We start from the raw sequence: 121,896 nt of genomic DNA on the forward strand, positions 1-121,896 counted from the left end.
TTTCTGCCTCCCCGTTCATCTCTCAGAAATTGATGGATAAATATTTTTTATGGACTCGAGAGATGAATTTTCTCGTATGTTTGGAATCTTTTTTACTTTTACTTTGGGACGTTTAAGGTTTAACGAGATTAGGTTGTTTATGAGGATGAGTTCCGAGTCGGCTGGCTCTGCGATACTCAATCATGTTTTTTATTTTTCTCTTGAATAATTTTGTTTTTACGCAGATCGGATTGCGATAACATATTTTCAGGATTTTCTTTTATTAGCATAATGGTTCGGGAATCTGTATTGTTAAATTTATTTCAACAGATTTTTTAATTGAATGCACAATTTTCATCAAGTAGTTAAATAACTAATGAAAATTTGCCGAACTCGATCGTTGAAATTATAAATTTAAAGTTATATACCTTAATACTTAACTTAAGTAATAAGTTCGTACCTATTGTATGGTTTGACATCTATTATTATATGTCTGTCTGTCTGACAAAGCGAAGTATCCATCGCTACTCGGTTACACGTCATAGCCGTAACAGTAAATTAAGAATTACGTTTTTCACCATCTAAATTGTAATTTGGATATGTTGGAACATCTATTGTACAAGAATGCTAATTAATATTAAGGCGGTGATACACATGCCAGTAAATCGAGAAAGCAGCTGGCATGAGAGTTACTGGCATTTACGAGTAACTGGCACAATGCGGATACATTTGCAAGTAATACTGGCTTGCATGTTGTGCCCTTGCACGCCAGTAATACCATCGCGTATACATAGGACAGTTCGTGAGAGAACTCGTACCTATTCACGAGGGCTAAAAATGGATAACAATCGAGGTGAATTAAACAAAACCAACGTGTCAGCTACTGGCTTGCTCGTAGCTGTCGCGTCTGTTGCCAGTTTGGCAAACCCCCCGTGACACCTCCTTCAACGGGCATGCAAGTAAATCAAATGTTGTGCTAGCTACATGTATGTCAGGTACAGGCGTGCCAGTTAGCTTATACACATTACACTAGCTGGCACGTGCAAGGAACTGGTATGCTAGTGTGCAAGCTACGGACATGTGTATCCCCAGCTTTATAATATAAAAAATAAACGAATTGCCAGATAGCCTATAAAATTTATATAAAATGAACGGTTAATATAAATCTTACTGAAAAAAAAATTTAGAACTACAATCATATTTTGTATTTATATAATGTAAATATTAAAATACCATTATGTAACTAGTATAATTATTCCAATAAACGAAGAAATCGCAAGGGAGAATTTTCGAGGTATTTAAGTATTGTGTAACTGTTATTGTACGTTTTGTTTTGAACAATATATGGGAAAATATCCAATTATCGAAAGCAATAATAACTAACCTATTTTCACACAAACCCTTTGCCTAACTGTACCACTTTATAGTACAAATGGTATGATCTGTTGAGTGCAAGACTTCCGAACCTTCTGGTGCAAAATCGTTTGCTCATGGCTCTTACCAATACCTATTACGGTACAAATTTTTTGACATGAAATATTGTTATCAGTTTCAAACAGTTGTAGTATGGTATCAACTATAAATACATATTCGGTAACAGCCTATATATGTTTTCGTCTATAAACCAAATGTGGTTTTTGTTGTTATCCTTAATATTGAATAATGATTTAAGTATTCTTCTTTTATTGTATTTTGGTTTGAGCTGATGGTCTTGTTGCCAATGCTCTAAATCATAGGTTCTCAACGTGGGCGATAACGCCCCCTTGTGGGCGTTTGAGACTTTCGGGGGGGCAGAAGAAGACCCAAAGAAAATTAGGGGGCATTGAGATGGCGCAGATGGGGCGTGGGTAGATTAAAAAATATAGTCTGAAAACGCAAAAAAATAGACGAAAATACCCTAGAAAAAAACACATTCTCAAAGTGGGCGGTGAGCAAAATAAGGTTGAGAAACTATACTCTAAATAAATTAAACTCACTAAGCAGAATCTAAATTATAATAAAAAGATTGTTTCTTCTAGTGTCGATATTTTTTAAGAATCATCTTGTTGATCTTAGGATACAAAGCCAAAGTAATGGGAACATTTTGGGACAATGGGAACAATTGTCTATATATATTTATTATATTTAATATATTTTTTGCTATAATTGCCTTGCCTCTTTTTAAATCTTGCAAATTGAAGAATTCAGTAAAATCTAAGCTTATATTAAATATCTAAGTGCAACTAAATCAATATCTGCAAGAAAACAACCAACCAGGCGGAATTATTTATTAGTAATAGTTACGTTTTGGTAATAACAATACAACGATTATTACATTAGTATTGTAAAACAATATAACTGTTAACAATTCGTGGTATTAGCATTTATTAATCTATATACACTCTTACCAGAAGCAAAGAGGAAATTATTATCATTATCAAAGGTAAGCGCATTTAAGCCTTCAATTTTAGCCACTATTTCTACTCGAGATTTTGCTAGTTGCTTTTCGATGGTCACTTTGTATATACCATCTATCCACCACGCATAAACATTGTCATCTAAATCTATGACAAGTCCACGAAAATATGCATTCTTCGAAATCCAATAAGTTTCATCGCGTCTAGCTACATACAGACCATACGTACTAATAAACACAATTTCATAATCTTTATTGATAACGAAATTCTTTACTGGAATATGCTCAATAATAACATCGAAATTATCGCCTTTCTTCTTAATAATCTTTTGTTCACCAAACCTAACAAAATATACATGTCCCTTATAGAATAGACTAAGTACTGTGTCGCCTCTTGAACTATAAGGTGCTACTCTATTTGATTTTGTATCTAAAACATAAATGCCATCACTTCCACCTAAATAAACCAGGCTGTTATCTTGATCTAGAGCAAATGTACCAAAATTAAGTGTTTGATGTCCTCCAGAAATGATACTAGTATTTCTAGGGTCATCTATATTGATAAATCCAACTTTTTTGTATTCCCGATCGGTGACATTAGGTTCAAATGTGAAGAACAACGTGTTCGTTGATCGTAGGACATCCAGTTTTGTGATTACAATGCTTTCTCTGAATGGTGCTTCCAAGTCAAAGAGGTAATTAATTGTGTGGCATATCTGTTCAACTTTGTAACAATCTGTGCAGGCTTCTGGCTCATTTACTGCTTGTGAGATAACTGATGCTATTGTTATGATGACGATGACCAGCAAAACTTTATCTGAAAAAAAATATTGATCTTTTAATAATAATAATAGATAGTTGGTGATCACACCCTCACATGATGCCACATGAATGCCGTGCACGGAACGTTTTCACAAATCACAAATATAGCATTTTATCTAGCCTAAGTTGCTTGCTATAACATGAGTTATTTTCCATGGAAGTGCGTCTAAAATCGTTCGAGCCGGAACAAAAAAGAAACATAATTTAATTAGCCGTCTGGTATACCTTCAATGCTTAGATAATTTATACGCATAGATAGAGTCTCTTGCTGTTAGACAAACGATAAAAACAGGCCAGGAGTAATAATTTAATGTGCGTGACACGCTACGTCTTACACTCGCGATTGTATGGCATGTTGTTTTTTGAGGTTTTCACAGCTATCATAGTCTAGATGTATGAATGATCAAAGCTACAATACATTTATTTAAATAAAACTCAAATTCTATCACAAAAAATAGACACTATTTTTTTCTCTACAATTATAATATATAGATGTATTAAATAAGTAGGTATCATGGTAATATTACAGAACAAAATTAGCTGACACAATAGGGCTATCTATTAATTTTGGTAAGTCAATATTTTGTTCAAAGCGGCCAGTTATGATGAGCAAGTAATTGGCTAATAGGACACTTGAGCTCGACCGATGTTTACTGCTGATACACAAACACTGACATCATATAACGCATAGGGTTGTCAAATTAGGACAGCATCAAAATTTAAAATAAAATCACTGACCTGTATAAATATCACTGGATACGCTGTTCAATATGATTGATAGCAAATTTTTTGTGCCTATTTGATGTGCCACTCGCGAGCGTCCAGAGATCTAATTTTGACGTATAATACAAATGGCTGCGATACTCTGAAGTATTTTGCATTTTGAAATATTTTGATAGTTTTCCGTGTTATTTATACTTCAAGAATCAACGTAACAGAGTACACATTTTTTTTTAAATAGTTTCCCAACATCTATGGATGTTTACTGAGGTTCTCATCACAGTTTTAGTACCGCAGACTCTTGCTACATGGCCAACAGCGAATACAGAGTAATAGTACAGAAAAATCACTAAGTAACACCTTTTGAAGAAATAACTACTTTAGCTGTACGATACTAAGATTCACTTTTCGTTGCACTTAGTTGGTTATGGTGGAATCTCAATACATTGATTTATACGCACACTACGATTTGTTTTTTGAGAAGAAAGAGCAATTAAATATATTTTAAAAATGCATTATATTTATACATTATTCTCTTAGATGAACTTAATCCAAAAAAAAGTTTTTTTCTACATTAACATTTACAAGTGGGAGGCTCTATAGTTTTTTTTTAATGAAAATAAGAGAGACGAGCAGGACATTCAGCTGATGGTAATTGATACGCACTACCCATTATAATGCAGTGCCGCTCAGAATTCTTGAAAAACCCAAATATTCTGAGCGGCTCTACAATATTGCGCTCATCCCCTTGAGACATAATTCATTATGTCTCATTTGCCAAGTAATTTCACTAGCTATGGCGCCCTTCAGACAGAAACACAGTAATGTTTACACATTACTGCTTCACGGCCGAAATAGGCGCCGTTGTGGTACCCATTATCTAGCCGGCTTCCTGTGCAAAGGAGCATCCCACTGGTATATTAATTCAAGCATTGAAGCAACCCTACACAGCTGATCAATATTACAGCTGCTATCCTTCACCCATATTACGCACACGAAAGCTATCAATTAATGGTTGCTGTTAACATTATTAGTTAGGAAGGTACTTTAATAATGTTGATAGAAAACATAAGGTTAGTCGTGGACTTAGGATACACTAGCGTATATGACCTGACGAACACTGAATGTGTGCGTTAGCTGATCTAGGATAGTTACTTATGCAACTGTTGTGTAATGGGGTAAGGGGTATTAAAACACGAATGTGGGCATATAATAATAGTATCACATGTGTGTTTTAATACCTAATTATTAACAGTTGCATACAAGACTTTATCTACACCCATAATATAAATCCAAATATGCTTACTGATAACATTAAAAAAGCCAGTCCTAATAACCATTACATCATCCAAACGAGTGTTATAATGAAAACGGATGATGTAATGTTGTACTGAAATTCATTACAACACTCGTTTGGATGATGTAATATTAGGTTATTAGGACATTGGGTATTTTAATGTTGGCAAAAAGCTTACTGTTTTAGAATCTTTAATAGAGGATTTAAAGCATGGGTGTAGATAAATATACGAATAGACTACTTGCTACTCATCTATCGAATAAAAACATCATTTACCAGTAGGAGGCACCTTTGCACAGGATGCCGGCTAGTGACGCAGTAATCTGTAAGCAGTACTGTGTTTCGGTCTGAAGGACGCCGTAGCTAGTGAAATTACTGGGCGAATGAGACTTAATATCTTATGTCTCAAGGTGACGAGCGGAATTGAAGTGCCGCTCAGTATTTTTGGGCTTTTTAAGAACCCTGAGCGGCACTGCATTGTAATGGGTAGGGCTTATGAATTACCATCAGCTGAACGTCCTGCTCGTCTCGTCCCTTATTATCATAAAAAATACACATCTATCGAATAAAGACATCATTTGAGTCTCACAATACTTAAGTAGTGTTAACTAGCAGATAAGCGCCATTTAAGCTATTGGATATTTTTTATGACAATAAGGGACGAGACGAGCAGGATGACTAGTGGTAATTGACACGTTCTCCTCTTCAGACCGAAATACAGTAATGCTTCACTGCAGAAATAGGCGCTATTGTGGTACCCATAATCGGCCGGCAGCCTGTGCAAAGGAACCTCCCACTGGTAAATAATTAATGAATTATTATACAAATCAATATTTATTATTCAGTACCTCCGAATATGAAAAACTATAGGCGACCATTTGTATAGAGCAAATAACAAATTATTAATAATTTGTAGGTTACTGATTATGTTTGGTAATGCCGAATACAAAATTCAAATTATACAAATTTCAAAAAATTGCTCAACAGCTAAATTAAATGTAATTAATTAAACGTTACTTTATAAACGCTACCTAAATATAATATTGTTTATACAGCACAAAGTACAACTAATATATATATATCCACCAGACACCTACGATTGAAACAGAAACCTGAAATAGCTTCTCTACGATAAAAACACGAGCAAAGTAAATATTTTCTATCAATTCCACACGTAGAGTGGAACACTCAAATATTGACTGATATAACGAAATTCTATATAAACAAAGCTGTGAGCTCGTAGCACAATGGATACCTAGGACAAACACTGGATTTTATCCATTTACTTGATATTTTTATATTGTTAATGCTTAGAACTGTGCGCAGGGGAACTTACCCCATACCATTAACGCGATGCTAAGCTAATGCTTACGATACAAAATGTAATGCGAGCGAAAGATATCGAATCTCATCGTTTGCATTACATTTTTGTACCTCGAGTTGTAAAGTTTGTGTCAGTGGCGTACTGTGCCTTGGCGGTGCCCCGTATAAAAAATTGCTTGGGGGCCCTTATGAAGGGTAAAGATTTCTCACAAAAGAAAATAAAATGCATAAAATTATTAGAAATATTCGAATGAATAAATATTCATCATAATTATCTATCTGTTACTTTTTCCAAAATTTTTACAAACAATTCAAATTAAATGTACATTCTCCTTACGCAAGCAGCAAACGTTTTTATTAATTTTTCCTTACACAACGCGGGGCCCCTGTGGCCCGGGGGCCCGTATAATTGGTACGGCAGATACGGCGGTAGCTACGCCCCTGTATATTTTGTAAAGCGACTTTATTACAGTTCAGTGCAGCCCTGTTTCACTGCGACCAATGTGATCTATTGTGATCAGCCACTATTAACTTAATTTTTTTCTTTTCATATATCATATTACATATTTTGCAGTGACGTGGCGTATCTCAATTGGTTAAAGAATTGGACTTCCCAAAGAGATGTTTCATTTACGAATTAAAGCAACAAATTCAGAGACAATGTGTTACACTAGCAGCTATACCCTAACGTGATCTGCCTTTACGTCCCATTTTAAGTTTTTGTTTTTTGAATCAGTACAGTGGATTATTGACCTTATTTCCAGCTCTAGAATCTACTATACAAGGAGACACAGAATGTTGGTTAGATGGGCACTATTTGTATTTCTGATACTAAGATCTCATATCTGAGGTGACAACGACAATGGCAGTACCTCTCAATAATTAACCCGTAACTATTAAGTCTGGAGATAGCTCAAAGAGGTAATCTAAATTTTATGCTATATAAGCCTATCTCTATACCCCTATACCCTACTAACCTACTTTACTCAGGCAAATTCTAATGGGCCGGCAACTATTCATTCTTTGGATTATTTGAAGAAAACACAAAGAACACACACCATCCTACCACTCAATGCGACTATTCTTGCACGACGCTGCACCGAAGTATGTGCTATAACGAAATGTTAAACTGCCCTCGCGAAACGTCAGTATGATGCTCTCTCCTCTAAGTTTTACAATAAAATTCATGAGAAGAATTTTATCTATACCCTAAGCAATTTTGAGGTTGAAAATAAAATCACCGACTATCTTAAGCAATACCTACATAAATATACGCACGCACAAACATACAAACACACACACGACACACATACACACACACAGAGACACATTTATTTACATTTAATTTTATTCTGTTATAATTATGTTTCATTAATTTTTCGAGATCTTAAATTGCCGAGCAATCACTGAACCCGAAGATACAGTTTTAACTAGTTTCGAGGACAGGGGTGCACCATTTTTGATCTCACTTCGAAACCGTTTTTGTAATTCATTAATATTAACACAAGAAAACATATATACTTAACTAGTATATGATATAATAATAAACATAGTAAATTTAAGTTAAATGCAGTGAGTGTGAAGATATAAAAATAAAGTATTTGTACGAGTATTTCGGTTTTTAAGAATGCTGTGCGGCACTAAATTGCAATGCACAGTAATACCTATTAATTTAACTGACTTAACTTTTAACAGCGATTAAAAAAATTAAAATAACTTATAATAAAATATATTATCCATTATACGAATATTAAGTTAATTAACATTTTTAATTGGAAATGTTCAGATTTAATAAATATAATTCTACTGTAGTATTACGAATTAAACTTATGTTACAGAGAAAATATCAAACATGTTAATGTTCAAAATTATGTTTTAAATTTTATTAAAAAATGTCCATTATATTTTATTATTATTAATGCTTGCCTTTTCTTTATCTACCGTTTCATTGCAATGTTTATTTGATAGTATTTTTTTATAATCATACTCGTTGGCTTTTATGTTTTGTGAGATCTTGTCAAAAATGTATAGATATAAATAATACACAGATTTGGCTTAGGCATATTTCAACGCGTGAAAAGAAGTCTTAAAAAGTATTACTACACTGTCATGAAACACAGAAGCTGCACATAACAAGGATATACAGGACAAGGCTACAAGACGTCCCAAAACACTGAAACATGTCCCAATTTGATTCCTTGTGTAACGTCGAGTCTCTCAAATTCCCTCAAGGATCGGTCATATTATTCGGCTTCTAGTCCCGGCATTCGTACTTTGAAACAATCCTTAGAAATCAAATGATATTTTACAGGTTTCTAATTAAATTAACAATACTATTAGATTTATTATCTATGTTCTTATTGACATATTATTTAACTAGCTGACCCGACAGACGTTGTTCTGTTCATAATAAAAAAACTCTTGCGGGTGGAATTTCGTAGAATCTGTTTTCAGAGTAGATCAGGAAGTTCAGCTGATGGTAATTGATACGCCCTGCCCATTAAGATGCAGTGCCGCTCAGTATTCTTGAGAAACCCAAAAATTCTGAGCGGCACTACGATTGCGCTCGTCACCTTGAGACATAAGATGTGAAGTCTCATTTGCCCAGTAATTTCACTAGCTACGGCGCCCTTCAGACCGAAACACAGAAATGTTAACACATTACTGCTTCATGGCAGAAATAGGCACCGTTGTAGTACCCACAATCTAGCCGGCATCCGGTGCAAAGAAGCCTCTCACTGTTAAGAATTCTAGCCTAACAAGCTAACCAATACTCGGCGAAAGGAATAATCCAACCAAATTTCAAGTCTCTAGGCCATATGGTTCCAGAGATAACGTGATGAGACAACATATAGGTGGAAATCTCTCATATATATAATTATAAGCCATTTATTCCAGAATACTTATCTTACAAACAAATGTTTGCAAATTAAAGTTCTTAAAATCTAGTGTTACTTTTAATTTAACGCTCAACACGACACACATATAAATCAGTTTTAGTTTAAGATAATTTAATATAAGGTGTTACTATCATTCTGATTTTTGTAACATATTATTATACATCGATAGTTATTTAATCCAATATCACACACCCAGGTACCTATTAGATTACCGCTGTCCATTATCTCTAGTAACAAGCGTAATAGACGAACTCTGTGTGAGAGTGATATAACTGTCTTTACACAAAAACCTAGGTGTGAGAGAGACACGCAATAGATTGACTGTGAAACCATTTCTAAGCAATTTAGTGTCCATTAGTCTCCTGTCAAATTGGACCGCGTTTTAATTGTAGTGTTTTAACGGATATTAAATAAAAAAATATAATGGTTTCGTGTTCTATATTACATTGTGTTGTTATATACAGTAACAAAAATACGCAAACATTTCACAGGTAAATACAGATTCATCTATACTACTTTCGTGATGTTTATTTTCGTAGATTATTCACTAAAATATTGGGAATAACATTTTAAATGTACGCAGTAATCACTCTATTTTTTCAAGATTTATTAAAATATTTATTAGATAATAAAATATACTACGATACGTGAATATAACGCCGTTTATTATTTGTCATAGGTATTGGCTTAAAGCAAAATAGTACACTTCACTAACTCACTAATACATCTGTAACTAACACACATGAACATTTTAAATTTATTTATTGAATTAGGCGTTACTTTACGGAAATCCATAATTATACAGATGACTTAAGTCAATATTTAAAGTGTCGTGCCAGATTTTGGCGAGACAGCACGTCCTGAGGATGCCTCGTGTAGAGGCGAAACACGTGTCGAATTATTTTAAAAACAAATATTGGCGGAATTAACAGTAAAGAAGACTTAAATCAATTGTATTTTAAATTTAGTCTCGCCGTAATGAGGAGAGTGTTTGTCTATTACTTTAGTATACTAAGTAAATACTTAGGGAACCCAAAGGTGTTCAGTACTAATATAATAACAAAAACAAAATAGTTTAAGTATCCATTTTCTTTAAAATCAATTCATTTATTTGGTTTTGCTGAAAGTTACAGGCAATCTCGGATTACCCCAGCGATTTACCCTGTGAAGGTTGTAGCGATTATATTATTGAAAGTTAAAACTTTTAGGAGGTGATCTTACACTACACATTAAGTTATTAGTTAAATACTAAGGAGCTCGTTCCAAGCGTGGCTGACTTTTTCAGACTTTTCAATAAAAATCGGTTACAGTAATATTAAATTTGCTTTCCATTTCTATCTCGTAGTATATTGTAAGTCTATGGTTTAATTAGTATTTAAGGCTCCATTCATTTTAATAAGGAACTTCATTTAACACTTTAAAAAAAACTTTTTAATTTACTTTCAAAAATATACCACTTTAAAAGCTGTATTTTAATCATTTCCTTGCATCCATTCATGAATAAATGATCCTATACTAAATATGCTTTACTCTTTATTTATATGCAGAATCCGTAAAAATCAAAAACCAATGTCGCACACAGTTCAAAACACTCAAAACATATCATTTAATATCAAAATCTGTATTGGCAGCCCTACAGGTTAACACCAGATTAATATTTAAAAAGTTCAACTTATCGATCACAGCTAGACTTGAAACGAATATATTATTACTGACATCCCTGCAAAAAAATCAAATAAAGTTGCGTATTTTCTTAGCAGCTTATTTTATGCAGTGGGTGATAAATCTGCGATTTTTGATAAATGTACAAATATTTAAATAAATAACAAAAAACACTACTAACCATTGTTTCGCACCATTTTCCTACATTGTCACGAGCGTTGGATTCAATAGACTGTTTTTATGTGGTGTCACCATCACAATAGACAAAGCTGTTATGTGGTCACACTATGTAATTCCATTAGGGAGCGTTTGTGGGTGTTTAGTATTTGGCAACAGTACTTCGCACACATACTGCTTAGTACTAGCTCAGATGTTATTACTATGTAGTTAGAAAGATTAGAGAGACATTTATGAAAATTTAATATACGTTCACAAAAATCGTCACCTTTTTGCTCTTAATAGTGATTTTCATTATTATAACACTAGAAATAAGGAATTCTAGTAGGCTTCATCAGATACATAATAGCTTTAAGGGTAAATGTATACACTTCTATAATAAAGTCCCAGCCACTGTTCAGGCATTATCTATAAATAAATTTAAATGTTTTATAAAAAAATGGCTCTGTCGTAAATCCTATCCTATAACTCCACTGCTGAGTATCCAAATGATCGGACAGCCTGGGACTAGATTGTGATTATTTTATAGCAATAGAAATGATTGTACAATATTGTATATTTTATTGAAAAGAGCGCAAAAAAAGAATGCTGGGAGAGTTTCTTGCGCCGCTTCTTCTATCTCAGAGCGCCATTTGTTTCCGAAGCGGTAGTACCTAGTATCTATTAGTTATTAGAAATGACATCAAAAAGAATTCTAAAGGAATCAATTTTGAGAAAATAAATGCCTTTTTATGCCTTTTATGAAACGATAGAGTTACATACATCGAACAATAATTCTGATACGTAATAATGTTTTTTCGTATAAATTTGCGTTTGCATATTATTGAGATGACTTTTTGAAGTTATAGTTCTTTTGGCGCGATGAAGAAAAATTATAAGAGTGATTTTTTACGATGCGCGCGCACAACGACACCTGAATTCTACATCGTGAAGTTAGTTCTAGCTGGCACGAAAATCGATAACTATGTTCAAGATGTATATTCTAGTATTTTTTATATTTAGAACACGTGTTTCGTAACAGTACAATTAAACAGTGTGAATAAATAAATATTAATTTGGTGTTTTTATTAAATCAATTTCATATACGACGGTGATAGTATTTACTAATAATTTATTAGTATATCTATATATATATTGAATATCAGTGATAAAACTGATTTGAATAAACTGTTTTAAGTGCATTTATAGATTATAGGGTTAATTGTCGGTATGTATAATTTATTTACATCGTTAATTAAAAGTTATTACATCTATATATATATATAAATGAATTGCTGTTTGTTAGTCTCGCTAAAACTCGAGAACGGCTGGACCGATTTGGCTAATTTTGGTCTTGAATTATTTATGGAAGTCCAGAGAAGGTTTAAAAGGTGAATAATTATATGAAAATGCTGCCAAATTAAATAAAAACAACAAATTTGTTTTTCTTTTGATATGTCCATACATAATTTCTATGAGAGAACTTATTGACGCACGGTTTGACAGTTCTGCTGTGAAACAATTTCATTACGACAGCAGGGTGCATATTTTACGAAGTAATTTTTGATGTTATGATATATTATTGACAAATTCATATAGAAGCATTATTTTATTTATTATATACAGAACAACGTCTGTCGGGTCAGATAGTATTTATCTAAAAAATATTTTTTTTTTCGTTTTGTTGTATTTCTGGTACTTATATTAAAAAAAAATTATGTATAATTAAAAAAATAATAATTTTCTATACTTATTTATATTATTCTATATTATTTACCTTAAATGCTGAGTGTTCATACTATCTTTCATCTTAACTATGTGTTAAAATTAAATTTATTTTTCCATACGCCAAAGAAGTAAAACTTCTAACGCGTGTACACACACTCTTTTTTGATAATATAGAAAGGGTGTTTTTTATAAAACTTGAAAAAAGAGATTGGATTTTTTTTAATAATCCCTTTTTGTTGCAGATCTGATTTTATGGCAATCATCAATTCCATCTAACGCTTATTTTAAACTTTACTTGAAAACTAAAAATCACAATCCTTACTATTGTAAATAGTTGTTAATTACCCTGTGAATGCAGCATTTCCACCACCCGAATGAGAATTACTTAATTTTAAAATTAAGGTTTCCCAATGGATTTTGAATATATTTGTATTAGCAGGCTATCAACTGTAAAGTAGATCCTGTAGATGAAGCCACAACCTGAGAGTTGAACAAAGCAAACAGAATTTTATAAGAAGGTCATAACGGTACTCGAACGGTCAGCTCAGTTAGAGCACCGGCACGGAACGCCGGAGGTCGTGGGTTCAAATCCCGCATCGTTCATAAAATTTTGGTTTTCAAATTTTATTTGTGTATATTTGTATTGTCCCAATATAGGTAATTCATATTTCCACACTGGGTTTGATTAAGAAAGAAAAATAATTTGCTTACTCATTTTACTGTAAGTCTTTACAGATTAATAGTAATTACTTTAATCTAGTTTAATTTCTAATTCACCATATAAGGCATTTATTAATAACTTAAAGTCGTTTTTATATTTATTTTATTTATTTAATGAGTACAACCACATTACACATAGTATCCTTACAAACTAGTCTTATTTATTACAGGGTATTGTGTCGGGTATGTATAACAATTACGGTGTACATACCTTTGCCAAATAACTGATGATGAGATGATAATAATACTTAATGATTTTCAATTTTTAAATAATTAGTAACAATAATATAACTAAATTGTATTCATTAATTTATATTATTAATTTGTGGTGCTAGGATCAATTAATAAAGGCGCATGCACACCGAAACCAATTCCTGACAACATAAAACTTATCAATAATTGAACATCTGGTTTAGCGTGAAGTGGCATCTACGGTCGATATATTTACTTAGCAAGTAACACTGTTGCTATTCTTTTGAACATGACATTAATGGTATCATTTATATACAGGATGGCCGAGAAGTTGACGTCCAAAGCCAACATTTGAAAGCCTCGTGGTGATTAGTATCCGAATCACCCCTTTGTATGTTCTACGAATTTGTGTAGTTTAGGAGATAATATTTTTTCCCCTTTTATCCGCTTTTTTCACCTAATTGTGGTTTAGTTTATTTTTTTGAGCACTTTTAGTTAATTTTAATGTTGATAATTATTAACTACAGTTGCAATAACCACTAGATACTATGAATTATAATGCTTAGACAATGCGGAACTAGTTTAGAATTGAGTCGTAAGTTCAAGATAACTGCTCCAGCTAAATTCATGAACAGGTATCAAAAATAAAATAAAATAGGGAGCCTATATTTTTGAAAACTTCCCAGAAAATTGGCCAGTAAAATGAGCCAATAAATTCAAATTTTAGCTTTGGACGTCAACTTCTCGGCCACCCTGTATATATTATAACAGTTTTAGTGTTGTTTTGGTTTACTACAGAAATATAACGAGTCACGTGCGATATATGTTCACTGACATGTTTTAATAAACCTAAGTAAAAAACGTAAGCCTTACGTCAGCATAAGCAAATTATTCTGTTAAGGCGTCGCTATATGCCAGCGACCTTGAGCGATACGAGTTCACGGCTGCCGGCCCGCCATCTATGTAACAAAGCCAATATTTTCAAAATTCTTGCGTGGAAAACAGTTTACATGTTTACAATCCTCGTTATTCACTACTTATTTGAATAAATTAACCTACACAAAAAAGTACAAGCTATAAGAATAACTTTTCTGAGAGAAGTACCAAAAAAATGCGTCGCTCCATGCCAAAAAACTTGTTTAACTTCAAAGAAAAGTGGTAGTTCAAAAAGGCTCGGCAGTGTTAACTATAACCAACAGCAAGCATTAGCAACCTACAAATAAGACTAAAGGATATGTGTAACAGGATTAAGTAGTGTTCATAGCTCGAAATGGTATACTTTCACCATAAAACTTGTCTAAAAACACCAATTTTGCGTGTTTTCTGCTTTCTCTTCGCCTTAAGTAAACGCAGTGCTCACACTTAATCACATTTTGTTAAATGGAAACAAAATTTGAAAATAATAAGTATTTTATTTCCACTTAGTTGTTTAGTACAAATGACAAGTACTAAGCATGTGTAAGCGTGCATTAATAAGAGTCTATTAATGTCCAATGTCAATGGTGTAAACGATCATGAGAGTCATATAATGTGAACTAATCACGGGTCATGCTTTCCGCATTACTCATCACTGCTCTACTTCATTTACTAAATAAAACACAAGGTGATACTTACATAGTACAAGCGTCTGAACCTAAAAATTTATTTTCATTTTTATTAAAGCGGTATTATGCTTTTGATTGGAGAGTTTTGAAAGGTGAGCCTGCACCTGACGTCAGTGTGACGTCACTAAAATGGCGGCATGTCCCTATCTCATTCTGCAGCGATTAAAATGAATGTTTCTTTAAATATTTATTTAATAATTTAAATAAAAACAGTATTCTACTTATACAAATTAAATTTGTAACAAAAATTTATGAACGAGACTCGAACCCGCGACCTCTAGGGTTCCGTCCGAGCGCTCTTACCAACTGAGCCAACCGCTCGAGTGAAGCAGGGATCGTAATTTTTTCTATGGCTTGTTCAACTCCAATATGCAATTATTGGGGTTGAGCAGGTTATCAACTAAAAAGTAGATCCTGTAGATGGAGCCACAACCTCAAAGTTGAACAGGACATGCCAAGATTTACGATCCATACGTTACTCGAACGCAACGGTTTCAAATTTAATTTGTATAATTTAATCCCAGAAGTGAGCGATATCACATTAGAATAACAAATTGTTTAGTAATCTACTAATAACAGATGGACTTTACCAGTGGGAGGCTCCTTTGCACAGGATGCCGGCTAGATTATGGGTACCGCAACGGCGTCTATTTCTGCCGTGAAGCAGTAATTTGTAAGCTTTACTGTGTTCGGTCTGAAGGGCGCCGTAGATAGTGAAATTACCGGGAAAATGAGACTTAACATCTTATCTCTCAAGGTGACGTGCGCTTTTTAAGAATCCTGAGCGGCAATGCATTATAATGGGCAGGGCGGATCGATTACCATCAGTTGAACGTCCTGCGTCCTCGTATCGTCCCGTATTTTCATAAAAAAGAAACTTTTATACAATAATAATGACCACGAATTATTATTGTAGTAGTAATTTACATATACTCGGTTGAGGTATCATAAACAAAGGCGCTAGTTCATCCAAACATCACATCCTCAATTGTATAGTACTAATGCGGAAATATGTAGATTGTACCATCAAAACATACGATACTATTTCAACAGTCCTAAAGGAGTCCCATTGATCATCATATTCGACTACGACAATTACTTGACCATAACTATGTTATGATAGATGACTTAAATATCCGCATAGCATAAAAAATATTCGGAAGAGTATCGTTAATTTGCTCCTAAGAATTGAAGATTTCCGTTACTTTGTCATGGATTCCGTTATTAGAACCTAACCAAACTCTCACCAAACTATCTTTGAAGTATGTTCTTTCCAATAAAAAGAGAATCATCGAAATCGGTTGGTGCGATATTGAATTATTCGCAAATTTATCATCCACTTTGCTATACGTAACTATGTAAAGCAAATTTAAGACTTTTATGGTTTTCTCATGGATGCCACTGTCGGATCTGGACCAAATTACAATGGGACTACACGGGAAACACCAGCTTTCAAATAAAAAAGAATTATCAAATTCGGTTGACCCAGTCGAAAGTTTTGAGATAACAAACATAAAAAAATAAAACATACCGACGAATTGAGAAACTCCTCCTTTTTTGAAGTCGGTTAAAAAATGTCAAATTTTCTAGACAAAAAATTCACAAAGTTGACTTCACTTAATATATTCAATACTAGAACTCTGAATGTAATATACATACAAGTGTGTAACGTGTATTTAGAAATTAAATAATATTTTAAATCGACTTCAAAAAGGAGGAGGTTCTCAATTCGATCAGTATTTTTTTTTAATGTTTTTTTTTTTTTTTTTTTTTTTTTAACGAGGAGGAAATACATTTACGTACTACCCCTGTGCACTATGTGGCACAGGGAGTGTGGGACTCAACCACTTAGACCATCTTCTACGTAGCTAGAAGTTGGCCAAGTTTGGTAATACCCACTAAAACCTCCTCGAATGCAGAGAGTTCCCCTTTTTGAGAGGTTCTCCCGGATCTTTGCAGGGCATTTCACCGGAGAACAACCTAACTTAACCTAACCTAACCTAACCTAACCTAACCTAACCTAACCCAACCTTTTTTTTTTTTTTTTACGAGGAGGAAATACATTTACGTACTACCCCTGTGCACTATGTGGCACAGGGAGTGTGGGACTCAACCACTTAGACCATCTTCTACTTAGTTAGAAGTTGGCCAAGTTTGGTAATACCCACTAAAACCTCCTCGAAAGCAGAGAGTTCCCCTTTTTGAGAGGTTCTCCGGGATCTTTGCAGGGCATTTCACCGGAGAACCTCGGGGAAAACCTAACCCAACCTAACCTAACCTAACCTTTTTTTTATTTTTTTATTTTATACGTGTGGAAACCCCCTCGGGCCGTCACCCCACCGGGGTTTTCGGTAGGGTGGTGTGTCGGAATCGAACCGACTAAAACCACACGGTGTACCATACCACGCCTTGATAGGAGGAGTCCGGGAACGGCGTTATTAACACATCCGGTACTCCTCCTGGCGCGTGCCCGCGTGGGTGCGGGCACCATCTTCTATATAACTCTCAATTAGGCGGCGTCCAGGTACACGCGGACGTCGCCCCTTCGCGGCTGACCATTAAGGCGGGTGGATGGGTAAACCCGTCCCGTCCACCCGCGGCCACACTCAGGTCGGCATGCGGCGTATATAAGCGCCCCTCCGCCGCCCGGTTCGCCGGCGACGGATACGGTCCGAGTGGACATCGTCCTCCCGAGCCCGCTCCGCCACCTCCTTCTGCGAGATGACATCCTCGCAGAAGGTCGCGACCGCGGTAAAATGCCTTTCGCTGCCAGCCATGGAGCGTATGACGGCCGGCAGCGAGAGATACTCTCCAATGACTGCAGTGAGGGCCCGGCGTTGCATTGCCCAAGCTGGGCATGCTGCCAGCCAATGCCGAGCTGAGTCCTCACAGCAGTCGCAGTGGTGACAGGCGGGGCTCGGTTCCCTCCTAGCGACCGAATGCAGATACTTTCCGAAGCAACCATGCCCAGAAAGCACCTGCGTCAGTCGGAAGGAAAGAGCCCCGTGCTGACGCCCTGCCCACTCGACAATGACCGGCTGGAGCGCCTCCACGACGGCAAATCCAGCACGTGGAGCCTCCAGCCGGGACGACCATCAAGCTAGGATGGCTCGGCGGGTGGCCTTTTACCACTCGCCTACCTCTTCGGGCGGGGACCGACTGCCGCTACCCGCCCGAAATTCAGCCGTCCGCCGATTAACTTCGGCGAGCACCTCCGTTTCCAAGTCCCACGGGGGCGTTCCGGCCAACGCGCACGCTGCCTCCGTCGACACGGTGCGGTAACCGCGTATAACTCTAACCGCCATTACCCGCTGAGGGCGCCATAGGCGCGCCCTATTCTGGGCGGTTAGAGCCGCCACCCACACCGGTGCACCGTACAGTGCCATTGACCGTACAACCCCCGTGTATAGCCGTCTCGTAGCGACGCCCAAATTGGACAGAAGTCGCCCAAGGGCGGACGCAGCGTCAACCAGCCTTGGTGAAAGCTGGCGGAAGTGCTCGTCGAAGAGCCATCTACCGTCAAGGATCAGGCCCAGATACTTTATGTGGGCCTGAACCGGTACGAGGACCGAGTTCACCTCTATTGAGGCCCCGGGTGGTGGACCACGACGAGGCCCGTGAAACAAAAGGGCCTCAGTCTTATCCAAAGCCACCCGTAAGCCCAACGCCTCGATGCGCCCGACTACCTGAGAGACACCTCTGGTAGCCAGGCACGCCGCCTCCTCAAAGTTTTTTCCCCGAGCCGTGACCAAGGTGTCATCTGCATAGCAGATGACCCCCAGCCCCGGGGGAAAATCCCCTCGAAGGACCCAGTCGTACCCCATGTTCCACAGGAGTGGTCCTAGAACAGACCCCTGTGGCACACCGCACGACATGGGCCGACGTCTGAACAATCCATCTCGGTCCTCGTACATGACGGTACGCTCCTCTAAATAGTCTGCCACCAGCCGCCTCAGGTACTGCGGCACTCCGTGATAAAGGAGTGCTTCCCTAATGCAGCTGAGCGGCAGACTATTGAATGCGTTGGCGATGTCCAACGACACCGCCAACAGCACGCCACCGCAGCTCACTGCCTCTTCGGTCACAGCCCTCAGGCGCATTACAGCGTCGATCGTCGAACGCCCGGTTCGGAAGCCAAATTGGGCGTCCGACAAATCGGGGCCAACCTCGCCCAGATGTCGGACGATGCCGGTAAATATCACCCCCTCAAACAATTTACCCGCCTCGTCCAGCAACACTATGGGCCTGTAGGCTGCGTCTACAAGCCGCCCCGGCTTCGACAAGAGAACCAGCTTCCCACTCTTCCAGCAGTCAGAAAACCGTCCGAACACCAGGCTCGCGTCGAACAGTTCCCTGAAGCGGTCCATCATGTGGTTGAGGGCTAAGGCCAGCACTTGGGCAGGAATCCCGTCCGGCCCAGGGGCGGTGTTCTTCGAACGTATTCGTAGAACAGCCGCCCCTATCTCCGCCTCTGTAGCGGGCGGAACGACTTCCCTTTCGGCCTCCCCGTCATCTCTGGCGAAAGGGGCCATCAACAGGGGCGCGTGTTGTGGGAAAAGGCCCTCAACCACTTCCTGCAGGAAGCTGGGCTGGAGAGTCTCCGTAAGGGGGGGGGGCCCTGTGCACGCAGCTTTTGTTGCGCCGCACGGTATGGGCGACCCCAGGGGTCACGATCGAGACCCTCCAGCATCTCCTTTCTCTTCTCATCTTTGGCGCGGCATATGGCCAGCTTCAGAGTTTTCCGTGCAACTCGGTATTCCTCGTGAATCCGGTCTTCTTCCCCCTCATCGCGGTAATGCCGCCGGCTGCGTGTGTAGGATCTCCGGGCACGAATGCAGGCCGCACGGAGATCCGACAGCTCTCGGGAGCACCAGTAGACCTCCTTCCTTAGAGGCCCGTGACCTTGAACGGGGGAACTTTCCGGGGGAACCCCATGCTACGGATTTAGCATTGAAGTCCCCCAGCACTAAGACGTGCCCAGACGCAATTCGCCGTATCGAGGTTTCCAGGTTGCTCAGGAAAACCTCGAAATCGCTCAGACTCCGGTTGGGGGAAAAGTAGACACCATATATGGTAGTTCCCCCCCAATCAGCAGCAACATATCCCGTACCTTTGTCTCTTAGCGACAAGGGTGGGGAATGAGCTGCCGTGGAACCGACGATTGCCACAGAACCGTCCCGATCGCCCACCCAGTTTGGGCAGGGAGGAACATAGTAGGGCTCTGCAGGTACGGCAACACCAATAGACCACTCCGCCACGGTTTGCAGGAAGAGGTCCTGCGCACCAGCGCAGTGGTTCAGGTTCGTCTGGACAAAGAGGCTGGAGACTTGGTCCATTAATGGTCCATTTCTACAGCCTCCTCCACGGGCGACGGCGTCACAGGAATGTTGGAGGCAGCCTGGGCCGACTGGCTAACCCCTAATGTCTTCTGAGATGCACGTGGAGGTTTGCATCCTCCCTGCCCCGTCTGATGATTGGCAGGCAAATTGCCAGCCGCACACGCTGCACAATGAGGGGCAGCAGAGCAATTCACCGCCTTATGCCCCGGTTGACCGCAGCGGAAGCAGAGTCCACTGCAGTCAAAGAGGCTCGTACAATTAGCACGAGTGTGTCCCGATCCAAGGCATTTAAAACACCTCATCGGTCTCGCCGCCAGGCTTGTGACCCTGGCATTGACGAAACCGACTAGTATTTTGCCGGCATCTGCTAGGATTTTTGCAGCTGCCACTGGGCAGCTGACCCACACCGCACCAAGGCCTCCTTGACCGGGACGGATGGTGCCGACTCTTATATTCTCCGAGGAGCAACCCGTCCTCGACTGGATTGCCACTCGGACATCGTCGGCAGAGACGGAGTCGTCCAGACCCGAGATGCGCATCTCCGCGCATTTGGTGGGCCTGGCGACCCGCACTCCATCTAACTCCGACATAACACACCGCAGTTTCTGGGCGAATGTGTCTGCGGTCTTTGCGCCATCGGCCCCGGGAAACTCGAGGACACGAGCCCCTGTCTGTGCGAGACGCAGGCGTGCACCTACGCTCCCTAATTCAGACGCGAGGGTGTCTCGGGCCTTCTTGAAGACGGCAGCGTAGGTGAGACCCTTGCCAGCCGCCTCCGGCAGTACCGTCACCACTACAGCTGCCGATTTTGGCGGCTGTAGCTTTCGGGTCCTCTTAATTTTTGTGTTGACGGAGCAATCTGCTCTGGAGCAGACTTCGGCTGCTCCGGGTGCTCTGACCGCGCTCGTGGCCGAAATTGGGCGAATTGTGCGCTGAGGTCAGCGACCTGCTCCGTCAGGCGTTCATTCGCAGCTCGGAGACGAACCACGTCCTCTACGAGTGCGTCCACTACACTGGAGATCGTCGCTGAGGAGTACTTAAGGGCCCTAACAAAGGGACTCTTAAGGTTTGTGGACTTGGTGGCCACTTTGTTGATAATGGCCACCGCGTAGCTCATCTTTTCCTGTATAATTGCCAGTTGTAGGCTCCCACTCTCGTGAATGCGGAACCCGCTGAGGCCGGGACTGGGGTACGCGACCGCCCTCTAAGGCTGCTTGCCACTTTTGGAGGCAATAAACCATGGGGTGCGTCACCCTCCTCTTCCCTCGAGTGACCCCTCTTGCGGGTCTCGGCTTCGAGCTCCGCATTCCCTCTCATTGTGTCTGATGACAGTGGTGTAGGAGACCGTCCTCTCAAGATCCCATCGACCTTCGAGCGGAGGCGCTCTGACTTCCGACTACCTCTCCGAGCGTCTGCTGGGGGCTCCTCTAGTAGAGTTACCTCAATTTCGTCGTCAGTCGACGAATTTCCGCTCTTTTCACCTAACTTCTTCCTCTCATTTGTTTTATTTGTTTTTTTATTTTTAGTTTGGTTCATTGTTGTTCCCACGAGTGGGAGAGAAATAGAGGTCGAGATCCGGGCAGAGATCCCCCAATACGCGGGCAAGCGTAAATTTGTGCCCAACCGAGGGGTCCGCAGGTACCTCGGCTGGGAGTGCGCGTGCCTTGCACCAGAGCACGGGATTCGGGGTAATTTTTTAAAGAGGTTTTCTTCCTCACCGTCCGGGCGGCTAAGCCAAGATGGGCTTACTGACGGTGGTAGGAAAACTGGGTTCTCCCACCTGCACGGAGGCAGTGTCAATGCACACCGAGCCCGTCGTCGTTGCTCTACTACGAGCATCACTCTAGTCAGGCCACATCCCGCATAGTTCTTAAAGAAAGAACTAGTTGGGAGCAGCCTCCCTAAGTCCAGTTAGCTTCGCCAAGGTGCTGGATTGCACCCCAGGTACTGAGCCCATCCGCCACGACAAGGCGTCCAGACCCTGTGGGAATGGATGCCCACAGGTGGAAGGGAACCTAACCTAACCTAACCTAAATGTACAAGTCGCATTCGAAACGCTTTCGAGTGAGCAACAAAAACGTATCTCTCCGCGGTTAAAAATTTTGAGAAATAGTATTTTTCTTAATTTCATAGTGGTGTTATACATCGTTAGAAGAATCTAACGATACCTCTTACGCAAGGATCGGTGTGGATAAAGTGACAAAAGTGCCGAAAAACCGTGTTTTTTGTCAAGTCTGTGTAATAAAGTGCGTGCGCTGGAAAAACTAAAGCGATACCCCAACATTTTTTGGATGTCATCGGCTGCACCTTAGCGTGCTGCATATTTTAAGACCTTTTCTGGATATTTACGACCAGGCATTCCGCTGTTATACAAGAAACAGTGCAGCACCACGTGGCACGTGGTGCCTCGAAACGCAGTCACACCAAGCAGATATATATATATATATATCACTGGATGCGTCACGCCGAGACAAAGAAAAGGACATATCGCTTATAAATATCGAACGATTGGAAAAATTTTTATGACCAAAAAAAAAATAACAACTAACTTTAAAAATAACATTTATTGAAAATTTTTCAAAAAGTAAAGCGACGACCTATATATTAAAATACATCAAACGATTGCTGTCATTAAGACAAACGTTTTGACACCTTGGACAGATTTTTTGAGCCACCTGCAGCGATTTTAACACTTTACTACCGGAAACCACGTGGCACGTGGTCAGTGTTCCCGTGGGATTTGAACATCAAGCGATACCACGTTGTGAAGCCCTTATTATTTGAAGATCGTTGCCGTTTACAAATTGAAAATCCGACCATCCTGTGGGAAGCTAGCTCACCGAAACTGTTTTTATATATGAACATTATATTTTGTATATTTGTGCTTAGGTATATAGATATTTACAATTTTTGACTTTGGAATCGTATTCCTTGAATTTTTTCGAGTCTAATGAGCCCAAACTCGATATATTTTGGAAACTCTTTATATTTTTAATTTATTTTGATTTTTTTCCAAAATTTACAAAAATTAAAAGAATTAAAAATTTTAAACGCCCAGGGGCGTTGAAAATAACACTGTTACCGCTAAAAATACTCATATTACCGGCATTTAATTTTTTAACATAGTTTTGGCCATTTTTGAGTCTTTTTGCGGTATTTGTATTCAACCCCCAATTTTCAAAAAATTTATTCCTTATAATTTAAATAGTAAATCCAAAATGCAATACTATTTGTGAAACTCTGTCTATTTATAAAGTTAAAGCTAATTTTTCTAAATTTATATATATTATAATTACTTCATAATAAATTTGTCAAAAATATCTGTTTCGAAAACCAACCGCACAAAAATTTGTTTTGCAGATAACTCGAAAAGTGCTAGAGCAAAAATAACAAAATTTTACCCCTTCCCTTCCACCAACCAACCCCCCGCACAGCTGCACTTAGGTGAACCCCTTTGAACCCTCCCCGATCATTTTGTCGTAGTCTCAGCCCCAAAATTCCCTTTGGACTTAGAAAAATTTCTAGTGCCTTGGAAACACAAAATTAGCTGTAACTCCGGAGTTTCTCAACCGATTTTGAAGAGGGTTTCAATTTTGAATTTAGCTTCAGATAGAGCATATTTTATATATATATAATTTTTTTTTTTGGGTTTCTCATTCAGGAATACGATTCCATATTTGTAAACTTTTTCAAATTGACTATTATTATATAATTTAGATATATTTAGTTTGTAAGTTATTTTTAATTTCGTTGTGTAGTATATTTTAATACCTCACTTAGACCCTTTTTATACGTGCCCAAGCTTGTTAGGCAAGCTAGTATATTTTTATCTTGACGTATAAAGAGTCTTTTGCTTTATATACTCAGCCCTTAATACAAGTGTATATATTTTTACTACGCACTCAAAGTTGCTGGGCAAGATTGTATATCTTTGAATTTAACGTATATAGAGTCTTTTGCCCTATATACTGACTTTTTGACACAATCTTATTATTATTTACATTTTTATATTTTTAAATTATAATAATTTTACACTTTGACACTCACCTCCAATATGTTTGGCATTAGAACCCCCCCAAAAAAGACAGATAGCGACAAATCGCCGCAAAGTGCAGGTCAATCGAAGTCAATCGTTAGAAGAAGTATTGGGAAATGGGAGGCTTCTACAAGCATTGCGAGTGAAAATTCCGCAACAAAACAGGCGGATACCTCCAAAAACAACCACTTCAACTGACTGCGACACAAAAAGAAGGACAAGGAGGTTCGGACCAACCAGGGATTTCCCCAGGCAAGCCCAAATCGGGAGACAGAATGTCACAGGCTTGGGTCTGGGTGCAAAAAGCAAAAATGTGCGTTAACCAATCCCGAAACATAAAGTCCGATCTAAAACAAGGCATCATAATGGCGGTAGACAACCTCTATCAACTACTGAAAGAAACAACATCCGCGAAAACAGGAGCAGCAGCAGCATCGTCACAGCTAATACCTCCACCAACACCAGAAAACAGGGAAGCGAAAAAAACAGTAACATCTCTCCTCTGTGCGCATAGCGAGATGATTTCTAAAAGCATGGCTCAAATAGAAGAGTTGAAGGAAAGGTTGGCAGATCACCAAGCCGCACTTGGGAGGGCAACTTACGCGAGTGTAGTAGCCGGAGAGAAAAAGGATAAGCTGCAAACACCAGTGCGTATGCACTCCCTAATAGTCAGCTCGAATAATGAGCAAGACACAGGGGAGAAAGTAACGGATAAGATTAGGCAGATAGTAAGGGCAAAAACGGAAGGAATAAAAATAGACAGAATAAGGAAGGCTAAAGATAGGAAAATTATAATTGGGTGTGAGGATAAGGAAGAGCTGAAAAAGGTAAGGGAAAATATAGGAGAAGAAGGGGGCGGGTTGATCGTAGAGGAAGTCAAAAATAAGGACCCACTCTTAATACTCAAGGGTGTATTATCCATTAATACTGATGACGATATAATAAGAGAGAAGTCAAAATAAGTATCTATTCCAGAGCCTCAAAAAAGAAGAGGATAGGGCGGAGGTTAGATACAGAAAAAGGACGAGGAACCCTCATGTTAATAATGTAGTCATCAAAGTATCCCCTACGATCTGGAGAAGAGCCACGGAGACTGGATTTCTACATATAGACCTACAAAGGGTAAAGGTCGAAGACCAAACCCCGCTAGTGCAATGCACGCGCTGCCTAGGCTTCGGACATGGTAAGCGCTTCTGTAGGGAATCGACTGAGTTGTGCAGCCACTGTGGCGGTCCACATCTTCGTACAGAGTGCGCTGATCGCCTTGCGGGTATCCCACCTAAATGTCAAAATTGTTCCAAAGAAAAACATGAGAATGTGGAACATAATGCATTTAGTTTGGATTGCCCCCTACGCCGTAAATGGGACAAACTCGCCAGATCAACTGTGGCATACTGCTGAGAACACCCCAAATGACAAACACCCCTATAAGATCATTCAAGCGAACCTTCAAAAAAAGAAACTGGCAACGAATGAGCTTCTTCTGGAATTTGCGAAGCGTAGAGTTGCAGCGGCACTCCTCCAGGAACCTTACGTTGGAGCTGAGAAGGCTTTGAGAAGTCATAGAGGTGTGCGTATCTTCCAGTGCACTGAGACGGGAGAGGGTACTGTTAAAGCAGCGATAGCGATCTTTGACCACGACCTAAACGTTGTTCAGTACCCCAAGCTCACTACACATAACATCACAGTAGTGGGAATCCAGACCAGCGCCTGGAGGATCGCCCTTGTCTCGTACTATTTTGAGCCAGACCAGCCCATACAACCTTATATAGAAAGGCTTAAAGCCATTGTGGAAGAAGTGGGACCCGGATTCCTGGTAATTGGGGGAGATGCCAATGCTAAAAGCCCATGGTGGGGAAGCATATCAGAAGATCATAGGGGTGAGGAAATGTCAGGGGCTCTCGAGGAAATGGGCCTCAACGTCATAAACCAAGGGAAAATTCCGACCTTCGACACCATTAGAGGGAGACAGCGGTTCAGCAGCCACGTAGATATCACCGCGTGTTCAACTGACATCTTGGACTTGATGGATGACTGGAAAATTGACGAAGGTCTTACGAGTTCCGACCACAACGGCATCCTTTTTAACATCAGACTGCAAAAATCCAAGGGCATCAAAATACATAGAACAACAAGAGTTTACAACACACGTAAAGCTAATTGGACCAACTTTCGAAAAGAACTTAGCCAATTGATTCAAGAAAATAATATCTCTACAAACGTAATAGAAAAACTAACAACAACAAAACAATTAGAGGAAATAGTTAATAAATACACGACAGCAATCAAAGATGCTTGTACTAAATCAATGCCCTTGAGGAAATCAACTGAGATTCTGAGAATGCCGTGATGGGCCGACAAACTTGAAAACCTGAAAAAGGAAGTCTCCACCAGAAAGCGGAGGATACGATGTGCTGCACCAGTCCGCAGGTCGAAGGTCGTTGAAGAATACCTGAAACTAAAAGAGGGGTATGAACGAGAGGCACCGAGAGCGCAAGTTGAGAGCTGGAAGGAGTTCTGCGCCAAGCAGGACAATAAGGGGGTCTGGGAGGGTATTTATCGAGTTATAGGCCGGACAAGCGAAAGAAAAGAAGACCTACCGCTAGTAAGCAATGGGAAAGTACTAAATGCTAATGACTCCGTAAAGCTCTTAGCAGAAACCTTCTATCCAGAACGCAGATCATTGCGAAACTAGGAGGAAGGCCGGTCTAGTAAACCTTGGAGACCAAAATTATTCTTGTGACCCACCGTTTACGATGCTTGAGCTAACGCTAGCTGCCAGGTCATTTAACTCCAAAAAGGCTCCAGGAGTGGATGGATTCACAGCCGACATATGCTTGCAAGCCATTACAATCGCCACAAATTCAGCTCTGTCTCTATTTAATAAATGCTTACAGCTTCACTATTTTCCGGAAGCATGGAAGGAGGCTATCGTTGTTATCCTTCGGAAACCGGGGAAAAGCGATTATACGACGCCAAAGGCCTATAGACCGATTGGTCTTTTGCCGATACTGGGCAAGATCCTCGAAAAGTTGTTGGTGGCTCGACTCAAATTCTATTTAATCCCAAGGATGAGTACTCGCCAGTACGGCTTTATGCCACAGAGGAGCACCGAAGACTCCCTCTATACACTGATGCAGCATATAAACGGAAAACTTGATAAGAAGAAAATCATAACGCTTGTATCACTTGATATAGAGGGAGCCTTCGACAGTGCCTGATGGCCAGCCATAAAGGTCCGACTGGCAGAGGAAAATTGTCCACTGAATTTGAGGCGAGTCATCGATAGCTACTTAGAAAATAGGAGGGTCAGGGTTAGGTATGCTGGTGAGGAGCGTATAAGAACCACAAAAAAAGGCTGCGTCCAGGGCTCCAAAGGTGGACCTATACTGTGGAACCTCTTGCTGGACCCTCTCCTAAAGGACCTGGAGAGCAGGGGGTATCACTGTCAGGCCTTCGTGGACGACGTCATGCTTGTCTTCGATGGTGACACAACGTTGGAAGTTGAACGATCTGCCAATGCTGCACTGGACCACGTTCGGACATGGGGTGTTAAGAATAAATTGCGCTTCGCTCCACAAAAAACTAACGCGATGGTGTTGAACCGAAGACTTAAATATGACGCCCCGCGTCTGTCCATGGGCGGGGTTGGCATTCCGATCATCAAAGAACTAAAAATATTAGGTGTAACCATCGACGACAAGCTGACTTTTAACTCACACGTAGCCAATGTCTGCAGGAAGGCCCTGGGGGTATATAAGCAGCTAGCCAGGGCAGCAAAGGTCAGTTGGGGACTTCACCCTGAAGTCATAAAAACTATTTACGTTGCGACAATGGAACCCATTATCCTATACGCCTCCAGTGTGTGGGCTCCGGCGGCTAAGAAGCTTGGGGTCCGGAAAAAATTGGGAGCGGTGCAACGGGGCATTGCTCAAAAAATATGCAGGGCATATCGAACTGTGTCCCTGAACTCTGCGCTCCTTTTAAGCGGTATGCTCCCACTCGATCTTCGAGTAAGTGAAGCAGCCTCCCTATACGAGGCTAGAAAGGGACGGCCTAACGACAAGCTATGCGGCAGAGAAGTAGAGTTGATGGTCTCCGCCAAAGATTGGCTTCACCCAGCTCTGTATATCGACCTAGAAATTAAAAGCCTGGCAAACCAAGAACAGTTCGATGCCGAGAGCGAACATAATGTTCGCATCTTTACGGACGGGAGCAAGATCGAGGGCAAGGTGGGCGCTGGCTTATCATTTTGGAGTGCGAACCGCGAAACTAAGGCCCTGAAACTTGCTCTCCCGAGTTATGCGACCGACTATCAGGCGGAGCTCCTGGCGATATGCAGAGCAACGAGAGAGATATTAGGAAATGCTGGACAGTCATTTGCAATCCTGAGTGATTCGATGGCGGCCCTTACAGCGATCGGGAACTACAGCTCTCTGCATCCCCTAGCCGTAGAAGCTTTAAGCTTTTGTTTTGGATTAAGGTTCATATAGGCTTAGCAGGGAATGAGAGAGCTGATGAACTCGCTAAGAATGCGGCTCTCAATCTGAAGCGGAGACCTGATTATGACTTGTGCCCTATTTCATTCGTCAGGCGAAGCCTGCGCGAGGCTACGCTTCACGAGTGGAATAAGAGATATAAGGTAGAAGAAACAGCCTCAACCACGAAGCTATTTTTCCCGGACGCAGTGGAGGCGTATAGAATTATAAGAAAGCAGGTCCCAACGAATATCACGACACAGGTTATGACGGGGCACGATGGCTTTTCTGAGTACTTGAATCGTTTTAAGTGCAAGGATAGCCCATCGTGCGTATGCGATCCTGATGAGGTAGAAGCGGTGTCCCATATAATATTGAAGTGCCCAGTTTTCATGAAAGAGAGATATGATCTCGAACAGCAACTGGCTGTTATATTAGACGCTGATGCCATAAGTGGCATTATAAAAAGCAAATATAGGCAAATTTTTATACACTATTGTGAAATTATATGTAAGAAAGTTGTATTAAGGAACAAAAGTAATTAAATAATGCTTGCTCTAATATTATGTACAATATTTCGGTCAAGCATTAAAATTAAGAAAAAATTTAGTGATATGAGTATGTATAAAAATTAAGTAATGTAAATAAAGTACCCATCAATGTAAATCCCCTTCGAGGACAAATAAATGACAGGTTAGGTAGTTTAGTTAGATAGAAATGGGTGCCCCCCCCCCCCATATGTAGCGTGCTTAGCGAAGGATATCAGAAAGATACAGTATGAAGCATGAAAGTGCGAGAGGAATAAATGCGAGAACTTGTATGAAAGAGAAATCCGCGCAGTATAGGCTCCGATTATGTTGGAGGTAGAATACGATAGAGTTCGATGCGTAATAAATGTCATTTGGTACCATAAAACATTTTTCATAGTTTGGGTCCGTAATTTTCATTTTATGAAAATTTTTGTCTACCTGGATGATATAATTTTTTTAACGTGTACGGCTTTTTTAGGAGTTTTCATTCAGGTTTATTGTATATTATTATTATTATTAACTGACACTAAAAAAACTACGTTTAAAAAAACCGACTTCAAAAAACTAAATTTTTTGTTATTTGATACTTTTCAGTTTTTGAGGTCGGTTTTTTTAAACGTATATTTTTTTATTAATATTAAAGGCATGAGATTTGCATAGGTGTATTAAATTAAATCTTTAATGAGGTATATTTTTATCATTTTCAGTTATTGAAGTCGATTTTTTTAAACGTAATTTTTTTTATTTTTTACTCTTTAATGTCAATAATCAAGTAAACTATAAGATTTCGTTGCTTTATATTGGGTAGGCCTACGATAGGTTCCGCTTACCTTAAACAATATACATTTCACGTTCTTGTGAGACAGGTAGCCTAAGACTCATATAGTGGCAAACGGGTTAAGAATATATAATTGATCTAAATGAAAATTCCTAATAAAACAATACACGAACTATAATAACATCTTCCACGTTAACAAAAATATTCATAAAATGTACTGGGCCAAACTATCTCTAATTTTTATGGGACCAAATGGCAAACATTCCGCATCAAACTAAAGAGGAATCACGAAAATCGGATCATAAATCTCATCGTTATCAGTGTACAATGTAAATATTGAATAATTGAGAACCTCCTCTTTTTCGCAGTCGGTAAAAAAATTGTATAATATAAGTATCTTTCACGCAGCTCTGTCTAAAATCTGACGGGTGGATTCACTCCGTGCTTTCGTTCATGGGCGTTTTAAATAATTCTCTCGGATACAATACGATATTTAATTATTAAGATAACTCAGCTATTAATTGAAGTCATATTTCACCTAAAAAGGGGTATTTAAATAAAAGCATTCACACAATTTCCTCATGGAGACTTGTGCGAGTCATAAATCTACGTCACACTGAAAAATGCCCTCAAATCTCACCCCCATTACCCCGTACGATTCGTACGGATAAATTATTTTCGTGATTCACAACATGACACAAAGGAAAATGAACCATAAGACTTGCCAATTAGGCTACATGTTGATTTGTTGTATAATAAGTAACAATATTTCAACACTTCATGTAAAATGTGCATATAAATGCATAAATCAATACAAAATCACTTTATTCATGTAGGTCAAGGAAATTACACGTATAATAATAATAATATTGACACACTTTTTACACAAATTATCTTTCCCCAAAATAGCCTGTGTTATGGGTTGCAAGACAACGATATATTTAATACAATATACTTACTCAAACATACATAAATACATATAAACATACATAAAAACATATAAATATCCATGACTCGAAAACAAACATCCATATTCATCATATAAATGCTTGCACCTACCGGGAATCCGAACTTAAGAATGTCAAAAGATTTCTTTTATGTCTACCGCAACTTCGGAAAGGGTTGAGCTTTAAAGCGACACTAAATGCCAGCGACCTTGAGCGATATGTGTTCACGGCTGCCGGCCCGCCATCTATGTAACAAAGACAATATTTTCAAAATTCTTGGGTGGAAAACAGTTTATATGCTTACAATCTTCGTTATTAACTACTAATCTGAATAAAAGAACCTACACAAAAAAGTACATGCTATAAGAATAACTTTTCTGAGAGAAGTACCAAAAACATGCGTCACGCCATGCCAAAAAACTTGTTTAACTTCAAAGAAAAGTGGTAGTTCAAAAAGGCTCGGCAGTGTTAACTATAACCAACAGCAAGCATTAGCAACCTACAAATAAGACTTAAGGATATGTGTAACAGGATTAAGTAGTGTTCATAGCTCGAAATGCTATACTTTCACCACAAAACTTGTCTAAAAACACCATGTTTTCGTGTTTTCTGCTTACTCTTCGCCTAAATGAGTAGAAGTGGCAAGAAACTCATTGCCACTCTTTTAAATCAACACTTACAGCTCCATCTATTTACAAATCATTTCAGGTACAATAAATGTAAATTATTGATACAAAAAAAATACTTGGATGATTTATACGTCTACTATAGGTAGAGGCCCTTTTTTATGACAATAAGAGCCGAGACGAGCGAACATGAAGTGGCATACAGATTGCGAGTGTAAGACGTAGCTTGTCACGCACACTGAAGTATTATACCTGGCCTGTTTTTATCGGTTGTCTAACAAGCAAGTTATTCCAGTGGGAGGCACCTTTGCACAGGATGCCAGCTAGATTATGGGTACCACAACGGCACCTATTTCTGCCGTGAAGCACTAATTTGTAAGCATTATTGTTTCGGTCTGAAGGGCGCCGTAGGTAGTCAAATTACTGGGCAAATGAGACTTAACATCTTATGTCTTAAGGTGACGAGCGCAGTTGTAGTGCCGTTCAGAGTTTTTAGGGTTTCAAGAATCCTGAGCGACACTGCATTGTAATGGGTAGGGCGTACAAATTACCATCAGCTGAACATCCTGCTCGTCTCGTCCCTAATTTTCATAAAAATAAAAATAAATAAATAAAAACTAGTGTATATACCACCGTCCGGTGACGTGATATTATATTGTGGTACAAGCTATTACAATATTGTCTAATCTTCGCTTAGTATTAGTGCATTAAAAATAATATATGTAAGTAATGGTAATAGTGACATATATATCTAAAATATTAGAAAATTTATTGCTGTAGGCGTTACTTTGCGGATATCCATAATTATACAAATGATTTGAGTTTTCTTTAGCGTTAATTCCGCCAATATTTGCCTTTAAACAATTCGACACGTGTTCGCGTTTAAAGACAAATATTGGCGGAATTAACACTAAAGAAAACACAAATCATTTGTATCTAAAATATTCATACAATAAAATATAAGTAACATAGTCGCCTCCGTTAATTCTTTCAACCATTTCACGGCACCAAATAATACGATGGAGTTTATGGACGTCGCTCGGTCGAATTATGAGGTTCATGGAGGATAGGTCGCTCATTTATTAGTCTCTATTAGACGCTGCACAACACTGATATTATCTTCAGTTATGGCCGTAGAAGGCCAATGAGCATTTAAATACTACGTAAGAAAAATTTAAATTTAGTTTATCATGAAAATACTGCATTTATTAGACATAAGTTTGAAATTATAGTAAATACAGAGTAACAGTATGGCGATTGGCGACGAAGTATAATCCGGCTAAGTTTGAAAGCGAACACACACACGAGCGGATTTTGTAATCTACGTGATGTAATTACTACTATTTCTCTGTCAAATCACTGCACGTTTCATAATAAACTTAATTTCAATTTTTACTAAGCAGTCCTGCCTCTTATTACGTAGTATTTACATCCTCTTTGGAAGGCCGTCCCTCACGTAGATCATCGGTGATATTAAACTCATTTAACCAGTTGTAAACAGTGGTGCTTCATCGTTACAGGCCGATCGTAGTCTATCATAACTTTCTTGTTGAATTAAATGACATCGAATGTCATAAATATTGCATGAAAATATTCTCGCGTTAATTTCTTGATGACACAGACAATTTTCAATTTGCCGCCCCATTGTAAAAATGTTAAGCAAAGTCAAATCAAAATAAAACTTATTTATACTTAACAATTAGGCTTAAAATAAGAGCTTTTGAATCATCACTTTAAATATTTCTTTTAAATTACAAACAAATTTAAAAAATACTCAATAATATTGTCAGAGTTCCATTTTCAAAGTTTAAGCTTTATTATTTATTGTAATATGTACAAGTGGCCAGCTCAGTGTCATCCTCAGGCTAGCGAAACTCGCTAAGATAAAAGCGATCAACTCGATTGTATGAAACGTGCAGTCATTGACAGATTGACAGATGACGGCTATAATCTTGTAAAAACGAAGATAGCCGAAATCCACTACGTTTTAAGCAACTGTTCGCTTTCAAACTTAGCCGGATGATACTTCGTGGCCAATTGCGATACTGTAATTACTACTATTTCAAACATACGTCAAATGACTGCACGTTTCATACTAAAATATATTTCAAGTTTTACTTAGGCAGTCTCGCCTCTTATTATACTTATACAGGGTGTCCCAAAGTTATGGGACATGAAGGGAAAGTACCTTAAATATCGAAGATAGGCTATTTTACTGAATGTTATTTTTAAAAGTTAGTAATTCTGCATTCAAAGATTTTCTAAAAATTACTTGCCTCGCCCTAATCGAACCGACTTAAATGTAAAAAAAAACATCCCTACTTTTATGATGCCAATCGAAAGAATGGCCAATAACTAACAACTCTTCTTAAGTAACGTAGTATTTTAAAATAAAGGAACAACGTAAAATGAATGTAAAATGAATGTTTTCCTACTTGGATTGGTACGAATGGACCGATTAGATGGCCGGCCAGATCCCCGGACCTTACCATTAGATTTCTTCTTTTGGGGATATGTGAAAGAAATGCTATACAAAAAGCGATACGAGAACGTGGGCGAGTTACAAACAGAATTGTGCCATTTCATATCGAGTATTCACCATAAAATGATAAGAAAATTAACAAGCAGCGGACTCATTAAAAGATTGGCGATTTGCGTAAGACAAGAGAGATCACATTTTGAGCATTTAATTAATTAAATTACAAAAACATACCCACTTAATTGACTACTTTATTTTAAAATACTATGTTACACAAGAAGAGTTATTAGTTTTTGGCCATTCTTTCGATTGGCATCATAAAAGTAGGGGTGTTTTTTTTACATTTAAGTTGGTTCGATTCCCAGACGAGGCAAGTAATTTTTAGAAAATCTTTGAATGCAGAATTACTAACTTTTAAAAATAACATAAAGTCTTCTTTCAGTAAAATAGCCTATCTTCGATATTTAAGGTACTTTCCCTTCATGTCCCATAACTTTGGGACACCTGTATACAACCTCTTTGGTCATCCTTGTATAACCTATAATATGATAGTAGAAATAAAAGTTATATTTTTTCCTATTATTCCGAAACGAGCAAAGACGCCAAATAATCTCGATGTTTGTTTTCCCTTGGAGCCGGAAAGCTGCTTGATGGATGTCAGTAATTTGTAGAAGAGCACAAAATATGCCTACGCTTATTGCGTGTGTGTTTTTCACTTCACCTGAACCCGGTGTTATTCATTTTGTTAATTTCATTACGAATTTATCTCAATTACGTAACGAACATCGCGTTTTATACACACATTGTACATGAGGACTTTCTTGTTTGGCATTTGCAGCATCCCTACATAAATATACAATTATTTCATATTAAGCATAACATATAGCATTTTTGACCGGAAATTATTTGAGTAGGTATGTAAGATATATTATACTCAAATAAATGCTCTGATACTTTTGACTTATTTATTACGACTCGGTTTTCCAGTGACATAGGACGTGGGCCGTGGAGGCCACAAATACTACGCAACAACAGTCGCAAGACGTCTCTAAGGAGACTGGAACCTCGGACCGGCTGTGTGCTTGTGGGAATGAGAGAAGATCGCTTACGATCTAATTTATGATCCGATAGTGCGGGATAGATAGGACTTTTGATAAAGGACATAACACACGCTGGCGAGTGCGGTGATGTATCATGTAATGTACGTAAGTGTTAATGTATGTTTGTACGTGTTTGTGTTTGTTTGAGATTGTGTATGTGGTGTATGTCAGTCCGTCAGTGTGTCCGTGTGCGAATGTGAGTGGAGTAACAACGATTACAGGAAGAGGACTCACGTCTCGTCGGGTATCAAACAATATATGTTCTTTAACGTGGCTTTATTAATGCCGTTTTTAGGATAGGTAGTGCCCGCCGGCGCCGAACTAAGATATCGCGCTGCGCTCTAACTAGATACCGCAGGCATAGTCGCAAAGTGCGGCTATGCCTGCGGTAAGTGCTCAACTGGAGCCATTCTCCAATAATGTGTGACGTTAGCGTGTCACATAACTAAAATGCCGGGTTGCGTAGTAAATTTTTGTAAAATAATACAAAAAGAAATAAGAAAGACAGTGGGATCACATATCATCAGTAAGTATTTTGTATTTTATTAATTTCAATGTAACATAACACAAAGCGTGTATAAATTACAAAATTTGAAAGATGTCATTGAGTGTCACGCACACAAGTATCTTTACAAATAGCCAATACACACTACAATGTATATAAAGTTGCCGTAATAAGAAAGCTATTATACTATGTTGCTAGGTAGTGCGGTATCTAGTTGGAGCGTAGCGGAGACCAATCCTTAATCTAAGAGTTACACACAACAGAATTACAACAAATACATAACTTACAAAAAATCTATCAACTAAATATAAGATAGACTGCAACTCCACAAGGACGAGGGTGTGTAGTATTTTTAGCAGAAATATTGTACATATAACTACTAAAATACAATAATAATAGCGATGTTAAAACTAGTTCTAGGTAATGTAATATTATAAAAGAAAGAGAGAGGGGTATGCTTCCTACACCGTCCGTGCCAACATGTCCCGGGATAGCGTCGACGAGAACCGGATCAAACTTGTGTCTGAAATCGAGACTATACTTTGCAAAGTCTCGGAATGGGGCCGACAAAATTTAGTCCAATTCAACCCCAAGAAGACACAAGTTTGTGCGTTCACCACTGAAAAGTCTCCCTTCGTCGTATCCCCTCGATTCGAGATCACTCCTCTAACTGCCACAGCCTGTATTGGCATACTTGGCGTCGATATATCGAGCGACGTTCAGTTCCGTGGTCACTTGGAAGAGAAGGCCAAACTGGCCTCTAAAAAGCTTGGTGTACTCAGTAAGGCGAGACAGTACTTCACTAAAAGCCACCGCCTGCAACTTTATAAGGCGCAAATTCGGCCTCACATGGAGTACTGTTCTCACCTCTGGGCGGGTGCTCCCCAGTACCAGCTTCTTCCATTTGACCGCATACAACGAAGAGCGGCTCGAATCATCGACGATCAAGTCATCTCCGATCGGCTTGATTCTCTAGCATTGCGTAGAGATGTGGGTTCTCTCTGCATCTTCTACCGCATTTATTACGGGGAGTGCTCAGAGGAGCTGTTCGGGTTGATTCCAGCGGCCGAATTCCACCATCGGACATTACGTGCAAAGTACCATCCGCATCACGTAGACGTCTGGCATTCCACAACCGCGCGTTTTCTTCGAAATTTCTTGCCTCGCACAGCCACTTTGTGGAATCAACTACCGGCAGCGGTCTTCCCGAACAGATACGACTTAGGGACCTTCAAGAAAAAAGCATACTCCCACCTTAAAGGCCGGCAACGCATTTCTTGACACACCTTTTGTTGCGGATGTCCATGGGCGGTTGCCTCACCTCTCACCATCCCGTGAGCCTCTTGCCCGTTTGCCCCCTCTCATATAAAAAAAAAAAAATATATATATATATATATATATTTGGACAAATAGACGTGAAACAAGCTTTTTCTCGGCATGATGCATTTTCTTTAGTATACTACTCTCATAAAAGTTGTTTTTATAGCTTTTACTTTTTTTGTGTAGGTACATTTATTCAGATTAGTACTCAATAATGAGGATTGTAAGCAATTAAACTGTTTGCGCCTGTTAAATTGTTACATTTTCGACGCAAGAATTATTAAAATATTGGCTTTGTTACATAGGAGCCGTGAACTCATATCGCTCAAGGTCGCCGGCATTTATTGTCGCCTTATATAGCCTTTACTCACATGTAGTCAGCTTCCTTTTAAATTTAAATTTTCTAATTCATTCATATCATTCATGGGATAAACTATTACATAATATCTCCATGCTATTTGTCAACACAAGTGAGTACAAATTATCGAAATCTAAATCCTGCCACTAATTAGTCTAAAACCTGCTAGATATATTTTAACATACAAGCCCTGAATCATTAGCAAAGCAACCAATCTCATTCAATACAGACGATATATTCTGTTGAAAATGTTTCGTAGCCGTTGGCATTTGATATGGGTACTGCACGTCAGTTCTGGGAGTACATTGACACCTAATGATAGGATTCCTCTTGATCTAAGTCATAAGATATAGCGTATCGTATTCTAGTAAGAAATTAAGTATGATACCTGCTGACGAACGATAGCATCGCACGATAGGAACATCACAACCTATAATACCATCTTCACTGTATATTATAGTAGTAGTAGTGGCCAATTATTGACTATTTATAGACTATTTTACTTGCTGAGTAACCGCAGGTAATCAGGTGCCAAGTTTATCTTCTAACAAAGCAGAACGTACGAGTATTGGGGTAATAAAATGAAATGTAACTAAACATTTACATTTCACTTCACAATGTATGATAATTGAATGCATTTTTTGTATAAATTAGGCTTATAGTAATTGCAGTTTAGTTTGTCTTGTATATTTAGTAATTATTATTAGTTTGTTTTCGCGAAAGGTGAACCCAGACTTGGAATCTTGGAGTTCCAGCCAAATTGCACATTGGTTTCTTATGTACCTCAACAAAACAAAGCTGTAGTATTGCTTTCAACTCTGCATTACCACGATGCTTAAGATCCAGAAATTAGTTTGTCTTGTATATTTAGTAATTATTATTAGTTTGTTTTCGCGAAAGGTGAACCCAGACTTGGAATCTTGGAGTTCCAGCCAAATTGCACATTGGTTTCTTATGTACCTCAACAAAACAAAGCTGTAGTATTGCTTTCAACTCTGCATTACCACGATGCTTAAGATCCAGAAACCAATGATGATCCTAGCGGGAAATAAGTACTTGCTAAAACCGTACTAAGTGCGGTGTTTGATAAAATGTATAAACAGTACAGCGTCTTAATAGAACTCACGTCGATGGCCTCTGTCTCTTTTTTTTTTTTTCAAGTATCTGATAGTGGGAATGAATGCCCTGATATTTCAACTCAACAACAGCCAGGATAAGATTGTAAGACTTAATTTCCGCTACGATCTTTAATATGACCTTGTTAAGCCCCTGAAGGTACGACGATTGACATTGGAAGACCTCGCGCGAGAATTGAAATATAAAACAAAATGGCTTTTGTGTTATACGGATGCGGAACCACGCAATAATCTTCAAAGACTGGGAAGAGTAGGGTACATTTTGCTTTTGTAATCTAGCAAGAAATCGGTCTACGAAAAAGTGGCAAAAGCGATATGCCAGGTGGATTTGCCCTGATCACCAAGTCGTAGTCTGCATCGAACAAAAGTTAAAACATAACAATGAAAACTTTAAAACAACATAGTGTTGTCATGAAATTCACATATAGGTACCCGTAGATAGAAGATGAACACTAGATTCGCTGTCAGTATATGTAAATGAGATAGCGATAGTCTGTGACGTGTGTTATGTTTTCATGTTTTCGTTCTGGACGATTTGTAAAAGAAACCAGTCTCATGTTTTAATAATAACTGAATTCACACAAAATAACTCGATAACGTATTAATAATCAGAATTTATTCAAAAAAACTTAATATTAAATAGAATTGCATCACAGCAGCCATTGTTTGTCGTGGGCCGATGAACTGGGTCCAAACAAAAAAATCGCACACGCGAAAGGGATAGTAGATATTGTAGTCTATCTCGCTTACTCTCAACACCAATTTAGTCTCTGTCACATTATTATTGTTATTTTAGTGACGTATCTATTGTTCATCTTCTATCTACGCATGTAGAGATATAGATTTTCATAAGAGCACTTTATTCGCTCATTTCATGTTCATTACCGCTGAGTACGTGGCTTGGACCACGCGACATTATAGCCTATCGCGTTCCGATACATTGAATGAACGCACGTCCAATCCCGATACCGCTAAATTACGTGTCTTCCTTTCAATACGTCACTGCTAACAATGTGTTGAAGAAGTTGCGTATCGATTTAGCAATGAGCATTTATTATCACTTTGGTCGTGGCTGTTTAGTATTGATAAAGTTACATAGAACATACTTATATATTTCGCAGACAAAATGACGTTCTATACATATAGCCATATCATTCGCAGTCTGACAGCGGAAAGGCAAAAGTGTGCTTAAAGACAATGTAAGCACACTTTTCTCCTTAATCGTGTGTCAACTGTAAATAAAACGTTCACAATACTGTGCCCAAACAATACGTTCACGACGCAAAAAAAGATGGTGTGACTTATCACCGATAAGTTTATTTTATTCGAAAAAAAAGATACCCTGGAAAAGATGTCTATGTCTCAAAGACAAAATTTATTTTATTTCAGGGAACTTAACAGTTTAATAAGCAATTTCCCGAATTATTTTATGTAAATAATAGTATTATATTTTAGTGTTTGTTTCTCTCATTATAGGTAACCTTAACTTATTAGATCCAAATACATTTAGAGCGTAAAGGAGTAACAAACGCACAAACCAATAAATAAACATACAAACTTTCGCATTTATAACATGAGTGGATTTTTGATTAAAAAGTAAAAAACCTCCGACTGAACAGATCTTGATCAGAAAATAGGGACAGACTGACAAACGTAAAACTTATAGCAACCCTCTTTATAGTGTGGGTTTAAAAAAAATACCTAACTGCTACTCCACTGATGTCACTGTCCAAATCGGTTTCTAAATTCAAAATACGCAGCTTAAACTGAAGAAGTGTTTACATTGCTGCCTATTGACCAATAATATTGTAAATAACTGGAACAAACTCAGAAATGTATAGACACAGCAGTCGAAGCTTATTATGGTGTCATTGTGGCATGTGCCATATTTCGGCTTTGATTTTATATGATATGTTGTCTATATGTATAGAACGTCATTGTTCACAGAACTAATTAGATCTAAATGAAAATTATTAATTTATAGCCGTATTTTGTTTGGCTTGTCGATTGAATGTGGTACATGTATTCATATTGCTTGTAACTAATTCTAGTAGGCTTCATAAGATACATAATAGCTTTAAGGGTAAATGTATACACTTCTACAATAAAGTCCCAGCCACTGTTCAGGCATTGTCTATAAATAAATTTAAATGTTTTATAAAAAAAATGGCTCTGTCGTAAATCCTATTACTCCACTGCTGAATATCTAAATGATCGGACAGCCTGGGACTAGATTGTGATTATTTTATAGCAACTGTACAATATTGTATATTTTTATTGAAAAGAGCGCAAAAAAAAGAATGCTGGGAGAGTTTCTTGCGCCGCTTCTTCTCTCTCAGAGCGCCATTTGTTTCCGAAGCGGTAGTAGTATCGAGTAGTATAAGAAATGACATCAAAAAGAATTCTAAAGGAATCAATTTTGAGAAAATAAATGCCTTTTGCCTTTATGCCTTTATTGAATTAAATTAATATTGCATGAATATTAACTAGAGTTCGCACGCAGACGACGAGCAGCAGCTTGTAATTTAATAATATTATAAAAAATCATGATGATGATGATGATAAAAAATCAGCAATAAGCCCGGCTGCTTACATAAAGGATTGGTCTCCGCTGCGCTCCAACTAGATACCGTACTACCTAAGAACAGTAGCTTTTTTATTACGGCAACTTTAACGGCATCTTGACATTCAATGGCATCTTTCAAATTTTGTAACTTATATACGCTTCGTGTTATTTTACATTGAAATTAATAAAATACTAAATACTGTCTGATGATATATTATCCCATATCATGAGACAGTATTCTTTTAGTTAGACAGTTAGTTTAGTGTCTTTCTTTTTTCTTGTAGTATTATTTTTAACAGTCTTATTACGCAGCCCGGCATTTTTGTTTCAATTATTAGCAAAGTTTAACAGAACATGTGGCATGTCAGCGTCACACATTGTTCGAGACTGTGTTGATTACGCCCACTTGGGTGTAGTATAGTTGCCGTAGCTTGTTATCTAGTTAGACCGCAGCGGAGACCAACCCTTTATCTAATCCCGTTATTCTTCTAATCCCATTGTTATGTCTCTTTGGTGACCACTCGCATGATTTGAACAATTACTGTTAACAAATAAATTTATTATTATTAGTCTATTAATAATAATAATACTTTATTTCATCTTTTTCTTACACTCACTGCAAGTAACTTAATTTACTAAATGTACAATATTTATTGTATAATACTAATATTATTAACATCTTTTTATCGTTAATTGTAATAATAATAACATTGGAAAACGGTTTTGCAGTGATATTAACTAATAATAATAAACTATTGACTAATAATGATAAATTTATTGTTAGATTCATTAAAAATGTCACATGCGTTTGGTATATATTAAAAGAAAGACCTATATAAGATACAAAATGCCAACATACATTATATCTCTATGTAAAATATGTTTATAAAACCTTAACAATTTACATACTTAAACCTTTCTCGAGAACGAAACTAACCATTGGTGATATCAGCATGAAAATCGGTGGAGTACTTTTTGAGTTTATCGCGAACAGACAGACAGACGCGGCGGAGGAATTTGTTTTACAATATGTGTATAAATCAGTATTGAGTAGAAGTTAAGTTACAAGTGTGTGTCTTCTGGAAGCTTCAATTCATAATTCACATTATAACATACTTATAATACACGACATGGTGCTAGGATCTCCATTTTTATATTTTTTTTATGATGATAAGGGACGAGACGAGCAGGACGTTCAGCTGATGGTAATTGATTCGCCCTACCCATTACAATGCAGTGCCGCTCAGGATTCTTGAAAAACACAAAAATTCTGAGGTATACTACAATAATTGCGCTCGTCACCTTGAGACATAAGATGTTAAGTCTCACTTGCCCAGTAATTTCACTAGCTACGGCGCCCTTCAGACCGAAATACAGTAATTTTTACACATTACTGCTTCACGGCAGAAATAGGCGCCGTTGTGGTACCCATAATCTAGCCGACTTCCTGTGCAAAGGAGCCAAATATAACAAATACATATAATTTTTATTTTTTTATTTTATTTATTTATTTTAAGCAGACTACAGAATTTCTATTCAATAGATTAATTCTATAAACTATATACATGTATTGCCTTTAACAAAGTTTGGCAGATTAAATTATAATGAAATAATAACGCTGGCAAATAAATGGTAAGTAATGATATAAAATAAAGAAGAAGAAGTCCTGAATAATGTTTGCTATGTGTGTATATGTGTATAGTGTGTATGAATATGTGAGGGTGTTATGAGTTATCAGTTGTGAGTAGTGTGTAGTGTTCAGTCTAATGGGCATCGTTCTCAGCGTGGGACATGTGCTCGATCACTGAGTTAATAAATTTATTACGGCTGATGAAAAAAATGTCACTATCCTTAAATTTTTTTTAGTATAAATTTACTATCCTGTGCAAAACAGAATGTCTGCCATAATTAGTACGCGGTTGGCCAACGTCGAAAAGGCGTCTACTCCGTGTATGTGCTGTACTGACCCCATACTCCGATCCGTCCGGTCAGAAGCGAACAATCTATTGCAGAGTTAGCCACATCAAATAATAATTTCAAGTCTGCTACTTTCTGTCTATCTTCAAGGGTAAGTAGACCAAAATGTGTAAGTCTATCCTCGTATTCGTCTTTTCTTCGAAGAACATAATTTAGGCGACGTGTAAAGGACCGCTGAATAGACTCTAATTGAGATATGTAAGTAACATACGATGGGGACCAGATCGGTGAGGCGTACTCCATAATGCTACGAACATAAGCAAAATACAAAATTTTATGGGAGGCAATATTTTTAAAATATACAATGAATATTAATAGTACGAGACCGTGGCAATACTTATGGCAATATAATGTTGTAGGTATATCGTTCATTCCTTCTTAAATATATAGCATCCTTATTGTTAACAATTCCATTAAACTTTATTAATTAGGTAATTGTCGTCAATTGATTGAGTTGTGTCGCTTGCGTGCCGTTTGTTTGTGCCAACTAAATGAAACAAGTTAATTCATTTGAAGGTCTGAAGATAATTTACAACAAGGATAGTTAATGTGTTAGAAATTGTTTTCGTCATACAGAAAGGAGGGTTTTGACAATTTTTACTTCAAATAACATTTAATGGCATAACATCTCGATAAGGATTTACTTGAATGAATGACCCACATAATATATCTCTATATGAGTTATACGACAATGTAGTTCAAGCGTTAGTCTTTAAGAAAAAATAATCAGAATCAATGGTCTTCTTCTTATCGAGTCGACGGTCACCTCAAATAAGGGCATCCCATAAAAGTAAAAAACCTCCGACTGAACAGATCTTGATCAGAAAATAGGGGCAGACTGACAAACGTAAAACATATAGCAACCCTTTTTTTAGTATGGGTTTAAAAAAATACCTAACTACTCCACTGATGCCACTGTCCAAATCGGTTTCTAAAGTCAAAATACGCAGCTGGAACTGATATAGTGTATACATTGCTGCCTATTGACCAATAGAATTTTAAAAAACTGGAGTAAACGCAGAAATGTATAGACATAGCAGTCAATCATTTGTGGCATGTGATATATTTATGCCCTAATTGCGATAGATTGGTCGGTATCCTCGTGTAGCTCGTCGTTCGTGCAGATTGTGGGCACGCAGGGCACCCAGTCGTGTGCGCAACGGTCTGTCTCAGATGACCGCAGATGCACTCCGTATCATGTCCAGAGTTGGAGCACCAACCTCACAAGTTTGCCCTAGATTTCCCCACACCTAATCTGAGGCGGTTGAGCGACTTCCAGATAAGCCAGATGAGGTTGTATCCTTCTGTAGGTACAATCAGTGGTACTTTTAAAGGTTTCTGAGAAAATCTACAAAACAGAATCTACGGCTTATGTCACAACTCTCCTAATACCGAGGTAAGTTGTGACTAATTTCACATGAGTAACTAAACGGTACTAATATCATGGTAAGTGATGACGTCTATAATGCATCTCTTTATACTTTTAATACGTACTACTATTTATTACCTTTATTAATGCTCAATAAATAGCTCTTTTGTTTTGCAACGAATATACTTTAGTTGTCCATCCTTTGCCATGTTCGTATAAACTACAATAATATCTTACATCAACGTAAATTACATGATATTTTTCTGAGATCACTGAACCCACTTCTCTTTTTGTTTTCCGTTGGCTTTCCTCAGACTACTTTTAAAACAGGACTTTTACTGTTTGTGTCTTACTAAGCTAAAATACTTCATCTTCTCTTCTACGTCTTCATACTTAGATAATGAATACGTCTAGATAGTCTCTTACTGTTAGACAACCGATAAAAACAGGCCAGGAATAATACTTTAGTGTGTGTGACAATCTACGTCTTACACTCGCGATTTGTATGACACTTTGTGTTAGTGTGTGTGAATTGCTCTAAATAGAGGTTAGTTCTCTTTAGGTATAGTCTATCTATACGTATAATTAGACGTAATTCCAGAAAAACGTTCCAAACCACAATCATGTCGAAATTGAGTTAAGAACACAAAACTGTGTTATTCATATTAACGAACTGACAAAAAATGGCAGCCCTACTGTCAATCTTTAAATGACATCACGACTTAGTAGTCCAACCCACTGGTTTGGAATAAACTAATATTTATTAAACTTTAAACATGAATTCCTTAAAATGTGATGTTTGTGGCTTGGAACGTTTCTCGGGAACTACGTCCAATTATCATTAATATTAGATCATTCAAAGTCTTCATCATTTACTTTCCTTTTTATATAAATGATCTTCTTTATTCATAAGGCTTCTTCTTTCCTTTGCTTAAAACACGCCTTTTCCTTCATATTGTCTCATTGGCTACAGATTTTGTTCTCCTGGTTCTTTCTTTCCTTAAATACCATAGTATTCATTATGAAAATTAAATAGCAAGTATGTATAACGTTATGCCAATGTTGAAATCAGAATCAATAAATGCACTTGGCTATTTAAGAATATTATATTCTGATTTGTCTATTCTTTGAAATTACCTACTTGGAGTAAGGTTAACTTTCTCAACTACCTATATAAAACTTTATTTCAGTGGTAATACTTAATTCTTCTGTATTTTCAGTAATTAATGTTCCATGATTACTTCAGTTCTGGATAAGGGCTATCGCAGATGACACTTTTTGTGCTATCGAGTCTGCGGCACACAGAAAGTCTGCATTTCGCACAAAATGTCTGGCAAACGCACACGACGTACATTTTCGGTCATTTTGTCGGCAGAACGTACATTACATACATCGATGTCTAGCGCCAATCACTAGCAAGTGCAGATTACAGACTAAAGTGAGCGTCGTCTGCGTTAGCGCGTGTTGACGCGAACGTTACCTATATTTTTTGGCGCACTTTTTGCACGGCGCCAAAGAGAATTTAAACACTACGTTCCACGGCGCCGTCTGTCAGATCTACGAGGATATTTTGTGTGTCAGAAATTTTGCGCGTCGTATGCGTTACTGCATATAATTATATCGGTTTTATTATCACAGACTAAAAAGTGTGTCACGGATAGTCTGTCGTCTTTGATAGGCCCAATACGAAATTCAATATATACCTAATATTATTACGTCTAGGCAAGATAACTGCTATATTGATTTGGTATTTTAAAAGCACTCGGTGCTAAGAAAAGTATCTTGACAGGCGTACAATGGGGGATACCTAAGGGATCTTTTTCTCTTAGAGCTACACAGCTCTAAAAACACATTCTACACTACCTTCTCATTCTCTCACCAAAAATCAGTGAAACTATGATTTCAGTACAGGGGATTTCGGGGGCGATAAATCGATCTAGCTAGGTTTCAATTTAAAAAAATGTAGTTTTATCCGTGTTTTAAGGGTAAATTTTGCCTCTATATACAAGACTATAATAGCTCAGATGGGACATTGGGTTATCCGGCAAGCAGAAGACCCCGGTTCGAATCCAGATATCCTATTTGTATTTTTTTGTTCAAGTTTTGCACATTCTTAAAAATCCGAGCAAGGCTCGCTCGTCCGGATATTGTTCAATAAAACACACAATAATTTAGCAAGAGTTTAATAAAAAAATGCAAAATAAAAATATATCCAAACTTTGGGACTTAACATTAGGGTAAGTATATCGGTATGTGTATGATATTACAAAAATACAAAACGACACACTCTCACCAACGTACATATCACAAACTGATTATAATTATTATAATATTGAATACACGTGGAATGTGACGCAATTGCTATATTATGTATAAACCTGCTTGTTCGCGAGCATTCGGAGCATAAATTCAAAAATCATCTCCGTTATGGCTGGCTGCATGGCCGGCATGGCTTCCTTTGAGAGACTAATGTAACTAGTAACTACACCTAAAAAGTTCGGAAGTCCTCCTTGTGTATCTATCATGGGCGGCAGTGTGAACACACCATAAGGCGATCCACAAACTTGTTTAAAAATATTCAACTTCCTAAAAAAAATAAACAAAACAAAAGCTTAGTTTAGTTACCATTCTTGTTCGTCGATTGTGTGTTGTATCGATATTAGAACCCAGTAGACGCCTAATGCAATAATAATCGCAATCAAAACAATTCAGACAGCCACCAGAGGTGAGCGGTTATGGAGTCAGGTAACGATCACAACATACCATAATGGTTTATTATTTTATTAAGTGATATTCCTTACTTCTTTAATTGAGCGTTGAACGAGACATACCAAGACTTACGGTCGATGCGTCACTCGGACGGTTGGTACACGCGCAATCAAGTTTGCTGTTGTCAGCTGAGCACTAAACGCAAAATGCTCAGCGGGTACGGTACGCGTTAAAGCTCGACCAATGTCAGCGCTGACCGTCGGTCGAGCACTAAATGCAGCCTAAATTATGAACAAAGAATGGCCAATGTATGTAAGCAAAAAATATATAAATAACTTTGGGTCGGCTTTATAATAGAATAAGTTGAAAGAGGTGACAGGTGATCACTGCCGCCAACGCTCATAACTGCAACACCAGAGAAACAGGAATTGAATGTATTTCTGTCTGCGCATATAAACGATAAAATAACAGATGATACACATGTATGATAAATAATGACGAATGCCGCGGAACAATCAGGATTATTGCGTGAAATGTGCGAAATAATGGCATAAATTTGAATATAACTATCCCGAAACAGATTATATAATAACCAGTCTTAATGGTATACTTTATTAAACAAATTAAGATAAAATAACCTATTTTTTAATAGTAATTGTTATAAAAACATCGTGACAAGACGTCCGCCATTTTAGTTCCTAGACAGATCAGTGATAATGCGCCATCATAATATTTAGGTGCTGTTTTTAATATTTTATTGATGAGATGTGAAATAATAGTTTCTAAACAGTATATTCAGATGTAAACTTTATCCAGTACATAATGCATTTTAAATATGATCATAATATTATGTGTAGTGCTAAACTCACATGAGCGTTGAATATATGGCTTAATTGTTATAATTATATAAACTTTGGATAAAAAGACTAACATTGTAGTACAAAATCCCTTAAAAAAACATAAGTTACTTATTCCCTGCGTCCTGTGCAAAAATTTTGCCTACCCTCAATCTAGCACGTAGGTCATCTTAGAACTTAGAAATATGTAAATACAGTGTTAGGTAAGTAATTAAATAGAATTCTAATAGAAATTAGATAAATGAAACAATTTGTTATTTTTTAAAGTACCCTCACTTCTGGGATTACTATTACACAAATTAATTTGAATATAAGTCCCGCATCGTACGTAAATTTTGTTTTCAAATTAATTTGTGTAATAAATGAAACAGAAAATTACGTGTTAGTACGTATAAAAATGCAAAGAACACATTATTATGTACAGTGTTACCAACTTATCTGTGAACTGATGGGTGTCGTGTCAGTGTTGTTAATTATATTATTATATTATAGTCCGGTCAATTTAGACCAAAAAATGAGAGTGAAGTTACATAAAGTCCCAACAAGTTGAATTTTTGTGAAGTTGTTCAAAACATAATTATAAACAATGTCTGGAAGTTCCCCATCATTCGCCTGTAAGGAAAAAATTTAATTCAAGGTCAAAGGTCAAAAAATGAGTTTTTCGAGATTTTCAGCAAAACGGTAAGTTTTATCATAAAAGTACCTCAGACAAAAATTGTAGATCATAAAATTATCTATAAAAAATGTATCAATACTTTTTTTCTTACGAGCCACCGTTTCTGAGATATAACACTCGGAAGTAGTAGACTGACACTTAAATAACATTTCAACATGGCGACTGTAGTTCCTATTTTTGCCACTTCACAGATAAGTTGGTATTACTATACATGAGGATAAGGATAAATAAGACGCATACTATAAACATATCATTACCTATTGCTGTAAGAACTTTTGCTTTTTTCTTTCTGCAGAATGCAAAAATATTGAGAAATAAAGTACTTTTCGTTTACAGCTATACGAAGTAGGACGCAGGTGGGTCAAAAACATGGATACGATTTATTAAAACTATCAGTGAGCCGTACATCTATTTAAACCTAAAAGACAAACGCATAAAGAATGGGAATGTGAAACTATAGCCATCTCGTTCACACTTATGAGATGAAAACGTTTTCCATCCCACTCTCTACGCGCCACATTAAATATTTTTAATTGAGCGTTAATTCACAGCGTTTCACTCGTCAGTAGTAAGTGCGTACGATAAAAGCTTACAGCCTGTTATTATTAGTGTTGTTACAATATTTAATACATAACTGACATTTGAATAATCCTTCCCTGAAATATTGAACGATGGACACAATTTTACGGTAAATAGCATTTTAAAAAACTTTTTTTCACCCAATAACATTTTCATAGAATAAAAATATAATGTAATAAAAAAAACATTTGTCAGTTTTGGGGGTTCGAACCTACCCTCCCTCTCGGGAACCAGAGCTTAAATATGGGGCCGAGGACGGCACGGACAAAATTACTTGAGAGCAGTAGTTGAAATTAATGATACAATTTCACCCCTACTACATTAGATTGTAATGCGACATGCGATAGATGTGCGAAAAAATTTGCGGCGATATAATAAAAGTTTCACTTTAAAAAGGTCGATAAAAACTAAGCATTTCATTGCAATCATTCTCGGAAGCAAGTACGCAACGTCGTATATTTTACTTTACAAAATGCCTAGAATGCCCATGCCCATAAAAAAGCCCATTTTTCATTTACGTCCTACAAGGAACTTTAGGTTAGGGTTAGGCGCTTCAAAGATGAATCAATTATTAAATTATATTATGTATGTGCATATTGTTTAAAGAATATATCAATACTTCAGTGATATATTGAAATGTCAATTTGTACTGGATGCGATAAGCATTTGGTACGATTTCATTATTCGAAATAATTTTACAAACGATTTTTTATCTACGACTCGGCAGTTACACTAATTATTTAGAATACTACCAAATGTCAATATCCACGTGGGATAGTAGTAATATAAAAACAATATAAATACCAAAATCAAAATATCATAAGCTTTAGTTATAACTTTTGACTAGCGATTAAAACTACGTATAATATAATACATAATGCATTAATTAATACAATATAGAGAGCGTTACTGCAAAACAATAGGCCAATAGATTTTCGAGATTCGTATAATACTTACTATAATACAATAATCGTCGTGGTACGTTCAAAAGATTTAAATTAATACCGACTCGCACTGTTGTACGCACAATAACGTACGCGTGCGACGCGACAATGCCCTTTCATACGTCCCGGGTGCCGGATATCCGGTCTCGACTGCCCGGTAACACTTTTGCCCCACCCGGGTAAAAGCTGTGTCATTTTTTGAAGTGAAAACTTATTTAGCCGCGTTGGGCACTTTATGGGTTCGCGTCAGCGACATGCTAATGACTGGCGGACGCGATAAATAATAAATTTAAAAATAAATATATATATAGTTAGACACTCTTTTGGAAAGGTGAAATCACGTGAGTTCCCGTCACCGAAAATGCTCATAGCAGTATATCTGTAGCTATACAGCTGACGTATTGTTCAACATAAGTGCTGTGTATATCTTATGAGTGAAATTGAATGGATTTAGTGAAAAGTTCAATGTGTATATACTGCGCATTGTTGAAATAGTGTTTTTATTTGATTAATATAAACATTGAAATAAGTTTAAGAAGATAATTTAATTGTTTTTAATAAAATATCTTGAGTGACTAACTCAAGTAAGGCGCAACGCTCGAGTATTTATTCTGCTACACAGTATTTTAAATGAAGTGTGAAATGCTGCAAGATTGGCAATCAACTTTATGCAACTTCGCATTATAATGGGCTATATCGCAACCTTGTTGAAGTTGTGATGATTGGTTTAGTGTAGAACTTCACATAAATTGATTTTAACTTTTACGTTTTTTACTTAAATTATGACGCTGGTTTTGCGTTACAAATCCTGCAACCGGGACTTATAAATAGGCTCTAAGGGTTTCATAATTTATGAGACTATAATTGTCAGTCAATGAAAAAAGCAATGACGATCATTAATACAATACAAAATATATCTGATGCGTCGTCTGTGCCACAGCAGTGTCTAGAGATCTGTAGAATGGACTAGAATTTATGACCAGTTTATTAGCGGCGTGCTATGATGTACGTTTTGATACATTAATAGCTTGACAATAATGTGCAAATATGTTTCTTAATAATAGTGCGAAACCTTAGGTTAATAAAAAAGTACGCGACAGAATATTAGTTGCAGCTGTCAAACAATCCCACTGAGGCAAATGGCGGTTGGCTTCCTATGACCGAATTAGCCTTACTGGTGTTCTAATTCGTAAGCGTATCGATAATTATTAATTTAACAATGGTTAGAAAGATTAAGTTCTTAACAAATATAAACTTGATATGCTACACTTTTGTGGTAAATTTCTCATTATCAATAAAGTTTCAAAAAATTCAGAGCATGGTGAAAATTCCGATATTCACGTGAATTCGCGTCACCGAAATGCTTAAAGCAGTATATCTGTAGCTATACAGCTGCCGTATTATGGTGTATAAACTGCGTTTAAATTGTGGTTTTGTTTGATTATTACATTATCGAAAATAAGTTTTCAACATAAATTGAAATTAAAAATGCAATTGTTTTTAAACATTATGAAATTTCAAATTTTAATACTACAACTACCAATTTTTATTTTTATTTTTTTTTATTCAAAAGCGAACAATACAACCGAGCGCTCTGTTACAGGTCATTCGAGTGCAACCATGTGCGGGAATGCCCACAGCAGATTTGATTTGGTCGATCCATCACTTCTGCGACAATACTGCCCAAAGAAGGCGGTTATCCAAGTATGCACTGTAATATTCTTGCATTTGTGCGAAATATAGATCCACGATAAAGAAAGCATTTTTATAACGACCATCATAGCATGCCGTTACTATATTGAGTTTTGCCGAACGACGAGCGTAACTCATTTCTCAAACAGCGTTCGAGTGAAGCAGACGTGCCTTGAGTACCTCCAATATTGGAGCGTGTTTTTTGTATTTAACGTTTTGTCCATTGTGGCACAGCGTTCGCCTAATGTTCCCCACAGATTTTTACGGTAACATTCACGAGCATTAAAAATGTATATATACAAATTTACGTATAAATTATTCAGTGGCCCATTTTGAACCCTATGTACGAGAGCTAAAGATTATAATCATTTAAAGTGCTCGAGAATTCGTGAACCAAAACTGAATTAACACTATACACAAAAAATTCTTTGGCAATTTGAGCAAAACGTGTTGTTAGTATGGCATTATCTAGCAAGCAGTAAACACTTCCTTTCCACATTTACAAACTATAAAATATTATATTACTCAACAAAAATAAACCGCCCAGAGCTTTCAAATTTCAATCTCCCGCGTTATTTTCTTGCAACATCAGACAGGGGTCGCCCGAGATAAAAAATAAATAATTTCTTTTTCGCGTTTGAATATGCTCTATACCAAATCAAAAAAGGCGATTTATTACATTGATGTTATGATTATCAACACCTCAATCGTAAAATATCTACACGTTTCAGGACATGAAGAACATGTCCAAGTGTTAGTAAACATTACAAATTCACGGACGAGTAAAAAAAGAAGGACTCTGTGCCACCTTACATATCAGTGAAGCACCAAAGCCGGTAAACGAGTAAATACATAGCCCCACGCACACACTTACACTAATACAAGCCGATCGGCCGCCATTATGAAATCACTTTGCGTCGCAATAAAATATTTTTAAAATGCCGTGCGTTGTGAAAAAGTGTAAAAACGATACTATAAAAGTATTTGTGGCCACATATGATTATTTAGGGGAGATAAAATTGTGTAAATGGTATCCCCGTAACCGCACACACACTAGCATAAAGGTGCTTCACTTGCTAATATCAGGGCGCGGATTCCTTCTATTTTCACTAGTCCGTGTGCTAATTATTTATTGTTAGTTTAAACTGAAGATTCACGTAATAACGTAAACTTCGAAATATTCATTTCTTCTTAGGCAAAAAAACTTGTTTTTCCGTGATTAAAGTAATGTATAGACAATCTACGACTGGGCCCTTAATATAAATACGGTTATGTAGTTCAATTCCCTAACGTTCGGTTCGCTAGTGCTTACAGATACACTAAGAGCTTAATCGCTGAACATTAACTGTTTTATTAATAAGTTACTCCAAGTTTAAAATTACTTCTCCCTGTCTTGTAATTCTGTAGTGACAAAGGTGAGATAAAGGCTAACGGCCTTACAAATAAAATTGGCATAAAGTTATAACTAAGCATAAACGAAGAATATGTAAAATGTTTACAAATAGACATTTTGCTTACGAATGGTTTGTTCGGACGTATAACGTTTCCCGCGTTTATTTGCAAGGCAGCTTGTCATTCGGAAAACTTCAGAATTATCATTGTATTGACAGTGTTGTCAACGATCATCAGTTATAACTTTATACCAAGTTTATTAGTAAGGCCGAAAAAGTTTTCAGCTTGGAATAACTTTACCTCACATTTGTTAATGACACAGCTAAAGTTTAACATTGATCGCAATTTAATTTAATGACTTGTTTGAGATCTGCTTTACTTTTTTTTTCAATTTTCATTTAATCAAGTATAAGGCCTGTTTCACATTTACCCGGCTGTCAAGTAACTGAATGAATACCTTCATTTCGTTAATTTTTCTATGGGGCTTCCCTGGAAAAACACAAAGCGATAGTCGGGTATCGTATAAGGCGTTTGTTAGTATGAAAACAAACACGGCGTCGTTTAAACGGCAGCCGGTTAGGTGTGTATCTGGCATTTTCATTAATGAGTTGTGTTAAAAATCCGTGGCACTCTTGAAATATAATAAATCTCTAAGCACTAGGTACCCGATGAGTACAAAAAGTAGCCTACATTTAATTATCTAAATTATTACATCTTAAAATTTAAATACATTAGTGCGTAAATAAATAAATGCATGTCATATGGCGATAAGTGGGAATGTAAAGCGAGTGGAATGGAGCCGTCAACCGTTCTTAACACTCTGAAGTTTGCAACGTTTGGCCGTGACATTCTAAAGCCTACTTCAGAGCGGACTCAAAGTTTGACGGCGCCTATAGTAAAAATGCATTAGAATGTCAATATCAAGTAAAAATATTACAAATTCATGATAAATAACTTCAAATAAGTGCTGTGATAGATGTAAGATGTAATATTGAACATATAAAAATACAGATAAGATAATTCATACAAAGAAAAACTGACTCTGTTTAATTAAAAGAGATATTTCATCATCATCATTCATTACCAGCCGGAAAACGTCCTTGTCGAAGAGATATTGCAAGATCGTAATAGTCGGAACAGAATTACTTAAAGTAATATTTTATAAAAATTGATTTCAATATACATCATATTTTAATTGAAAACGGCCAGCCTTCCAATAAAAAAAAAGTTTCTTCTTTAAGATCCGTATTGAATTAAAAAAAAATTTACAGATTTGCTTCACTCTACTCGTAAATTACAATATGGAGTAAGAAAACATGGATTCTCGCTAAGTCATCCTTTTTCCACAAACATATTTTCATTATAATGCTTAATATTTTCATTAAAATTCATTTCTGTATTACAAAAGCCCAAAAAAAAACTTATCAACATAAGTTGTTCCAAAAAAAAATATTGAAATAAAAGTATACTCGTAAGTAAATAAAGTGTACAGTCACATACAAAAAGGTAGAAATATGTCTTTATAAGTACGGTAGTATAAAAAACATTACTCGCAAAAGACGGTCCAATAATCACATATTGCTAAATACAATCTACGTCTCTAACTACAAATACATAGAGTGTATATTCGCTCACTGCTCCCACTCTGCATCGTCGACGCCTTCCATACTGTCCTGCTCTAACTTAAGATTCATCGTTACCTTTGCGCTCATTGCTTTCATTATCTGTTGAAAAATAGCAAAATTAATTTAAATTTAAATTGTAAAACTTAACAACAGAAAATAAATAGGCATGATAGAATGATGGGAAAAAATTGATATTTTTAAACATGACGCTGCGAATAAGTGCATACTGTGAGATTTGGCTAAAAAAATACCTTAAAGAGATATTTTCTCTGCTTTTAATTAATAAAAAATATCTTTGTATTGAATAAGTAATATTAATAACTTCATATCGTTAAATAACCTTCAACATAATTTTTCTGCTGTCTGGAATTATAATTTAATCAATAATGAATATAATAATAATAATAAAAACTTTTTTATTAAATTAAAATACAATATCATGAAATTCTTACATTTTCTTGTTTCTTCTTGGGATCAAGTGGCACATGTGAGTTGATGAGGTCCGGCTTAGGCTTCTGCGACGGTTTCTCCTTGACAGTGTTCGTTTGTACTGTATGAGCTGACACTGGGAATACAAACACAGATTGTTAAATCAATACCAAGACCAGAATAAAAATATATATGGATAAGTGTCTCATAATACAATACTCATAAGTTCAGTGCACTCCACTATAAAAGGTGCCAAGTGAGTTGATCCTTAAGCCACAAGAGCCTTTTTTTTTAGGAGAAAAAGGTCATTTTAGGCCTCTTCTCTAAGTGATTGCCAGCTTCATAGAGGCGATTGGCCTGTTACAAATGGACAGATTACCAGTGGGAGGCCCCACAGGATGCCGGCTAGATTATGGGTACCACAACGACGCTTTTATCTGCCGTGAAACAGTAGTGTGTACGCATTATTGTGTTTCGGCCTAAAGGGCGCCGGTGAAATTACTGGGCAAATTATACTTAACATCTTATGTCTCAAGGTGAAGAGCACAATTGTAGTGCCGCTCAGAATTTTTGAGATTTTCAAGAACCCTGAGCGACACTGCATTGTAATGGGCAGGGCGTCTCAATTACCATCAGCTGAATGTCCTACTCGTCTCTTGCCTTCAGGTTATAAAAAAAGATGCCAATGGATGGGCAAAGGACACATAGATCCATCAGTGTCCGGCAGGCCTAATGTCTTCGTAGCCAACACAAATCTCTTCGTCTAAACCATAGGTTCTCAACGTGGGCGATAGCGCCCCCTTGTGGGCGTTTGAGACTTTCGGGGGGGCAGTAGAAGACCCAGAGAAAATTAGGGGGCATTGAGAGAAAAATATAGTCTAAAAAGGCAAAAAAATACACGAAAATACTCTAGAAAAAAAAATCTCAAAGTGGGCGGTGAGCAAAATAAGGTTGAGAAACTATGGTCTAAACAATATACTCACAAGGCTCCATGCCTGGCGGCTGCAGGCTAATGTACTTGGGCTTGGCGGGTTCTCCTCGCAGCCACTCGTGTGCACTCTGCCAGCTCTCCCACGTGACCGCGGTGGGCGGGAACAGGTCGTCTTGGAACAGCTCGCTCTGTGACAAATACATATCTCATACACCACGGGGATATAAAAAAGTCGCAACGTTAACCTCCCATGCGCAGGAGTGCACACATGATCACGGCAAGATTGCACTGTCCTATGCTACTGTGGACACGGATACGGCAAGGCAGCCGTCAAAAAACTGCCAATATCTACCGTTTACATAGACAAAAACAAAGAGAGATTATTTTACCGGGTGTATTACTACCAGGCATAAAAACAAAGCGTTGCAAAAATAGCGGTAGCAAATCGCAAATCTTGTACATTATATATATTTTTTTCTAATTAGATTAATTTTTCTACACCCGGGGCTTTAAAACCGATCTAGGTAGGCCCTCATAGCTATGAGAAAACGCGTTTCTCTTCGTTGTAACACCATTAAGAGCTCGGTGGCCCAAGTCCATCATAGTAAAATATTGTAAGAATTCACTTGCGAAGATAGCGACATCCCGGTGCAATGCGCAATTTATACTCCCAGAGGGTAGTTTAAAATTTTCTTTTTTCAACAATTAAAAAGGTTATGGAACGAGACGAACACACAAAATGTCGAATTGTAAAGAAATTTTGATTGAATTAATCTTGTCAAGCAATGACTTGTATTATTACATTTATGTATTTTACAAATGATTCAAGTATTCTTTAGTGTTAATTCCGCCAATATTTGTTTTTAAAACAATTCGACACGTGTTTCGCCTCTACACGAGGCATCCTCAGGACGTGTTGTCTCGCCAAAATCTGGCACGAGACATCGAAACACGTGTCGAATTGTTTTAAAAACAAATACTTGAATCATTTGTATAATTATGGATTTCCGCAAAGTAACGCCTAATTCGATAAATTCTTCATGTATTCTTTATGTATTTTGCAAACATTTTGACATTTATCCTAACAGATTTCCTAAAATATTATATTTAAGAGTTCCTACAATGCACGTGGATTTTCCATATAAACCTTTGCACATTTATGCATGCTACGCTGATGTCTTAAATTTGATATACAGAGAATACTAATAGGTAATCAATGAAATAGGCCGAATATGTATATCGCGGTACATTATGGTAAAAATTATTAACATAATTAATCAAAGGTTAATCTATTTTACTCTTCCTTGAAAACGAGAGACAAAATATTTTATTAATATGCGATTTCCTGGATCTAAACTCACGAATGCATTTTTTTTTTATGGAATAGGAGGACAAACGAGCGTACGGGTCACCTGTTGTTAAGTGATCACCGCCGCCCACAATCTCTTGCAACACCAGAGGAATCACAGGAGCGTTGCCGGCCTTTAAGGAAAGTGTACGCGCTTTTTTTGAAGGTACCCATGTCGTATCGTCCCGGAAACACCGCACAAGGAAGCTCATTCCACAGCTTTGTAGTACGTGGAAGAAAGCTCCTTGAAAACCGCACTGTGGAGGACCGCCACACATCCAGATGGTGAAGATGATATCCTAAGTTGTGGCGTGTCGTGCAAAGGTGGAATTCGGCGGCAGAAATCAGGTTAAATAGCTCTTCGGAACACTCCCCGTGATAAATGCGGTAGAAGACACACAATGAAGCGACGTCTCTACGAAACGCCAAGTGATCCAGCCGTTCACAGAGCACTGGGTCCCCGACAATTCGAGCTGCTCTGCGTTGCACGCGGTCAAATGGATCGAGCTGATACTGGGGTGCGCCAGACCAGAGATGACAGCAATACTCCATGTGTGGCCGGACCTGCGCTTTGTAGAGCGCTAGTATGTGGGCCGGCTTGAAGTATTGCCGTGCTCTATTAATGACGCCCAGTTTCTTTGAAGCCAATTTGGCTTTGCCTTCCAGATGACCACGAAATTGGCAATCGCTCGAGATTTCAAGACCCAGTATTCCAATACTAGGCGAGGCTTTGCGGGAAGTGTTGTCGAAGAGCGGTGATACGACAAATGGGTTTTTTTTAGTGGTAAACGCGCAAACTTGAGTCTTCTGGGGGTTAAATTGGACAAGGTCCAATTTTCCCCATTCCGCGACCTTCTCAAGAGAGGACTCGATAGAAGACAAAAGTTTCTCCCGGCACTGGTCGACAATTTCCCGAGAGAGACCTGCATGGCCCGTGCATATGGCATCACCAGTGCTGTCGTCTGCATAGCAATGAATGTTGGAGGTGTCCAACATATCATTGATTTGCAGAAGAAACAGCGTGGGAGACAGCACACAGCCTTGGGGCACTCCAGCATTCACGGGCTTCCGGTTCGAGCAATATCCGTCGACAACGACCTGTATGCTACGCCCAGTGAGGAAGCTGGAGGTCCACTTGCACAAGCTCTAGGGAAGCCCAAATGATGGAAGTTTGGAGAGGAGCGCCTTGTGCCATACACGATCAAAGGCCTTCGCTATATCCAGGCTAACTGCCAGGCCTTCCCCCTTGCTTTCAATAGCCGCAGCCCATCTATGTGTCAGGTATACCAGAAGATCACCTGCCGACCGACCATGGCGAAACCCGTATTGTCGGTCGTTGATCAACTGGTGACCCTCTAGGTACACCAAGAGCTGACGGCTAATTATGCTCTCCATGATTTTGGAGAGCAGGGAGGTAATAGCAATAGGCCTATACTTTGCCGGATCCGAACTGTCTCCTTTTTTTTGGATCGGATGGACAAGGGCTGACTTCCATGAGTCAGGGACTACGCCTTTAGAATAAGAGTGCCGGAATAAACGCGTTAGCACCGGCGTCAACTCAGGGGCACACGTTCTAAGCACGATTGGAGAAATGCCATCCGGCCCGCTCGACTTCCTGACGTCCAACGAAAACAGAGCTCGCCTAACAGTTTTCTGTCTGAACTGTACTTCAGGCATAGAGCTCTGACACCGCGGGATGGTCGGCGGTGTTTTTTAGTTGTCATCAAGAGTCGAGTTGGAGGCGAAAAGAGTGCACAAGAGGTCGGCTTCTCTTTTGCCGTATGGGCCAGGGTGTCATTCCTCATGTGCAACGGCGGCATGGACGGCTGGCTGAAGTTACCAAGAGCAGCTTTCGACAACGACCAGAACTTGCGTGTTCCGGTCGGGTAACTGGAAAGCTGCTCGCCGATTTTGACGTGTTTTGATTTTGCACGGGCGATTTGCCGCTTACAAAATCTGGAGGCACGGTTGTATTTCCTCTTAAGAACTATGCAGTTCGGATCCTTTGTGCCCAGCGCCGCAACCCAAGCTCGATACGCCTGTTTTTTGCAGTCAGATGCTGCTTTAACTGACGCATCGAACCAGGGCTGTGATCTGCCACCGATGGGTACTACAGAGTTTGGTATAAAAAATATTCATACCCTGTAGTATCACATCGGTTACTGCATCGGCGCAGTCACTAGGATCATCCGAAGGGAAACAAACCCTGCTCCAAGGGTAGGATGCAAAAAAGGAACGCATCCTATCCCAATCTGCTGACTTGTAGTGCCAAACGCGGCGGGTCGCTGGTGGTCTGCGACGTTGGCGTCGGATAGGCACTACACTCCTGACCAGGCAATGGTCGGACGTTCCGAGAGGGGCGTCGACAAAGACCTGGTAACCATCGGGATGTGTAGTCAGCAGAAGATCCAATAAGGACGGCATGTGGCTATCCACATCCGGGAGCCGCGTTGGCGACTCAACCAATTGGGACAGACCATACGCCAATGCAAAAGTATGCACAGATCGCCCTGCGTAGTCTGTGGTACGTGATCCAAGCCATTCGGCATTGTGCCCGTTGAAATCACCCAAGACTACGATTTCAGCGGAGGGGATCTGTGCAAGTACGTCGTCAATTGCAGCCCATGAGATGATCGGTTTCTGCGTTACCACTATGGGACCTGTAGACACACGCATAGATGCAGACGCGGTCCTCTAAATCTATGCGGAGCCAGAGCAGACAGCAGATATCCTCCCTAACGTACCCACATACCCCGGCATGGCCACCGGTCCTCGACACTAACCTATGCGAAACATAGCGGCACTAGGCCGCTACTTCACGCCGTTATTCTGTGCGAGTGTGGTAATTAACCCGGACGAGTCTGGCCCGATTGTGCTGCCGTCAAAAGACGGCAGCGTGACTCTCCCACTTCAAAAAAGCCCTTAGTCGCCTCTTACGACACCCATGGGCCTGGGACTGCCCTATCTTTTTACGCCCCGGGAAAAGTACAGGGCATACGAAAAACTCACCTTTATCCTCGGTACAGTAAAAGACAACGGCTCTACATTCCCACTGGCTAATCTTAAAGCTCTTGCGAATTCCACCTGAAAAAAAAATTGTAATATCGATTTAGCTTACCTGGCACTACTTAATATTATGAAACGTTTAATGCTTAAAATATAAATTATAGTTAAGTAAAGCTATATAAATACGTTAAAATAGTAAACTGACTTTGTTAATTCTAATGAACCAGTGGACCTTATGTCGCTATACAAAGAACACTCAAAGATTATTTACAGTAAAAGCTCTTTATTCGCGGGGTATATGTTCCGTAAATATGCCGCGAATACAGAAACCGTAAATACGGAATGGTAATTTATATGGGATTTTAAGGGATACGTTCCTAGGTGACAAAATAAAACACAAACTAAAAAAAAAAAACAATTTAATTGAAGTTTTTGACTATACTTATCAATCATTTTCTTCAGGCTTAGGTTGCCTAAGGATTAAAGAATTTTGTAATTTTTTCTTGCATAACAGTTTTTAAAAGCTCCTTTAGTTCAAACTGATATCCAGCAGTGGCATTAGCAATTTGCCTCTTAAAAATAAGACTTCGTTCCATAGACGGATCAATTTTCATAAAGAAATCACAAAGCTCATTTGCCATTCTTAAACCTTCACTAAGATTTGTCAAATTATATGTCACATTTCCAGTGCTTGTTGAAGCCTCTTCTTCAATGGTCTGTGAATTTAACATTTCCGACAAGTCGATTTCAATCTAATCTTCATCTTGCGATTCAAGCAACTCCTGAATGTCGCTTGATTCTATTTGTTCGAGTTCGAACTCTCGTCCTATTCCATTCGCAATTATGCAACTATGTAGGAATTCTTTTTATTAATATGCATTTACTATGTACCGATTACATCCGCGAATAAAGGAATCTTTAGCCGCGAATGTAGGAATTGGGTCACAATTTTTTAATCCGCGAATAGTGAAAACACGAATGAGGAGCTTTATATTATTAAAACAGCATCAAAACAGCTGTTTGCTGCTCATTGCTGCAGCCGTATTCGTATACGAAACGCCACAAATAACAATATCATCCTCACTCTCTACCACCTCCAAGGAAACAAGTGGCGCTAAACTTCATAATGACAACTACCTATGACAAATACTATATTGACCCATTTCGCACCGCAGAACCCCTGAAAACATGCCGTGGAAAGGTCACAAAACGTCGGGCTATCTTAAATAATAATGAAAATGTAAAGGTACCTTCTGAACGTCGAGCAGGTTCTTATGGATGAAGGCGAGCCCCTGGTGCAGAGAAGCGGCGCGGTGATGTGACAGTGGGCTCAGCTGGGGGGGCTCTGTCGTCACCTCGTAGCAGTAGATAGTTGAATCGCCCTATTGTATACAAACATAAACTTTAATACTACTACACTCCGTTCAAAATATCGAGCTTGTGGATCGCTACCCCTGTCAATGACTAAAAGTCTTGTTACAATCTTATTATATATAAATTACGTGACACGTTGTTTGTCCGCGATGGACTCCTAAACTGATGAACGGATTTTAGTGGGAATTACTTGATGGAGTGCAGTTTGGTCCAACATGAGAGATAGGATAGTTTTTATTTCGATTTGGGACCCATTGTTATTTTTAATTCCAATATTTGTTTTGTATGGATATATTTTCTATGAGAGAATTTATTGACGCACGGTTTGACAGTTCCGCTGTGAAACAATTTCATTATTACAACAGGGAGCATATTTTACGAAATAATTCTTGATGTTAGGAAATATAATTGACAAATTTATAAAAAAAAAAGTATTTTATTAATCTACAGAAGAAATTCCGTCGGGTCAGCTAGTATTAAATAGAAATCAAACAGTTTTATGTTTAATATTTAATGATTTAATACTATAATATTTCAAATATCTATTATAATAGAATTGGGAAAGAAGGAAAAAATACAAATTTATACTGGAAATTATTTAACTTACACATAATATTTATTATCATGAATTAGACGTGCAAGGAAAAAAATGCAATAATTATTGTTAAGCATATTAACTGCAAATATTAGTTTTAGAAAAAAAAAAGTCTCGTCACATAGTTATACAAGGTTTAACAAGTCATAAAAAAATAAAACAAATAAAGAAGAACACAAACAATAGAACTGTATTTTCATATAACTATTCGACCCGAATATTTTTACGAAATAAATGTCACAGGAGGTCTATTACCAAAATCGAAAGCCGAAGTTTCGGTCCGAAACGAAAGAACCACGAACTTCGAATTAAATCCAATTACGAAAATACTCCGGATCCGAATAGTGCGGACGGATTTCGTTTCGGAACCATAGACACGAGTGAATTTGGGAATAAGGTAAACGAAAGACAAAATGTCTAATCGCGAACGTCGTTGCGATCTTCAGATCCGAAACACTTTCGTAATAAGAAAAAATACGATCCGTCAACCGAAACTTCGTATATCGATTTTCGTAATAGGGCTCCAGTTTCGGCCTAGTTGTCTCTTCAATCTCGAGGCAAATTCCAAAGTGTAGTCATAAAAGTATTACTCACCCGGCCGGTTAAGAAGAGTGTTGCCGAGTCTCGGTCCACGTGTGCGAGCAGGACGGCAGGAGACACGTCGAGTCCCACGCGACACCCTAGCGACAGAGAGTTGTCGCTGCACTTGTACAACTCTATCTGCCTCTCCGACACTCTGCACAAACAGCCATAATTAGTAGTAGTAGTTTACCTAGTTTTAAAGCTAAATTAAAGAAATTTATTTTTGAGCACCAAAAAATAGAGGAACTGTTAGCTATAGACACCAGTGTAATCTAGTTTGCTTGTTGAAGTTTTTGAATGCATAACATCTTGTTTGAACTATACTAGTTACATGAGGTAAGGTTAACGAAGAAAGTACTTACCTGCTCACAAAGATATGACGTATAAGAAGTGTAATTAGAAAGGCGTGCGCTACTTATGTGGCGTCATTTAATGGTCCCACTGGAAGATCAGCGCTGGTTGCGACAGACTCCAATTTGTAATTTGTTTTGTATATATTATGTTTTTCCTATTATATTATTTAAATATTGTGAATGTTACAAATAAGTATATTTCTTTCTTTCTAATTGTTCTGTTACTGTCTTATTAATACACGCAATGAAAAGTTACTCCTAGTTTAAAATTACTTGTCCCTGTCGTGTTAATCTGTAGCGAAAAAGGTAAGATAAAGACAAAACGTTTCAAATTTGGAATAACTTTACAAACGCAAGCCTCTTTAGCACTATATTGCAATACTGATGGCAAATTGTCACAAAGTTTTTTTTTTCGCGCACGTACTATGATGCCCACGGCCTACGTAATCGTCCAAACTCATAAATAGAATTGTTCGATTGAATTACTTTCAGAAGTGAAAACTTCCTACGTATGTGAGTAAGCTACTATGCTCGGCTTAAGTCAACTAAAAACGCGGCATCATTCAATGAAAAATTCATCAAAGTAATATATTATATTGTAATTGCAATAATCACTATATTATATTGTAAATGTTATTAATTTTTAATATATAACAAAAAAAGACTTGTTTTTCTTACTAACCAAGTCTTGATGTAGTTTTCACTTACGATACACCGTTTCTGTATAATATATCGTCTAATTGAAAATCTTTACCGTCAATTACATTTTAATTGTGATTGCTTATAAAATTGGTAAAATACCCTTTCAAATATAATTGACTCCAAATAAGAATGTATGGAAATTAGATTAATTTTTCATTGTTTGTTGTTGAAACAGAGAAAGGACGGTCAGAGTAATCTAAGGCTGAGTGAGATCTATAGAGCGTACTTAAGCAGCATTTTCACTCGGGGACATGTATCCCGCGACTCTTCGACACGAAATTCACGTGTCCCGCACGATATCGCCCAACGTCGCTTGGGACATTTATGGGTCGCGCGATTTGTCGCTAGTCGATGCTCTGCCAGCGTCGATGCGCGCCACCTTCGTGTCTCTCGACAGTCGCCGGACAGTCTTTGAGTGGTGAGACCGTGTGTCGCTTTGTTTCGTGTTTCGTACTACTTCCTCGGGCGACATACTGATCACGACTCGCCAATGTGAACGAGTCATATGTCGCGAGACATTGTCCCCCTACTTTTGCAGAGAAAACTACGTGAATGTCGAGCGATATGTCTCTGCGACATGTCCCCTAATTAAAACGCGACTTTACACTTAGATGTAAGGTCAAGCTGAGTCCCCACTAGGAACATTTGTCGAACGACATGTTGTCACATCTTGTCTCCGTCCACATCAGTTCGGTCATCGTTCACTACTCTTCATGGCCTGTGCGACAATGTCCGTGTGTCCAACATGTCACTCGACAACTGTTCCTAGTGGGGACTCAGCTTTACTTTCCGGTTCAGACCTATAAAAAATACCTACTTATCAAATCCGGTGAGCACGAGACTGGTGTCGCTGACCCACACCAGCCGGGCGCCACGACTGCCCAATGAGCTGCTGGTGCCAGATCTGATGGGACTCGTAGAGACACGTGGATCATATATCTACAACAAAAAAATAAACTTGTTAAATACTTTTGTAAAGGATATAAAAGAAGGCGCTATAATAAATACCATCATACCAGATATAACACTTATAAAATTGATAAGCATGCACTTAAATGGCAGTTCCTCCACAGTGCAGTTTTCAAGAAATTTTTTTCCACGTACAACCAAGCTGTCAAATGTGCTTCCTAGTGCAGTGTTCCCAGGACGATACGACATGAGTACCTTCAAAAAAAACGCGTTCGCGTTTCTAAAAGGCCGGCAACGCTCCTGTGTTTTCCTTGTGCTGCAAAAAAGTGTGGGCAGCAGTGATCAGTTAACATCAGATGACCCGTACGCTCATTTGGCTACCATAAAAAAATAGACGTCGGGAGGAACAGAACGGACAGTGTAGTGAAGGTTTACCAGTTACCGGAACTCCTTTGCACAGGATGCCGGCTAGATTATGGGTACCACGCCGGCGGTTATTTCTGCCGTGAAATGTGTAAGCATTACTGTGTTTCGGTCTGACGGGCGCTGTAGCTAGTGAAATTACTGGGCAAATGAGACATAGCATCTTATGTCTCAAGGTGACGAGCGCAGTCGTAGTGCCGCTCAGAATATTTGAGGTTTTTCAAGAATCCTAAACGGAACTGCATTGTTATGGGCAGGCATACCTTTTTGAAGTCGTTTAAAAAGTTCCCTGTGTACATAATTACCCTTATCAAGCCATCCTTGCACGCAGTGGCCAGGTATTGTCCGTTCGGCGACCAATCGAGCGCGAATATCTGATCCGTATGTCCGGACAATGTAATCACGTTGACTGGTTCCGGCTGCGAGAGGTCCCATAACTTGACAGAGAGGTCGTGAGCGGCCGTGGTAAGGATGTCAGCGGCGGTCGGATGGAAGCGGATGATATAGATCTTGTCCGGGTGCGCGGAGAATGTTCGCGCGGGTTCGTTACTGGATTCTGTTAGACCTGGGACAGATACGATCTTAATGAATTGTTTTCACTTATAAAATAGTAGGATATACGGTCATCCACTGCATTTATCATTAGCTACAATACATACAATACTGTGAAGTATTTTTGCATTTTCAATTAGTTTCGTTCGTTTTCCGTGTAATTTATACTTCAAGAATCAACGTAATAAAGTACACAATTTTCTTTGTTTGCTGAGGTTGTCATCACTAGTTTTAGTACCGCAGACTCTCGCAACATGGCCAACAGCGCCAAAATGGCGAATATCAAACAGGTACAAAACAGGTGAAATCATTTCATCATTCATGAAAAATGATACAATAAAAATACTGAAACGTCAAATACTGGATGCATTACACGGGTACGTCAAAAAAGAAAATGTCAATTAATATGTAAAAAATACAGTTATTCAGTACAGTATCAATCCACACACGCCGTAAATAAATAATAGTAATTTATGCAACTGTTGTGTAATAAGGGGTATTAAAACACTAATGTGGGTTTATTGCACGATGCGAAGCCGATTGTGATAATAGTATCACATGAGTGTTTTAATACCTAATTATCAACAGTTGCATACAAGACTTTATCTACACCCAGAATATGAATCCTCTGAAAGATTCTGAAACAGTTAGCTTACTGCTATATAACATTAAAACAGCCAGCCTTAGTAGTAACCTAATATCATCATTTACTGATTATATACAAATAAACTAAGTATTAATGAAAGAATTATTAATTTGAGTAGTAATTTACATTTTGTATAATGCAATTATTAAAATTCACCAGAATATTATGCTATTTTGCAGTGTTTAAAATATCCGGCGGTGTGCTGTCAAAATTTGAATCGTTCATTTTTTCAAGAAAAATGGCGGGGTTTCGAATAACCTACTTTTTTTTACGGCGCGCCATGTTCTGGTAGTGTGGAACGCGCGTAAACGAAAATGTTCTTTTTTTGAAATTCATACAGATACCACGCATCGAGCAATAAGAATGTGGCTGTTTGTTGAAACTCTTTGTGCATGAAGGGATCGAAGAAAAATACCAAGGAGTGTTGTTATGAAATTCAGTACAACAATACAACACCGTTTGGATGATGTAATGGTTATTACGAGTTAGCTTATTACCAACATTTAATGTTGGTAATAAGCTAACTGTTTCAGAATCTTTAATAGAGGATTTAAAGCATGGGTGTAGATAAAAGACTTTATCCATAATATGAAAGATTATGAAACAGTTAGCTTACTGCTAACATTAAAAAAGCCTGACCTTACCTTACTTACCGTAACCATTAAGTCATCCAAACGAGTGTTGTAATGTTGTACTGAATTTCATTGCAACACTCTTTTGGATGATGTAATGGTTATTACGACACTGTGTTTTTTAATATTGTCAATAAGCTAACTGTTTTAGAATCTTTAATAGACGATTTAAAGCATGGGTGTAGATAAAGGTATTTTGCGAGCCTTTTATTAGCGATTGTAAAAAAATATTTTAAGTATTTATTTACCGGTGGATATCCCGTAAAGTAACCATTTCAGTGTAACCAGCTCACCTCCCTCTGGCAGTATCCACTCGCGCACTTGCCCATCATCGCAGGCTACTAGCAATCTCTCGTCGCGGAACGGGTCGAAGGTGAAGTCCTGGAGCGGAGCGGGGTGTAGCAGCGCAGGGGGATGAATCCCGGCAGGATGCGCGGGCGCAGCGCGCGCTACCTTAGTGGCACCTTGGGGTAGCTCCACTACAGCCACTCTGCCCCCTCCACCACCACCCGTGCTTACGGGCAAAGCGCAGCGGACACCATTAGCTGCCAAAGAAGATTTATCGCATTTAGCACGGGGACCGTTCCGAAGAGCTGTTTAACCTGATTCCTTCCGCCGAATTCCACCTTCGCGCGACACGCCACAATTGAAGATATCATTCCCATCATCTGGATATGTGGCGGTCCTCCACAGTGCGGTTTTCAAGGAGCTTTCTTCCACGTCTTTCTTCTACTACAAAGTGTTGCAAGAGATTGTGGGCGGCGGTGATCACTTAACACCTGGTGACCCGTACGCTCGTTTAAGATGATTGCTACAGTTAACAAGGCATAAAAGGAAATTATTTTCTCAAAATTGATTCCTTTAGATTCTTTTTGATGTCATTTCTAATAGACTAGATACTACTACCGCTTCGGAAACAAATGGCACTCCGAGAGCGAAGAAGCGGCGCCAGTAACTCTCCCAATATACTTCCGCATTCTATATCAAATGGAAATGAATTACACATATTATATTCGAGCCATTTGCTGCTTTTTTCATTCCTTTTTGTTTATTATAGGTAGGTAGATATTGGGAGGTATAATTGGTATTTGGTTGAATGTGACATATAAGCCTTATATATTCTCCGGAGTTATTGTTGGGATATAATGAAAATAATATTTTATTATTAAGTACGGAAACTTACAAAAACATGTGTGCAAAAGCGTAATTTCATTTCGTGTTAGCTGCATAGAAGCAGTAGGTCTGGAGGAGATGATGCATGATAATGGATTATGGTAGATCCGGAACGAACGACGTGTTCTCAGTGATACCCTTACTCATATCCACACTTAAAAAAGGACAGTTAACATACCTAAGACAGATAGAAAAACGGACACTCATAGAGAAGTAGACTGTTTACCGATGTCAAAAGTCATTTATTAATCTTTAGTATTATGTGCTTATGTTACTTAATGCTCTTCATTAACAGAGCTGATAATCTTCATTTGAAGCTCTTAGTTTCAAAAATCGAAGTCCCATCATTACACTGTACAACTAAATACATTACATATAGTAAAGCTTATTAGAATAGAGTATGACATTATATAGTTCATACGCCCAAAATCTGAAGCAAAACTCGTTAAGAAACGAACTAAGCAGAGTTTACGTTTAGTTGTGTTATGACCGCGCTTTGAATACAACGCCACGCAATTGCAAAGTGTTCAGTGAAAAACTGTCCAAATAACAGCATATCCAAACTTAAAAAGGATGGAGTGTCGTATTTCAGGTAAGTGCCCCTTTAAATTAACAAAATTGTGTAACTAACTTGACTTTTTTAATTATTGTGCTAAATAATTACATTTCAATTTCTAAAATAAAATATATCTCCGACGAAATGTGCAAAAGACCGTCTCTTTCGCACATTTTGCACCATAATCAATGAGCGTTTTATGAGGGTATACAATAGACTTTGAACATTACTGCAACGAAAAATCGTTAACTTAGATTAATGTTAATATTTTTTTAATGTTAGGCATAAAAAGGCTTAAAAAAATATTTTTCTGAAAATTGATTCATTTTGAATTATTTTTGATGTCATTTCTAACACTACCATCGCTTCGGGAAAAAAATTGCGCTATGAGAGAGAAGAAGCGGCGCAAGAAACTCTCTCAGCATTATTTTTTTGCGCTCTCTTTAATAAAATAAAATCTCTGTCATTGTTATTGCTATAAAATAATCATAATCTAGTCCCAGGCTGTCCGATCACTTAGGTTTTCAGCTGTGGAGTAGTTGGATTTACTACAGACCGTTTTTTTTTATAAAACATTTAAATTTATTTTTAGATAATGCCTGAACAGTGATGGACTTTATTATAAAAGTTTGTTAATTTATACTTATATACAACGCCACTCGGACATTTTTGACGGCCTTTTAATAGGCGATAGAGGGTTGAATGATAATAGTAAATTGCACACTTACCACAAAATCCATTACACTCGCCAGATATCTGCCTGCTTATATTCTTGATATTCTCAACATGTGTCGACTTGTGGCCCGGTGTACCCTTCAAGTGACGGAACTTTGACACTTTCCCTGATAAGATACAATGTTTATTAACAGTTGTGTATAGACACGGAATAATAAGAAAGAAAATTTATTGAATTAGGCGTTACTTTGCGGAAATCCATAATTATACAAATGATTTAAGTTTTCTTTAGTGTTAATTCCGCCAATATTTGTTTTTAAAACAATTCGACACGTGTTTCGCCTCTACACGAGGCATCCTCAGCACGTGTTGTCTCGCCAAAATCTGGCACGAGACTGAATCAAATGAAAAAAAAAAAAATCAAATTCAAGATTTCTATATTTGGTATTAAATACATTTTACAAAATTACTTAAATCTACTTATTAAAGCAATTTACAATTAAGCCTTATATATGTAGGTATCAGAAAACTTATTTCTACAACCCTATCTACGTATTGAGGGATAAAACTTTATTATGCTTAAAAACTAATACATGAGGTTTGTGGGGGGGGGGAATCCAGGAAACTGGGAAAACCTGGCTATTTGCTATTGATATAACGTAATATTAATCGTAACCTAACACTTAACCTAACTTAAGACTAATGACTAGAACTTAAAACTAACTTAAAAACTAAGGTAAATAAATACATAGATATGTATACATACATATATAACATAAATATAAGAGGGGGGGGAGGGGGGGATCTTGGGAAAGGGGAGGAGGGGGCTGAATCAAATGAGCCGGAAGCCGCTCTTTTATACCCTCGTTCCATGAAATGACGCGCTGTGATTGGTCGGCTGTTGTGACGTATTACCCCCGGAAGAGACACGTAACAAAGGTGATGGGACTAAATTTGTTTGTTCATCGAAATCCTTTTTCACTATTTGCAGAGCGAGGCCAGCGGCCATTTTGAGTGGGACATTATTAGTTGGACGGCCGAAGTGTGCGGACGTATCTCGATAATAAAGAATAACGAGTGATTTAAATTTACAATTACTGTTGGTGGGTACTAAACAACACTGCTATAAGGGAAGAAAACGTGCAGAGTCCCATTTTTTCGAAGCGAAATGGACTCTTTCATTTAGGTTCCTGAGACCTATTGTCCAGGTCAAAGAACTTGTACTCTTTTATGTCGTTCTGGCCGGTTTGGGACAAGGAGCTCATAAGCAAGCTTGTTCGATTAGACTTCCAAACGAGGAATCTTTGCGTACTATCCACCAGTACTCTCATCGTTGATTATGAAACATGGCTTTCATGGGCGTCTTAGGGCTATGCATTAAGGACAATCTGCTTGACCACATGAAAACTTGATAATTTTTAAGATAGCATAGGTTAACATACCGAATACTGTAGAGGTCCTCTTTGCCGTCACATTGGGGACAGAGGCTCGTTTGTCCTCCCTGTCAGGACTCTTGCGTGATTTGAGCGAGTCTCGTCGTCTGAGAACGAAAGTATGACATTTTATTTTGAATAATACATGGTACAGCAACCAGTATTTCAATATGCTTGTATCGTTATATGTGAAGTAAGTGTTTGTCAGAAGACAATTTTTCAGTTTTCCGAGAGAAAATCAACTTCACTTTTTCTATTTCAGGCCTACTTGGTTAAAGTTAAATAAATTTAACTTGACGTTAAACAATGATAATTTTCAGAACTTTTCCAAATTGATCCATAACGGCAGAAGTAAAGAAGAACACAATAATATGTATACTCATGTTGACAAAATCATCTCTCTCATCTCATATACTGTACTTAATAACTTATTTTTATTAATTTACATATTATACTTGTATAAGTCATTGAGTGTTGTTGTTGCATCACTTAATTTACAAGAGTTGCAATAACCTAAATGAAGAAAGTGATAATGACTCATATAAAATACAAAAGTAATCTTTTTTGTGAGTCGGTTCTATAAGTAGCGTGGGAGGATACTTTGCACAAGATGCCGGCTACATACCACAACAGTGCCTATTTCTAACAACTTGAAGCAGTAATGTGTAAGCATTATTGTGTTTCGGTCTGAAGGGCGCCGTAGCTAACGAGCGCAATTGTATCTAAGCTCAGAATTTTTAGGTTCTGCAATAGTAATGGACAGAGTGTATCAATTACCATCAGCTGAACGTCCTACTCGCCTCCGTCAATCCTCCCTAATAAGAGACGAGACGAGCGAGGGTTTTGTTTTATGGCAGAAGGTCATAAAAAAAACTTACCTAAGCGGTGCAGGAGAGTCGGGCGCGACAAGAGCGCTGTCAGACTCAGCGGGGCGAGACAACGATCGCGTCTCGTACGCGCGACGTCGGGCCGCTATGGAGCCGGCACTGCTACTGTAAGCGTCAATTGCATTCTTAATTTAACTTCCTTGAAATTGATATGCTAAATCAAATCAAAAACACACTTGAAATATCTCATTTTTTTTCATACAGCTCATTCGGTTGGCAGGTTTCCTCAGAGAAGAATGAGCAAGAAACTCTGAAGTTACTCTTTTCAAAACAGATTAGGTATTACAACATCTTATTTTTATTGCACTTTACAAATCATTTCAATTACAATATATATACAAAGTGACGCAACAAAAATACTGAAACGTCAAAAAATTAAATGCTTACACGAGTAAAGCTCTGTTCAAACTGAGGCGTATAACGCGCGGAACGCGGTTTAGAATAATTCGCTCGCTCGCTTAGGCTAGGGTTACTATGGACGCGAGTTCTGACGAAAATTTGTTCTGACGAGTACGTCCGAAATCCTCGTCAGAACAAGGCGTTTACACTGTGCACGTTTTCTGTTATTCTGATAGTCAGTTAGTTTCTGCCGTCCAGCGAAGATGGACGAATTTGATGAATTTGATTTTCTTGAAAGTCCATTATTTAAATTATTATTGTTAAATGGTGGAAATACAGAGCATGTCAACGAGTTATTTTCTATAAGAGACGACAAAGGAGAGTTCCAAATGTAGTGTTGAGTTCTGTAGCAACTTTCTCCCACTTTTGCCGAGAAATATATCTGTTGTGATAATTTTTGTCTCTCATATCCCACAAACACCTGTTCTCGTACACGAGACTGATCAATTTATCGTTATCCATGGCGGAAACCAAATCACTGGAAATTCGCAGACGCAGGTCGTGCGAAAAAATCAAACTCGTTTCGAGTGGTTCTGTCGACGTCGTTTCGGACGTACTCGTCAGAACAAATTTTCGTCAGAACTCGCATCCATAGTAGCCCTAGCCTTAGCCTCTCAAACTGACACGACTTCCCGCGTGTCATTTTTGGTTCTTCAGTGGAGAAACATCATGCATTGTGAGATCAAACAATCCCGCCGGGCGTCCCGCTCTTGTTTCGCTTCAACTTGAGCGACTACTCGCGTCAATTTGAACACGTCCATACAAGTTAGCTGACACAATCGGCGCGAGCGACTTCCGTCTCGCGTCCCGTTATTCACCTCAGTTTGAACAGAGCTTTAGTCAAAAAAAAAGTAAATTAATTATTATAAACACAAGAGTTTTTGAGTACAGTAGTAGATGCATCGATCTACACATACCGTAAATAAAGAAAGGTATTATATATTTATACTAGCATTTTATTAAATAAAATATATATCTACATAGCTACTATATACAGCTAGAAACAAGAGTGGGACCTTTCAGGAGATGGATAATTAAAAAGTAACATAAAAATTTTGTATCTTTGACTCTTTTATAATATCGATACCATCTCAGTTTCAAAAGAAAACAACTCGTATTGAATGTCAAACGAAATATTCCAGACTTACGAAGAATTTATTGGAAGAAAATTATTGGAAGTAACAAATAAACTGCATTACGGACTAATTTCTCTTTGGTATGAGTGGGTTATTATTTATGGAACAATTTCTCATACTTATCTCAAACTTAATGAATATCAAACCTGTTACACTATGGAACTGAGGCATTGATATAATATCTTATATTTGGATAAGTATGTGTATGTGTCCTATGTGTGTATATATGTATATTAATATAATATATAAGTTTTGGAACCGATGTAGTTTGTATGTATGTGTTATGACAATGTAAGTGATTTAAATGATTTGATGATAGAAAAAGAAAAAAATATATTTATTTATATAAATATTTTTTTTCTCCAAGACAATATAAATTATCTGTGGATAATGAAGATAGATGTAGATAGATATAGAGATAGATGATTATACATGTATCTAATGATAATAAGCATGAAGCACACTAACTAAGTAAGAATTCATGTGTAATTGTTTGTTATTCCTTATAAAATAAAATAAAAATACATTGTTCACGAAGGGGGAGGTTAGCAATTCGTACAAGGCTGTAATTTGTGGGCACAAGACGAAGCCGAGAGCCTCAATTCACCTGAGTAAAATATCGCACTTTCTCCCTAGTGATACAAAGTGTTTGTAAAATATCGCACTTTCTCCCTAGTGATACAAAGTGTTTTATACTACAACACCTACAAGTACAACAATAATATTTTTTTTTTCAAAATTATATAAATTCTAATTATTAATTTTAATTTACAACTGTTTTTATTAGTGATGGGCCGAACATGGGTTTCACCGAATACGAACATTCGGCCGAATATTCGGTAAAACTTTTACCGAACCGAATATTCGGTACATTTGATTCCGTTCCGTCGTCAATTTTAAATACTAAATTACAGCAGGCTTATTTTCTAATTATGTAACAAAACATTTGTGTTTACCTTTCTTTTTATTGTAGTTTCCATTACCGTTTAAGAACTATATTTTTTCTGTTTATAGATAAACAAAACACTTTCGTGTAAGTCAATGAAGATGTAAATTGTGAATTTTTAGGAATAATCTTCCTATATTATTATTTTACATACTTAAGTAATTAATGACATTTTGAATTATCTTAAATAATTATATGAGATGTCATATGTGTCTTATATCTCAGTAGACTTTAATTAAGTTCCTAACTCTTAATGTGTAGATTAAGTGATTGATCTCTTAAATTACAACCTGAAAAGTACAAACAAATTACTTATTTTCTTTATAAAGAACTATATTGGTTGAATAGGATAGGTTTAAAAGTTTAATATCAATAAATATATTTTGCGACGCTATGCTGAGTAGAAACTAGAAAAATATATTATTCATAATCTACTAAGGTGCTGTGATTTGAACAAGCTATTCTCTAACACAATAAATAATATCTTGAAATAAATATCTTGTTTATTTTCCTTCAATTAAGACCTGATTATAATATATTATTCTAAAGAGTTTACACAGCAGCCTAATCCCAAAACAGCTAGATAGTAGATACCTATATTTTGCATTAAGTTATTATCTTTTTACCAACCTACTTTAATTGAAAATAAAGCTTCAGTGACGACAAAAACAGAAAGCTATAATCTAAAATACTTACCTCATTACACTGTACACTCAAATCATGATAATACACGGGTCAATAACAGTAAAAACTTTGATTATCACTTTGCCGAATATTAGGTGATTCAGCCGAATATGAATATTCGGTAAAGCTGCCGAATATGCCGAATACCGAATATAAAACGAATATTCGGCCCATCTCTAGTTTTTATTAGCATTTTAATGATTGAAGAATGGTCACAAAGTATTATTATTATCATAAATAGTAACTGACCAGTATAGTTTTCAGTTGGTTGGAGTTTTAATATATATTTATATTCAAATTTAAAAAAAACTTTATTCATTGTAAAACTTTATAATTCAGGACGAAGTATAAAAGTTATTTAAAAAATAAACAATATTCAATAACACCAAAATTTAGAAACATTACTGCCAAATATTTCTATCCTTCAAGTAATGTTTCTCATTACAATTTGCCTTAGATGTTCTGAATTTTAAATTTTTAAATTGGTAATATTTTATTATAATTTAGGAGTTTATAATAATATAACAGAATCCACTTTAATAGGTTTAACAATTTTACAGAGCCTAAGTAGATAGCTACTGCGATATAGTAATGGATATCCATACAATTTTTATAAACGAATATTTGTGAGAAATAAATGACGTACCAAGGTCTTTCCGCGAAGGTGTAGTATTAAAAATACTTACTCTGTGTTCTCAAATAGTTTCCTTCTGTCTACAGTGCTCGGTGTCTTTGGTATATAGCCGGAGTCTGAACTGTTCACATCCTCTTCTATGCTTGTATCCGACTTTCCATTGGTGTACTCATCTGAAATTAAAAAATAAATTAATATTTCTTTTAATGATAAAACGCGTGTTCAGATCAATTTATCATGTTTTATTTTCAAATAAAGCTGGTCATGTGAGATTACATATTATAATCATAAAAATGATGAATCTAAACAATTTGTTACTTTTAATTTAAAGTGATATCCCACACTTCTGGGATTAATTAAATTAAATTTGTAACTAAAATTTATGAATGATGCGGGACTCGAACACGCGATCTATCGGGTTCCGTCCAAGCGCTCTTCCAACTGAGCCAACCGTTCGAGTGACGTACGGTTCATAAATCTGGGTATGTCTTGTTCAACTCTCGGGTTGTGGCTCTATCTACAGGATCTACTTAACAGTTGATAACCTGTTCAACCCCAATATTTGCATATTAGGAAACTAATAGTAACCTTTATGGGCGACCTCCACATCGCTGGTTGGCGAGAGCGACTTGTCTTTCTCATCGTGTCGCTGCAAAGGGGGCGTGGCCGGTGCGACAGTGCCACTACCAACTACTGGTGACGTAGCTGAAATATTGAGCAATAATTAGACTGGTTTTTATCTTTTGTATCGAAAAGTTGAACGCGATTTGCTAACGCACCGTTTGGTTGATGGGGTGCGGTGGAGTCTGTCTCTAGACCGCCGGAATATGTTGGGTTAGGGCAGCGCAGGGCCGATCATCGTGAGCATCTTTGGGATAGGCCTTTGTCCAGCAGTGGGCGTCTTACGGCTGATATGATATTATGATGATGATTTGTCACGGTCCTGACTACTACTACTTTTACGAATTCATTCACACGTATCAAACCAAAACATTTCTGAGTATCGAGCGCTCGAATTCAGTTTTCAAGAATAATTGTTATACTACAATTTGTCATTATTATTTTCCCAAGAACCTAATAAAAAATACCGAAATTCTTTTTTTGAATTTATGCGCTCGACACAATAACCGCTCTCTGGCCTCTATTTCACCGAGTTAACAATTATTGTTAGTGATATATTTTTGTTGGCGATTAGACTAATAATGTCGAGTGACAATTTTGAATATTATTAACAATTGTAAACTAATGGAAACCCAGGTCACGTGGCCCGTGTTTTCCCTCAACTACGGCTACGAATGGACAACTTCAGGAAAACTAGGGAAGAAAGTTTATGTTTGATAAAATAGGGGCGTAGTGTTTCAATGTAGTCATTGCATTCATGCACAGCAGGAGAGAGAGAAGTTTTTTTGTATGAAAATAAGGGACGAGACGAGCAGGACGTTCAGCTGATGTTAATTGATAAGCCTTGCCCAGCCCAGCAATGCAATGCCGCTAAGGAATTTTGAAAAACCCAAAAATTCTGAGCGGCAATACAATTGCGCTCGCCATCTTTAGACATACGATTTTAAGCCTCATTTGCCCAGTAATTTCACTAGCTACGGCACCCTTCAAACCGAAACACAGTTATGCTCACACATTACTGCTCCACTACAGAAATAGGCGCCATCGCCACCCATAAACCAGCCGGCATCCTGTACAAAGGAGCCTCCCACTCGTAAATAGAGTACTGCGGGTTAATCTTTAGCGTGCACGCAGAGCTGTGTGTAGTCGTCAGACTGTCGGTGTCTGAGGCTGGTCAGTTTCATTTACAATGCGAAATACCACCCACATAATGTTAATGTAAGGAATCCCAGAGTGATTATGCTTCAATAGATCCAATCACGTGCGCCTCTTGCCGTTACCCCCTCTTATATAAAATCTGTTGCTCAGATTATAAAGGGCTCAGCTAGCCTTAAGACGTTTTTATTTCAATAAGATTCACACAGTGTATACCTTCATTCTTATTGTTGCCTGGCACCGCTGGTACGGAGAATACTTTGTCGAACGAAAATTCGTCGCTTCCTGCCGATGCTGAAAACGGCTTCGGACCCAGGCGAGGCTGAAATTATATAATTAATTTAATTGGGTATTCAATATGATCATTAATTTTGCCTTTAAATCCTTTTTACTTCATTTTCAAAGGGCTAAGTAGAAATCTATCTTTTGGTGATAGTGAATTTTAGGATCTTTTGAGCGGAAAATATTAATGTAAAGGGAAATTCGGTTCGATGAAATATATAGTAAATAGTAAACCTATTTCCGCTTTCAATCTCTTGCTCTGTTTGGTATGAAGATGGATGAACGTAAAATAACATATGGAACAAATGTGTATAAAAGTGTTGTTAAATGTTTAGGGATATAGTGAAAAGGGATAAAGACTAAGAGATGCAGGAATAACATGAAAAGGTGTGTACCTTATATACTAAATACTATGAATGGAAAAATCCCAGGAAAGTATGTCAGTATGTAACACGTACTTTTTCATGACAAAGGACGAGACGAGCAGGGCGTTCAGCTGATTGTAAATGATACGCCCTGCCCAATGCAGTGCTGCTCCGAATTCTTGAAAACCCAAAAATTGTGAGCGGCACGTAGTGTGATTTATATATTATTATTATTAGATCAAGATTAGATATTATGTTGAAAATTTTTTTCTTGCATAAAATATTGAAATTACACTTTATTTTTTTGTTTATTATTATTTCAACCACGCACGCAAAATAAATGGAAGCACACTTAAACTTCCTACTATGGGACACAATTTCGCCATAATTCACACCTAAGTAAAAAAAATAACAGGTTGCACTCCGGGAGTGCCGGCAGAAGTGAACACTTGAACATTTACGTTGTGCATTTTGGAATGGTAAGAGAATAATTTCGCACGAATTGCTTTATATTTATCAGTATAAAAGTACTAGAATTTATGTGGTTCAATACAATATTCATTTATTGCGATATCGTACACAAAAATTACAATTTATAGACCATCTTACGAATTTTCAATCAGGTCACGTGTCCTGACGCGAGTTTATCATTTTATACCCATCCCAAGAAAAGTGCTCAACGCCGCTAAAGAAGTTTTCACATCAAAAATGAATTTGCACAGCAAATATCATTATTTTCTATATATATTGACAAGCTTTTTTTATTGATGTTCAAAATTAAGTCTGAGTTTACTTTAGATGATCATTAATATTTTGCCAATACAATTCAATTCCAGCACCAAAGTTCGGCACCAAATGCCAGAAAACGAGTGTTGTAATGAACTTCAGTATCACATTACAACACTCGTTTGGATGATGTTAAGGTTACTAGGACTGGCTTTTAATGTTAGCAGTGAGCTAACTGTTTCGGAATATTTTAAGGGTGTAGATAAAGTCTTGTATGCAACTGTTGACAATTAGGTATTAAAACACTCATGTGATACTATTATCATATCATAAGCCCACATTGGTGTTTTAATACCCCTTATTACACAAAAGTTGCAAAAAAAATAACTATTATTATATCATCAATAGTTTTCGAAGCGCATAGATTACATTATTGGAGTTTTAGTAAGGATTCCTATTTTTTTTGAAAATATTACAAAGTCATATCAGCCGGGGATAGTGTAGCAAAGTGAAAGAATTTTTCAAATCGATTAAGAAGTTCCAGAGCCTATTCAATACAAACAAAAAAACAATGAAATCTTTCCTCTGTATAATATTAGTAGAGATAATATTTAAAAATACCCTTATACCTTATAACCCGACGCAGGTATGCTACTTGTCCTGGGCTTTGGTTTTGGGACTTCCATATCATCGGTGGCCCCAGCTTCCGATATTGAAGACCTGGGCAGAGGCTTTGGCGCAACGCCATTAATCATACTGTTACTGCGCGAAAGAGCCTCATTAGATTCACCACTATCAGCTTTCTCCAAACTCCTTTCTGCGCTTTCTGTCTTCTTCTCGTCGTTGTGGAACCCGTTTGTGTCCCGTGGATACTCTTTAGGCTCAATCTTCTGTTTCTCCATGCCTTTTATCATGTCTTTTACATTGACGAAGTCTATTCTATCTTCATCCGACTCCTGGGCAGGAGTTTGCACTTGCGGTGTCGGTTTAATTTCACTCTGTACCACAATGGGTTTAGGTTCATTTTTCTTTGGCACTTGCATCGATTGTATCGCCTTGATAACATCTTGCAGACTGCCCCTATGCACCTTAGAATAGACACAATTATATCAATTTCATGTTGAATGTGTTTACATATCTTACAAAAAAAATACAAAAAAAGCAAAAAAAAAAACATCAAAACAAAATATACTTACTTTAACACATTGTTCACTAACTACAGGATACTACAAAAAAAAATAGCGCACACCAAAAAAAACTCAAAAACAACAAACACCCCATTAATATCATAACAATATATTAATATTAGCTACACCGGATATAACCCAATACATCTTCATCTTTTTTAAATCACATTTTCACTGTAACCACAATTAGAACCGTATCTTTTCAGACAAAATCACAATTGTATAATATATTGTTCCCAAAATAAAAAAAAAAAAACACTACACACAAAGCAAAATTAACATCTACATATTTAAGAACATGCATAAAAATAAAAAAGCATTTAGTACGATGATAAATTGAAATAAAAATGGACACAGATTCCTGTATAACTTCAGCAAATCAACTCTGTACACTGTTGAATAGTAGAGTTTGTACTGGACAAGAGACGAGACTATTACTCAATATTATGTGTTTTATAGTCTGTGGGCTGCCGTGAAGTGTTATCTGGCTTGACTAAAAGCGCATGTGTCTAAAGCCGTTAATAATTTAATAATTATTATCTATTTGAAAGGACTCCTTTCCACGTGACAGAACCTAAAAATACTGTCTCTTTCTTTTGCTAATTCTTGCTGACTGAAGTAATACAGCAGTATAGTAACTCAGTGGTCTCCTCGAAATTAATTAAAGCTAATTAAACTCCAAGCACATCCAACATCAATGTTATCCAAAGGCAGTAAAATATTATATTAAGAAATATTTCAAGTGCACCGGGGTTTGTCACTAATGCTAAAATACACCAACACCTAGGCATAACCACAATCAAGCATGAAATAAGGATAGCCTCAGAAAGATATAAAAGTAGACTGTCTTGCCGCTGCAATCCTTTAGTAACACCTCTTTTAGATGTTAGCAATAGGAAACGCTTGTATCGCTATGATGTGCAAACACTTGACTCCATAGAGTAAGTAAGAAGAATGAGTAGATGCTTCCGCGGGGAAGCACACTCTGCACGTGAGAAATGGGAAAACATCTGATTAAGTATAAGACTGATTGCAGATACACAAAAATATAGTTTTGTCTTTCCAAGATTGCTTAGCGGCCGCGTATTGTTCGAGTGATAACAAAATTTGTCAATACAATACTGTTGCATCTATTTTTATTATTACAAATTGTATTTAATACAAATGGCAGTGGAACTGGCATTCACTCGAAGTTTCAAAGTCGAGTATTTTGATTCTTTGCTGAATACTGTGGGGATTTTTATAATAGAGTGTTGACACGACAAACGCTATACAACAATGGTGTGCCAACTTGGGACAGACGCGAGTAGATTTGGATTTAGTATCGGTTATCGATAAGTGACAGTCACGCTCGACAATAATAATGCGCTCCTGATCGAGTTTTCATTTTAACTTAGACTACTCGGTAAATTCATAACTAAGGTTTTGCACCCCCGGAAATTATTAAATAAACATTTCCATCACCCGGATGAGTAACAAACACAACCGGTTCACTCACCCGTAGGTGGTAAAACGTGACTAATTGGAATAGAATAGCGCGATAAACAGCAAGTATAGCGCGATAGACATACAACACGAGCAATGGCCGCGTCTGTCCCGAGCGCGCCGATGATTGTTGGTACCGCGGGCAACGAATGTTTGACATAAGCATTAAGCTAACCACGGTAAGTAATTGAGGAGCTCCATCGTAAAAAATATTTTCTACATTTGACAGTAACTTGAATGTTTTTAATATTTTGGGGGACTGCCCCCAAAACCTACAAAAGTTTCGGTCGTGTGTCGTTGGAATACTTGCACATTTTTATTAGTGATGATTTTTTTATTTTTTATCTTATTTTTTATCTCCACATAACATCTTATTGGTAGCTACATTAAATACCAGTACAATCACATCCCACTGCGCCCGTTTCAGAGAGATTTAATACGGCATGTCACATTTGTCTATGATATAAACGGTATATTATTTTTTTCCCCTTTTAAAACGAAGTCACCAAAAAATACGCTATAATTATTGGTGATGTTATGATGGCATTCTGTAATTTAAATTATCTTCTCATGAAGTAATGTTAAATCATCAAATGTGTTTAACTGCCAATATAATATCTACAGATAGAGATAAAGTACTACCTTCTACTGTCAGTAATTAGCTGTTTTCAATCTGAAGCTGTCCCAATATACCCGATAAGTCATTCTAATCGCCTTATATTGGGACGCGTGAATTGCAATTTCCATACAAACTTCTATCGCTGGTAAGCTATACGTCGTCCCATTGACAGACAGCGTGTACGGATAAGGTGAGTTACCGTCGATAAGTTTATTGGGACAGAAAAGTCAACGATAGTTACGATTTTTATCTTAAGTAAGAGATAGACTGAATATTGGGAATGGCCGTTAAGGAGCTGTTATTTATGGAAAAAATTCCTACTATGCCAATATTACTATTGAATTTTATCGAAAGGCCATCATACCGTACCACTGGTATAGTATATAAATACAAAAAAAGCAAAAAAAATGCATACCTGTGTAGAATTATTTGCATCAGGGTGTAGTGATATATTGGGAACGGGGTAGTCTTGTTTGTCAAGCCACATCGGAGCGCTCAAATATGTGACTGCACCGCTAGTATCCGGATACAAATCTGCATGATAGTCCCTGTAGCTCTGCAAATTAAACATTTAATAATCAATGACATTTAAGTATGTAAAAGCATACTATATTTCACCGGGACGTCGCAGCTGCCAACAAAATATATATACAGTAAAACCTGCTTAAGATGATTTCACAGGGACCCAACCAACAACGCGTTCTAATATCGTATATTAGGTAGTTTGACGTAAAGATTTTGATGCATAAGCAATTACAGGTTTATCAAGATAATTTAACTTTTGCAGTGCGTCTTTTCTTTGATTTAAAGAGGCTGCAAGGCGTCCTAGATCACTAACAGCTGATAATGCCTGCCCGGAGTAGACTGAGGGCTCCTTCTTGTGTGTTATTCACATTTTCTATATGATCTTCAATTCATGAAATTTGGTGAAGAATGCCACATTGTCATCAAGAACGCAACAATATCCAAGAAAACCCCCCAGTATCAGGGGTTCTTGTTCTTCTGTTGTTGGCGTATTAGGCGTAATAAACGGGATGAATTCATCGTATTAAGCGTTAAGAAATGTATGTAAACATGTCTAAAAGTTGCCCAGAATGTTACTGGTCGCGCCACCATTAATTACTAGACGGACGCTCAGGATTCTTGACAAACCCAAAAATTCTGAGCAGCACTACAACTGCGCTCGTCACCTTGAGACATAAGATGCCCATAAGTCTCATTTGCCCAGTAATTTTACTAGCTACGGCGCCCTTCAGACCGAAACACAGTAATGCGTAAATATTACTGCTTCACGGCAGAAATAGGCGCCGGTTGTGGTACCCATAATCTAGCCGGCATCCTGTCCTGCATACGAAGGATAATTTCGATAGAGAAAGGTTTATTGCCGAAATTAAAAGTAGATCATCAATTTGAGATAATTCCTCATCAGATATTTCCGATAGAGATTTAAAAAATAAATGTTGAGAGGAAGTTGTAGGTTTATTTGTACAACAGGAGCAAACGGTTGAGCAAAGAAGGTGCTCTTTTCCTACAGTAGTATTGCCATCTCCTCGAGGTTCGTTACTGTCTCAGTGTTGTGCGACGACTTTGGTGTCTAGTTTGGTACCTTACGGACACCACAGTGCTGCGACTGGTTGCGTTTTTTTTTTCTTTTCAATATTTCAACATACCTTCCTAGGAACTTGATACATGATAGGCACTACAGAGGAGCCACTGAGTTGCAGCACTCTATTCACTTCTCCCTCCATGACGCGCAGGGCCCGTTTCGGAACAAGACATGCTCCCTTTGTTTGTTCACCTAAAATAATTATTAATAATATTTATAATAAATATTTATTTTATCTATACCCATACTTTAAATACTCTATTAAGCATTCTAAAACAGTCAGCTTATTGCCAACATTACCACACCCAATCTCCTAGTAACCACATCATCCAAACGAGTGTTGTAATGAAATTCAGTACAACATTACAACAGTCGTTTGGATGATGTAATGGTTACTAGGACTGGCTTTTTTAATGTTTGCAGTAAGCTAACTGTTTCAGAATCTTTCATAGAGGATTCATATTATGAGTGTAGATAAAGTCATATATGCAACTGTTGATAGTTAGGTATTAAAACACTCATGTGATTCTATTATGATAAACCCACATTCGTGTTTTAATACACCTTATTACACAACAGTTGCATAAATAACTATTACTTTTATTCACACTGTCCCACATGCAAAGGTCGACTGCGTACTAAAGCCAGATAAAAGCCCCACTTCACCTTCACATGCAGAATATATTGTGTATGGATCGTTTGTATTTCTTTTTATGACAGTATGGGACTAAAAAAGGGTAATTGATACGCCCTGCCTATAACAATGCAGTGCCGCTGAGGATTCTTGAGAAACCAAAAAATTCTTAACGACACGACAATTATTGCGCTCGTCACCTTGAGACATACATAGAAACTTGAGACATTAAGTCTCATTTGCCCAGTAATCACAGTAGGACACCCTTCAGACCGAAACACAATAATGTTAACACATTACTGCTTCACGGCAGAAAAAGGCGCCGTTGTGGTACTCATAATCTAGCCGGCATCCTGTGCCAAGGTGCCTCCCACTGGTATATCTATATACTCCCTCTATTGATCATTGTAAAATGTATACTCTGTGTTGTTCTGGTAATAAAAATAATAGCTGTGCAAAAATTACGAATCATATTTTAACTATTCAATTTCAGTACAAATAACTTCGAAAGTTTAAACATATTCTACCCACTGACCGATAGCAAATGCAAAATGAAACTCGACTCCTGGTTAAAATAAGTTAGTTATGAAAATACAGAGAAAAGTGTAAAATACCCATCACTCTCAAGGTGTGACTGTGACTCTAACAAAACCACACACAGCACACATGCAACAAACTTCACAATCACTATATACATACCATTAACACACACCCACCTAAATCTTACTATGTCCTGTACTGTTTTTTTTGCTTCATTATCAATTAATATAATTAGTTTTTGGTATTTAGATATGCTACTTAGATATATACTTTATGCATGAACACATTGACGTACAATGAACAACTAGACTCGTAATCACACTCAAAAATTGGCTGAAGCAAAACTCTGCCTACGCGTCTTTTAGGCAGATTTTTTCATTCAGTTGTGTTTCTGCCGCGCTTTGAATACAGCGCCACGCAATGATAATGTGTTCAGTGAAAACATGTCCAAATTACAGATAATCCACACCTAATAAGGATGGAGTGTCGTATTTCAGGTGCCCCTTTAAATTAGCAAAATTGTGTAACTAACTTGACGTTTTTAATCATTTTTTGACAACCTTTTAATAGCCGATTGGGAGTCTATTTGTTAATTGTATGTCAATGATGGAACATCATTCCTTTCTGTATCTGGATAAGGGCGTTGTTAACTGTGCTACAGTTTTTACTTTTACAACCATCATCATTTTTATCGTTGTATATATTATTCTTGTCAATTTTTTTTTAATTATTAATTACCTGAATGCCTCAATCCTTCAATAAGGTACGGCTCTTTATCTGTCAACTCCATATACAGTATCGTGGTGTCACCCTTGCCAGCCAGGAACAGCATATTGGTGTCTGCGTCGAACAGGGGCATCAAAACGCCGGTAGAACAATCCAGCTCCAACGTCTTCTGCGTTTGTGACAGATTGCGAATATCCCGGATCATTATTTGACGAAGACGCGCTGCATCGAAACCTAAAAAAGAGAGTAATTTATTAAAATTTACGGGTTAGGCTGTCAAACAAGTGGTAAGGTAAAGGGGCTCCTATTTCCGCAATTAGGCCACTTATTTGGGTCTATTTTGCGTGCAATGCATCGAAACCTAAAAAAGAGAGTAATTTATTAACATTTACGGGTTAGGAAGTCAAACAAGTGGTAAGGTAAAGGGGCTCCTATTTCCGCAATTAGGCCACTAATTTGGGTCTATTTTGCGTGCAATGTTGGCCAGTCATTCCAACCAGCCCAGCTCCCCAGAAGTTCAGAACAGTCCTGGGGTGTTCCCAGGCTTCACAAAGTGACCTAGTAATAACTAAGGCATTTGTCCGTTGGTTGGCCACCCCTGGACATTCCAGGATTACGAAAGTGATCAGAGCACAGACAGACAGCACATAGAACTGTTCCTTACGCCAATTATGAAAATATGCTTGTTTAATGATGTGTGACCCGTTAGGGTGCCCATGATTGGGATATCGTGTCTGATTAAGCTGATAAGTCGCATAAGCGTATCCTGCAATATCGCATGTCATTTTGGGCGATATTGCAGGATACGCTTCTTTCGGCTGTCAGCAGCTTGAGACATTTATTCATTGGGTGTTGTGTAGGTTGTTGATGAGAGAGGGTATCCATGAGCGCATTTGGCCGAAGGGCAGCGGTAGAAGAGGCAATGGGCCAGCCACTTGGGTCACTGATCCTTGCCTTGCAAGTTCATCTGCTGCCTCATTCCCCAACGACATGTATCAAACGTGTATAGGTCACCTGGTGTTAAGTTTTCTTATATCCCTGTTCTCTCTTGCTTCACCTGAGGAATCACAGGCGCCTTGGTTTCCTTTGAGCTGGGTGTACACGCTTTTTTGGTACGCACCTACTTCGTATTGATCTGGGTACACTGAGCACTGAGCCGGAAGTTCTTTTCACAATTTGGTTGTACGTGGAAAAAAGTTTCTTGAAATCCGTACTGTGGAGGAATATTTGTGGCGTGTGGTGTGGTCGAATTTGGCGACGGGAATCAATGATATCAATACATGCGGTAGAACACACATAAAGAAAAACAATAAAAAATATTCTTAATCATAATAAAATGCTTGAAACGGCCAATGTTAATTTATGCTGCTTGCACATGACGTCATGTTAGTAGATATAGTCAAAGCGTCTAGATAGTCTATGAGGTTGACTGTTAACCTCTATTTTGAGCAATGCATGCACACTAACACAAAGTGACATACAATTCGTGAGTGTAAGACCTAGCTGGTCACGCATACTAAAGCAATAAACTTGGCCTGTTTTCATCGGTTGCCTAGCAGCTAGACGTATATATGTATATATCTAGACGTAATCATCAAATCAATCATTGTAATATAACTAATTTATGTTGGAGATGGTTTCTCTTCAATAAATGGTAACCCGACAAACTAATTACATGTGCTATAGAAACGAGCCGCGGTGAAATGTGGCTGGACTGTGTTAATAATCATATTTTTTTTATGTTAAGAGGGGCAATGAGCTTGGGGTAGAGATGACCAGATGGAAAGTAAAAAATCAGCCGCCCACTAACCACCAGCCCACATCATCTAAGTTTCTGCTTTTCAACAGGATCCCAGAAAATGTACTAAGCAAATGTGTGTTGCAAATCTCAAAAGAATTGGTAAAGTTTGTGTGGTAAAGGTTACTATTACATAAATGACTTTCTCTATTTTTTATAAAAATAAGGGAGGAGACGAGCAGGACGTTCAGCTGATGGTAATTGATACGTCCTACCCATTACAATGCAGTGCTGCTCAGGATTCTTGAAAAACCCAAATATTCTGAGCGGCACTACCTGCGCTCGTCACCTTGAGACATAAGATGTTAAGTCTCATTTGCCCAGAAATTTCATTAGCTACGGCGCCCTTCTGACCGAAGCACAGTATTGTTACACATAACTGCTTCACGTTAGAAATAGGCGCCGTTGTGGTACCCATAATCTAGCCGGCTTCCTGTGCAAATGAGCCTCCCACTGGTAACTGACTTCCTATATGATACCACATGTTGGGAATGGAGTAACTGCCCCCAAGCTAATTCATCAAGTTCAATATTCTTGATCAACCTTGTTTATATCATATTTATAGTAAAATTAAGAAACTCAAACATACCAGTAGTAAGAATTCTATCGCTGTCTCCAAGCCAGACCAGCCGGCTATCCTTTATGTTCTGGTGACTGCTGGCCACGCTTAGAACAGGCTCCGGCACCCGCGGGTCTATCACGCGCACCTTCTTGTCTTTACACGAAGTCGCCACCAACTTGCCGTCTTTCTTCCACGACGTTGACTGAACCACTTCAGTGTGGTCTCTGTTTGCTGGAAAGCGAATACCTTCTTAAAACATCTTTTGATGAGGGCTGCTATATAATATACAAACTAATGAATAAAAACATCTTATTAATATAATAATAATAATAATCGTATAAATATTATACCTACAACCATATCTTGTAAATTGGACCACCGCCTTAAAACCGGAATGCAGCAATGAGCAAACTCGCTTCTCATTCACTGATTTCATGTTCAAATGTATGTGACGACTGTCTTAGTGAGAAATAAAGATCTTTAAACCGAAACTTTACATTTTCTATCTTATGGAAAGTAAAAAACCAAAACGAAAAATAGTTTCTTGCAAAACGCGCAGTCGTGGAATGCCAAACATCATTATAGTACAATATAATTGTCATTGTAAATAAGTTCGGAATATTCCCCGTGATATACGCGGTAGAAGATCTAGAGGGTCTCTATGCACGGTACAATTATTTTGTTAAGATAACGTTATTTACACTCAGGTTTCCTTGTTTTTGGATATTAAAAATAATTAAAAATAACTTCACTTGCTGATGCTAATGCCACCAAACTCAAAATTCTTCAACTGATTTAAAAACTCGCAAGAACCACGTCAAAGGCAACTTGGCTCACACGGTGCCAACAGTTTCGGCAGAAGTAAAATAACATTAAAATCATTCTGCCAACCATTGCTAGTCATTACGGTGCGCCAATTATAAAGGCATTTATGCGGTGCCTTCATGTGCCTGTTTAGTTATAATTATACTAACATAATTTAGGACATTTTACTAACAATTATTATGGATTTTTTTTCTGAATTCAATTATTATTATTATTGTGATTATGAAATATTTTGAATTTTTAACTGTAATTTAATTAAACTCAACAATGTTATGTAATTTAATTTAGGTTAAGATTGTTGGTATATCTATGGGTAAGGCCTGATAATAAATGATTTATTATTATTATTAAAAACATATCATACTAGCACAGACCAAGAAACCGCACCATCCATTATTTTTTTTATGGAATAGGAGGACAAACGAGCGTACGGGTCACCTGTAGTTAAGTGATCACCGCCGCCCACAAAATCTTGCAATACCAGAGGAATCACAGGAGCGTTGCCGGCCTTTAAGGAAGGTGTACGCGCTTTTTTTGAAGGTACTCATGGTGGGGATGATATCCTAACTGGCGTGTCGTGCGAAGGTGGAATTCGGCGGCAGGAATCCATTTTGACAATCAACATGTTGATGGCACTGATACTGGCTAAGAAACAAAAGATCAAGAAGTGATGGACTACCTGTTTGAAAATTGGTACTAACAAAAGAGGGATTGTATTCGGTCCATATGTTTCATTTACCTTATTTGGTACGGTAGAATGATAAATCCAGCCAAAACAATAGGCGTTTGATAACATAACATAACGGATATTATTTCTTTGATTTCCATTTAAAAGATAAAACGTATTATTATCTATGAAACAAAGTTCAACAAGTGTTGTCTATCAATATTTATATAGTCGTATTATGAATGTTGTTATGCAGTGTTTTTGGAAATCGATGAGGGTGGGACTTAGTATCCCGTAGTGAGAATTAGGAGGAAAATATTATTGTAGTTGATAGAGCTTTAGTCCACAATTATAATGATACCACTCTTATTACAAGGTAATGCACCATTCCAGAGAAAAAAGCGTTATAACCTAACCTCAAATTATGACATTTTTAAGGATTGGGACATTTTTATGGGGTGGATAGAAAGGGGAACGCCTAGAATTCGTTTCTGGTATTCGCCGGCCGCTGCTGCTACTTAATTAAAGAGATATAAAAAAATGGTACGGGATACTAAGTTTTAACCATCGATTAACCCGTTAGGAAGTGATAGGGTTACTTTTTTGAGATTTTTTTCTACTCTTAGCTCTCTGTAACCGTAACTCCATAACTGTTACCGTTGGAATAGCCGTAACAAAACACAAAACACAATATCGGCGTATTCTTCATTAGTGTAATTTTAAAATCTATGCTGTTATTCATTAACGCGAAGTAAAGGAGAATCAGGGACGGCATTCGCGCTGCGCCAACACCACAGACGAATTGTTACAATTAAATAGACACAATTATTCCGCGTTCTTTGGGAGTGTACCGCTCCATGGCTTGTTCACTTCTATTCTGCATGTCTAGTCCATAAATGTCAAAATAGATTTGACATTGGCAGCCATTTGCAAAAATGAGAGCATCTTCCAATAGGATGATTTCTTTTGGCCCATATTGTATATATATGTATATAGGAAGTATTTTAAGGTACCCATGTCAAATCTACGTAGAGACACCGCGCAACGAAGCTCATTCCACAGCTTGGTTGTGAAAGTAAGTTACTTGAAAAACGGACTGTTGTGGAGGAACGCCACACATACATGTGGTGAAGATGATGTTTTATATGGCGTGTGGTGTCAATTTGGAATCAGATGAAACAGCTAATCATTCAGTAAAATACACACAATGAAGAGACTACTCATGTTCACACACTACTTGATCTCATCATTATCGAGTAGATTTTAATGTTACAATACATACAACTGTGACAAAACGGACATCATATTCACGAGTATACCGAATACAGTGCTACATACTGTGAGACGACCTGTATAGCCGAGTGGTTAGCGACCTACTAAGTTAGAGGTCCCGGGATCGAATCCCGGTAGGTGCAAGCATTTTTATTATGATGAATATGGATGTCTGTGTCCGAGTCATGGATGTTTAAACGTATTTATGTATGTTTATATGAATTTATGTATGTTTAAGTAAGTATATTGTATTAAATATATCATTGTCTTGTAACCCATAACACAGGCTATATATGCTTAACTTGGGGCAAGATAATTTGTGTCAATATTATATTATTATTATATTATATAAAAATGGGATGATAAGGCTATTTACTAATAATGCGAACCTTCGCATAACTGCGATAAATAGGTTCTATTGAACTGGACGACTGGACTTATGGTCAAAATTGAGTTAAGTATGCCACATACACATAATCATTCAATCTATCATGTAGTGAAAATCCTATTTTTAAAATGTACACTGTTTTTTTATGGATACTTATATAGGATATTTTTATGGAAAACTAGCTGACCCGACAGACGTTGTTCTGTATATAAAATTAAGTTTGCTTTTTACCTCCTAAAGTTAGAAAAATAATAAAAATAAATTCTAGTAAGTTTTTCATTTTACTATTTCAATTTAATTTCTAAACGACGAGGGACACATCAAAGGAAAAACAATATTGTTATTATTTAATTCGGAGCATTTTCATATTTATTCACCTTTTAAACCTTCTCTGGACTTCCAGAAATAATTGAAGACCAAAATCAGCTAAATCGGTCCAGCCGTTCTCGAGTTTTAGCGAGACTAACGAACAGTAATTCATTTTTATATATATAGATTATTTGGAGCTGAAACTTCAAATGCCTCTTACTCAAAAGTGCCTTTGTGTCCTTTCTGCTTAACTGCATCCAATTGTGTTAAGGAATAAACAAACAAATGAACAGAATTCTTTCCAAGTGCACTAATGAATGTCAAGTTTAACACAGAAGTGGGTATTTATTTGTATGAAGTAAAATCCTCACCACATCACGTTAGCACTTTATATATACCTACTAGCTGACCCAGCAAACGTTGTTTTGCCGATATTAAAATCGCGATACAAAAGTAACTGTTGATCGTAGATGGGTGAAAATTTGAAGTTGTATGTATATTTTAATGTTGACTCATAATCAAACAAATTTAAAAAAAAATGTCAAAAATATTAAAAAAAAATTGGCGTGGACCACCCCTAACATTTATGGGGATGAAAAATAGATGTAGTCCAATTCTCAGACCTAACCAATATGCACTCAAAATTTCATGAGGTCATCGGTCAAGCCGTTTCGAAGGATTTTAACTACAAACACCGCGACATGAGAATTTTATATATTAGATATTATATGCCAAAAACTATTTGAAATATTTTCCATTTCCTATCTCTTCCCACAGAAGACGAGTTCAATCATAAATTTGGCGAAAAATCGTTCCGCTGCAATCCATTTCACATAAAGTTATGGTCTTGGTGGGAATTGTTGATAGTGAGAACAGCATTTCGTACAAAATGCCAAGAAGCAACTGTGAGTTTTTTTTTTTAATAGAAGTTTGTGATCCACACTCGCGAGCATAGAGCCGCAATAAGATTTGACAGCCGTGTTAATTTTTTATGGTTCCCTAGAACAAAGGCTGTCATGAAATTAACAAGGTAGAAAACCACAAAAGGAAAAAACGGAACCATGTCTGTCAAAACCCTTTATCTTGAGAACGTGTGGAGTATTTAAAACTGTATAGTACTCAAGCCTAGTCTCTTAAAGCTGTGAAAATGATCTCCTTCCTCCTGATATCCCTCGCCCCACTGATTTCAAATCCTTCCTCTCCTTTGTTAATTCCCCTTTTGTTTATATTTTATGTTCATTCGTTAACCAAAATAATATAAAACTTTAGTTTGTTTGTTAACCAACTAACTCTTTGTATATATTGTGTGTGTCTTTTTTGTTTTAGATACATCATCAGTGTTCTTTGCGGTGAATAATCACAGCAGTAACAAATTTGTTAGTTTCTGAAGACTTTGTTTATTCACGAAGCCATATATAGCAGAGTTGATTAATATACACTCCTCATTGGCGAAATCTAAAAGCCATCTATATGCCATCAAGCCAAATAATAATAATAAGCTGTGAAAAATTTAATGTCTAAGTTAAGATAAAAATATATATTATCTATATATTTTTATCTTAACTTTTTTTATTTTTTTTTAGCTGTGAAAAGAAAACATAGCCGTTTATGACACAAAAACATATATTTCGACACTCACAAGGGAATTTATAGAGTATTTTCCATTGACCTATAACCATGAAGAGATAGAGCATGCTGGTTCATTCTCTTTGGGCAAGTAATACCGTCTTATAGTACAAGTATAGGGAACTAAAAACTATACAGTTGTAATTAAATCATAAACAACAGGGTCCCAGGCAAGGAACAGTAGTCCGAAAGTTTACTGGTCACTATGCTAACATGTACGTGTTTATTCTATGCTTTTACGGCATGAGCACCTCAAGTCTGTCTTTCACATTTGAAAATGTACTCGCAGGATTTTTTTCATATAAGTTACTTGAGAGTGCATCCAGGGTTTCCCCTTCAGTTAAGAAACTTGATAATGCACTTAGTGGATTGGTGATCGGTCGTGGGAGACCTCATAGAACATTCATTGATCAAATTGGGGACGTATTTCAGAAAAGGAGAGGTCCGAAGCACCCACAACCGGCAAGCATGTATGAATAGAGTAATGAATGTAGAGGAAGCGCATGAGGTTTGTAAGGATAGAAGCAAATGGCATTCTATTGTCTCTGCCTACCCTGACGGGAACAAGGCGTGAGTATGTGTGTGTGTGTGGATTGGTGATTTCAGCACGGAGAACAGAGACAACACAATGGTTTTGTTATTGCTTGCTAGTTCCAAAGGCTTTAATATAAAACCATTCATTAATTATTAAGCTATTGACTTACTGAATGCTTCCTTCTGTGTTGTCAGGTCCCACAAAGCTAATTCATGTCCGGAAGCCACATGTATCAGACCATCAGCAACTGGGTGAAAACCGACATTTTCTACCCTGCGCTGTTTCTGTGACAAGGTACACTCGGGAGTTGAAAGAGATTCCTTCAACCCTTCTTGAGGTATGTGCCATACTTTTACCTGATGAAAGAATTTGGATTTAATTGCAAAATTTAAAGTAAAACTATTTTTGAAATATAGAGGTGTTTTTTAAGTAGAAAAGCCAGTCAAGTTGTGACTCAAACATGAAAGGTTTTTGAACTATCATACATTAAAATGAGTATCTACTTTTAAAATACTTTATTAATACTTTATCAATACTTTATCAGATAAACATTTTTTTTTATTTCACATTGCTGCAATTTTTTGAATTAGGTATATAGGCGTTTTTATTCGTTGTAGTAAAAATAGCAATACACAAAAGATTTGCGGTTTCTGTTAAAATCTTTCTTCACTACCTTTATGACACTGATAATAAGGCACCTCCTGATAACTTTCTTATTTTTTCTATGAACACTGAGGTGATTCACAAACTTAAAAGTTTTACCACATTAGATTCTTTTAAGCCTTTAATTATGCAGATATATTGTTCGCACCATTTACTTTAAATGCCCAATCTTAAGTGTGGCCTCGCTCCACCATGGGGTGAATAATGGGAACCACTTTGCATCAGCTATTTTAAAAAGTATCATCAGTCTTCTCTTGAAACTCCTGCTAACCCGCACAATTACATAGGCATTAGCAGAACTGCTTCAATAAAATTTGTAACTTTAGTGTTGTGTTAAGACTTCTATATATACCCAGGGGATTGCATCACAATATCAATAATAAGTGGTAAGGTTGTTAAAGGCGTAGAGAGAATACACCCCTGCCCCTTCTTTTAATTTTCATTCACAATACACCCCAGAGAGGCAGTTTCATATGAGCCACTGGCTTATTCATATATATATTGAATTTAATGAAAGATAACAATGCATCAGTCATAAAAATTTGTTACTTTCTTTTATACTTTATGATTTTAAAATTCATAATTAGTAGTACAAAACTTAACAGAATATCATGTAAACTGATAAGTTTTTAATCAGCGTAATGTGTAGTAGCGTAACTTAAAGAATGGCCATTAGAAAGTTGAATATACTTTATGCTCTAATCAACATTTGGGCAATCAAATTCGCACAACAAGTGCAATTTCACAAGAAAAACTAAACTAAGGTATTCAAATCGTTATTGACTTGTCAACTAAATAATAAATTAAGCTACAGAAGTATTCTCATCCTGATAGCAATTTAGTTTTTATTTAAATGATATTGATAGATAATATTCTTTAAGTTATGAGAACTTACCAATGAATCTTGAGAGCCAGTCAACAACAACCCGTCATGAAAGGGAGAGAAATCCATATCTGTGACTGTGTCCGAATGAGCGTGAAGTAAAGGCATTGTCTTACTCTTCCTCCCACAATCATCTAAAGGCAGCACTGCCATACTGGAACCTACATGTTCCCAGTTGAATGCCATAAAAGCTGCAGAAGCACAAATATTGTTTCCATATGTCTGATATGAGCCCACTGATATATCTCGTATACATGCTTCAGGTTTTGGCACAATGGGTGCAGCATTTTTATATTTTGAGGCTTTAAAACGCCAAGCCATTTTAGTATAGTATATATGTTAGATCAGTCTTCAATTTGGAATGTTTGCTTGATAAATTTATCTGCAAAATTTAAGAAGTTTTGAGTGTAATATTTTTAGATATAACATTTTAACATTGAACACACAACTGAGTATGATATTTTAGGATATTTCCTAGAACTTATGTTCACAATTAAATTTAAAGACAATTTTAATAATTGAAAGCTTTTGCGTAAATAGGTTGATTTGTAATATAAATGTTTAATATTATCCTACTGTTATTTAATAGACAGACAAAATAGAAATAATATAAAATAGAAAATATTACAACTTTTGTTTTGAACTAGTTCACCGGATTCTTGCCACAGGAAGTGATAAATAAGAAATATTATGTAAAAAATTGTAACACCACAACCATAGCTAAAATTGTTTTATTAACATAGTTCGAACTATACTCACTAATTACTTCCAATTATCAATACCAATAACTATTATTATAAAAGATTTCCGCTAGACACTCCCACTCTAGACGTCGGCCATTTCGATGCGGAATGCTGATCGATTATTTAAAATGTCAAATAATACGATTCATACTTCAACGTCAAAGTTATTCGGCATTGACCAAAGAAAAAGATGACCTAATAAATAGCTCTCACAGTTCACACGGAGCGATTTAGTGTATAAGCTGCTATTTCACTTGATATTTGAAACTTCCGAAAGACTTCCAACAAAATCGAAGCGACAAAAAACAGTCTATAGACTTTTAATAATCAGTCCGATAAACTTTGAAGCCTTTAACTATTTATCATTTCTGCTTTTGTGAACATGTAAATTTCAGTAATATCATCAATAATCATACAGTTACATTATATGTATTATAATAGTTATTACGTATTTGTTTTTATAAAAACATTATTTATTTGTTAATAATTAGTCAAAAGGACTAGTTATTTCAATTGATCATTACGTATTTGGATGCCATTATAAATAGTCAAATTACTCAGAAGTAGAATTACACCAAGTAGGAAAGGCAGGAAGTATCAGCTACAGAGGACAATAATCTTTTCTAATTTTTAGTTGTCTTAGATGTGCGATACAATGACCTTTCCACTAATATCATACTAAATGTATGGGAGTGTTTAAATATCAAAACTTTGGATACTTCTCGTTTGATTTTGAAAAAGATAACATTTTACTGATTATAGGTAACTTATTTTCGATATAAGTTTTTTTTTTATATCTGTAACAGTTAAGGAATAATTACCTTAACGATTACCCCCTTTAGAAAGCTATATTTTATTTATATGTGTGTACTATAAAATTATTTAATTTTTTTTATATTATATTTAAAATGTTAGTAAAATGATGCAGCTGTAAATAGTGAATTATAAAGTAATAACAAGCTTTTTATCTTGCTACTGGCAAAGAGAATTTAAACATTACATTGGCATTACTACTGGCAAATGGTAAAATGTAAAGTTTGATATACATAATTATCTTTTTTTACCTTTATTAATAAATAAGGTTCGACTTGTTTGGATTTTATAATACAAATAATCTTATTTCTTCATATAGGTAGGTAATATTAACACTATTTCCGAATCAGATTTTTTTTTCTACCATATTTGCCATCAATGTTGAATAGTTTTTATATAGAACAGCCTGTACATAGTTCAGTTATTCGAATTCCAGTTATTAATTTTGCAACAATATCCATCTATAATCGATCCATGTAAGTCCGCTGCAACAAATGACATTTGACATGCGACATTTACTTAAAAAATTGGAGGCTGTATGCTCTATGACCCTTAAGTCAGGACAAATTGAATAAAAAATAGTAAAGATTTAAAAAATGTCAATGTCAACGAAATAAGTAGGATCGAATTCGTATTTTGGTTTGGATTTTGAAGAAATATTTATTTAAATTACTGAATTGTAACTGATCTATTAATAATATGTAATAAATACATAATCCAATAATATATAAAGTAGCATGTGAGACGCAAACATATCTCAAATCCATATTAAATTTTACTGTATTCAGTAAAGCGTAACAGTGAACGGAGATGATAATTTATTGCTGAATTTTAATCGTTTCAGCTGATTTCTAATGAAATTTGGTGAACATTATGGAGGATTATAAATTTCTTTTTAAAGTAGTGCTTGTTGGAAACGCAGGTGTTGGTAAAACCTGTTTGGTACGAAGGTTCACACAAGGTCTATTTCCACCAGGTCAAGGTGCTACTATAGGCGTTGACTTTATGATTAAAACTGTAGAAGTAGATGGAGAGAAAGTAAAGGTATGTAATATTTCTATAAATAAGGGAAAATATATTTATAAGCTATACCTTCTTGCAAATTTTGTATTGTAATATTAAAATTTATATCACTATTAAATTACAATATTGGTAACCATCACCAACAATATCATTGTATATATCACTAAATGGGGCAAATTTTCTTTAAATTTAAAATGTTCCTTTATTAAGTAAGTTATGCCAAAATGTACCCACAAATTATTAATCTGGCGGAGAACTTTTAATCTGCAGTATAAGCTTGTACATATTCTTTTGAATCTTATAATAATTGATAAAAAGTGACTGTTGTAGGTACTTGGTTCAGGCTTTTGTGTGTGTATGTATTTTCATTGTTATTGAGATTTCAAATCTCAAAGACCAAATTAATTAATGATGAAAAATATAATTTAAATATACCTAAAGTTTTCATTTGTGTTTACTTTGACCAAATAGTCATATCATATTTTTTTTTTAACTGGCTATAAATAATAGAACCCAGAGTGGTTCTATTATTTATAGTCTAAAAGTTAATATTGATAAAGCTGTCTAGTCTTTCCCACACTTTTTTTATATTTCATTTCACTAGTTTTCATTTACAATTTTAAGCCTTTAATATATATGTGATTACCTCTTTCAAGTTTGAATTTTTATGTTATTTTCTTGAAGGTACCAGATTACAAGGTACCACACCTTGTAATAAGAATGGTAACATTATAATCATGTACTAAAGCTCTATCAACTACAATATTTTTTACCTCCAAATTTGTGCTAAGAGATACTAAGGCCAACCCAATCAATGAATAATTTTTAATGTTACAATTATTTCAGTTACAAATTTGGGACACAGCGGGACAGGAGAGATTCCGCTCGATAACACAGAGTTATTATAGATCAGCACATGCATTGATACTAGTTTATGACATATCTTGCCAGCCGACATTTGACTGTCTGCCGGACTGGTTGCGGGAGATTGAGGAATATGCTAGTAATAAAGTGTTAAGAATATTAGTTGGTAAGTTTCACACAAAAATATGATAAATAAAATTATACAGGCAAATTATACTTAAGTGTACTCTGAACACTTATGGAGTTGAATTTGGCTCAGATTCAAGTTCGGAAAAAAATTAACCTGCATGTCACACTTATATTGTTGCTATTTTACAATCTACTGCTATAATACTACTTCTACCATATAACCATAACCATTGATTGAGCAAATACCACAGCTGTAGACATTTAAAAGAAGCTATAGCTACACAACCCCCCAAACTGTCATGACAACTCATCAGCTTAAACAAACAATGTTTGTATCATGGCGGGTAGGTCATGGTCAGACATCATTAAATTAGCACCTTAATTCTTAATTCCCAGTGTAACAAACAGTCCTAAGTAAGAGCTTGTGTGTTTGAGGATGAAACTAGTATTAGTCCGAGTGGAGTTCGAAAGATCTCTCCGAGGAAACAGGAGAGGTTGCGGTTGGTTCATTCATAAATTTTGGTTACAAATTCACTTGAATTTACTTAAAAGGTGTTGCTTCATTGTATGTTTACTACAGAATTTACACTGTTTAAAAGGCCGTGACACTTATTATCAAGTGTTCTTATTTGTCCTCATATTTTCATAAGAGTAAGTACAATGATGAATGCCTAACTAGTTCATAATTATACAAATGATTTGAGTTTTCTTTAGTGTTAATTCCGCCAATATTTGTCTTTAAACAATTCGACACGTGTTTCGCGTCTACACGAGGCATCCACAGGACGTGTTGTCTCGCAAAAATCTGGCATGAGATCATCAGTGTATCAAGTGAGCCGGAAGCTGCTCTTTTATACCCTCGTCCCATGAAATGACGCGCTGTGATTGGTCGGCTGTTGTGACGTATAACCCCCGGAAAAGATACGCAACAAAGGTGATAGAGATTTAGATTTTGGCGAGACAACACGTCCTGAGGATGCCTCGTGTAGCGGCCTAACACGTGTCGAATTGTTTCAACACAAATTTTAGCGGAATTAACACTAAAGAAAACTCAAATCATTTGTATAGGTAATTATGGATTTCCGAAAAGTAACGCCTACTTCAATAAATTTTCCTAGTTCATTATTGTCCGAGCAACAGGTTGTCGGTTCAGTTTACACTAGGAATATTACACAGTTCTCCATAGCTTTTCTCTCGGGGCCCAAATTGCCCAAGAGAACTTACATTATAGGGTTATTACAGTTACCAGAAACTTTTACTACCACATAGAAGACCTGAAAGGCCAATGATGTGTGACCAATTATGTTTGTCATTGTTTGCATTAGCTATTGGCTTAATATTCAAAATACTAAGGAGTTAATGCCACGTGTGGCCGACTGTTTACGACTTGTCAATCAAAATCAGTTACAGTAACAAAAGATTCGCTAAGTAGGTCCGTTTTCTATCTAGTTGTATCTTGGTTAGAGATGTTGTTCTCTCGAACGTTTTGCTTATATATTAAACCGTTTATTGTTAATCTGTGTCTGTGTTTATGGTTGTTACGAGCGTAAAAAGGCAGGGAGGATGTTAGATCCGTAACAAATACATGTCCATAATAAGCACTTCGCGTTTCGCGGCTCACTGCGTTTTTATGTCACTTTAATACCGGGCGATTTTGGCGCGCGAAGTCAAATTTATTTTAACAAATACAATCTCCCTTATTCATAATGGTCCGCTAACTTTAAACAGCCGCTAGGGAGTGTTTTTTCTCATTCTGACTTAGGTCAATAGAAGAAGACAGACTGAGAATTAGCAATGCTTTAAGTTAGCAAACTATTATGAATAAGGGGGTAATATCATACTGTTATAATTGTTATAACAATAGCAACTTACTAAATATTGGGTATGACTCCGAAAAAAAAAACAAATATTCTGCGCACATTATTAAAAAATAAGACCAGAAATCGAATGAGGTCGTGGGGATTTCGTCGTTAAGTCAAATGTCTTACCCGGTATTTCGTGCGTGTTGAAAAAATTCAGACAATCTACTTACTCGATAGCCAAAGAGATAATGCCTACCCTTCGGGTAGATAAATGTTATTGTTTCCATGCATATCTTAATATATATAAATGACGTGTCACGTTGTTTGTCCGCCATTCACTCCTAAACTAATGACCGGATTTAAATGAGTATGATAGGATAGTTTTTATTTCGATTTGGGACCTATAATAATTATTATTTCCAATATTTGTTTTGTATGAACATTGTTTCTATGAGAGAATTTAGTGACGCACGGTTTGACAGTTCCGCTGTGAAACAATTTCATTATAACAACAGAGAGAATTTTTACGAAATAATTCTTGACGTTTTGAAATATTATTGGAAAATTCCTATTTTAGTATTTTTTTTACTATCTACAAACAACGTCTGTCGGGTCGGTCAGCTAATATATATATATAAAAAATCTTCTAATTACAGGTAACAAAACAGACAGAGAAGATAGGGAAATACCACGGCATATCGGTGAGGATTTTGCTCAGCGGCATGGAATGTATTTTCTGGAAACATCGGCAAAAGAAGCTGAGAATGTTGAACGATTGTTCATGGAGATTGCTGTGGAATTGATGGAGGTTAGCTCAATTATTTTACGGTTTCAGCTTGCAGTTTTCAGTTTCAGAACTTTGCATGTACTTCACCATTGGGAGGCTCCTTTGCACCGGATGCCGGCTAGATTATGGGTACCACAACGGCGCCTATTTCTGCCGTGAAGCAGTAATGCATACGCATTACTGTGTTTCGGTCGAAGGGCGCCGTAGCTAGTGAAATTACTGGGCAAATGAGACTTGACATCGTATGTGCCAAGGTGACGAGCGCAGTTGTAGTGCTGTTCAGAATTTATGGGCTTTTCAATCATCCTGAGATTCTTGAAAAATATCAATAATTCTGAGCGGCACTACAACTGCGCTCGTCACCTTGAGAGGTAATATATTAAGTCTCATTTGCCCAGTAATTTCACTAGCTATGGCGCCCTTCAGACCGAAACACAGCCAAGATTGAAACATTGAATACAGTATTATTTTCTTATTATACCTGAAACAATTTACATGTTGTAAGAGTAGTAGGGATTCGCCGGTTCTGGCTCACAGTAGTGGGGATTCGCCGGTTCTGCCTCCCCGGTTCTGGCTCACTTGTTCGTGATGCGTACTAAAAAAAAAAAGTTTGGTGTCAAACTGGGGGTTTTGATGTATTTCCGAGCGATTGCGCTGATTGCGTTTTTCGATATCTCTTATAGTTACAAAGTTAGCTTTTTAAGTTAAACAGAACCATACTCATTACTAATCAGTAGTAATTAACCTAATGATTGGTGAGCGACTCAATGTCGATTCTTTGAAAGTGATAGATGTAATTAGTAAATTACCTCTCACATTCGTTACTACGATTAAAACGACAGTTTTGTTCTGTGTTTATTATTAAGTTAACAGATGATATAAATAAAGTATATAATAAAACATCGTTGCAGATTGTATCATTTTAAAAATATTTGATGAAATCATTCAAACTCTTCTTATTAAACTTAAAGTATAGATGCATTAAACAAAACTCGCAACACATATGCTGCGGTAAATAAATTCTTTTCTCTTGTAGTATTGTAGATATACATTCTGCAATTGCTTTGTAAAAACCTCAGCTGGAATCCCTGAGCTGGACGATCATATGAAATGAAGTATTGTCCAATACCCTGCTCACCAATGTGTGTTGCAACCCAGTGAGAGCCTGGCTTATTTTCACTATCTACATTGCTGACAATATAACAGGGCGTTACAACTTATATCGACAATCGGTTTGCTGCGTAAACATTATTTTGAATACTGAGATCAATTTTCTTCAAATAATTCTGTATCTCGATTGTATTCATATTACCTTAGAATAATGTATTTAAAAGTTATTGGATTACAACTTACAATAAAACAAAACATCACTTTAAGTACATATTTAATTTCAAAATTATAAGGCAATATAGTAGTAAGTTTAACTAAAACTAATACACACCCTTACAAACGATCAAACATAAACATAACTGCGGTAATCTACTGAAATATTATGATTTTTATCAATTTTATTGTATAAGAGCATAGTCAAAACGAACTTTGATTTTTTTTTGAAGTTTTTCTCCATCCAATTCGGACATGATTTAACCATTCGTGCTTGAAATATGAAATGATATAAAAAAATGATATGATATCTATTTGAGGAAGCTCTTCGATTGCTTACAATTTTTTATGTTTATTTTATTCTGCACACTGATTTTTTTCAAGAAAAAACTTCAAAGCGTACCTATGTAACAAACATATAATAATAATAAAGATATCAAATCATTTTTGATAGAGTTCAAAAACATTTCTGGTGATTGTAATGTTTGTAATTTGTAAGATTTACTTACTCTTAATTTAATATGAAATTATTCGATTACAAAAAGCTGATTCATTAACTGTGACGTTTCTTTAAGTACTATATAATTGCATTACGTTATTTTTACAGATGTTACTTGTAAAACGATTTGAATAATATCTTTTCCGTTGTTCATGCATTAAATTATATTGAAAAAGTAATTGATATTATTCCACAAACGTAAGAAAAATACCCACAAGGCATTCACAAAAACTATAAAATTAAATAATCGTAAAATTCAACTGACATGTTGATTCGATGAAATTATTTTCATTCAGTTTAGACAAACTTGTCAAATATTTGAAGTAAGAACAATTTCAAACTTTAAGGCTAAATTTTCCAAATAATAATGATTTTTTAGCTTTCTTTTTATTCATAATAATCAATATTATATACATTAATTTTGTGTAACTTTGTTTTCACATAACATGTAGGTATAACATATAAGAATAATAGTACCATGGTACAAGTAGTTAAATACATGTTTTCATATATACATTTCAATTAAATAAGTTTAATATTAGCGGCTATAGCTTTCAAATAATTAATATATTTTTAATTCTATCATTTTTGTCGATGTATTTTCTTTTCGTCCTAGTATTTATAGTTATATTTCAGAAAACAGAATCTAGATCTTATAACCAAATCCTTTTCCAGAAACTAAAGGGAGGTTAGGTTAAGTTAGAATATAAATACATATGAGCCCGGCCTGCGTCCGGGCTCATATGTATTTACCAATTATTAACCATTATTTATAGTAATATTTCAGAAAACAAAATCTAAATGAGATTAAAGATTATAGGTATACCAAGCTAAAATAATAATCATTGAAACTATAAATATCATCTTCTACCCACATATATTTTTAGTACACTTGGTAAATGTTTCTTTCTGAGTATGAGTGAAAATATTATGGTGAGTATGTTTAGGAATAAAAGCGTTATGATAAAGAACAGTAGGAGTTTAAATATATTTACATTAATGATGATATTGAAAAAAGAGTAAATGTAAAATTGTACAAGATTTAATTGCCAAGATAGAATTCCATAGTTTATCTATTTTAAAATGAAAATTTGGTTCCAGTTCAATTACGAAAAACTAAATTGTTCTTCAATAAACCTATTTAGTTGGGATTTTATATATTGAAAATTTGTAAAACTCTAATGCGATGACTTTCACTAGTTAAATAAGTTTCGAAATAAATTATAATTATTGTACACTGATACTGATAGTTTAATATATAAAAAATTTACACAGATATAAAACCTGATTTACATTTGCGTTTCAAAACCTCTGACTGCAGAAAAAATTTTTTTGCTACCCAAAAGTCAATAAAAGGAAGTACGGCACGATAATTATAAAGATGAAAACCAAGTTAACATATTTAATGAATTCCTAGGACTTAGATCTAAACGTATGTATTAGATGTTGTGGGAAAATACTCATTCAAATTTAATAAAAGTGTTACTAAGTAAGTATATGAAAATGGAAAATTATAAGATATGCCTATTTGAAAATAAGAATGAATATTGTTCAATGCATAGATTTAAGTCAATAAAGCATAATATTTTCACTCAACGAATAAATAAATCTAGTTTGTCATACCAAACGGTATATCTAAGCAAATTATATTGATACCTTAGCTTGGAGTCATCATAAAATAAAATAAATATAATATAAGTTTTAAGGTTGATTTTTTTTTAAAGAATAGATTAGATATATAACTTGTGGAGTAAGTTATGATGTAGGTACTGTATATTGTTTTATTTATATTTTTTTATATTTAAATATAATCAATAAATGGTAGTAACAATAAATCGTCTCATTATAAAAAATTAATAGAATTTTAAAATTCAAACAAAGCGCATAGTTACAAAATTACATAGATTTAATTAATACAAACATGCATAATCATGCTACCTTCATCTGATTTCGAAAAGATTTTTATAAATTAATGAATACCTCAAATATTTAAATAACAATGGAAAATATTGAAAAAAAGTAAATATAAAATTGCACTGTATGATTTAATTGCCAAGATAAAATTCCATAGTTTATCTATTTTAAAATGAAAATTGGTTGCAGTTCAATTACAAAACACTAAATTGTTCCTCAATAAACATATTTATTTGGTATATATTTCTAAAACTCTAATACGATGACTTTTACTATAACTATATGTTCAATTAGTTTCGAAATATATTAAAATTATTGTACACTGATACTTATACTTTAATATATAAATTTTTAAAGTGATATAAAACCTGATTTACATTTGCGTTTCGAAACATCTGACAATGCAGAAAAAATATTTTGGTATCTAAAACTCAATAATAAGAAGTTAGGCTATTTTAAAGATGGAACAAAGTTAACATATTTAATGAATTCCTAGGACTTAGATCTAAATATATACGTAAGATGTTGCGGGAAAATGCAACTCCAAATTTTATAAGTGTTACTAAGTAAGTATATGAAAATGAATAATGCCTATTTAAAAATAAGAATGAATATTGTTCAATGCATAGACTTAAGTCAATAAAGCATAATATTTTCACTCAACGAATAAATAAATCTAGACGGTATATTTAAGCAAATTATATTTATACCTTAGCTTGGAGTCATCATGAAATAAAATAAATTTTATATAAGTTTTAAGTTTGAATTATTTTTTTGAAAAGAATGAGAGTAGATACATCTTTTATTTAGATATATAACTTGTGGAGTAAGTTATGATGTGGGTACTGTATATTGTTTTACTTATAAATTGTTCTATTTCAATATAATCAATAAATGGTAGTTTAACAATAAATCGTCTCATTATATTATATGAAACCTTTTTGTAGTAGAGGGTGCATTGTGTGTGGGTGTGGAATATCAGTTTTCGTAAATAATTTTATAATATTTTTGAATGATGACAGTGACACAAATTGTATCTCAACCATGTCAATTCGTTTCAAGATATAACTACCTGATCTCTATAATATGTTTGGCCGAAGAAAAATCTTGAACTAATACTGAAAATAATTAATGACCCGATGAGGAAATATGATGGTCGAATTGTTGATATATTCGCGAAAGGAAGTAATCACAGAAACTAAAGTGTATTTTATTTATCTCAAAATTTGTTACATTAAGAAAATGACAAAGAGCTTTATCACTTAACTCAAGTTACATATTTCATAAATCAAAGTTCGTTTTGACTAAGCTCTTATACAATAAAATTGATAAAAATCATAATATTTCAGTAGATTACCGCAGTTATGTTTATGTTTGATCGTTTGTAAGGGTGTGTATTAGTTTTAGTTAAACTTACTACTATATTGCCTTATAATTTTGAAATTAAATATGTACTTAAAGTGATGTTTTGTTTTATTGTAAGTTGTAATCCAATAACTTTTAAATACATTATTCTAAGGTAATATGAATACAATCGAGATACAGAATTATTTGAAGAAAATTGATCTCAGTATTCAAAATAATGTTTACGCAGCAAACCGATTGTCGATATAAGTTGTAACGCCCTGTTATATTGTCAGCAATGTAGATAGTGAAAATAAGCCAGGCTCTCACTGGGTTGCAACACACATTGGTGAGCAGGGTATTGGACAATACTTCATTTCATATGATCGTCCAGCTCAGGGATTCCAGCTGAGGTTTTTACAAAGCAATTGCAGAATGTATATCTACAATACTACAAGAGAAAAGAATTTATTTACCGCAGCATATGTGTTGCGAGTTTTGTTTAATGCATCTATACTTTAAGTTTAATAAGAAGAGTTTGAATGATTTCATCAAATATTTTTAAAATGATACAATCTGCAACGATGTTTTATTATATACTTTATTTATATCATCTGTTAACTTAATAATAAACACAGAACAAAACTGTCGTTTTAATCGTAGTAACGAATGTGAGAGGTAATTTACTAATTACATCTATCACTTTCAAAGAATCGACATTGAGTCGCTCACCAATCATTAGGTTAATTACTACTGATTAGTAATGAGTATGGTTCTGTTTAACTTAAAAAGCTAACTTTGTAACTATAAGAGATATCGAAAAACGGATCAGCGCAATCGCTCGGAAATACATCAAAACCCCCAGTTTGACACCAAACTTTTTTTTAGTACGCATCACGAACAAGTGAGCCAGAACCGGGGAGGCAGAACCGGCGAATCCCCACTACTGTGAGCCAGAACCGGCGAATCCCTACTACTTGTAAGATTATAATGGACATTGATAATATAACATAAATAAGACATTTATTGTGTTAGTTATAACTTAATATAATTTTGTAAAAGAAGTGAAAACTAGGGAGAGGAGACAGGCATTTCACGGAGGTTGCGCAGGTGAATTTAGGAGGTATAAAATTATATAAGGATATGTTCATTAAAAGGCAACTAAAGAACTAATGGTCCACATTTCCATCACCTAGTACACATAGGCACACAGAGAATGGTCAATAATTCTAAGTTTGACTAAAAATGTTGGAGTGCAATTGTGGTTTAATTAATATGAATGAGGCCATACATGAGGAGATACAGTAACGCATACGACGCTTAAAAAAGACGCGCGGTCTAATAGACCGCGCCGTACAAAATATATAACGTCAATACGCGCTACGGCGCTAACGCAGACGACGCTCACTTTAGTCCAAAGAGTATAATAATATATAGGGAAAAGAGAGCGCTCTCTACGCATTATGAGCTGTATATTTGAAAACTAGCGCCATCTGGAGATTGGCCCCGAAAATAACTATTATAAGCTCCAAATTATAAAATTAATTTTTAAAGTTGTGACTCTCTCTTTAATGTAGGTATTACAATTTTTTACCATGTTGAATATGCGCGTAGAGATAGTTATTTGATTTTGCCACTACATAGAACATAAAGGATAGATTTAGTAGTGTAAATATGCAAAATGGAACACGAGAGCTACATGCATGCGCAAACGCTAGAAGTAGCCGCCATTTTATGAACAGTGGGCACTTGGGCAGAGACACAAAAAGAAAAGTTGAAAGGTTTCAAAGCGAGTGACAGCTGATAAAGCTTTCATTTTTGGGCCAACTAACAGATGGCACTACAGTCTTCTGAAAACGTCACTTTAAGGCGTCTGTCCCACCCCTGCTTTATTCTGCTAGTGTTTGACGTGTATCATGGCGCATGATGTATGAACATTGATATATCTATGTTGATATACCGTGCGCTTATTTCGATATAGTTTTAGAACTGAATGTTTAATATGAAACAGTCCTTTTAATAATCTTTCTGAAAGAATAGGATGAACCCAATATTCTCTATTTCTTCTTCTTTTTTTATATCTCAAGTACGAAATAATACACCGCAATCTCTGTACTTCCATTCGTGTACATCCCTACAGTTCTGCTGACAAAATGACCGAAAGTATACGTCGTGTGCGTTGAGTCTGTAATATCTGCCAAAGACATTTTGCGAGCATTTTTTGTGTGCCGCAGACTCGATAGGACAATAAGTGTGTCATCTAAGATAGGCCTTATGCATACACTCGTGTTTTACTACTCAGATACACTAACGACTGGGCACAGAGTTCGCTGTTTGTATATGGATACCTTTGGAATATTCAATATATTGTGTATTATTTCAGCAAGCCAAATGCAAGGAGCTACCAAAATACGACGGCAGCTTAGGACCTATCAACGGCAAGTCGTCATCCATTGGAGAAAGCGCGTGTTGTTCTAGATCGTAAATATTACGAATTTATCTCGCTATAGGCCTACTTTACGTTAATTGACATTATTATTTGGCATAAATAAATTACGTGATACGTTGTTTGTCCGCGATGGACTCCTAAATTAAAGAACGGATTTTAATGGGATTACTTCATCGAGTGCAGTTTGGTCCAACTTGAGAGATAGGATAGTTTTTATTTCGATTTGGGACCCATAATTATTTTTATTTTCAATATTTAATTTGCATGGACATATTTTCTATGAGAGAATTTAATGACGCACGGTTTGACACAATCTCATTATAACAACAGGGAGCATTTTTTACGAAATAATTCTTATTCTTGATGTTTTGAAATATTTTTGGCAAATTCCTATAAAAGAGTATTTTTTTTTATTATCTACAGAACAACGTCTGTGGCGGTAGCTAGTATTTATATATTATATAAACATGTCGGAATCACCTAGAACGGACTTAATTCGGACCGAAACACCGAAATTTGTTGCATATACCTCTATTACAATCAATTCCAAATGTCTATGCGCGTTATGTACGGCATAAGTTAGTACAAAAAAGTCATTTAAAATATGCTACAAGGTGGTCACCTACTATTTTTGGGAAAGGGTTTTAATAACATTACAATGGGTTAGCCACAAGTTACTTTAAGTGGTAAAATAATGTGTTTTAAAAAAATCCTTTTCAAATTTCGAGACACGGCGCCAATACCATTTTATTGTCATGTGGCCGCTGTGTGACGTGACTTGGACTGATTTAATTACTTAATTAAACTAACCAAACTCTCACCAAACTATCTTTGAAGTATATCCTTTTCAATAAAAAAAGAATCATCGAAATCGGTTGGCGCGATATGGAGATAATCGTAAATTTATCATCCATTTTGCTATACGTATATATAGCAAATTTAAGACTTTTATGGTTTTCTCATGGAGGCCATTGTCAGATCTGGACCAAATTACAACGGGAAGTACCAACTTTCAAATAAAAAAAGAATTATCAAAATCGTTTCACCCAGTCGAAAGTTTTGAGGTAACAAACATAATAAAAAGACATACCGACGAATTGAGAACCTCCTTTTTTGAAGTTAAAAATTGGTTCGGTTAAAAATTGAAATAATTTGTAAAATGATGAAGCTGTGATTGTTGATTAAAGAGCAATTACTTGCCACCCCTTTTCATTTAAGCTCAACCTTTTCTGAAGTGGTCTGTCTGAAATTCCTGAAAAATGTTGTAATATTTTTAAGTATTTCTAGCATTGACGTAATTTTGTATTTGTTATTCAGTATATTGAAAAGTCAACGTGTTTGACAAACAAATAAACATTACTTATTAAAGTTTGACTAGTGATTTTAGGTCGTAGGTAATTCATATTTTGCAATATTATTGCGTTATTGAGGTTTTTTTATTCAATTTAATTTATTAATACATAATACGCGTTATAATGCCATTCGTTTTAGCTGAAGAGCCAGAGAATACACTGCATTTGCTCGTCAACATTCTTTAAAAGGATCTTAAGTTTTCGCATTCCAGTACTTAGGCGAACCTGTCATCGCTCAAATAAAGCGTAGTGTAAAATTTTCGTAATAAGTTACCGCTACCCGTGCCAATAAAGAAACAAATCTAAAAAGGCGGCGATACAGATCGGTCTGACAGCGAAATAGGGATCGCAGATAGGTGATGTTAAATGTGCGAGTGAGAGCGAATCATTCGTGGCCGCCATTTTAGATGGGTTTAGTGCACGGGTTATACTTTTAACAGACCAGACCAGTCTCGTGCCAGAATTTGGTGAGTCAAGATGCCTCGTGTAGAGGCGCGTGTCGGATTAATTCAAGACAAATATTAGCGGAATTTACACTCGACATAACTGAAAAAATTTAGATAGGTCAAAGTCAAAATATTTTATTGACATAAAATCAAAAGATTGCTCGTCAACGTCAATCACAAAAAATACATTTCAGATACATACATATTAATTACACAAAAGTTTAAACATATACATATTTTTAAAATAAAGCAAACCAGTCAAACAATACAAGGCTGAACCATGAAATCCATAAAAAAAAACAACTATAATACTATTCAATTCCATATTGAAATATCGTTTACATAATCTTCAATACTGTAATAAGCTTTCGACATACTGCGTTTAACAAAAGATTTAAATTTATTTAATGATAATTCAGATACTATGGATAATTATGGATTTCCGCAAAATAACGCCTATTCAATAAATTGTCTTATACTGATACGCCCTGCCCTTTACAGTGTAGTGCTATTCAGGGTTCTTGAACCCAAAATTCTCAGCAGCATCCCAATTGCGCTCGTCACTTTGAGACTTTCTAAGAGTTATTCACTAGCTATGTCCTTCAAACCGAATTACAATAATGTTTCCACATTACTGCTTGACGGCAAAAATGGCGCCACGAATGAAGTTCAACGCTGTTATATTTAAAAATTTAAAGAAACTTGCCATTTTAGAGCTGATAACAGCTGTGGGTATACTCAAAACTAATACTCGAAATAAAGTCCCAATATTGACACTTTCAAAATGTAACGGCCATTTGCAATGCAATGTCAAAATAGTTTCACTGTACACTCACAGTGGCGCTTCAGTGCTGCACATTAAGTAGATTTTTAACTATAAAGGGACATCAATTCCATCATTTATATTATGAATATTATAACTAGCAGTTTCCCGTTGCATTCGCAACTAAAGGTTATATATAAAATGTTTAAGTAGGGAAAATATAGAGAGTTGTCATACTGACACGTTCAGGGCAAGCCTGTCAGCCATTAAGTTTGCATAGCGACATCCCATTCTGCACGGACGCACGCCAAGAAAGTGAAGATATTACTAGGAAGGTCAGTGTCTTCCATTGAAAGCTGCAAGACATAATTTATCCTATATTTAATGAGATTATATCGCTAATTGTTAGTTTAATATTTTGTATGAGTGATATCAGAGAAATTTATAATTTTATTTGATAATTAATAATAATTTAAATAATTATTTTGATCAATTTAAATCAGATGTAGAATTTGTAGGTAATATTTTAGTAGATGCATAGAAATTGGAAATGTTACTACCACAAAACATAATTTTTGAATGAGAATATGAAAAAATAGTTTTATTGGATTAAACAATATAGAGAAACTGAAATTAATATCAATTCAAAAGCCCTTACATAGACTTAGATTGTTTTTGAATGCAATAAGCCGCGTGTAATTAACACTAAACTGACTAACTTTTATCTACAAAAGAAAGATATTTCTGATGGCTAAAAATGTCTTACGGCCGTTTTCAATAACCTATCTATCCTTAGTTTAACTTACTAGAGGTAGACAAATCTACCCTTTTACGCTTACTTACATTTCAATAACCTATCGACATAAAGCATTGGTATAACTATATTGGGCATAACTATGGATAGATAAGATCTTGTCATTAACCGGCCGTTCCCAATATTCAGTCTATCTCTAACTTGAGATAAAAATCGTAACTATCGTTGAATTTTCTGTCCCAATAAACCTATCGACGGTAACTTACCTTATCCGTGCACGCTGTCTGTCAATGGGACGACGTATAGCTTACCAGCGATATAAAGTTTGTATGGCAATTGCAATTCACGCGTCCCAATATATGGCGATAAGAATGACTTATCGCCTATATTGGGACAGCTTCAGATTATTGACAGCTAATTACTGACAGTAGAAGGTAGTAATTTATCTATATCTATAGATAGTATATTGGGAACGGCCGTAAATGGTGACAGCAATGTATCCGTAACTAGAGATACGTTATTGAAAACATCCGTTAATAGGTAATGTGTTTTATATACATAAGTATATAAAAATAATTTTAAAAGATTAAATTATTGTATTTTCTTTAAATTACAGTATCTTTTTATTCTGTTTGTTCTAGAAAATTCATTCAAGATGTTGATATACCTACGAATGATCTCGATGTTAGCATTAATGTTTTTGTTTGTATATAGTTAGCTTGTTGTGAGTTTGAATAAGAGTGCAGCACGGACGAGTAAAAAAAGAAGGACTCCGTGTCACCTTACATAACAGTGAAGCACCAAAACAAGCCGGTAAACGTGTATATACATAGCCCCACGCACACACTTACACTAATAAAAGCCAAAAAAATTGTGTAACTGGTATCCTCCGTAACCGCACACACACTAGCATAACGGTGCTTCACTTGCTAATATCACAGCGCGAGAGTTCTTTTTTTACTCGTCCGTGCAGTGCAATAGATTTTTTTTTGTTACCAAATATTTAATTATTATGAAGTTCAATGTGCAATTCTGACGATTTTATATATTTTTTTTTAAGGAAATTGATTGTGCTTTTAATGTACTTTTTTAAATATTTATTAGGGTGTTAGTATAAGGTACTTGTTATCAATTTTAGTACGTTATTAACTTTTTCACACATTAATTCTTGTCATTTTTTCAATAAGTATTCTTATAATATAATCTGTATATATAGCGAAGTTACTCTTCACAATGAGTATAAGAAAAACAAAACAAATATATTCATACAAATTAAATTTGAAAACAATTTTTTTAACGATGCGGGACTCGAACCCGCGACCTCTCGCGTTCCGTGCGAACGCTCTTCTTACTTTTTAAAAATAACAAATTGTTTAGATTTAGTTTAGCGACATCTCAAGTCAATTTCCTAATATGCAATTATTGGGGTTGAGCAGGTTATCAACTGTAAAGTAGATCCTGTAGATGAAGCCACAACCTGAGAGTTGAACATGACATACCAAGATTTATGAACCTAACTTCACTCGAACGGTTGGCTCAGTGAAAGAGCGGTCGCGGTTTCTAGTCCCGCATCGTTCATAAATTTTATTTTCAAATGTAATTTGTGTTATTACAATTATATTTATAATACTTCTTACAGGTATTGTTAATAGACTAATTTTTTCGTCAATTGACTGTATTTAATAGTTGTAGTTTAGTTTGTAAGATGATTTAACATTCCATTGTTATTTACGTTTGAAGTTTGACTGTGTTAGTCCTACACTATATTATATATCGCTGACTTTATGCAATGTTTCTATCTAAAACTTTCATTGTTTAATTAATTTTCATCTTTAATAGCTTTTAGTAAGACTTGTTTTGGTTTGACTCTTATTTCTATAGCCATTTTATACGCCAGTATCATGATAAAACTTAATTTACCCGGCGACTTTGTCAAACGGCCTTTCCCAATATTCAGTCTATCTCTTACTTGAGATAAAAATCGTAACTATCGTTGACTTTTCTGTCCCAATAAACTTATCGACGGTAACTCACCTTATCCGTGCACGCTGTCTGTCAATAGGACGACATATAGCTTACCAGCGATATAAAGTTTGTATGAAAATTGCAATTCACGCGTCCTATTATAAGGCGATAAGAATGACTTATCGGGTATATTAGGACAGCTTCAAATTATTGACAGCTAATTACTGACAGTAGAAGGTAGTAATTTATCTCTATCTGTAGATATTATATTGGGAACGGCCGTTAAAGTCCAGTTTTATCGTACTCTATTTCCTATAGACATAGATTATCCAAAATTTGGGGATACAAGCAAAGGTACATTGAGAAGCTTAAGGTATTACTTTAGAGAATTAGTAACTGTAGAATTATTTAGTAGTATTATATAGATGTTATTACCAGGAAATGTTAAACATACTTTTTTCTAATTTATTTTCTAGACGAGATAGAGAATTAAAAAGTTTATTTCTGGCCAGTGTTTGAGGAAAACAAAATATTGAGTCAAATAGTTCCAATATCTGCTAACTCCATGCGAAACGAGTTTTGAGTTCAACAGTTATCACAGTCAATTGTAGGGTGCAGAGACATTTTACTTTACAGAGACTTTTTATGTGGAGGTGGCGGCGTTTTCTAATAATTTTATTTATATTATATTATATAATAATAATAATAAAACATTTATTTTCAGGCATTTTACCCATAAATCTACAAACAATCTTAACTTAAATTACATTATACTTTGATTTTAATTAAATTACAGATAAAAAAGAAAAGTTAATATATTACGTCATAATTACAATTAAAAAAGAAAATAATTAAATTATAGAAGTAAAAATTATACAATTAATATAGTCGAATACAATTCAATGTTAATTTAATTTAATTTCTTACATTATTAAAAAAATATAATAAATATTATAATAATTATATTTATATACAGGCTGTATAAAAATGTTATTGTTTATTTTCACAATAGTTTCTTGTCGATTCTTCTCAACAATAGCAGCGTTACGAATGAGTGTATATAGTGTAAAACAAAATTATTGGCTATTCAAAAGTCTTTTCCGTTCCGGGAAACTTTTACGCAGCGTTCTGTCAAAGCGTATTATTTTACGTGTATTAATAGATTGCTTATAATTAGGATTTTTGTGAATGTATCTGAAACCTATTTAAACAAGCTATATGACCATGCAAAATAAATCATCTTATAAACAAAATGAGGCTTAGAACTTGGCGAGGGAATAGTGTGCCGTACGGCACTCTCGATTTTGGTGTATCTGAAAAATCTGAAACAGAAAAGAAGAAAATAGTTACATAGCTTTATGGCTTATATTCTCTCGCATGTCGTAGTCGTCTTTTTTATTCTGATTTCATCATCTCAGCGGTTATTATGAAAGGCCTAAGAAATTGTATATTAAGCTATTTTCTTCTCCCTTTTATTTTATGTTTTTTTAATGATAAAAAGGGATGAGACGAGCAGGACGTTCAGCTGATGATAGTTGATACACCCTGCCCAATACAATGCAGTGCCGCTCTTGAAAGACCAAACCATTCTGAGCGGCACTACAATTGCGCTCGTCACCTTGAGACAGGATGTTAAGTCTCATTTGCCCAGTAATTTCACTAGCTACGGCGCCCTTCAGATCGAAACACAGTAATGTTTGCACATTACTGCTTCACGGCAGATATTGGCGCCGTTATGGTACCCATAATCTAGCCGGCATCCTGTGCAAAGGAGCCTCGATCAGTCATATCTGTCGCGATCACTGAACCGAATAATTTGCGGCATATTCATTCGGGCTTTAAAGGACCGCATAGAGGTTATTTGAAGAAACGTTACCAAAATTCACAGTCTGTAAAACTATCTATAGTTCTTTTCACATGTATAAGTACAGTTAGCGGATATTGGAAATATAATTTATAATATTAAATGTTATTATTACTCAATTTGAGAATTCAATAAATTTTACTATTGTTAATTTAAATTTAGGTTAGGTTTTTTTGTATAAAACTTTAACTTGTTGTGCTGCTTTAAATGCTTTTACTTAGCATAATATCCTAACAGAATTATTATTAATTGTTTCAAACATATAAGGTATATTACGTACTTTTTTTTAAAATAATAATATGTTATGTTACTTATACGGCTTACAGTTAGTCGTAAATTAAAGACTAATATAAGGGGTCGTTTATTAATCATTTGAGGTTTTAATTTGATCGTACTTTTACAATGGTAGCTCGAAAAATTATTTATAGTGAGACTATCGACCCCCCTCTCCTCTATAACTCACGTTGTTAATCAGCGATCCCTGAGAATGGTTATGAAAAACCAAAACGCTTGTCATAAGCTTTTATACTGTGAATAGATTTCGATACCTCAGTTCCAACGTGTAACAAGTCTGAAATTCTGTAAGTTTGAGATAAGTATGAGAAATTGTTCCATAATCGATAACCCACCATTAATTATTATCACAGAGAAACAAGTCGATAAGTGAATGTAGTTTAGTTGTTACTTCTAATAGTTCTCAAACCACTGACCTGTATAAATACCACTGGACAGGCTGTTTCATATGTTTGACAGCAATTTTTTGTGCCTATTTGAAGTGCCACCCGCGAGCGTCCAGAGAACAAATTTTTGACGTATAATACAAAGGGCTGCGAAGGAACGTATAATACTCTGGAGTATTTTTGCATTTTGAATTAATTTCGTTCGTTTTCCGTGTTATTTATACTTTTAGAATCAACATAATATAATACACAATTATTTTTTGTAAATAGTTTCCCACCATCACTAGTTTTAGTAGCGCAGACTCTCGCTACATGGCCAACAGCGCCAAAATGGCGAATATCGAACAGGCACAAAAGCACTTTGACAGCCGCCAGTTGTATATAGTAGAGGTCAGTGTTTCAGTAACAACTCGAGTTGGTTTCTTTTGGAACCCTTTTCTGAATTGTTACTCTTTGGCACTGAGGTATGGATTGAAAATGTACCTACAGGGTACTTGTCAAAGTGTATCCAAAATTTATTGGAATTGAGGAATGTTGTACACTCCACTTATAGGCTAACTCTACGTGCATAATAGGTGTTATAGACATTATTTGTGTACAACTTAAAGCTTAAGATAAATTTGACAAATATAACAAAAATAAAGCCCCTAGCAAAGAGCTGATAAAAAATTAATTAGGTACTTACGTAATAAACAAGGAAACAAAAGAAAAAAATCAATAAATACGAACAATGACTAACCTTTGCAATACTTTTACAAAGTTTTACAAATTAATAACTGATTAATCCGCTATGTGTAGGTGCAGTCGATGTCTATTGAAACTTGTTGAAACACACGGCCCAACTATGGCACGGTGATTTGTCCTTACCTTCCCTAGTGTGTTGTTATTTAAATTTTTGAGTTAAATAAAAATTTTGAATACATTTTGAACAGTGAGCCCAAATTAAGCAATTATTCTCTTGCCAATTGTTGTGTTTGCGTTGTTGTGAATCTAATTGTAATTTATTTTTAAGTAGTTTGTAATTTCTTGTCGTCCTATTGATGTTTTGGTCTGGAGCTGTTTCAAATATATTTCTGTTATACATTGTCTCCTAGGGGTTTAGGTAGAGGGACCTCCATTGAGCGCGAATCACATAATTACCACATATCATAATCTTAGTAAGTTTTGGCCTATCTTTCAATCCCTGTATACAAAAATTAGTACAGCCGTTCTGGAGTTCATTGAAATATACACACGTCATGATATAGATTTGTAATTGCCATATAATTGGTAGTTTACTCGAAAGTAACTAAAGTTAAAAAAAAATTAAAAAGTAATTATTTCCTCAACTCAATTAATAGAAAAAAAAACTATAGAGACTCCTGTTCGGGCGGCAAATCGCCATACCGCGCATCATTATTTTTTATGAGCATTTTCAAACATAAAACAAAAGCATTTGAACTACATTTGGTTAATGATGATACGACAAATGTCATCCACGAGAGTTATATCAGCCATACCATTATTTTGTAGCATTAAAAGGTCAATAACCTTAATTCGCTTTGTTACGCGACCGAAGCTTTGAATTTCGATAAATTATTGCAACCAGTTTTCGAAACTTTCGAATCGTTTCATGAGGTTACACTGTTTATTTTTGCTTATTAACTATTTAAATAGGCCGCTGTACAAGGCGTCAATCAGTTTTATTATAGCTAGTATATCGATCTTTATTGTTGCAAGGTTTTGAGGTTATGTAGTGGCCTATAAATCAAATTAGTTGACTGTACTGTTATACTGGTGCAATTTTATTGATTACTAAGATGTGTGAGTTGTGTTGGTTGTGAATTGTTATATTGTTTATTCGTTACTATATAAATGTCATAATTCATCTGTGTGTTTATAAGACTTTGCTGAGACTTAACTCACGTTGAACTCAGCTGAACGTGATAAAACGCAAGTATGGCTTTTGTGGCTGTGTTAATTAAGCTAAGCATAATTTCAGAAGTCAATTGACTATTAAAACGTAATCAAAGATTACGCTAAGCTCACACTCAGCTAAGTGTGACGTAAGTAAAGTCTGAGCAAAGTCCAAGTACGCCTTATAGATCAGATCTCAGTCTAAGACTCCCAGATGAATGAATCGCTTATCTTAGTAGCAGTACAACTAACTTTAATGGTCCTAGCATTTTTGCACAAAAGTGATGCAAAATATTGGTCTGTATTGAGCACCAAGTGTTTGACATCTGTTTAGTCCTTCTACAGTATGATTTGCCTGAATACAATCTATGGTAAATAAATTATAGTAAATATTTATTAGTATTTTCTTTGATTAACGCGACTGTTACACATTTAAATAAAACACTTTTCAAAGGATTAAAGCGTGTGTAATTGAAACCGGATTTTTACAATAAGTTATTTTCTATTATTATTTTATTTTACCCGACATTTTGTGACCTTTTCAGAGCATGAATTGTAAGGGAAAAAAGTAGGTTTATATAAGATATTAAAAAAATTTAACTTTTAAGCAAAAACGTACGGTAAAAATTCTTTTTAAATTACACGCATTTTAATCCTTTGAAAAGTGTTTTATTTACTATGATAATATTAAATAATTCAGAAAAAGCGCCTCTGGCAAATTGCTTAATTTGACATATTAAAATATTTAACTTCATTGGTCACTTATTTATGAGGCAAAATTCGTAGCGCTTTTATAGCAAGCATAATTCTGTGTAACTTCTTTGTAATAGATGCGTCAGGTCTACTACACTACGACTGGATTTAGTTCTCGACCGACGGTCACCGCTGACGTCGGTCGATCGTAGCGCGTAACCGTACCCGCTGACCATGTTTCGTTTAGTGTTCAGCTGACAGCAAACTTGATTACGCGAAGAAAAATGAATCCATTTTTTATCGCTTTATATAAAGACGTAGAAGATATCATGTTTACCCAATTATTATAGAGAATCAAATTTAAAGATAAATTTTCGGAAAATATTCGAAATTGCCAGAAGATGATTTTTTGTTTACAATGTTATTCACGCGCTTACGGTTGGTCGCTCGGTGAGCGTCGCACTGAAGGCACTAATTTGTCGCCATAGCTCGTCAGCGGACCGACGTACGACGAGCTCGACTGACGATTCTCGTCAGCGCGACGTAGTTCTACGCGCGTAGCAATTAATCAGCGCTGAACTGAACGTGATCATATATTTTCATTGTTATACGCTACGCATGACCGAGGTCAGCGCTGACTGTCGTTCGAGCACTAAATGCAGTCTTAATGTGCGAACAAGATTCGCTTTATGTTCGTGCAATAATTGTATTCCTGTCTCTGCTTGGATCAGAAAATTAAAATATTTTAATGTACATAACATAAAAATAACTATTTGGGATTAAAAAGTGTGTAATTACTAATAACTGAGTTTGAAAATTTATCATTTGTTAAATAACATAATTTCCTAAAAACTTTCTTTACTGGAAGATGAGGAAGTCTTGTGGTTTTCTTTGTGTGATGTTACAGTAAAGCAGTTTTGGTATACCTATCTTTTATAAGTTATGTTTGGTGCTATTATGTAATAATTTAATTTGGTTAACACAAATATTTTACTTATTTTCAAAGTGTCTTAATAATAATTTAACACCGCATCTACCTGTGTACTTGTCTATAGCCCTTAAGCTTGGAGAAAACGCTCGAGTCTTATTAAGTAATATAAATTGACATTTATGTACTCTAAATTTAATTTTCATTCGTCGATATATAAGTATATTCTAAGTGACTTTGTTTCTAATAGGTTGACAAGAAAAAAAATTGATATTTTTTTTTGTGAAAAATATACGTGGAATTAAATTAAGAGTTTTATTTTATCGTTTTACTGATAAAATATAAAATGAATGCAAGCAATACTACACGGCCACATCATTTCTGGGCCTTGCTGGAACGTCAATTTCCCTCCCGTTCCCCTCAACCCCTCGCGCTCGTCCTGTTGCGTCAGTACGGTTTACTCGTTGAAAGTTCTCAATCGTTGATAGGTGAAAAAGTGCCACTACTTTCCTCTTTTGACTTCTTTGTTGGCCCATCCAGTTTGTAACGCCCCACTTAGTCTCCCAACACAAGTCTCCTGTTTTTTTGAAGTGAAAGTTCTTTAGAATCGATGAAACGAAAAAGCGAGACGATAGAGGCGCCATTGCCAGCTTTTATTTATAAAACAATTATTTTAGCCGCCGCGCCAAATTATGATTTAAACAATATGAATATCGTATCCGAGGATCTCAGAGAACGAATTTGGGATCATTTTTTAAAACCAAGATGGCCGCGGCGCAAAGTTATAATTTCGACAATATGGGTATCGTATGCGAGGTTGCAGAGAACGAATTAATAATCATTTTTGAAGTCATAATGGCTGCCGTGCAA

The 121,896-nt window shown here is 36.4% G+C and overlaps 3 protein-coding genes across 3 annotated transcripts; 1 reads left to right on the top strand and 2 right to left on the bottom strand.

Annotated features, from left to right (window-relative positions):
• Positions 1–2,232: 2,232 nt before the first annotated feature.
• Positions 2,233–11,384, bottom strand: LOC126970864 (ommochrome-binding protein-like). Its single transcript, XM_050817013.1, has 2 exons — positions 11,280–11,384; positions 2,233–3,191 (listed from the first exon to the last, which is right to left on the bottom strand). Exons 1-2 carry the CDS (start codon positions 11,293–11,295, stop codon positions 2,320–2,322), a joined length of 888 nt encoding a protein of 295 aa, XP_050672970.1. The 5' UTR covers positions 11,296–11,384; the 3' UTR covers positions 2,233–2,319.
• A 35,825-nt stretch (positions 11,385–47,209) lies between these two features.
• LOC126970787 (coronin-7) lies at positions 47,210–96,852 on the bottom strand. The gene is made up of 22 exons (XM_050816878.1): positions 96,755–96,852; positions 96,008–96,377; positions 94,619–94,805; positions 88,855–89,058; positions 86,480–86,701; positions 84,632–84,759; positions 83,377–83,517; positions 78,514–78,619; positions 77,110–77,226; positions 76,574–76,694; positions 72,714–72,827; positions 71,845–71,942; positions 70,456–70,569; positions 68,292–68,543; positions 66,474–66,733; positions 65,654–65,775; positions 63,794–63,935; positions 62,481–62,612; positions 61,234–61,308; positions 56,929–57,064; positions 55,969–56,081; positions 47,210–55,615 (listed from the first exon to the last, which is right to left on the bottom strand). Exons 2-22 carry the CDS (start codon positions 96,314–96,316, stop codon positions 55,523–55,525), a joined length of 3,186 nt encoding a protein of 1,061 aa, XP_050672835.1. The 5' UTR covers positions 96,317–96,377; positions 96,755–96,852; the 3' UTR covers positions 47,210–55,522.
• A 1,329-nt stretch (positions 96,853–98,181) lies between these two features.
• On the top strand, positions 98,182–121,332 carry LOC126970887 (ras-related protein Rab-30). Its single transcript, XM_050817038.1, has 5 exons — positions 98,182–98,290; positions 98,396–98,595; positions 99,421–99,604; positions 102,026–102,177; positions 109,620–121,332. Exons 2-5 carry the CDS (start codon positions 98,425–98,427, stop codon positions 109,719–109,721), a joined length of 609 nt encoding a protein of 202 aa, XP_050672995.1. The 5' UTR covers positions 98,182–98,290; positions 98,396–98,424; the 3' UTR covers positions 109,722–121,332.
• Positions 121,333–121,896: the final 564 nt, after the last annotated feature.

The sequence above is a fragment of the Leptidea sinapis genome, chromosome 22 (genome assembly GCF_905404315.1).
Source record: "Leptidea sinapis chromosome 22, ilLepSina1.1, whole genome shotgun sequence".
NCBI lineage: Eukaryota > Metazoa > Arthropoda > Insecta > Lepidoptera > Pieridae > Leptidea > Leptidea sinapis.

Excerpts from the sequence above, each read along its gene's own strand:
- LOC126970887 (XM_050817038.1), top strand. The coding sequence starts at position 98,425 with ATGGAGGATTATAAATTTCTTTTTAAAGTAGTGCTTGTTGGAAACGCA. Across the intron at positions 98,596-99,420 it reads TAGATGGAGAGAAAGTAAAG|TTACAAATTTGGGACACAGC; the intron begins GTATGTAATATT and ends CAATTATTTCAG. Across the intron at positions 102,178-109,619 it reads TTGCTGTGGAATTGATGGAG|CAAGCCAAATGCAAGGAGCT; the intron begins GTTAGCTCAATT and ends GTATTATTTCAG.
- LOC126970787 (XM_050816878.1), bottom strand. The coding sequence starts at position 96,316 with ATGGCTTGGCGTTTTAAAGCCTCAAAATATAAAAATGCTGCACCCATT. Across the intron at positions 77,227-78,513 it reads AGGCAACAATAAGAATGAAG|CTACGTCACCAGTAGTTGGT; the intron begins GTATACACTGTG and ends TCAATATTTCAG. Across the intron at positions 65,776-66,473 it reads GCAAGGATGGCTTGATAAGG|ATATATGATCCACGTGTCTC; the intron begins GTAATTATGTAC and ends TTTTTGTTGTAG.